Source organism: Carassius gibelio, chromosome A25 (assembly GCF_023724105.1).
Source record: "Carassius gibelio isolate Cgi1373 ecotype wild population from Czech Republic chromosome A25, carGib1.2-hapl.c, whole genome shotgun sequence".
In the NCBI taxonomy this organism is placed as follows: domain Eukaryota; kingdom Metazoa; phylum Chordata; class Actinopteri; order Cypriniformes; family Cyprinidae; genus Carassius; species Carassius gibelio.
The window spans coordinates 6,507,829-6,652,007 of NC_068395.1; the positions used below are offsets into that span (position 1 = coordinate 6,507,829).

A 144,179-nucleotide genomic window follows, 5' to 3' on the forward strand; every position below is an offset into this window, starting at 1 on the left:
TCATTTTAAGTGTATATGAAATGAATCTGCAATTTGAGTGTAATTTGTTTTATTTTGAAAATCCAAACCAGTTGCTCATGTATTTTGCCTTCTGTATAAAATAAGATTATTTTAAGCCAAAATCAAATGGTTAATAAAATTGGAAACTTTTGACATGGACTTTTTTTTAATACTGCAAGACATTTTATATCACTACTTAAAACAGCATCTTGAGACTTGCATAGCACCATACAGTTCTATAGTATAGTATGCAATCAGAATATAAATTCATAGCTCTGACCGGATGAGTTTAAATGCACATCTGATTATTTCGATAAGTTACTTAAGCTACTTACAGAGAGGAGAAAACCAGTTACAAGCTCATGTAAGAAGTTCACAGTCACTGAAACTCTTTGGATAAGCATTGTCTTGGGAAAAAATGTAAACCAGTGATGGCCTAGTTTAGTTCAGTCTTGTAAAGGTTCAGTGACAGAGAAGTTCATTTTAATATCACCAGTATGAGGTTCAAAGGTTAAATTATAGGAAAGATCTTCCCTTCCATCTCCAGAAGTTTCCCTGGCGGATCTGAAGAAAAACACTCCTTGTTTCCGGTGTGGGTTCCATTCACAAGCTCCCTGTGAAATGAGAGAAGCCAATTACAGTGAAGAGGTCAAGAGAGTGATACATTACAATCTTATCTGAATTTCAACTTTTTTTTTGTCTTTTTTTCTTTTTTTTTTTTTTAATAAAGACTGACATTTCAGCCGAATGCAGATATTGTTTGTACAATAAACGATCATTTTTAGCAAATACCTCTTCGCTGACTGGTTTGGTAAGGCCCATGCTTACATCGATGTCCTCAGTCAGCTGATACTCCATCCAGAGAGCGACACCATGACAGTGTCCTCTCCTGAAACATCAAATTAGTTTCACACCACAGAAAAAAATGCTATATATATATATATATATATATATATATATATATATATATATATAAAACATTTATATTGTAATAGTAGTAGTACACAATATTCAGAATATTACTGTTTTTACTATATTTTTGATCAGAAAAATCCAGCTCTGTTGAACCTTAGAGACCTGACCCAAACTTTTGAACATTATTTTAATATAGTTTATATTAATTATTAATTTCTATCTTAGAATTTTAAAATGCATGCTAAATCAGAAATTGAATTTTTATAACTGTTATCAATGAATTCATACATGTTAAAAAATAATAATATCATAATTCTATTATAAATGTCATTATAAATATTTTATAATTTAGTATAATATTGTATTATGTTTAAAGCAATATAATAATTATAATATGTTCATATTACCCAGTGAATGCCACAGTTCCATCACTGTTAACTGGCTGTTCAGGAACGCATTGCGTAAAGTCAAATGTCAGAACTGGACGTGGTTTTGTCAGAGCACGACATGGGTATTCCCACAGTGGATGCGGCTCTGCCTCCAAGGATTCACGGTAATCCAAAGATCGCTGTGGGTGGAGTTCATCACAAAAGCATCTTAATCAACTGCATTTAAATTTCACACAACTTGCTTATTCATAACAGAAGTTCAGACCAAAACCTGTAACCGGCTCTCACCTGAATCATCTCATCCATTGGACTGACATCAAAGCCCTCACAAGTACCGCAAGCAGCTCGGATTCGCCACAGATCCTGATTCAGGATTCACAAATGTATTATACAGAAGTCAGTCAGTCTGGAAATATATATTACAGAATACCGTATATATCCAACAACTATTATCCAAAATAAATCATTTACTTGAAATTCAACAGCGACTATGTAAAGCGTGGCAGCACGGGGCAGGATGGTGGCACTGGGATGGAGCAGCTGCGCCACAGCGGTGCGGCAATACCAGAAAAACAGAGAGTGCCACGGCAGAAGACTGGTGCTAAAGTACGGCTCTGCCATCAATACTGAAATCTGAAGGGTGAAAAATATAAGATCACTAGATATGTACAAGTACACTAGATATACAGAACCGGTTAAAAGTCTCTCATTGATAACATTTCCTATTTTGATCCATGTTGAAAACAGTTGCACTGCTTAATAATTTTGTGTATTAATTAAATAAACTTTTGAATGAGGCTGTATTTAAATTGCTGTTATAGTAATTTCAGATTTTGCAGAGTCTTTGAAACTCTACAAATGCTTGTACAGTACATATATATAGGGCATCTTAGTTCGTACCCGATTTCCTTCTAGATCAGCTAATGAGAGCTGCTCAGGTCGTACTCCCAGCAGCTGGACTCCATGCTTCAGTGAGTTAGTGTGCAGCACCTGTGAGCAGGAGATAAAACTTTTCATTACCAACTAATCCTGTCTGAACTCATGTAGGTAATTCTTTTTTAGATACAAAATCTCACTTGTTCGATCAATTGTTTCGCCATTCCAGAGCTTTCCAAACTGAACACCTGAAAAGATAAAAAGAAAGATTCATATACATTATGTTATGTTCTGTTCCAAAACCTAGTGAGGTGCCTACCTAGACAGTTTTTTACTTAACTGTATTGCCTCCTAGGATACCTAATTTTAGCTACAGCTACAAGGTAACGCAACATTTATCCTTCACTGAAAAAAATTAATCAAAGACGTTATGCATTATAAGGTAAGAATAATGTCAGTTATTCATTCAATACTTAAAAGTATTGATATAAATAGTTCTGTTTAACTCAAAACAGATAATTTACCCGATAATGCAATGCAGTGTAGTGCACAGGCTGCTTATAATTTACTTAAAAATTATGACTTTCTTGCTAAAAATGGTTCATTTTAATTCAAAACCGATTTTTTTAACCAATACTGCATTGTTAGCTTAGCAACAGGCTAACATCAAACTCTACTGAAGTCAACTACAAGTTGTGTGGTGCATAGAGTTGCTTATAATTTACTTAAAATCTCTAATTTACTCCAGAAAAATAGTTGAGTTTAGCTCAAAGCAGATTATTTACCCAATATTGCATTATTAGCTTAGCAGCATGCTAACATCAAACACTACTGAAATCAAGACATCTAATGCATAGAGTTGCTTATAATTTACTTAAAAGTTTCCATGAAGCTTAGGATGCTGCCTTAGAAGGCAGCTGTCTGTGTAGGGAGAAGGGAGCTTGCTAATTTGTGAACCTACTGACTTGAAAAAAAAATGCATTCTCACCTTTTTAGACCCAAGTAGATGAGCAAAAATGGGTAATAGGCTCCCGTCACTGACAGACAAACACACACTGTCTGGTTTCAGAATCTGCAAGCAGACATGACACACACTCAGATTTGAGCCATTGCCAGTCAACAGAAAGCAGCGATTCAAGCTCACATGTAAATCAACAGTTAACTTACACTGCGTAATGCATTCACATAACTCTCAGTCCTCTGTTCGTCATTCAGTTCCCCGAAGCGAGGCCTTGTCCAGACCAGGTGAGCCTGACAGGTGCAACACGGCCGAAACTTTGCCACTTTGACATCATTTTGTTCACTATAATACAGATTGTGAAAAATATCATATTGTCTTCCTCAAAGACTGTTTATGTTCTGTCTTGGTTAAAGTTGAGAATTTGTCAGCATGGCTAAACACTGCTCAAAATCAGATTACCTGTGTGTAAGGCTGTACCAGAGACTGTAGTCATCATGGGAGACGATTAAATTCAGCTCTTCTCCTTCTGACACATTCTCCTCTGCAGACAGGAAGTAGACACTCTGCATCCAGTGATCCCTCCACTGCACAGCACATGATGAAATATAATCAAACATATTATACATCAAGCCAAAGAAAGTTTATTGTCATAAAGGGTTCATATTAGATTAGATTATTCATCTTCCAAAGACATTCAGCCTAAAATTGTTTATTTATTGTTCATTAATACTTACATTTTTTTAATTATTATACTGCATAAAATTAAACCCTTTTTTAGGAACATTTTTTGTTTTGCATTGTGACACTATTAAAATAAATGATGTCAAGAAAGAATATTAATATTCATGAACCCTTTGTATTGCTAAAAATATATATATATTTTTACATAAATATTTTTTGATAAATGTAATAAATTATTTAAATATTATTGAAGAGTATTTAGAAATCTTTACATTATTCTTATTATATATGCCCAATTTTGTGTATTACAGAAATAGATCTCATAAGAATTATTAATGACAATAATGAGAAGTACAAACAATATTCAACACAATTCAAAAACAAAATTAACATTTACAGATTTGGATGGTGTGTTTTCATTTTCATTAAAATAATTTTAATAATGGGACTAAATATAAGCTAACTTTCTTCTTTTTTACTTTGAATTGTTTTTGGGATGATAGATTACTTATTTACTATTATTTACTTATTACGTATTATATTATTTATTACATATTTTTGATATTCCTATGTGAATATTAATGGCGAAGCACCAGTACATACAGGGTAAGTATGAGGATCCGAGTAGTTCCAACTGGGGGCCATAGTGCACACAATGTTGCCATCGGGGTCCATGTCGATGTCCCACCAGGATAAGACCACCTGTGCTCTCCCACTGGTCTGGGCCTTGAACTGTGCCATGTAGGACTGAGCAGCGCTGCTAACCGGTTTGCTGAAATCCACCCTAGAGTGAAAGAGTAGATGAGCTACAAAGAAAAAAATGACCCCGTTTTAATCTAGACAGCTAAATTACATCCAGACTTGTACCTGAACATGGTGCAGATGGGCCCGAGGGGAGTGAAAGACTCTGGTGGCACCTGGCTAAGCTGGATATCACAGACAGAAGGCGCTCCTGCACACTTCACCACAGCAGGAGGGGGCAGCAGTTTGCTCCCATCCACCTCTATGGGTTGGAGCTGTGACCATTTCCACAGCATATCTGACTCCACCAGCTGGGCATAGACTGTGGCACGATGTGGCACAGCTTCACAATCTGCCTGTGCCAGCGAGAGCAACTCCGTTAAACACTTAAACAATACAGCAAAAGTTCAACTGCAATTTACAACTGTGTGTACCTGGACGAGGTGCATGTGTGCATGTTCATAGCTGGGCAAAGCTCCTTCACCGATCAGCTCTGTGTCAAACAGCTCTGTGACAAGGATGTTAGCTCGTTCTTCCATGTCTCCATCTACACATACAAATACATGTATATTTGCAAGAATGCAATACAAGCTGATACAGTTGATGGTTTTCATTAATATATTTACAATATGGCACAAATTCAAGTTGATTTTCTCTATCTATCTATCTATCTATCTATCTATATATATATATATATATATATATATATATATATATATATATATATATATAAAACACACATATATGTATAATAAAATTATTAATATATAAAATATTAAATTAAATAGAATTGTAAAATATTATATATATAATAGACACAGTAGGTAGTTATACAGTATATTATCATATATTTTAATATGGGTCGAAAGCTGTACTGACCAATCAACATTCAGGACTGTAATTATCAGCTGTATAATTATTACTATATTAAAGCACTGCATTGAACCCATCTGATTTACCTGGATAATAATTAATAAGCATATTGGTGGTTGTCTTACCTGGTCCAACGGTAACCTCCGTGGAGTGTTTGTTGATGACCTTGATTTTATCTGAGAAGCCGTTCCTCTCCACGATGCACGTGGCAGCCTGTGCCATGGGTTTAAACACCTGTATGGGATTCATATATTTGTCTTCATTCAAATGTTTTCTTATTACTCAAAATTCCATACATGAGCATTAGTGAGCACCTCTATGGCATAGCAATAATCGGCTCCAGCCGTCACAGCCATCATAGAGAGCAAACCCGTCCCGGTGCCGATGTCCAGGACCACCACCCGTTCACCGCGAGCCTTTACTCTGCTCACCGCTGCTCGAATGCCTTGGTAGTATTTCTCATTCTTAAGTACATAAGGCATAGAGATCAACGATTAGCAACATATTAGCTACTGTGTTTAAAACTGGGTGATTATCAGTCCATATGCTTTGGAAAATATGACAACTAATCTTAAAAGGATAGTTCACCCAAGAATTGAACATTCTATCATCATTTATTCATTTTGATTTTCTTTTTTACATAAAACCTAAATAACTTATTTTGCAAACTGTCCTTCATCATAGGAGATATCGTGTATTAATGTGTCCAACAACAATACTTACTCTGTCTTTATCATGGAGCATATCGGCATAGCAGGACCTGGGAAAGACACAGCAACTATTATCAGGATATTCCCAGATAATTTACCCTCTGTCCCATAGCAGGAGATCACACGACTAGAATTAATTAAATGATTAAATTTTATTGATAATCTAACTTAGCACTTTAAAACAGGTTCCATGTGTAAAGAGTATTTGCAAATACAAGTATTTTCACCGCGTCACTGACTAATTTAAATTTTTGAAAACAATATCATTGATAACTCCTACAAAACCAAGCAAAGATAACTTGTTGAAGGCGCATGGTGATGTGACATGAGATGGTTTACACACCTCGCAATCTCCTGATGGTAATCATACTCCTCGCTTTCCTCAACCCAGTCCAGCGCTCCGGTTGTTGGATTTGCACGACCGCAAAATGTCTTCATTGTCATTTCAGTTATTAGTAAACAAATATACTGATGAATGTATATTGTATTACAATTCCTAGATCGTTCACAAATAGATTAATCCAACATGATCTCACCGGGCGCAGCCATGTTTTTTCCGTAAAGTCACGCCCCTAAGATCACGTGACAACTGAAGGCCGCTTCCCATCAGCCTTTACCAAAATTACTTACAGTTTGTGTGTTATGCGCTCTTTTTCTGTCTATGGTTATGCGTTGTGTTGATAACACATAAACAAGTCGAAGTTAGGATGTTAATTTAAGGTACGTGCTTAACTTGTCCTTGTCTTTGAAATGTTGGGCCACTTTTGAAGGTAGGGGCAATATTTTGTGTTGTTGAACATTATTTAGCTCTCACTTACAGTGTCTGGTTCCTTCCTCGTGGATTTGTGTAAAGATTGTGAAACATATCATAGTTCTTCTATACAAATTGTAAAGCTATTATTTGTATATTCATTTTCATGGTATTTTATAAAAGCCTGAATATTTGACTCTTGGTGTGTAATTTATAATATAAGAATATTGTTGTGTCTATGTACTTGTCGGGAGATGGCGCTGTAGTCAACATGTTGATACCTATAAGAGGTGTGGACTAAGAATGGAAGTCGTTGCAACTGCTGCCCAATCATGTAAATATCTGGCACTGTTGTATTGCTTGTGGGTTTGAATAAACCTTGAAGAAGTGAGAAACTGTCTTGTCTTTATGATTACTTGGACTTGGACTTGGACTTAACAAATATCAATAATTCCTTGATATATAATTTATTTTTTAAATTATTATTATTCGTAACTTTTGTAGCCTGTATTATTTCATGCAGAGATCCATTGTATTTTCATGTATTTACATTGTTGATTGTTAGTGTAAAACCATTGCATTTATTGTTAATATATGAATTGATGAATCAGTATATATATACACACACACACACACACACACAATATAATGGGTAAAGGTGGGTAGTGGTGCCTCCAGAAAATCTAGTACTGACTTCTGCACGTCTTTGGTTACGTCCCCTCTTACATCCAACAGGACAGAGACATGCTCCTCACTGAAAAGACACATCTGTAAGTCTCTTGGCATAGATTAATATCTATATTAGACATGAATTTAGAATATGTAGATATGCTGGGTATGCTTGGTTTGAAATCTCACCTTATATCAGGGTACTTGGTTACGAATTCGAAAATCTCCAGTATTAGCATGTTTGGGTCTTTCAAATTGATTATGTCAGCCAGTGCAAGTATCAAAGCTGTGGGATTCACCTCACCTATGGTCCCATTAATCTCCTTTAAATGTAAAAATGTCATTAAATGAATGAAATACTAAGGCCACAAATGTATACAGACTTGTGTTATTTCTAGAGGTCTGCTACCTGCAAGCCTGATAAGAGCCAATAAATTGCCAGTTTTGTGCAAATTCAGGTCAGTTTCTTCATGAATAGCTTTGCTTTAGTTTTGCAATTAATGAGTAGGTTATTATTCATTTCTGTTTTACTTTGAATTTAACTCATTTTAAGCATTTATGTTTCTGTCCAAGCTGAATCTGTGCATCTGGGTGTACTTGACAGGAGACTCCCCCCAAAAATGTATGTAAATAAGCTTTCACCAAGCCTTGAAGGAGGTACCTCAGCTGCTGAGCATCCTGTGTCATTCGCTGGTTCAATTGGTTTCGTTCATCATTATTTCTGAAGACCACTCTCTTTTGCATCAGTGTTGTATTTCGTTTGGCAATGTCAGCGCGGATCCAGCAGTAAAAGTCTTTTGAATTCATAATTCTTAAGCCATCTATTCAAAGACTATTTAAGTTGGTTTCCCCACGAATTTGCAATGCATTTTCACAGTAATTGCGACCACACGGATCTAAATAATAAATACTTTTTCTCCCACAGATACCTACTTTCTTCATAAAGTGAAAAGGCTGCCTTTATGTTGACATTAAATGTAAATAATTTATTCATGATTGTATTTACATTTTATTTTCTGCGAAAGAAAACAGCATTTGTTGCCCAGTGGGCATGGGTGTGTTCTGTCCCAATGTTGACCTCCGCTTCTCCAGAAACACCTGATCTAGTGCTTCTTCATGCTCCACTATTCATACAGCTTACACAAAAAATGTGGGGCTCTCACAAGCAAGTGTCAAACCACTCCCCACCACTGCCCAGAGGTCCTTGGCAAGGGCATCCATCAAGCGTCCAACACCTGAGAAATAATTCAGCACTAAATCCTCATGCTCAGAGATGAACCCCATCTCTGACGATCCCCGGGGTCCCTGAAGCTGTTGCAATACCTCATGCTGCCAGTGTTCTGGTTCCAATTACCTCCGAGACTCCACTAGTCTCTCTGTCTCTAGCACTATACTCCGCACTGACATGAAAGAGATGACACAGCACATGATAACACAACTGAACATATTTATCTTGCATTACTTTAACAAACCTCAGCACTTAAGTGGGTAATAGACAGGGCCGTCTCTAGTGGGGTGAAAAGTGGTGATGATTATAGGGGCCCTCGGCCGAGGGGGGGCCCCCCAGTGATCTCAACCGACTGACTGATGACAGCCTAAAAGACACTGAGGACAGCAATGCTGAACCGAGCTCTCCTTCGCGTCCTCCTGCACCTGAACGAACAAATACAAATCACAGTTTAAACATGCAAACAGAAAAAGATGTGAAAGAGCCCACTTCAGCACCTGGTGTTCTGGTGTTAAGGGTGCATGCTGAGAGATGCATCTCAAAACGTTTCAACACCGAATTTGCCCTTTTTGCTCTTGTACCGTTATACAAAATTATGTCAAAATACCCGTGTTGGAGAGTGTCCTCGAAAAAACTGTTGGTTATGTTTTAAGTGAAAGTAAACAGTGGAGAAATAAATCGGATGAGTATCATTATAATGGACGCACTGTCACTTAAAGTGACCACCCCTAATTTACTTCCTGTCTGACATTCCTGACCTGGGATGTCTTCCTGCTTCTCCTCAGATCTCCCAGACGTTGATGGACAAATGTACACTTAATGATATTTTTGGGAGTTGAATTAAGTATAAAATGTTATTGTTTGATCGAATCGACGGCAAGTTTCAGAGGTTTTCAGTTGCGTGCATAATAGGAATCTTATTTGTAAATTGTGGCTTAAGTGTATGTGAAAAAATGTCTTTCTTTAAAAAGAACAATTCACAATGTCAAATGCACTTCCGAGTGCCTCAGAGCAAACGCTTCACATTCCAGCATTTTAAAATATGTGCTGTGGCCAGGGTTTGGGTGGTAGCCATGGCTAGGAAACATTAAAACATAGGTAGTGTTTGTTTCCAAATTCTCATTACATTACAAACATATTTCACTTTCAGTTCTTTTATATCTCTAGATTGTCTTAAATGACGTAATAACTTTATTCACTGCTAACTATGTTGGTTCCTATGAACAAACCTCTGCTTTTCACTAAAGCCTGGGCTTTTATTGGCCCATTTAAAGTCGGGGAACACATCTGACTGCCAACAGCAAGCGTTGCCATATTTTAATGTCATTGAAGGGTGTTAGAATGAGCAGATTAGATGGGGGCCCCTAATTATTTTGGCTTTAGTTCTGGATTAACCCTCTGTTCTGTCGACTTCAATTCACACTCACCGTTTGATGAAATGTGAACTGACATAAATTCCGCGGCTCACTTTCAATCCTATTATGCAGTTAAATCACCTCAGTTCGAGCCCAAGCAAGAGACTCTGGCGGGTCCCCCGAAGCCCTGACAGCTCCTCCCCGAAACACAGGGACCCACGCTACCTCCTCACAGACCCACGCTACATTCTTAACCCCACATGAATAGGGCCTATTCAGTGTGGTAACGCTCAAACACAACCTAAATATTGTTTTTATGAGCAGCAAATAGGTGTCACCTCCAAAATAATACTCGTTTCTGGAATTCCCATCGTTCTTGGTCTTTTTGAGGGAGGAATAGCGCATTACAATGACCGGGCTTGTGTTGTTGACCACATTTGGAACAAGAGGAACACAAGAAACCGGCATAAAATTGAAAACGTTTAAATAATGCATAGCGTTAATTCGCCTCAGGTTGCGGAACACAATCAATTTGAAAACGACATGACGTTCAGCTTTTTTCTCAAGTGAAACGCGTTGTTTTGAAAGCGCGCGAGAGAGCATTTTAGCGCCTTCAGCCAATTTAAATCTTAATATTTATTTGGCTAAATGAGAAGTGTTTTAAAATCTCATTTAAAACATATCTGCCAACTTTGTACAGATTTTAGCTTTATATCTATGCTTGTTTTAGTGCCTACTCTCAACAACAAAATATTTCATCATGAATATGAAGAACTTATATCAGGATAACGACATCTAACCTTAACAAAATATTTAGCTTATTTCTTTAAGCTATATCTACCGTTAGCAATTCGTTTTCCATGACGTTTGTTTGTTTATTTATAGCACTTTATTAAACTCTTTGAACTTATCTGAATATTACAAACAATTAAAAATTATGGATATATCACAGAAAGTGTGTTTTTTCTTCTTCTTCCAAAATAAGCCTGGAATTAAATTTAAAACTCCCATCCCCATCAAATCTTAAAAACAATAAACCTTTTGTAGCCTACTTAGTGCTCAAAATTGAAACCCTACGCACGGCACGTTCAGTGTTGTATTTCGTTTGGCCTCCAGCAGAGGGCAGCGCGGATCCAGCAGTGAAAGTCTTTTGAATTCATAATTCTTTGGCCATCTATTCAAAGACTAATTAAGTTGGTTTCCCCATGAATTTGCAATGCATTTTCACAGTAATTACGACCACACGGATCTAAATAATAAATAGTTTTTTTCTCACACAGATAGCTACTTTCTTCATTAAGTGAAAAGGCTGCCTTTATGTTGACATTAAATGTAAATCATTTATTCATTATTTTATTTACATTTTATTTTACAGCTTTTGTTGACTGACTTTTTTAAAGGATACTTTAAATATGGCTAAATGTCCTGTAAATTGTATCAATCAAACATGGGCCACTTGATTTTAACAGTCATAAACTTAATTTACTGTATCTTTATAATAGAATGTTTTCATTCTCTGAAAAAGAGGCTTATTACGGTTTTGTTTTTAGTGTATGGTCTTGTTGTAATACTTTATTTGAAATGTTATTTTTTTGTACAATGCATTTCAATGGCATACAATTAAAATATTCAAGATTGTTTGTACTGTTTAAATAACTTTGGTGAAATTTGATTTCTCATGTATATATATATATATATATATATATATATATATATATATATATATATATATATATATATATATATATATATATATATATATATAATATTCCTTTCACTAAATATTTGTAAATTTGCTTTTAAAATTAAGAGTGTGATTTTAGATACCCTTCAAGAAAGATGTGTCTGATTGGTGAGCTGCTCAGTAATTTGCCTGAACTTTCCAATCAAATGTTGGACTATTTCTTCTGTCAGGTGAAGGAAATTGCAGTACAGTTTCTGCAGTACATGCTGTTTTATTGTTTTAAAGTTGATTGGCTCTCAGGATATTCATGATCCAGACATTTGAGAATTTGACTCTGGATGTGGGATTTAAAAAAAAAAAAAAGAAAGAAAAAAAAAAGTTTAGTTTCCTTTTTTGGTCAGATAGTTCTAGGTAGACTTGTTAAGTTAATATTTTCTCTGCAAACCCAGCTGCCTTTACAATTGCTCATAAAACTGTTGTGAGTTTCACTTTGTTACACATAAAACTTGTGAGTTTCAACATTCCACTTTGAGTAATGTTTTGCTGAATATTACATAATGTTCTTTAGTTGTTCTCTTCATATTTAGGCCTTTTGTCCTTTTTAAGCAAGTCCAGTGATTTTCCCAGGAGTAAGAAAGAGAGCATTGAAATCTCCAAATTGGTATGGACCTCACCAACTCGCCAAAGCCTCTTTGGCAAATCTCTGTTTGATTTGACACTCCTGTTTGCCGTTGCAAAATCTTTCTTTTGTTGCGTCTGGATAAGCTTAATGACTTCTTTAACTCCGAAGTGAGAGAAAGCAGGGCAGTATCTGATGGATACTTTCACAGAGCAACTGTTCTTATCAGTACTGGAGTAGAATCGAGACTTCTTTGCATCTGGATGTGAAAACATGACATCTATGCAATTGAATTTATCTTAGTGAAGGTTTCCAAGTAAGCTGTGTTCAGAGGCGAGAAAAATGGAAAGAAAAGTAGGAAAACAAGTACAGAGTACACAGTGTGGACCCACCACAGCACAATTCAGGGAAGCAAACATAACCACGAATGCCTGTATTAAAGGATCAATCAGGGTCTGAATGGAACGGCATTAACTGGGCTCCTAATTCTGGTTTACTAACACCTGTAATAACTATCAAACAAGTGGTAATCTCATAAGCCCCCACATCATTTACATATTCTTCATTAGCTTGTTCGAACCTGAAGGATGCACTTTCTCTCTGTTGGCGGTCTCAGCTCCTGCAATCTGACTGCTTGGGTGGTTCGGTGGCTAAGTGACCCGTCTGAATGTGATATGTATATCTATGTAAGGGATTATCTGTATTAGCATCACGCATTTACTGACGTAGCCATATTCTTAACATGGCACTGGATAATTGCAATGGGAGGAGAAAACAGCTGATCCATTAGATTATTCTGTTTGCTTAGCACATGGATGGCTCCATTCCTCAGTTTTACCACTAGGGAACATTCTTGTGCAAAGGGTTTGTGTGTGTACGTGTGTGCAAGGACTTTTTAATGCTCAGTAAACCTAAGCAGATTCCGTTACAAAGCAAATGCCTTGAAGTCTTAGCATGGCTCACACATAGTATCGGGAGTTAGACCAAATACTGTGGATTTTTCAAGGGACTCTTGAGAGAATGACCCGATAAGACCACACAATCTGTGCCCTACAAGAGAGAGATCTTTGAAACCTTGAAAAGCCCCATTCTTGCACTGATAATGCTGTGCTTTCGAAGCCCGCCATCAAATGTGCCGAAAACTACTTCAAAGAAAATTGAAATGTAACAAATTCTGTCAGAGTAGAAAAGGATTATTGTAAAGCTCTAAATAGAGTTCGGTTTGCCTGCATTGTGTTTTTTCTTTCTTTCTTTTTTGCCTTGGTTGGTTGGTTTTCTTAAACAGCTGACCGAACATCTACTGGAATTCCGATCGGCACAAACCATATAATATAATAACAATTTAAATGTCTTAATTAGTTTAATTCTATTTCATATAAGGCCAATATATTATATATAATGTTTACTCTAGAAGCAGAGGAATAAGGAACAAAATATGGCAAAATATGGCAAATGTATATTGTTTATAATATGTATTTAAATTGAGTTGTATTTCTTATTATTCAAATATGAATGTACAGAAATAATTTCATATCGATTTTATATTATGTGCAATATACTGAATATTATATAACAATGTAATATTATAACAATCTATTTAAATACAAAATATATAGATATAATATGTTTACATATTAAATATTCTAATGTGGAAACATTTTATATATAAAAACTGCACTAATTAAAAAGAAAGAAAGGTTGTTGGTGCTTACTTCTAAATCGTAGTATTTTCTAAATGTGCTTTTTTAAAAACATTACTCCAAATCATACCAGGTGAAATAGTTCCCAGAAACCAAAGCAGTGATTAACTAGTCTTCCTGACTAGTCGGTGCTGCTCACTTGTGGTTTTTTTGGTCCCAATATCTGCATTGTTTTGATCTCTTCATCTCAAGACCCCTGGATTGTGGCCCACTTTACCCGTCCGGGTCTTTCTCTCGAGTCATAGGGATGGATGACTGGGGCTTCTGGTCCTGACAGGGGGCAGCTCAACCAGTGAAGAATGGTCCAGGCAGCTGGTGTGACTAAGCCATGCCTTGTAAGGATAGGGCGGAGTGGCGTAGACTGTTAAGGCATGGAGGGAGGTGAGGCGGATGGGGAGGGGGATACCATCAGGCTCTCCACAGAAAACAGTGTCTTTACATCGCACCAACTGTTCACATTTTCAACGGCGACCCCCTTTTTTTCTTCTTCCTGCCAGAGCTTTGTTAACACAACAGTTTACTAAGCAATGGTGAGACATGTGGTTAATAACATGCAGAGGGTGCCATCAAAGACCTATGAGGTCCATATGGAGCACACCAAGCATCCGTATTGTCCTCCTGTCATTACGCTACTTAACAGGCCCTAACTGCATTAGATCACTAGAAAATAACAGCACATGCTGAACCTGATGCTTCTGTCACTGAAATGCTAGAATAGCAACCAAATGCTTTTTACTTTGACAAATCGTTGTGTTATTTTTGGACATTGCAAGTGTCTATATTTGCTCATTTGTTTAGCGTCAAAATGGCTAAACATGAGGCTGTGATCTGTTAAATGTATAGTTGGCCTAACAATGAAAACTGTTGGCATCCCTTTAGGCATAACACCCCACAAAAGCCGAAATTGTATTTACTAAGTCGACATCAGACTTCATCTTAGCTAAGATTTGCCCATTTGTTGAATGTCAAAATTGCTGAAAATAATGCCATGATCTCTTAAAGGGATGAAATGGTGAAGATTCTGTCATTATTATTGAACAGTAAAATTCATCCAACATTGGACCCCATGGACTTTTATTGTACAGACAATAAATAAATAAATACAAACAAAAAAGTTTGGTGTTTGATAAACAGGTGTGTTTTAAAAGTATTTTATAAAGTATTCAAATAAAATGTAAAAATGTATTTTATATATATATATATATATATATATATATATATATATATATATATATATATATACATTACTATTTTTTTTTAAATGTAAAATACTTACTGAAAAGAGTCACAGTAAGCACAGTAATATTGTATCAATATTGTAACAACAAGCAAAATGTAAAATATGCTATAAAGTTAACGAATCAAAAACAGGCATTTATCCTTTCGCTTATGATGAAGTATTATCCATTACATAACAGAAAATGAACCATTTGAAACACTATCTGCGCACTCCGTTCGCCAACCAATTATATGACTAGTGACATAATGTGACTTTAACTAGATCATCTTTTCCTTATTCACACAGTAAGAGACCCTAGGGAGCTGACAATAGATCCTTTGAGTGAGGAAAAGAGGTCTGCACTGGCCAAAGGTTAAACAGGGCTTTTAGCTGGTGATAAATCACTATTAAATGAGTCCTGCATTGCCGCACATTGTCGTTACTCACTTTCAAACCCATTACCTTCTGGTTGTAAAGCTGACACAGCTAATGAACTGACTGCTTTGAACTGGGGCCAAAATATTGACTGGTTGCTTGGGGCAGATGTCTCAAGTCAAGCGACTAGTAAATGTACATTTGATTAAGAAAGACTCTTCAGGTTTTTGGGGGTGGAGATATTGTGAGGGGGTGAGGCTGCTTGGATAGAAGGGGGTTAGTCTACACTTAATGAAAACACTTGAGGAAGTTCATATTAAAACAATTGGGCTGACTGAATCGGGCTGATGAAAGAGTGTAAGGCATTACTCCCATCCTCTTAGCTCTTCTGGTGCTGATGCTGGTTTTGACTGACATTTGTGAAAAGTGAAAGAATTTGGGGTTTGAAGATGAGGTCGAAATTTCATTTCAACAGTTATTGACTTTATTTATTAATTCATTTTGCTTAATATTTGCATTGTTAGACAATTCTCTGTGCTTACACAATTTTAACACACATTTTTTTGTGTGTGTTAGATAACAATATGTCAATCAAATTGGGATGGATAAATATTTGTTCCTTTTTTTATATTATTATCATTATTATTTATTTAATCAGTCATACTCTTAACCACCTGGTCTCAAGGTGATATTTTGTTTATGGATGTATGAATCATTTCCTATCAAGTTCACACAGGTGTCAGATCCACAGGTGTACTTTATCACAACTATGGGTGTTTCACTAATATTTGGCAACCATACATGTCCAAATACTTATTATCTTATATTTGGACAGTAAATATATTTTATCATTGAAAAATAGTTTTATATATATATATATATATAAGTCTAATTGCTTAAAATATATGATTTTTGTCTCAAAAATTAATTTAATCCAATGAAAAACCTACATTTATAGGTGTGACTTACATGGACAAATACTTTCAAAGCCAATTTATACTAGATATAATATAAAGTATATTCATATTTTTGCTAATTTGCTATACTCTCAATGAATGTAATTTGACCCCACTATAACAGACTTTAAGTGACAGATAAGCTAATAGTGAGGCTAGTGGGGAGAGAAGTCAGCGGCTCTAAAAGGAACATGACTGACTGTTATCTTGTTCTGCTGGTGAAGGATGGGGAGCTGAAGCAGTGCTGAGATGTGCTGATTAGCATATAATTGGTTCTTTTGTATTAAACACAGGGAATTAGCCTAGTGTTCAGTCTGCTGTTAGTAGCCTAGGTTCCTATTCATGAACACATGGCCTGCTGGGAAAAGCTGGCACCTGACAAAACTTTTACGATCTGTAATAATTATTTTTACTGATGTTTCTTTTATTTTCTTTGCTCAGGAAATGATCTTTAATCTTTTGATGATTCTCTGATCACTAAAGATACACATGTAATCTGGTTTATTCACACTCGTGTTCCACCATTAGTCATCATATTGACCCAGCCATTTTCATGGTGCGCCTGTTGTAAATTTGTTGTTACATGGTGGGTCTGCCACGGTCCCTGCAGCATATTTGTTTGGGTTGTATGTGTGTGTGAGAGTGTGTGCAATGCTTATGCAGGGAAGCGTATGTAAGGCCTGCCAAGCTGCCCCCTTCTCTGATAAATGGACTGTGGTCAGTCTGGGGGTAGCAGGGGGGTCACGAGGCCCCACAGGGCCAACAGTGCTCTCGGATGCAGGGATGAGGTGGACCCACGCCAATTATTGTCTTTTGTTTGGGTTAACTTTGTGATTGACATCGGCTCTACCCTCTCCCCATGGACCCCATTTACACGTACTGGCCAATAACTGACCTGCATAGGGGAGCTGACGCATTTATCAAACTCTAAACTGGCTTTTGCCTTAGGTTGCTTTATGAGTTTTTAAGCAGGTATTAACTTATGACTTCAGGTTGAGAATTTTATTATTGTCTCATAATTACACAGCCGCTTTTTGAGATTAGCAAACTTTGTTAGAAAATGAAACATTTGTGATTTAAGATCGAGTGTGTGTTAGGGTAAAAGTTTCCGTTACTCCAAATGTCTTGAAAACAACTGTGCCAGGCATCCGTTAGAGGCCATTAAGGCATCATTTGTAAATCCCACACATTCCTGCTCATGATGACACAAGCGTTAACAGCGGAATTATCTCATTGTGACTTTCTCTTTAATTTTCAATCAATTTATAAGGGTTTGCCTTTTCCTGCTTCTATCAATGAGCTCTATTTCTCCGTCTTGTATTTTCACCCTAAAGACAGCTGAATGAGCATGCAAGAAGATGTGAGAATAATGACCCTGGCGATGGTGACAAAGCCTAATTGGTCACGGAGGCCAGTGGCTAATGAGCTGAAAAAATGAGCCCATGGGTGTGTAATAACTGTATTTTCCTCCATTTCTTCTCCTTTCGTCACAGTCCTGTGTGGCATTTTTAACCAACTAAAATGGCACCAGATGCAACAGGACTCAGACATTTTGACTTGAATTGGGAAACCATATGTTCAGATAAGTCATGGTTTCCCGTTTCCCACAGGCAGGGGCCAGTGCATCTGTGAGGAGAAGCACTGGTGGCCAGGAAACCCTGCTTTACGACTTTACACAAGAGCTTACGGTCTTGGATGGCATTATTTAGGCATGAGAGGTTTTTTGCCTAAGAAAGGTGAAAGAAAGAGAAATGAGGATGTAATGGAAATTGATTGAGATGGGGTTTTTTTTTTGGGGGGGGGGGGGGGGGTTTGCCAACATTTTCGATAGAGGAATTTTAGCAAAAGGAGAATTGTAGTAGTTTTAAGTATAAAATCAAACAAGTTTACTTATTCTTAAAGGAATTGCTCATTCAAATATGAAAAAGAAATCTTCTTTTGTATTTTTTCTGTGGAGTTCCTTAAAGTAAAACAAAAGCTCTTTTCAGTGCAATAAAAGTGAATGGTGACAAAGGCCATCAAGCAACATTTTTCTTTTAATATGGTAAAATGTGGGTTTATAAAACTTGGAATATAAGTTGTTTGTTGTATGGACTGCTTTTATGGTGATTTTTCAATTTTTTTTAAATGTTTTTTTTTTTTTAAAGGAAAGAAACAAAGGTCAAGTGAAGTTACTACCTCTGTTTTTTTAATATACTGCACTTCTTGCCCTCATGAACCTGTTGAGAGCCTCTGAAAGGGACCTGAGAAGTGCTACTGGTCCCTGAAAATAGTCCCCCGAAAAGGGATGGGGGGAGGAGGGGTGTCTGCTTTTATTCAGTGCCTAAGATAACAGCATACAGAATGATAGACTTCTCTGAATTGTTTGTTCCTCTCGTCCATTGTTCTTCCGCCCATTCAACAAATCTCTTAGCCGCACTTGAGGGGGTCGTCACAGGTAGGAAGGCAACTGAGCTTATTCCCAGCACATGCTTGATTGCCTCCTTATAGACTCTCACTCTCAAGGCTCTGAAAGGCCTCGGCGGCCTGGTGAATAAACTACTGCTCGCTTCCATAAACTTTTTCTCCTCCTGAATTTTCCAAGGATGCGAGCAGAGCCAGGCACGGGGGAAGCGTCTGAAAAGGGAGTCTGTTTGAGAATCAAAGCCCGATGGGTCCACCCTCTCAGCACACACAAAGGACGAGGGTGCATCAGACCCTGCCCACCAAAGAGCAAACTTCTTGTTTGCACCACAGCAGGTACAGCCTGTTAAAGCAACATCGCGAAACTACTTTTTCTTAGACATAATCATATCAACAAATCATAATCAACAGATAGTCTAAACGTGCCTAATATCTTCCAGGAATGCTGCCATTGGTTCTTGCTGACCATTGTGCTTCTGGTGGGACTCTGATAATGAATGAACCTTGAGGGAAGATCGAATTTTATATCCAATTAGCTCAGACTAGACTTATACATATAAGAAGCTGTACAATGAGGGATTGTTGGCCGAAATCAGTCCGTCTTGACCGTCTTGTCTCCTTCCAGTTGATTGTTCTTCTCTTGTTAATGAGGAGAGACTGACTGGAACATGCTGGGCTTTGGTACTAGATCTTTGACTACTTTAAAGACATGTTAACTATTACCTCCAACGTCAAAGGGTTTTAAGCTAACAAGACAATGCGGATGCTGACAAACGTGCTTTAACAGATCGCTTGAAAGGGATTGAGTCACATCAGGCCAAAGAGTTACATCAAATCTTATGCAACAGAACAATACTTGCATAATAGCTGTTTTGGGCCCTAGATTAGTTGATTCGACCATTAGAAACATTTTACATTTTTGAATAAGAACATCGAATGATGTCACTTTGAAATAAGAGAACATTGTTGGTGTTTAGACTAGCCGCTTATCTCTTTCTGGACTTAACTGAGCTTTGCTGGTGGCAACATTCTTTAACATTCTACTCAGTCCCAGAATGAAGTTATGATGATTGAGAGACTAAAATTGGTATTTTATAAAATGACTAATATTCACAGAGGATGTTTCGCTATATGCCACTTCATATTCTCTACCTGTTTAAGAAATGTTGTAAAGATGTCACTAGGTGGGTTTGATTGACTTTGTCTTAAGGAGAGAATAGACTCTGCTTATTAAACATAGTCATTATGCGCTCTGTGTTTAGCCGTTGGACTGTGTCCCCTCCATCTATTCAGGCTAGTCTGGCCATTATTTGGACACTTGCTTCTTTCTCATGCAGGATATTCTCAGGGCCTAAGTTTAACACAAAAGGCCTGATGTTAAATTAAAGCAAATTTGTAAATACATCAACTGCACTGACTTTTCAAAACATACAGGGTATTAATATTACTAGTGGCAGGTATCTAGACATTTATTAAATGAAGAAAAATATTCTTGGTCATTCATCACATTGTCACTTTGAAAAATCACCACTTAACTGTATAAATCTCTATTGTCTTCTGCAACCATTTTTCTACATAATTCTGCTAGTGTCATATCTCTAACAAAACTCACATACATCTCACATACTGTTTTTTCTTCTTGCATAATAATTTCATACTATACTTTAGAAGTTGGCGACCTCTAGCTACTGTTAATGTTTAGTTTCAAGTTATTTTTATTCAAATTAATAAAATAACTAGTCATCACTCACAGCAGTTCTATATTAATGCTAAAGAAATATATTTGCGAAAGACTATATATATATATATATATATAACTTTCAATGAACTAACATTAACAAAAATAAATGAACTGTTCATGCTTCAATCATGTTAGTTAATACATTAACTAACATTAACTAATGTAACATTATTGTAAAGTGTTACCTGTAATATATATATATATATATATATATATATATATATATATATATATATATATATATATACACACACACACACACACACACACACACACACACACACACACACACAATAACACAATAATATTAATAAATGTATATATGGAAGTCCATGTTTGGTTTAAAATAAATTTAAATTAATTCAATATTTAAAATTAGTGGAATTTATCTTTAAAATTGTACAATTGAAATCAATAATAAAGTGTAAATTTTGTTTTTATTTTTTATATTTTATATACTTTATGTACAAATGGCATAAGCAGGAGTGTGTGTGTATATATATATATATATATATATATATATATATATATATATATATATATATATATATATATATATATATATACACACTGTATTTAATGTAATTTTATTTAATAGCCTCAACTTAATGGTCTCAAGGGGTGTTTTGCTTTAATTGAACACATGCACACTCACACCTTAATGAAAACACTCCAACACAGCGTGTAAAATCTGCTTGTGAAAGCACTTCTAACACGGTCCATCACTAAATTACATGGAAACCCAGACAGGGCCACCATGTACTGTGAGTGACATCATGAACCTGGACACCCTAAGCAGTGGCCAAATCCCCTTCAGATCACAGGATCTCTGTGCTTTAAAGCCACTGTTCATAATCTGACTTAATACTGAGTCACTCAGGGTTGATGCAGAAGATTAGAAAAAAATCTCAAAGAAATATGAGAGAGCAGCTTTTCATGGCTTTTGTTGCTGCCCTTGACCCCATGTGTATTCCCAGTCGAGAGAAACTATAAGCTTAGATCAAGGAAAACATTAAAGGGGAGTGAGAGAGAATAAGAAGTAAATGTATTCATAAAATCACTAGGCCTATGGGAATGGGATTTATGGTGTTACCTTTCATACAGGAGCCTGTTTAAGTTGTTTAAGCAAGAGAGACACTCATTAAATTTTGGCACAAATGTTTTTGTGTTGAAGCTGAAAGTAAATGCACACACACAAAAGAAGTTTCTTAAGGAATTATTTTTTTGTTTCATCTAGAGCATCGTTTAATGGATAGCACCCCCCAACGCACCCTCCCAAACACCATCCCATTCAAGTGAAGTTGTCCATTAATTAATCTCTCTGTTTTTCTCTCCAAACACTTCTTCTGTGGTGTCTCTCTCCTTTCATGCTCGTTTTACACACACACTCGTGAGCAGCACTATGGGAAAGAGAGCCCTATAGTCAGGCACAAGTGTCTTAATTAAGGCAGAGAATCGCAAGCAGGCTCAGCTTATTTGGGATTCTTTTCTTGCATGCCGAAAGAAGCCAGAGAGAAGTGTGAAGTTGCACTTTAAGTTCAGCTTGTTTGCCGCTGCCAGTATAAGGTCTTAATAGATACAAAGACTTGGAGAGGTTTTCAAATTAAAACTGGCAAGACCCCTCCACGGCCCATGCCATTCACTCTCATTATTTCCAATATGAGGAGCTGAAAGGGAGAAGAATACAGCATCTTCAAAGTCCCCCTTCAAATAACCCTTGTTGGTAATTAACAGGGTGGATAGATATCGTCTTAGTTTGTCGTGGAGAGCTGATGCTGAAGGTTCTGGGTGTCTGAGTCTCTCAATTCAATTGCTTCAGTTTTGAAGCTTTCCAGCCTTTTTAAAAATGTGACAATTGTTAAGGAATTTAACAAATGAGATTTAAGGTCACCAGTTTTGTTTTTATTTTTAGTATATGTAAGTTAAAATTCATTAGGACTGTCTGAGTTAGACAATTATTATAGATAGCTGGGCTAATTTCAAGGGTTGTTTTCTCGGGAGAAAATCCTGAGAGACCTACACAAACGATTTAATAATTTAATCTAATTTAACTTACTTTTTACTATTTACTTTATTTACTCTTTATTTAATTCCATTATTGTCTCTGAGAAACATTCTGAGATATTAATAATAATGGAGATATTAAAGACGTTTCTTTTTCCCACTTTAAAATGAAACAACAATCTAAAAGCAGTCCAATATTCTTGAAGCCAAGTCTTTGGATGTGGTTTGTTGCCAGGTCTATTAAGAATATGTTTGGTGCCATGTCTATTATGAATACGACGCCTCTAAATTCATCCTCATTTTCATTCATCTTTTCAAACTGCCCCTTTTGTTCAAATCAAGAGACTGGAGAAACCATCGGTATGTAAATTGCATGCTCATGAGACTTGCTCATGTTGCTCTATGTATCAAGCCACCCTTCCCATTCCCAGATTTATCCCTCCCAAAACAGAGAAACAATTATTTGGATGACAAAAGAGTGGGGGGTAATGGGTCGCAATGCACGTAAGAGAAATCACATTTGTGGGGAATTCCAGAATAATTACACATGTGCCCGGATTGCTAGCATTCATGGGCTCTGACAATATTTTCAGGATTAGAGATGTTAGTGACGCGGCGTTCTGCAAGAGAAAGAGCTTGTGGATGCATTCAAATGCAAAAGCATACCGTTAAGAGGAGGCAATGCAGTTAACAAAGAAGTAATTATCTTAAAGCTGATAAAAGTACTGCTTGACTGAAGCTTTCTGAAAACTATAATAAGACAGCATATTTTTTGTCTTGAATGTAATCCAAAATGTTGAATGCATGACATGGAACAGTTTGATTTAGAGTGAGAAAGACATTGATGGACATTGAAAAGATGGCAGGTGTGGCGAGTGGGGCGGGGCCGAGAGGCGTGGGAACGAGGAGTGAGGCCAGGTGTAGTGATTTGAGATGAGCTACACCTGAGCCCCACCGCTAGTATCGAGTCCCACGTAGGAGATGGAAGGATATAAAACTGGAGTGACGACCGTGAAGGACGAGAGAGGACCAGGCCTGGGACATTATTTTATGTTTTGGCTTTTATTTGTGCGCGTCAGTCACCGTGAGGGGCTGACGCGCTATTTTGTGTTTATTTTGAATATTAAAATGAGTTTTGATTGTGCGCCGGTTCCCGCCTCCTTCTTCCCGATGAATATGGAGATTTGCTTATCGTTACAGTGGTGCCGAAGCCCGGGAGAAGGAGGGACGCGCTGCTGAAAATCCCTCGCCGCTGTGGTGAATCCGCGGTGCCCTCGAGCTGGCGAGGTACGTGCCGCCATTGACGCTCGAGGCGGTGGGCTGGAGCGAGTTGCCGGGGACGGACGAGCTCGCTGCCGACCGCCCACGACAAGGAGGGGCGGCTGCCGTCCGTGAGGGAGCGGAGGAGTCGGCGCCGTTCGCCAGGGGGCCGGAGCCTGCCGCCTCCGTGACGGAATCCGGAGGGGCAGGGAACGGGGGACTCCTGCCGCTGCCCAAAATCGGAGGAGCCGTCGCCGTCCACCGGGCGGCGGAGGAGTGTCGTGCCGTCCGCCGAGGGCCGTCCAGTGCCACCGCCGGGCACCGCGGAGGAGATCACCCAGCCGGTGGAGGGCCGAGCAGCAGTGCGTCTGGGAACCGGAATTTTTTTTTTTCTTTTTTTCCTCTCTCCCCTCTCTCGTCCCTGTCGCTCCTCCTTCCATCTCCTTTTCTCTCGCCTCGTCTGTCCTACCCCCAGGTTCCCGCAGGTTCCCGTGAGCGGTCTCCCCCGGAGGGAAGGGGGGGGGGGGGGAGTAGAGCGCAGTCTCGGGAGTACCCCCCGGCCTGCGAGGGGCGATGGGGGTATGTGGCGAGTGGGGCGGGGCCGAGAGGCGTGGGAACGAGGAGTGAGGCCAGGTGTAGTGATTTGAGATGAGCTACACCTGAGCCCCACCGCTAGTATCGAGTCCCACGTAGGAGATGGAAGGATATAAAACTGGAGTGACGACCGTGAAGGACGAGAGAGGACCAGGCCTGGGACATTATTTTATGTTTTGGCTTTTATTTGTGCGCGTCAGTCACCGTGAGGGGCTGACGCGCTATTTTGTGTTTATTTTGAATATTAAAATGAGTTTTGATTGTGCGCCGGTTCCCGCCTCCTTCTTCCCGATGAATATGGAGATTTGCTTATCGTTACAGCAGGTTTTTGCTGATTTCCAACAAAGTAAAGAACAAAAATGTACTCTTTTAGCAGGAATATTCCAAGTTCAGCATGAGTTAAGCTCGACTGACGAAAGGGCCTCAAAATAACCCAGAATTCTTTTTTTAAGAGAACATTTATTATAATCAGTATTATGCCCTAAATGTTTTTTGAGAGAGAATTTGCATTAACGCTGATAATGATCACTCTTTGCATTTAGAAGAATCTTTTTTTTTTATGAAATCTGACTTTACAACGTTTTTAAGCAGTGGTATCTCGTCTGTATGGTCCATGAAATTCCCTCATTGTTAATGTTTAGACATGGAAATGTAAGGCATTCATGGGAACTAAAGCCATGAAAAACGGATGAAATTACAGTCTGTTCATGTGAAAAGGCCAGAGCAGGCGAAGCACAAAAGCAGATATTCTGGTGTTAAAAGTCTGGTGGTGACTCTCTAACAGGTGAAGGCCTCCCGTGTGTGACGATGGCACGTGAATGTGACCAGACAACAGGCGTCCTGCTGGGAGACCACAAAGAGAGAGCAAACACCAGAACCACCAAGACACTGAGCACATCAAGAACCGGCTTTCACTCTTGCCTAACCTTTGGACTTTTTCAAGTGTTACAGATATGGCACATTTTGGCAATGAGAGATGAATGACCGGTGAACGCTTTCATTTGCAGAGACCCCTTTTCAACAGGGGCTAATATGCGGAGAGCGGGCGTTGCTTGGGAATAGCCACAAGTTCCTCTTTGCTTTTTATCTCTCTGTGTGTGGGTGTGTGTGTGACGGCAACCCTTGAGAAATCTGATTTGGGGCCCTGACTGAAAGGAAGGCAGGTTGAGCATGTGTTATAATCTTTGAGAAGGTATGGTCAACATGACACGGCTCTCAAACAGAGAGAAAAATATGCATTTGACAATATGCATTTGAGGACTGTATTTGTTTTGTTTTTCTTATCTGTTGTCTACTTTTGTCTTACTTGGACAGTTATGTATACAGATTAAGCAGACAGGTAAACCATTTTAACTTTACTTTTTTATTTTAGTTTTATATTATTTTATGTATTTTTTTAATGGAGCTTGAATTGAAAACTGTCTCTTACAGGCACTAAAGAACACACAACTGATTATTCTACAGTCACTGCTATAATAATTTGGTTATTGAAATCAGGATAATAACAATAAAGTGAAATGGCTGAACCATTGTCTTATGTTTAATGACTTAACATTTAATACCAAAACAAATGATGACTCTGTTGTCTAAATAACACTTTCTTCTTATTAAAAGCAACAAACCTGATGATATTAGGAATGTAATGACAAACTTTGCTATTTTAAAACTATAACTTGACTATAACGTTTTTGAAGTTACAAAAAAACATATGCTCTGCTTGGCTTGCTAAAGTCTTGAAAAACAAAAAGTCTAACATAGACATGTTTCTTCTGAAGGCTTGCGCTCAGCACCACAGACAGCTGCACAAAAAGTCTCTCCATACTGACTCAAAACAACAGTGGGGAGGGGAAGAGACTTTCTGGCCTCTTAGATACAGCCTCTTGAAGTCAGACCCGCCAGTCAACCCAGGGTGTTGATTAGTAACCCCCTGTCAGAGGACACGCTCGCGTGCCTGCACCATTCGCCACCTCTGGGCAAGGTCTCCAGTATGCCACCCTTTTGAGAACAAGTCAAACGGCGGCCCGAAACACCGCAGAGAATAAAAGTCCCCTGCGCAGTGGACTTGCATTCAAAGTTTCGACCTCCATGGAAACAAAATCTGAAATGAAACTTTCGATCTCCGCATCCCGTTCGACTGCGGGAGAATGGTGGCCTTTCATTTTCACAACTCCCCCCACTGATCCTTTTGTTCTCACTGTGGCCCTAATAGTCTTTAGATTTCTCGTTGACCCACTGAGCGTTATAGACTGCTGAAAGAGTCCCTTTTGTCCCTAGCTTTGAGAATGACAAGAAAAAAGGCATAAAATACCCTGCAATTTTCCAAAATGAAATCCAAACAAGAACTAAATGATATATCCTTTAATATGAAGGCACAACAAGGTGTTTGTGTGATTATAACCTTTTGTTAATGAATATGCATTTCCTAAATTACAAGTGATCTGCTTAATGGCTGTCCTCAGCATATAAAAATATACAGGATCCATGTTTTATTCAAAATCAGATTTATTATCTGGATAAGAAAAGGTCCCATAAAAATGTTAGAATGGTAATTGAGAGCCCCCTGGCCCTTTGTGAGCGGGACCCCTCCTCATCTGAAGAAGGAATGATTTCATGACTGACTGAGAATGAAGAACAGCCTCAGTTCTCAAGTGACTATTTTCCTGACTCTCTCTCTCACTCTCTCTCTAAGCAGTAACACCTACATTGTATGCAGAGAGACAGAAAGCATTGAATGGTCTTAAAAAGAAGCCCCATTCACTTCAAGGCAGCTGGGCAGGCAAAGTGTTCAGCCGGCCTCTTTACTCATGGATGGGTTTTTGTGCGAAGCTCCAGAAGAGGCCTCCAGCACTCCTTCTTTAAGGAAAAGAAAGACAGTTTGTCTTGTGAGCGATACTACTGCACGGTTCGTCCATGTAGCATTACACTGTAGCCAATATACAGTTTTATACTTTTCCTGGATGGTTTATGGGCTTCTGGGTTGATCTGATCTGCATTTTTGGCAATGTGCTGCCAGAGCTTGAATAGGTGCCAGTCTTGAAAGAGGGTCTTTAGAATGTAGATCGGGTCAAAGGTCTCGCACGAATGTATAGATCCTTACAGCCATCAGTCTTGACCATCAGTGGACAGCAGAAAATAAAACTGAGGCTAGAGTAGCTGTTCACTTTATGAAGTCTCCTCAGAAACGAAGAACTGAAGTCCCTCTTTGGCCCTTTTTCCTGTTCTTTTTTTCTCTACCTCCACTTTTAATGCATTGAGCTTCTCTTGGCTTCTGTCTTCCTTCACCTATGGAAACTTGTTTCCTCCTCAGTTACAAAATTGTGTAATTGTGAGATAAAGTTTAAAATAAGAATTAAGGTCACACTGTGAGATATAAAGTCACATTACGATAAATGGCAAGAAATAAAGTAATGCTTAGGAGATTAACAGAAAATCTGCAAATTATTAAAAAAGCAATTATATAGAAATATATGGAAATATAAAGTCACACTTACAAAGATAAATGTATATAATTGTATTTTTATATATTATCAACTCAAATGAGTGCAATCTTACAGTGATTGTTAATAACAAACCGGTTCTCTGAAGTGTCTGTAATATGATTTCCTCTTGTATACCTGCCTGTAAGTGATAGACGTGATTTGAGTCAAGTATGCACCCATTGCTGCGACATTCTCTCTCCATAAGGAATTATTTCTTGTGGAGATTAACATTCGTCTGTTTCTGAAGAAACGGCTTTAACTTTGATGTGCGCCAGAAACACAGCTTTCGGGGTACAGGAACAGCTTGTTAGCATGAGCTTTCTTTGGATCCGAGAGGTGGGAGGCCAATACCCCACACCTCTTGAGGAAGTGTGCACTGAAAGCATAGAGCAGTGGGGATTCCGGCTGGATTCCACAGGCTCCGTTGCTGGCATTATCCTCTCCGGACAGGAGATCCTGGGCCAGAGCACCCCCACTGCTACTTCCATGCCTTTCAACCCCACGGCCTGCAGCAGACCGAGAGGAGATTAGAATTAATCTCAGGTCCGGCATGCTGATAATAACACCACCACTCCCACCCTTCACTCTCTGCCAGAAGAAGCAGTACTGTCACATCTGTTTTTGAAAGTTATGGATGCTGAATACACGCATGTCTAGGACATGTCATAATCCAGCAAATGGAAATATGCTCAAAGGTCTGGCCTTTTCCAGGAATGAGGATGGGGAATCATTCTTACACCAGCCAAAGTGGTGTCTTGCTCACAGTGAAAACTTGGAGTTGGTTTTTAAGGTGCTATGATCCGGTATGAATGTCTTATTCAAGATGTCTTTGTCCAACCTGTTAGTTCTATATATTGATTGTATATGTACAGTAGTGTTATTTGCTTTCAGCAGAAGCAGCTCCAGGTTGTCCATCAAGAAGGATCCAGGTCTCCTTGTTAAAATGCTCAACAGAATGATTACAGGCAGTATTCCAAGTATTACATCCCCGATGAAGTCAACACACAGAATTACATTTTTACTTGTCCCAGAAATGAGATAACATACAGAGAAGAAATTAAGCTTACAAATAAGAAAAACTTTTCTGTATAAAATACATTTCCATTAATACATAAACATCACTAAAAAAAATATTGTTCATATTTCTCTGGTTCACTTCTAAAATTATAAATACATTATTCTCAGTTGGGGAAGAAATTATTTTGCCATCTTTTACATTGAAGGTTATTCTTTTTATAGAATTTAATATAATATATATGTAATAATATACTGAAATATATTTTAATTTTTCTTAATCTCAAAGTTGACAAAAAATAGTTTATTTTGGTTTTATGTGGGAGAGATGCTTTATTCTCCTTGGTCTTAAAACATGCTTCATTTTACTTGAAGATTTTAAACATCTGTTTTTATTTATTAGTCATTGCCAGCCACTGTTTATAAGGTGTCTTTTTCTTTTGTGATAGGTACGACTCACAATAAAGCTTCTTGAATGGTTCTTTGGAGCAACTTATCTGAATTTTTGTTTGTATAGAGTTCTTGAATTGGCTGTATGGTTTGTTGAAATTAGAAGTATAATAATAATGTTACACTATTATACTTTCTAATGATAGATTGTATAAACATAGTGATTTCGAAGTTATTTAAAGGAACTAGTTCTCCTTTGGCAATACACTCCCTTTTGGTCTTAAGTGTAGCCTTTTTTGTTGTTCATGAAAATATTTAAAATGATTATTACTGACTATTTCGTTTTGGAAAGTAAATTTTAATCCAGAAACAGTTCAACAAAAGTGAGATTAAATATCCTGAAATGTAACAAAGTCCACAATGAAGTCCCATTCAAAACTGCCACCGTGTGAGAGTGCATGTCATTTAAGGCGAATTACACCACTGTAGCACTTTTGCTTTGTTATCCGACTTGACATATTGCTCCAGCAGTGGGAAAAAAGCTAAATGTCAGAATCTAGCGTCTTCTCACCCTTACCTCTGTTTGCTTATCCCTGTGAGAAAACCCACTCCTTCATAAGCTACACGTTTATTTCACCCAAGTGCCTACATTTTCCAGCTTTAAGGCCTGGACAGGGAGAAGTGCAGAAATAGGACCAGCACACACACACACAGCTAGGCCTTGAAAAGGCAAAAGATCTTTGCTGTTATGCAAATATAGCAATCTGTAAATGGTCGAGTGAGAGTTATATTTGAATTAAATGAGGCTTTGCCTTTTCATAATGCTGAATTGCAAGCCAAAGTCTCAATACAGAATCCCCACGCCAAGGCCATGCATATTATGCATTTGACGAAATGTGAACTGACACAAATACCGTGGCTCACTTTCAATCCGATTACTCGGCTAAACCACATCAATACCAGCCAGCCAACGGGCGCTGGCGTCCCCCCATTCAAGTGGCCAGTGAACAACCCCAGCTCCTCCTCAGTACACAAGCATCCCAGCTACGTCTGCTTTGCCCCATGTTCAACTTATCAGGCATACTCAATAGGACCCTTTCAACAACGTTCTCTTCCATGCTCTCTGAGATCAGGTTTAAAACAAAGCTAAAGATTGTGCTTATGGGCTCAAGTTATCAACACCACCCTACAGCCCCATACAAGTATTTAACTTTAAAATAAGGAATCCTCCCTCCAAGCAATGAATTATTTTTTTTGTCCCATTTTAAACTCATTAAGTGCTTTTTCCTATTATGAGTATCAGTAAGAAAAATGCCAGGGGTTAGCATGACCAAAGATCATTTTATTTGCAGCTGTAATTGCTTTTTAGCAACAAGCCTTTAATTTAAAGTGATCTTGACAACCAGGAGTATTGTTCCTTTTTTCAGGATGCATAGCAACGCTTGGGCTTCCCCAGAAACACAGTTTAACTAGAGCCATTTACAAGCTTTATTTCAAAACAACCTGACAGGTGCTGAGGACTCTGAAGAGATTTGCCGTAACTGTGAAACTTTATGAGATTAAAATGAGAAAAAAATACATTTGCCACATTGATGTGGCCTGAGCTCCCATGACCAATTTAACTCTAATGAACAGATTCTGTGAGATTTTCTTTCTCTCAAAAGCTTGTTGTTTTCTTTTAAATGCCTATGGTGAATTAGCTATTGATAGATATTGTATTGTAATGTATGTAAATTAAGTATTATCAGAGGATGATGAGAAATATATTAGCCATGGGAAATTGATTTTTCATTTTGTATTGTAACCAACCATCACAAAAACTGAAATACACACAAGCCCATTAACTATTTAAGTATAAGAAAGATTTCAGTTAAATTGTTTTGGATCAAATAAATATGTAATAAAATTATTTATATTAGGTGTAGTAATTTATATTACCGATGTAATACTGGCCTTAAAGTTATAGTACATAAGTTTCAGTTGCTGATCTGTTAGCTAAAGCTGTCTAACCGACAGAACGCAAATCAAAATGCTTTGTTCGGTTTGCTCCCGCGATATTTTTAATGCAGAAATGTTTAAACCCAAACCTTAAGGTGTTAAAACCAGACTAAAATGTAGTGTTAAAATATTTAATTAAATCAGTATTTGCAGGTTATTATTATTTGTAGAAGTAATAGGCTAATAAAAATAATAAAAACAAAGATGTTACCATAAATTATGAAATTAGAATCTGAGGTTGTCGGAAATATATGCAAAAATATTCATAATAATACAGAGACAATACATGTATTGTGAGATTTAGGCTTTATATTTTATATTTTACTGTTGCTAACTGGTCTGCGTCATTTAATTATATCATATATAGATACCAACATATTTAAGATAATATAATCTATATTTATCTCTCCCCATACATTATAAGGAGTAGTTTCTATTAACAAAAACATAATTTCAACATTATAAAAGTACTAAGTTTTACTATTTTTTCGTTTTCTGTTAATATTACTAAGAAATTTTTAAGTGCTTTAAACGGATTGCCATTTCACTTCAGTTGCTTGGAATAGATTTTGCACAATCTGCAAAAGTGCGGGCGTTAATATGTGTCTAGAGGAGGCAAGGAACATTTATGTGGATATAGTAACTTAGAAATGTGTTGAATTCATGAGTTTAATTCAGCGCCCCGACTAGCTCCACTCCCTGTATTTGGTAAAGAGAAAACAATCGTGCCATTGCTTGGAAAGCAAGCAGAAATTAGTCTCGGTCACCGAGGCTAAGCTATATTTACAGCAAACCATCTGCTTTATATGAACAATAGGGTGATTTCAAGTGCAAAAAAAAGAAAGAAAAAAAAAGAATAAAGTGCTTTGAACGTGCAGAAGTCCTCTTGGGTTTTCTGAAGGTGTCTTAATACGACTGCCCCGGGTGGTGCTAAAAACAACTGATGAAAATCTTAAAAGTCGTATTATTGGGTAAAAAATTTTATAATTACGTGATAATCACTGGTCTGTTATGGCATTTGGGTAGATTTTAATACTTGTTTAAGCAGCAGCAAAAGCTGTCGACAAATTACTGCATTTAATGAAGATCACTAATGTGATTTAAGATAGATTGATTATAAAGCTACAACTGCTATTTTAAGTTCTGGTTCTGGTTATATTGGTCTACACACACACACACACACCCATATATATATATATATATATATATATATATATATATATATATATATATATATATATATATATATATATATATATATATATATATATATATATATATATATATATATATATATGTATGTATGTATGTATGTATATCTCAGTCGTAAAAAGCTTGGGATACTGGGCCGTAATAAAGGAATTAAAGCTGTCCCAAAATTACTTGAGAGAAGCCACTCTCACACAGTAATGCCTCTAACAAAGATTTCTCTGCTTTCACTAAGATGGTTGCTAAGACTGACTAAGACGGACTAAGACGGCTGTCGAGCTGATGGCGTTTTAAAAAGTTATTTTATAAAGTGTAAGTATCACAATCCGTTTGTGCGAAAGAGCAACGCCTGGCGCATAATTTCATGGAGATATACTCGACGTGTCATCGCTCAGGGCTCACGTGGAGTATGTCTCCCCCTCGTCTTTTTCCCTGTCCAAATCAAAGCGCACGAGTTGACTTCGCAGAGATAAATGTGAAGGTAGCTGCAAGAAAATGAATGGCTGGTGGGACAAATCCTGACAGAGCAGCGGTCAAACGCCATTAGTCACAGGTCTTAGCCCACAGGCTTTGGGATTCACCTCTTTTGGTGCATCTTACAGAAGAGAGCGTCTGTCCCAATAAAAGCCTCCAAGGATAAATCCTTTTGTTTGGACATTTTCTCGTTTTGTAATATATTTTATCGGTAGGCGTTGGGTATTTTGCCCCTGCGGTTCAGCAGTAAAACTTGAAAGGTTGTGCTTTGCCATCCACGTGTGGCGCAAGCATCTTCTCTGACCCAGCTCCTCACACAATGAATTCCATCTTTTTTTACTCTCTTTAACTTAATGGAAGTAAATGTATGTGACCTATGAAGCCTTATTCAGTTAACCATTAGGGAAAGAAATATTGTCTAGATTTGTTTTCCCGGAAATATCTATCTATCTATTTATCTATCTAGAAAAGAAAGGTTCTAGGTAAAGTATTATAAACATTTTTATTCAGAAATTGCTAGTAAATTTCACGAATAATTACAAAAAATCAGGAAGTAACACAATGGATTAAACTTGAAATTTTGAAAACTGGCGGTATTTTCTTGTATAAAGTAATCCAATAATCTTTGTTTTATTTAGCCCACAGCTCCGATTTTTACAGCGTATCCTGCATTAGCTTATTTATCAAACAAGCAATGGACAATATGCGTATAATACACTAGCCTATAAAATGTCTTCATCTTTAAACTTTTTGTCATTCCTACTCGATTTTATGAGCTTTCACTTCAGATCAATTTTGCAATGATAATTGAAATTAAAGTGGTTGAATAACGTTAGTAAATTTACTATTAATTAGTAATACATTATATAGGTTCTTTTAAGAGCCTGGATTTCCTTTAATTTATTATTTGTTTCATGGCGTAGAATGTCTATAGCCTAATAATATATATAGTAATAGGCCTATTTGTAACGGCATGACTATGACGATGATTATTTATAGTCCCTGTTTTTTTGTTTGTTTGTTTTTTCGTAAAAGGCCGTTATCTACGGTTTGCTTGAGGTGTCTAATCCAATCCGAAATCCTTCTGTCCAATCCGGACGCGCCGCCTCTAGAGTAAACGGAACTCACGCGGAGAATTTTGTTGAACTTCATTGTTGGACCTGTCACTCATAAAAAGGCTTCTCCAGTGGTCCACTATAAAAACCCTGTTAGAGAGAGGGACGGGCAAGAGCTCCACATTCTGCCCTTTTGGACCCTAATCTACGAGACCCTCTGCAGTGAGAGAGTAGCAGCACGTGAATTCCTCGCTGTCATTTTCAACAAAAAGACTATGATGTTGCCAAGTGTTATTGCGCCACCTGCTATGTACCCGAACTTTCTGCGGCCCTCGGCGGCTTTTTCCTTGCCTCCCACTTTACAGTCAGCGTTCAGAACGCACTCGAGTTTCCTGGTGGAGGACCTGTTGAGGATCAGCAAACCCGCCTCCTTCGTGCACAGGAGTATCCCGTCCCAAAGCGCATCTCCTCCGGACACAGCTCTGAACAACTCCTTCGCAGTCCACGTCGCCATGTCTACGACTTTGTCAAAAAGATCAAGCTCTCCACAAACATCAATTTCAAACGATCCAAATTACTTGAAATTCGGAGTGAATGCGATTCTCGCGTCAACAACCCGAAACGGTAAGTTTCTTGTATGATTATACATTATATCTTTAATGCTAATGATAAAAAGTCCAAAAACAGTTTTTCTAAGCAATTTGTCTGTTTTGTTTAAAATGTGCTCATTAAGAACACGGCGACATTGATGTTGTAAACGTATTTTATGTGACATTCAACTTGTAAATTTCATTTAATTAAAATCAAGTTTATTTTGTGTCATAGCTTCACCACCACCTTCAGTGCAAGGGATGAATGCGAAAACATTTCCGTTTCCATGCTTTGACGCCTTATTCCACCCATTCGTCAGAGCATCATATTTCTCAGGTGGGTGCCTAAAAAAATCGATGTGTCATTTCGGTCCAACTGATGGGCCTTCAGAATCTGCTTCCAATGTTGTTATTTGTAGGACATTGTGGAATCAGTCTCGCTAATTTGATGCCCTATTTAGCAAACGCAGTGACTGCTGACATTTTGCACCGCTTCCCCTAATCCACAAATTAGCCGGAATTGTCATGGTCCCAATTTAAGGCGGGTCCGCTCTCACAAGCAAACTGTTGGCATTTCTTCATCGCTGCCTTTTCCCACCGAGCCAGTGTACTTAGTTACTGATTGGCAACAATGCTTTCAGCACCATGACCAATTGGTCAGCTCCCTTTGGGCCGCCACACACAGACCCGTAGTTGACTTAAGCATGCTGCAGATAGGCATTTACCAGTCATGGACTAATTCCCCTATTAGCTTCTATTCAGAGTATCAATATTCTCACAAGACCGCATAGAGTTTGGGGAGTCTTCAAGGGACGTCCAAGCCACAGATTTGGTTTCATGTATCAGCATGAAAATCGCTTTTCTTAATTAGGCTACTGTGTTCACTAGTAGCAATATAAATGGATTATTAACGTTGCTTAAAATATATTCTAAACAATGTAATGATTAAGAAAACTATATTTCTACATTGGTTAAAGCTAAGTATACCTCAAATAAAACCAATAAAAGTGGGTCTATTATGCTTTAAGCTTCATGTCCATCAATCCACTGAATGCAGGCTACAAATAGCCTTGTGGATCGTGCACTCATTCAGACCGGCGATAATAGACTGATTCTTTTCACCGCGGTGTGAATACGTCAACAAAACAACTTGAGCAGTATGAATGGCTTTTCGTGTCCATTTAGTGAAAATATTTGGGGACAAACATAGTCCCCCACCATCAGTATTCTCAAAATGTCCCTGGCATGCCGTTGTGTTTAGTTTTAAAGTGTAAATCTCTTTTGTGGCCATAATATATGGCTTCAGTGGCCTGTCCTAAGCCTTTTTCAGTCAGTTCATTACTACACAATTACCGTCCACGCTTCATTAGCACCTCTATCTTTCACTGGAGCGCTCTGAATGACTGCTCGCCCTTTTTACCATACCAATGCTTTTGGGAACCAAGCAATGTGCTAATAAGCTTCCTCGATTCGTATCACTCAAAGGGACGGATTTAAAAAAAACATTAAAGCCCAACTTTCATTCCATGCCCAATGACTACTTCCTGTTCTTAGAAAACACCCATATTAGCGTATCTTCAGCGAAACGTGAATTTTAAAATAGTTTGTTTGGTTGTTTCTCATAGCATCGTCTTCAGCAGTGCCTATTCCCGGAACTTTCGTATGGCCCCTCACAGCTCGAGGGAAACCGAGGAGAGGAATGCTTCGAAGGGCTGTCTTCTCTGACGTGCAACGAAAAGCGTTGGAAAAGATGTTTCAGAAACAAAAGTACATCAGCAAACCAGATAGAAAGAAACTGGCGACGAAACTTGGCCTTAAAGACTCTCAGGTAAGCTGACGTTGTCCACAAACACATTTTTATACCTTTATGGGCATTTTACCGTACCTTTGTGGGTGTCTGAGGTAAATTGTGAGCTCATGTCTTGCAAATTCTTTTTCGTCAGGTAAAAATTTGGTTCCAAAATCGAAGAATGAAATGGCGCAATTCTAAAGAAAGAGAGCTTCTGTCTTCAGGAGGATGCAGGGAACAAACATTGCCGACGAAAATGAACCCCAATCCTGACCTGACCGACGTTGGAAAAAAGTTTGAAACTGACGATGCGGCCCTGAGAGAAAGCCCGCGCGCGCCCTTCTGTCAGCCGCGCGGAGATCACGAGTTCAACGTAGATTTACGTTTCACTTCGCCTTCCATCTCAAGCAATCACTCAGACTTCTCAGAATCAGAGGACGAGGAAATAACCGTGTCATAATCATCAATCAGATTGTGTAATTTCCAATGAATAATGTTTATGCACAAAACTGGAGAAAAGTGTTGTTGTTTGACACGGTAGCTGTGTGAACTTTAATAGGAAACTTTTCAGTTGAAGAGATAATGTCGCAACGGCTGCGTTTTTGGCAGCTTGTATAGTGTTTTGTATGAATAATTTGTATAGAATTTTTATACCAAGATTATTATAATCTTTCTTAATGATTTGGGATCCTTTGTCTATAATCTTAAATATATAGGCTAGATGGCAAATTTCTAACTTAAAAGTCTTATATTATTTTGTATTCCGATGTTTTTGTAAAAAATGTATATATATGTGAAAAAAAAATATTTTTACAAATTAAAAACCCAAAAGCAAAATACAAAAAAAAAAAAAGTTTTTGTTTGTCTGTCTCGAAAATAACATTTTTATGCTATTTACATGACCCGGCAGTAGCCTATATTTTTGACCAAATGGAAATCACGACATTTCATAACCAATATTTGTATCCAAGACATTTGTATCTCACGGCAATTCGTACATATTTTACGACGCTTTATGAATTTGTACGACCTCATTCGTACAAATTCATACGATTTGTGCTAAATCTCGAGATGGGTCTGGCTGCAAATCTTCGGTATCTTATTATTTTACGTATTACCAGAAAAAAAAAAAAAAAAAAGATAAGCCACAATGTATCACATTTCCTATAGTTAATGGTCCCCAATAATACCTGCCAATAAGGTGAATTAAACAATGGCACTACTTGTTTACTTCTTCCCCAACTTTTGAAAAAAACATAACCCTTGACAGTTTGTCATCGAATAACTGACAGAGAATCATAGATGGGCAGGAAAATGATCACATTTATTCAAAAAATGGTTGTATGCAATCAAGTTGAGACTGAAAAATATAATTAAACATTAACAACAACTTTACATAAAACATTTCCTCTTAAAGACTACACAAATAAAACATGAGGCAAATATTTACAATATAGTACAAATGAAAATATACACAAACTCAATCAAAATTCACTCTAATTTTTTTTAGTTATTATTTTCATATATGCTAATTTTCTTTATTTTCCACACAAATGTTTTCACATGTAGAAGTAAATATCTTGGCAGTACTTGAAGCACAGCAATATATTTGACGGGAGATAAACACAGAAAAGCCAAAATTAAGAAATACTGCATCAGGTCTTCTATTAAAATATATTCTGGAAAATAATTTTAAAATTAACCTTTGAATATAAATTATTTTTCAATTAAACAAAATGCAATCTTTCAAATAAAGCAACCCCCAGTAATCTATTTGGACTTCATACAAATGTTTGCCACATTAGGAAGACACATAACCCCCAATTCAGGCTAAAGCACATCACACAGATCTCCATCATCTTCAGTATGTACAGACCTTAACCATTGACACAATAGTATTTTTTAGATAAACACTCTCACACTGAACAAAGTAGACTCATTTTTACAGTTGTCCTTGTAGAATTATTATAATCTATAAAAGTGTTGTCAGCTTTGATTTGAAGTCTTCCTGATATCTTCAGTATTGCAATGTAACAATGCTACTATATTTTCTGTAATGGTTTTAATCATTGAGATTGTTTGGGAAAACCTTTTCTGTTGTTGACTAAAGTGTTACGAGAGACTGTGTCGCAACAAAGTTAAATATTCTTTGAACGTAACAATATTGCATAGATATTATTTTACTTCACAAAAAGGCACAAACTATGCTCCTGCTACAAAATAATAGAACCTTGATAAGATATTTGATAATGTAGCCTAATCATATATCTTGTTTGCTTTCAATGTTATCAATACTTTTCCAAACATCTCTTTATGTTATGCATGTGTGTTACCAAAACTGTCTTTTGTTGCTAAAAGGCAAACACTATATAGTGCATATTTCCAATATATTTATCTGTAAGGTCCCATGGATAGTGCATCATTTGAAGGCTATAATGTCCTTGTATTATTTGTATTAAGTTACAACTCTTTAAGACATAATCTAGCCTGTCTCAATTTATAGAGTTTTACAGCATTATTATAAAGTTCAGCACCAAAGTTGTTCACTAGAAAATAAAAGTCACCCAACATTAGATACTATTTAAACATAAAGTTTAATTTATGATTGAAAATAAACATGAATTGGCAACAGTTTTGAATTTAAAAGGAGCTGCTACAGCTCAACTAGGTCTGTCTCCTTTTTGAACATAACTATACCGCCATCTAGTGTCCATTTAAAAGAATATATTTTTCTTTTGAGCATGATTTTTTCTTGCATTTCAGGTGATGATTAAGGTGTGGTGTGACTTACTGAGCAATAATGCTTTTTCAGGGTTTCCAGCACCCTGGTCTAAACTTACAAGCACCCTGTAGGTTAATATAAAAGCCACATTTGATATTAAAAGGACTCAGAAGAGTCCAGCATGTCTTCTTGGTGACTGTTGGTGGTGGAATCACTGTCATAGCTCTCTGTCCCTGAGCAGTGAGCGGTCTCCTTCAACCTCATTAACATATTCATCTGTGGTAATAGGAACAGGTTATTACATGGTTAACGGTGTATATATATATACATACACACACACAGAATTTGTGCTCTGCATGTCACAAAAATGTTATGAGCAAATATCAATTAAAACTTACCAGTGGGTCTTCTTCTGATTTTCCCTGAGCAGGTTGCTTGCCTGGACTGCCGTCTGGAGATACACTGTACCCGTTGAACCCTATGTCCTCTGGCCGAAGTCGCAACAGGGAATGCCACTCATGTTGCTGTGGACTTACCACCCAAGGGAAGCTGTCCATCACCCACTTCGCCGGGTCCTCCCATGCTGCCTTACGTCCATACATCTGCAGAACACGTGTACAATTGTTTGTTTATTTGCTTTAGCATTCCAGTATTGTAATGATGGAAGGCACCTCACCTGCAGCCCTTCTCTGACAGCCTCCAGCATGTAGGGGATGATGGAGTAGTTCCACAGATCGGTGAACCACACTCTTGAGCCTTCAACATCCATTGGGCAGGATAGAAAGAGTCGAGGTCCTGTGGTGGACAAAAGATGTTTTACACAAATCAGTATATTAAGACAGTTCAGAAAAGTTTAAGGCCTACAGAAAATTGTGATTTTGTGATCCACACTCACCAATTGTGACATCAGAAGAACTGTGTGTTTCCAGGAAGCGGTTGAGATGATGCCAAACACATGGGATCCACTCAATAATCTTAACTAGCTCGCTGTTCCTCACACGACTGCTGATCTCGGTTTCTAGAAGCTTCCGTCGTAAGTACCGACCCAGAAAGCCTTTCACTGGCTCAGTATGATTGGCACATAAAATCCATCTGAAATAAGAGAGCAGGTACAACACCACATCCACCTTTAGCCATGTTTAACAAGCAAAATAATGCTTGCGTGACCTCTTGTGGAGACTTGGGGTAAAGCATTTTTATGATATAAACTAGAAAATGAATACTTTTTATAAATTGTATATACATATACAGATTTGAGGTCACATGAATAAATTACTTTGTAAAATATAGTTAAACAATATATGTATATATATATATAGAGAGAGAGAGAGAGAGAGAGAGAGAGAGAATGTCAAATTGATTAATCATGATTAATTGCATCCAAAATAAAAGTTTGTGTGTGTAATGTGTATATCTATATGTATATATAATTACACACACATACTTGTATATATTTAAGTACATGTAAATTAATATATATATATAATTATATATAATTACACACACATACTTGTATATATTTAAGTACATGTAAATTAATATATAATATGTAATATGTAAAATATATATAGCAGAAAATGTTATTAAACAGTGTAGATAAAATTCAAAGTTATACCCTAGGTAAACCCCTATATTTTACATATTTTTGGTACATTTACATATATAATTTAGCAAAAATGGTATATTAATATTAATAATTAATATCAAATTGAAATCTGAATGAGATGATACCTAAAATTATGATGAAGCTGTAGATTTGGAGTGGGTGATGGGGTTTGATTCATGGTTCCAATGATGTAAGGACTGTGAGAAAACAATACAATTGAATATACACAAACTCTACATGAATACACATGAATCTTTTTCAAAGACTGTGTGTGCTGCTCACCACTGGTGGTTCTTGCAGTTGAGCAGGCCGTTGAAAATCTCAGCCAGTGAAGTGACGTGGTGAAGGTTATCCAGTACAAGCACCACAGGCACGTCAACAGCATGTACACTGTTTTTACACTGGTCTGCCAGGTTGGACAAGTACTGCTTCAGCTCCTATATAAAACACACTGTGCTTTATCACTGGAAATTTCCAACATGCTGAAAGCAAAACCTTTGATATTTTGTAGCACTTGAATAAATCATAAGCCCACAATTTAACTAAAAATGAAAATGATTAAGTGAATAGGACATAAATCCGTTATTAAGTTCTGTAATATTAATTCAATCAGTTTAACTTACCTTAATAGTTTTGTTATCAATATTGAAAGTGACGATTGCGCGATGTTCCAGCTGTTTTCCTTCTTTTAGGACCATGTACTTGGCCAGTCTGCTGGCTAGAAAGCTCTTCCCTGTGCCAGAAGGCCCTGAAAAGATTATTCTTCTGTACTCCTCAAGCTGAGAGATGTATCTCTGCAGAACCGGCTTCGGAACGAGCGCCTCGAATGCCAAACTGTCTTCACTGTTAACAGACAAGTCTGCAGATGGAGAGAAAAGGTTACTGTAAGAGACCTGTTGTCAATATATGCAGTGGTATGTTGTGTAAAGAGCAATAGTCGTACCTTTCAGCTTGACAGAGATGGTATCGCTTTCTCCTACAAGATAACCGCATGGCAGAAGTTCTGGTGTGTCTGCATCACTGCCGCGATGGATGTCTCCGATGCTGTACTCCATCACACTGTCTGTGTTCAGACCCAGCTGTGTGATAGGATCTATGTAGATGATATATTCCTGTTGGAGTGAAAGGAACATGACATATTGTGTTGTAAAGAAGTTTTTTCATATGATTTAAGCTCAGAGATGTTTAAGTATTTTGTACCTTAAAGAGACGTCTGACAACCCCATCTAGGACATCCCATCTGGTTTTTCCACTGACACCAATGCAGCCCAGCAAGAACTGAGAAGGTCTGCATTCCTGCCAAAAGCAGCACAAAGAAGAGCTTGAAGTGACGCTGATGAGATCATTGAGTTTTCTTTGCTGAAAAGTCTTGAGTTGTACCTCTTTCCACTCTGGATCTTTCTCTAGACTGACCACGACCTTCACATGTTGTCCCTCTTTCCAGGAACTTCCATCTCCACTGTCTTCAAGCAACATATCTATAATCCATCGGAGAATTTCAATTATACTACTTTCAAAAAACACTACAATTCTTGACGTTAGGAAGTCTTTTATACCTAAGCTGGTGGATTCTGTGACGCTCAGTTGAGATGAAATTCCCACAGAAGAAGGGGAGATGGACATCTGAGAAGGAGCTCTGCTACCACTGCCTCGGCTCTCTATCCTTAAGCGGTCATTCTCCACTTTCAGCCTCTCGATCTCAATCTAATTCATTTTAATGACAAGAAAAAAAATTAGCCTCCACATGAAACATATTGAACATATATGGGAGTATAATTATGTGCAAGCACATTAAATATATTGTCCTATTTAAGCAGATGCTCACTTGCATGCGGTTCATGGATTCTCGGAGCTGGTCCAATTGGTGGGCGGAGCTAAGAGCCTCCAATCTGATGTCTGTGAGTTTCATTTCTTTATCGCGCAGTTCACTGCGCAACTGCATGACTGTTTCGGCCTCGCTGTCGGTAAACTCAGGGATCCTGTGACAAACACATGTAATATCAAACAAATAAAGAAAACAAACAAGATTAGTTCAAAACGCATTAACAAAACAAAACAAAACAAAATTAAAACAACATACTAAAACAACAACAACAAAAAATACACACAAAGCAAAACAATTTAAAACACAAATAATAAAATGCCTAACCTAAAAATGATACAAAACATTTTGAAAAATACAAATACAGTTATTAGGGTGTTTTGTTTTTAAGATTAGTTCATTGTTTTGTGATTTGGACAAATCATCAAATATTGATTAGCTGTGAAAGTGAATTTTCCATCAACGAACTGTAAGTAGTGCATTAACCTCGCAACAGAAATAGCAACAATACTAAATTATTTATGAATCAGGGCACACAGTGTTGCAAAAATTGTTAATTGCTCAGACTGACTAATTTATGAGTCATTGGTTGAACATCTGTTCGTGATATATTGTTCAGGGGACTGATCATCTGCGATTGAGAAATTTTGGTATTGTTTGTGCCAATCCCTTTACCGTGCCAGTGAGGCAGACCTCATGGACTTGTTGCCACAGCCCCAGACAGGCCCGTGTGCAGGCAGGGAGGACAGTTGAGGACTATGAACATACACATATATCAACCATGAGAGAATCTCTGAGGGTGCTCCACGTTGCATCATCTATAAAGAGTTATATCCGACAGTGCCATCACATTGAGAGTTACTATGTAGCCACATAAAAGTTGGGTGTTTGTAACTTTTTAGTTTATACGGGTGTTATTTTCCAAAAACACTACCAAGTTCTAGACCAAATCACACTATAAATGGTGTTGTATGTTATAAATCTTTCTTTCATCAAAAATGAAGGTTAAGAAAAATCTAATATTTCAGAAAACTCCTAGTTAGAGGAGTGGTACCTGAACCAAGCCCAGCGAGACCCAGACTATTATTATTACCACGGAAAAATAAGACATAATAATAGAGTGATTCAGAATAATAATAATTAAATATTATTATAACAACTTAACTGAAACAGAAACATTTATAAACAATAAAAAAAAAAACATTTATAATAATACTAATATATAAATAAATAGTAGTTAATTATTATAATTGTTTCATGTAGCTTCTGTACACTCACAGAATTTTGGGTTTAGTCTGGGTTTGCTGTAAAACTATTCTTATTACAGAAATGATAATATAATAATGCATTCAATATTTGATATTAGAATTGTTGTCGTTGCTGATGTGAGGAGCTTACAGGGAGTTGGAGTTGCGTATCATGGGAGACGAGGCTGTCGAGGTGTTAAAGGGGAGTTTGGGTGAAGATGGAAGAGAAGAGTCTGTCATTTCTTCAATGTCCGAGTGAGAGGACGCCGATTTGGGAGACTTCTTCTTCGCGAATGCTTGTTTAAAGGAGCTCTGCAGCTGTGGAAGAAACAAATATGTTACTAAGAAACTTTCAAAACACAGCCATTAGTAATTAGTATCCTTTTTTTACGTTTATCTTTAAGAATTGTCCCTTTTTTTATTATTTCAGGAGTATAAAAATGTATGTGAAGGGGTCATTTATCCCATCGTACCTCATACACTTGTACCATGACATGAAAGCACAGGGAAAATCAGACAAAAACATACTTCAATACAATGTAGCTAAAACAACACTGGCTCTAACAGTTAGCAGAGTTTATAATATTATCATAAAATGTTTGGATCCAGTCTATGACACATTCTGAAGGAGGGGAGATCACCTGCGTGACATAAATCAGATAAATCTAGTGATGAAAAACACTGGTTCTAGCTCTAAAACTGCACAACGTCGGCACTTCGACAACAAGGTTAGCATTGCATACGTAGTTATCAGGTCATTTTCCTCCACCAGACGATTCAGCCTGAATGCAAGAGGACAAGTGATTTTATGATATTGATGACCGATATTTATTCTACATTTTTCAAGAAAAGCTAACACCTAATGCCAAGAAATATCAACCCACAATTCCAAGTAAAATCCAATTAAAGGGTTAACGTTACTCCACCGCAAAATGAAAATTTTGTCATTAATCACTTTATCACTTCATGTCGTTCCAAACCCATAAAAGCTTTATTCATCTTCGGAACACAATTTAAGATATTTTGGAGGGAAACCGGTAGGCTTGTGACTGTCCCATAGACTGCCAAATAAATAACAGTGTCAAGGTCCAGGAAACTATGAAAAGCATCATCATAATAGTCCATCTTCTGAAGTTCTGAAGATGAACGGAGCTTTTACAAGTTTGGAACGACATGGGGGTAAGTGATTAATGACAAATTTTTCATTTTGGGGTTGAGTAACCCTTTAAGTACTAGTAAGACATTTTTTCTTTCATGGTATTCACCTTTCTTCCACCAAATGAAGGCTGATGACATGTAACATCAACAAATAAAAATACATTTAAAAGGTTAAAATAAATGAATAATCCAATCTAGCACTGATCTTACTCTACCTAGTCTTTTTAGTTAAAGAAATGTGAGAGAGAACCATGTTTTTTTTTTTTGTATTGGATGGATGGGTTTGAACATTTACCCAGCTTTTCTTCTTCTTTTTGTTCTTAGCGTCCAGCTCCAGGTTGCTGCCAATGCTGGAGTGGCTGGTGGCGCTGGTCATGCTGGAGACGCTGTCCGATGAGGGCTGTCTGTGGATCCGCAACTCTTGCTGAGACTGAGGCGAGCCGTTGACAGAGTCGAGAGAAACTGAGGAAGCATAGCCAATGAATGAAGCATAGGCAATACATGGGATCCTGTTTATTTTATTGTACTATAGTTATTGAGATCTCACCATTGTTAATGTGGTTTATTAAAGTTGGGTCTGGTGTGTTCATGACTCCACTGATTGTGGCTTGAGTCGCTGAGTTTTGCTTCTGAAGGTGTTCAATGTTCTTCCTCAAGTCATTTAGCTCTGTGTCCTGCAAATAAGTGATATTAAGCAATTTTTATGATATTTAACAGTAATACATTTTAAGAGACCAATTGAGATACCATTTAAGGACTCTTTATGAAGCTTTTTCATTCCAACTTGAGAGTTTTTTTAAGCTATAGTATCTCCATGAGGACTTTCTCATTCTCACAAAAATAATAAAACACTGTGATCTTTCTCACACACACCTTCTGTTCTGCTGTCGTCGTCAGGCTCTGCAGCCGGATGGTCATGTTTCCTAAACTCTGCTCAAAAGCCGCCACAAGGTGAGCCTGAGGACACACACAATTTCATTTACAAAGTAAATCAGTTTTATTTTAATAAGCAAAAATGCCGAAAATTGACAAACTCAAAGGAGTGGTAAAATATGATCACATTTCTAGAAAATTGTGTGTTGCTGCTCGTCAGCAATGGATCCAAATATGTCTTATGAGAGTGAGTTTTTGTGATAAAGACAAGTCGTGGCAAGAACTCGGGTTTTTAAGATTTAGAGGATACAGAAACTGGAACTGGAAACTGAAAAATTCCATTGCATTGTCATCATTTCATGTCAACAAAAACCAAGAACATACTATAGAAACATTAAATATTTTGACATAAACAAAAACAAAATACAAATGAAAAAAATAATAATAAAGTTATAAAATGACAAATAATACTAATACAATTAAAAATTAAAATTAACTATACTCAGTTAACGGTTTTATACATCTACTATTATCCTTTTTTAATAATTCTCTTATAATTAAATACATATATAAAAATCACTAAAATATATTATAGATCTATAAAACAGATTATGTATTTTTTATACATAAAAGTGTATTCATAATATATTTTCACATTAAATAATATTACTTACAACAAAATTGATAATATTAGACAATTAATATTACACACACACACACACACACACTATGCACATATCTAAATAATATAATATTACTTTCAACTGCGAGTTAGAAAGATTGTGATAATATTTCACAACATGCAAAAACACACCCTCAAAACAGATTAAACGCAAGAGTTCAAACCAACAAACAGAATCCTCAAACCAAGCATCAGAACAACCTTCCTCAGGGTAACATCATACTAAACAACTAGCTCTAAAAGTCAAACAGAGCAGTCAGTCCAAGATCTTCAGCCCAGCTCAGAGAGTTCTCGCTTGCTCCATTTACTCTGGCTCTTTGAGCTGCAGCCGTGGCTCTTGCTATTGCTGAGAGGCTTTGGTTTAGTCCTCTCACAGACCCTCCTGAAAGATGGGTAATGATTCTGAGGATGCCCGATAACTCATTTAATAACTGTTCGACTGGGGTTAGCCTTGCCTGTAAACATCTTGAGGTGATGAACTGTGTACGTACTGGGACACCGAGGACGATGTATTGTGTACCTTAGATTTCTGCTCAGTTGTAATTGCCAAAAAATAGCAACCACACTCGTACATAATACGATAACACAACAAGCGTATCATATGCAACATGAGCCGATAATCAAGGGACTGGAGATCTGGATGACTTCAATCGGAGGGAGTCAGAGGTTTGTGTTTGGGCATGTGCTGTTTCAAACATCAGATAACCTTCAATATAACATCCTCAAAGGGTTTGCGTCCAAGCAGAATAGCAGTTGGTGTATTTGTGTGTGTGCAAAATGCTTTAACAAACACCCAGGAGGCCAAAAGCCTCTAGTTTTGTTTGTAAAGCCTGTATGAGAGCTGACAGATGGATAGGGGTTTTAGGATGTGACGATTCATTAGTTTGTGTAGGCCAAATGCAGGCTGTCATATCGGGTGTTATTGAGCAAATGATTCCACTTAAAGGTGCATTTCTCTCTTTTTCTCTCATTCACACAAACACACACGCAAGCAAACACCGTCTTACTCAATATGATGCAGGCAGTTGGAAAGATTTCAAAAGACTAGAACAAAGGCTAAATCACTATTTTACCTGATAAAGATGCACAAAAGTCAAGACTATGGCATGGTACAAATCCAACATGAAGTTGTTCTATAACTGTTAACCACATATTTGATGACCTCACAATTTCCAAAGTCAATAACCTTTTAAAAATTGCCAACTGAACCAATCAGCACTGATGTTAATATATAGGTAATGTGTTTAGCAGATGTTTATGGAATGTTTTTTTTGTTTTGCTAAATAAACAAATAAATGCATAAATAAATAAAGATTATTGTGATTTTAATAAACTGAATTAATAAATAAACAAATTCTAATAAAAAAATCTCTATATATCTCAAAATGTGATGTTTTACCAAATAAAATATATTTTAAATGATGCTTGATGCTCAAAAGCTATGCTATGCAGCTTTTGAATTGAATATGAATGAAAACTAGTAGAAAGAAAGAAGAAATCTAGTATTTATTGAAGGTGTATTGTGGGTACTTGTGCCTAAATGACTGTCCAGTGTACTCACATTGGCACTGAGCTGCGTTGTGAGAGCTGAGACCTTTTCCTGCGACGCATCCAATTCCCTCCTCAGCTTACGGATCTAAACACACATTCCATTCAGTTATTCAAACACAAGATACGTTGCTAACAGCTGATTTCTGATGCTAACATGAGACCAGTTTGTGGTTTCTCTTATAACAATGTGCTAAGCAGAGACTAGCCCTTGATCAGCATGGAAGGGAAACTTTGGTAGGAGACATAAAACACAGAGATTAAAGAGTAGATATCAAGGACAGCTACCATGAAGACCGTCATGACAAACCCAGACATTTTCAAAGGAGAGTTACATCAAAGTGTGTTTAAAATTATAAACCACTGGAGAAAAACAGTGTTTTGGACAGTCTACCGGCTCCCTTGTGCAACACAGTCAATCATTTACATAAGGAGAATGAAGGATGCTGTTCTCACCTCCGTCTGAGCCTTTTCCTCAGGCTAGAGATAGAAAAAGAAGAAAAGACAGAGATTAATGGTTTGGAATAATGCTTTGGAGCATCTACCTAAGAGAAGTCACCATGTAGATTTTTTAACCTTTACCTGATAAACGTACAGTTTAAACAACGGTTAATTTATCTTACCTGTAATGCAATTGCCTATAATTTCTCATTCATGACCGTAAAGCGTACTTGATTTTTAACAGTGAAAACTTGACACACTTCTTTAAGTTTTTACAGCTAACAAAAGTATCACAAGACGGCCCGAACATGTGAAAGAGCCATTGAATTTTAACATTTAGCATCAATTAAATCCTTTGACTCACCGTAGAGTAAGCTGATGATGTGCTCGAGACTAGAGACAAAGATGAGCCATGAACTGTGGAAAGAAGAAAAATACAGTCAAAATAACTTCAATCAACACTGGTTTTTTATTGCAGGAGAACGTGAGCCATTGAAAAACTAGCATGCAAAAAGTAAAATAGCATAAACTGAAACACCATGAAGTGCTTATCACCATAAAATGGGCTATTGTTAAGTTAACAGTACCTTTATGGCCAGCATATTTCTGATGAGTTATATCTGCAAGTATGTTTTTTCTTGATATCTGTTACTGCCAAACCAAACACCCTAGCAAAAACAAAAGGCAACAAAAGTGTGCCAAAATAAACGTACTATGAATCATTTTAGGATTAGAAAGGTCATTAAAATTGCCATTGTGATTCAAGGTTATAAATTCCTTTCATCACTTGCATATTTGAAAATAATTATGAGTGTGTTCCTCTCATTGTATTTTCAAAATGAAAGCTATCTATGTCAAGTGGTGCTTAAACTAAACAGCTTTTGAGGTTGCAAAAAGGGATCGGTCTTTATGACTAATCTCAATGAACAGACGGTTTCTTCACGGTCCAGAGAAATTGCTTAGGGGGGAGTTTTAACCCCACACAAAAAGCCTAGACAAGAATGACTGTTTTTAAATAAAAGCGGTTAAAGATCAATTTTTAGCTCCAATACTCCAGTCTTTAGTGTAACATGATCTTCAGAAAGCTGATTTGGTGCTCAAGAGACATTTCTGATTATTAACATTGTTAAAAATAGTTGTGCTGCTTAATATTTTTGTGGAAACAATGATAATTTTTTAAATAAATAAATAATAAATAAAATATATTAATATCTTATATATTAATAATAAAATAATCATAATAGAAATTTCTCAATTTGAACAGTCTATCATGGTATTTATTCAAATAATACCATGTAAATATCCTGGTACATGAATACAGTAATTATTTAATGCCATGGTATATCAATGTACTATAATACCAACATTGTACAATGGTGCCATCACAGTGCTTTTAAAGGTTTACAGTGCACATTAATTTCAACAAATACAAATTTATTTAGCGGCAATTCTTCTCTGAGTCAACTTTTTCCTTTTTAAGACGATAACAAAAAAAAAGACCTTAAAAAACTTCATAAAATTGAGGACATGCATTATTGCAAACAGCAACTGTCGTTCTTTTTACAAGCCTGAACATCACTGCTTAAGTTCACTGGCACATTGAAATCAACACCATCACTACCTTACAAAGACATGAATCATAAATGCAGAAAGCAAAAGAGCCTTGGGACAAGTGGTGTTGAGCCAATGCAGGCGAGTTAATCATCAAATCAACATTAACTGTGGGGTAAAGGCTGCCAGGCAAACAATGCTGCTCTTTGTTTGCTCATGCTTTGGTGCAAGCAAGGACACAAGTTGCAGCTTGACGTTGTCAAAAGCCCTAAAATTATTGACAACCTATATTTAGTTATTAGCAAACAGAACAATGAAGGTCTATTTACTATTTTCCAAAAACATGATGTTATGGATTAAGCTGTGATAGTAAATTCTGTCAGCAGACAGAAATAACACATTCATATGATACTAGCTCATATTTAGTGTTCTTACGCAAAACGCACAAATACACAATTTTGATCATTTAAAATCATTCTGAAGTATCACCTTCCTCCAGGCATTCACGGAACGATCCGGAGCTACTCATAGTGCGGCTCTTTTCCTCCATGCTCATCGAGCTGTTCTTCAAACGTGGGTCGCTGTAGGGGTCGCACGGGTTGTTGTGATTGCACTGACCATTGGTACCATGCAAAGTTGCTATCTGAGAAGCTGCGGTGGGACTGCCTGGATTGTCAATACAGGGATCAAGGTTAAAAAAGAAAAATATTCAAAGTTCACAATAAGGGAGAGACTAGTAGATATTTTAGCTAAAGCATAAGCAAATGAAAAATTTAAACTTTTAATAAAATTTACAATTCTACCTTTAAACGTAAATTTAACTTAAAATAAAATTTGAACTGCATTAAGTCTGCTGCTAGTATTGGGTAATAATCCAACAGAATTAAATAAGATAATATTTTACATATGATCTAGGGATGAACCATTATTAAAGTTCTGGGTGATACCGATATATCGGTAATCATTTTCATGTTATGGCCAATAACCAATAAATGGCTGATATTTAAATTATTCTGTTTTGTCTGAAAAATAAACAAAAACCTTAAAATCTATTTTTAAAGCATCAAAACATTATAATGCAATGTATGAAAAATGGATATTCATGGATATCGTATTTTCTAGATTACATAGATTTAACATTGTTTAACTAAAATTGTGTTTTTATTTTTTTCCATTTTAACTTTAGGTCATCATAGATGATAGCAAAGGTAATCTTAATGTACAAAAAAGGTAAATGAACAAGTAAAATTCAATATCCAATATCAACCGATAAGTTTACAAATATATATATATTAAATTTATCAGCATTGGTTGAGATACACGTATATACAAATTATAAATATATATAAACACACTCCCCAATATTAATACTGGTCAATAATCATAATCAGTAATGTAGCGATAGATTGTGCATCCTATAAAAGTGTAAACCCTATAGTAACAAAAATAAAACTGTGATTACGCATATTTTCTTGTGTTTACCAAGTGTGCTAAAGTTGAAGCGTGTGCCGGAGGGCGAGCTGAGTGCAGAGGCAGGGGTGTAGTAGGAAGAGCCAATTGAATCTGGAAGCCCAACAGTTGAGAGTGAACATAGCCAATCACGGGCCTCTTCATGACCTTTGACCTGAGGCACATAGCCATACCTGCAGGTTAAAAACAAGTGTATATGAGTCTGTGAAATGCAGTGTTGTTTTTCTCTTTTCCATGAAAATTCTCATGAAAACAGTTCCAAGATAAATGTCACAATGCCAGGGATAAGCACAGCCATCCAATCTAAGGTCGGTAACAGAAAACCCAAGTCCTCAGCTCCAAGCTCTCATGATTATTTACATACGACATTATTTAACCAGGTCAACAGGTATATTTCAAAATAAATACCATATTGTACTAAACAAATCAAAACCTAGTTAACACAAATTGCATTCGCATATTATAAGTATACTGGTATACTATAGACATAATCAGGGCTTTAGACCGAACAAAACATTACTAGGGGGCCACTGGCTCAAACAACAACAACAACAAAAATATTTATTTTAAATTACTTTTAAATTAATTAAAAAAATCACTGTTTTGGCTGAAAAATTAGATTTAGATTTACAGAATCAAAATATGACTTATCATTGCATAAAATCTCTGTTGCAAACACGTATTATTAATTCCAAGTATCTGTTGTCTGTTCATTGTAGACATAAATATAAAATTATTTGTGGTTTAGTGAGGGAGTCACTGTTCACTGACAGAGCAAGTTTGATTAAAAAATGAGTTTGTGGCTGTTTTGTTAATTGTTTTGCCTGAATCGTTAAAAAGAAACACTTCAAAAGAGTCATTTCAAGGAATCAAGGAATCAAGGAAGGTTTACTGTCATTCTAAAAACATTAAGAACATGGAAAGAACAAAACTAAGTACAGAGTTTTCCTATCTAGTTTCCCCGCTTCAAATTACTGGTACAAATATGTATTTTTTGTAGTCACAATCAGGAGCCCTGATCACAAAGCACACAAAACACAAAGCAAAACAGACCATTTTACCACAAAGACCGCTTAACCTGACTTCTTTCCATGTGAGTGTGTTGCGGGTACATTTAAGGCTAGCAGAGGGGGAGGAGTGAGGGCTAGAGAAGGGTATGAGGCAGACAAAACAATAAGAGGCAGATAAAAGTGACAGAAAAAGGAGAGGAGATAAAGAAATGTTTAAAGAGGAGTAGGTGGAAGGAAAGATAGATCATCACAAGAGATATAAACCCAACTTTCAAGTCACAAACAGCTGGAAAAATCATGTGTTGAACAGTCAGTTTCTCACCTGTCTGAGAGGCCAGTTCGGACACTGTTGGTCCGATTAAGACATAAATCTTCCTTTCCCAAGGTAACATCTATATAGTCAGTACTGGTGTGGTTGGAGTCCAATCCATCCCTGCCTCCCCAAGAAGAGAAAGCTGACCCTGGGCTGGAGGTCATAGAGGAAAGGGTCTGCTCTCCATGACACCCAGAATGCACCATCAGATTGTCACCGTAAAATGGGTCGCTGCCTCCACTGGCAACTGATGGCATGGTTAGAGAATAATTCTGCTGGATGGACGTGGCATGAGGATTGGAGATGATGGTGGAGCTCTTCAAGTTCTCCATGGTGGTGACTGGAGCTTGCTTGTTGCAAGATTTGTTACCAAAGAGTCTGAATGCAAAGGAAGAAAGAAATTAAACAAATAGTTTTAATAAAATCAGGGGGAAATTGTTGAAAATGCAACAAAAAGTTAACATTTATGACAATAACAGAAGATCTAGGTTTCATTAGAGTAGACTGCATGCCAGTTTCACACTACTCTTTTACATAACTACATTCTTTTTAACCATTCATTCAGTCAGATAATTTGTTTTTATAGCACAGCCAGCAATTACCAATTTTCCACTATGAACTGGTTCTTTTTAACGAGTCAGTCAAAAAGATTCATGAAACTGTCTCAAACCCGATTGCAAGTTATCAGTTTCTCAAAAAGATTCACAAAGCTGCTTGTAAGTTAGCAGTTTGATAGCTATTACTAAGATCACAATTATTGCCCTCACTGAATCATGAGTCAGTCCATTTCAAAATGAACCCGGAATTATTAATCTAATGTCTGTTTTTGGTTTGTAAAACATAAGTCTATTTATAGACTGATTGTTCATATAAAAATGTAATTAATGATACACTGTTACATTACTGAAACAGTGAAGTATTGATATGCTACTGATTAGCAAAGTAAGTAAACCGAACTGACAGGAATCATTTTTGTTGTTCTTTTGTTGATCATTGACGGCTAAATGCAAATCAACAATTTCATTCTTTTCATCGGGGGTGTCGAAACTATTTTAGCTCCAGTCCTAATTAAACAACCCTGAACCATCCTTCAGGTCTCTGGGCTCACTATAAACTTCCAAGCAAGGGTGTTGAGGCAGGTTGAAGCTAAACTCTGCAGGCCACTGGCCATCCAGGATGGACACCCCAGTTCTTCACAAAGAAAAATATGAGATAAGGAAACTCTGGCAGCTCAGATTTTCTCCTTAATTCATGGACTGCCTGGTCAGATAACATCAGTCGATCTGTAGTCTGGTTCTACTAACTAGGAGAGCAATCAGTCAGAGCTAATCAGCTAGAACAAACACTAGCCTCATCGTCTGTTCCATGTCTTAGAGAAACATCAAGAAGCTCAAGGAAAATGCATTTGTGGTGGCCAGAAGACGCCTTTCAAGCCTCAGAATCTCAACCAACATCAAATCGCTCAGATAAACAGTAAGTCCTATGAACGTCGTCCAGCACCCAAGGAGGGGAATTTTCTGAAACTCACACAACCCAGCTGAGAACTGCTGTGTAAATATTTGAGGGACCTAAAATGGTGTTTCCATCCACATCAAGTAGAAATCAGGCCTTGGCAGATACATTTTCAATCAACAGTCTTTCAAGTCTACATAAGCGCTATACTTTGCGAATGTCGCGAACTTACCTACGAAAGGTTGGCGAGGACATTTCTGAATACTTTCCTCCTGCTTGTCGTTCAGCTTGGCACTGAGTTGGCATCCCCATCCTGGCAGTTGCGCTAGTCTTAAGTACCTGGCTCTCCACATCGGAAAAGATACCCTTCTCTCGGTCTGTTTGGTTTGTAGTTCCCATTGGCGACTTGACTAAGTTGCGACTCTTGGGATTGGGAAGTGTGGCAGTACCTTTATTGCAAAAACTAGCATCAAGGCTCGAGTTGTTGGAGCGGTTGGAACAGCGAGTGGCGCCAGTACGACTAGGCCTTGGTAAGCTGCGGTACTGAAAAGTCATCCGAGCACTTGAAGGAAGGTATCCATCATCAACCGTCGCTTGCCGACCCACCATTCGACTCCCAGAAAACCCAACCGATTTAGGTATCCTGCCCACTGTAGCAGAGCCACTAGTTATAACAGCTCCACTGGCAGTTATTATCGTTCCCGGAGCCTTCTTGAAGCCAAAAGTGCTGGTTGGGGTGCGTGAGGCCAAACTGAGGGGAGGTTTCTTGGAGTCATCAGCATTTTTGGAGTGGGTGCCGTTGGAACGTCCTTTCTCCGACACTTTGGCATCATCGGTCTTACCTGTGGGATTATCAACGACATGGACTGTCAAGCGCAAAATGAAATCATGTTTTTGAACAGTTTTGAATATAGTAGCATGGTCCATGTCGGGACTCGTCTGAACATAAGTCCCAGCAAAGGCACGCAGCACACCGCATATAAGATAATGTAGGTGTTATAGTGTAATGTGATGAGATCTGTGATCAGATAATGCATCTCTGTGGCTGTCATGCCTCAGGAAACCACATGAAAACAGACTCAGTGTTGTTACGCTTAACTAAAACTATTTCAAATGATTTTTGTTAACTAAATTAAAGTTGAAATACAATAAAATAACATGAACGTCTAAACCATTACCATGTGTCTTGAGTGAGCTGCAGTTCGTAGGTGTTGTAGCCTTCATCCGTGGGGAGGTGACGCCCACCTGGGCGGTCATTCCTCGCCTCCAGGAGCCCGTCTGTGAGATGGTAGGTGTCTTGCGACCCATCAAGCTTCGTTCTGATTCATCTGAGAAATCTGAGGACCTGTTGTTCCATTTAGTTGTGGTCTCCATTTTTTTGGCACAGTCAGAGCCACCTTCTGAATGTTTAGGCTCGCTGTTGGACCAGTTGGGGTTGTGTTTTACTGCAGAGTGCTTCTCTGCATCCGTCTGGAGCTGCAAGAGAGAAAACAAAATCATTAACTGCAAAGAAATGTTTCAGTCTTTGAACCTCAGAGAATATTAAACTGCTTTCTATGTTCTCTGCTAATCTGTACTAAATCTGGGGGTTTCCCAGGGGGCCACCATGGGTTACTTTGATTTTTTTAGGGCTGTCAAAGTCCATTTGTACTTGACATAGTGATTTTTGGAATAATATTACACAATATTAAATAAAATTGATATTTAACAAGGGGGTCTCAGAAGGTTTGTAAATTGTTTTTTTTTAGAGCAGACAATATTAATGTGTACTTAAGATATTAATGTAATATTAACTTGAAATTGTATATTGATTTTATTTCCGTGCTATAGTACAATATCAACATAAAAGCCAATTTCATTTTTAGAAACATAAAATTTCATGAATTACAAATGATGATATTTTGCCGTACATATTATAAATTATTGTTTTATAAATAAAATAAAAAAATTATATATATATATATATATATATATATATATATATATATATATATATATACACACACACACACACACATCTTTGCATGAAAAAAGTAAATAGCTCTGGACTGATATACACAAATATATTATATAATGCCTGTAATGACAGATACAATATCATCACCGACAGCTAATTTGCATCTTATTTATTAAGAAACACCATCAACAGGCATCATAAAATTTGATTATGTGACAAAACTTATCCATTACATGACCTTCCACCAATGTATCCAGGATGAAATCATCCCTTTTTAGAAAGTCCGTTGTTCAGCTGCTACTGAAAATCCTCATAAAAATTATTGCCAGGGAAAGAATGTTAATAGCCTCCAGTTGTTATCAGGCCAATTCCAAAACACTGTTATCTCAACGCTGATACAATAAATCCTTCCTCCACTCCAGCCCCAAGACTGAGGGGAGACTATATAGGGAAAAAGTACAAGGGTGTGGAAGTGAAAGGTGGCAGATAATTGGCTTCAGCTCAGATGCAATTTTAGGTCAAGCCTCTAAACTCTCAGAATTTTGAAATCATGTATACGGCAGGTTTATTACAGTTAACTAAAACTAGAACCATTGAAAAACATCTTGCTAGAAATAAAATAAATGTATTTTATTCAATTATAATTAATTGTATCTCAGTGATACTAAAATAACACAGCACACTCGAAACCACATCTGGGACTTTTTGCAATGTCAAGATCAAAAACAAATGAAGAAAAAATACGTTTTGTCATCAGCGGAGATAAATATGGAAGACGAGATAAATAAGGTCATGGATTTTACTTTTAAAAACCAACACCAATGCACAAACCGCAGGAAACTATTCGGAACCAACCCAGTGTGCCACATCTGGATTTAAAGCGTTCATCTCGTTAAAGCAGGCGAGACAGATGACATATCTTTGCTTCACTGTACTGTTCCATTTGCTCAGCATATGTTAACCTGCGTTGAGCTTGTAAAGATGATCAATCACCAGGGCAGAGTTGAGTCAGTCTGCTGACTCACACTCACAAAGACTGCACACAGCGGGCACAGGCCAGTTCTGATAAGGGCCCACTAATATTTCATTGAATTAAAAGGGACAATGAAGCAACAGAACCGCTCCCCGTAAACCATAAATGTGGAGGTCTGTTTTTGACTCCATATAATGATCATGGTGTGCACAAACACATATACATATCTCACTTAATGAATAAATACAGATTTCAACATTTTATTTGATTTAAGTGTCATATTCAAATGTAACTATGTTAAAATAGTTTTTTTTTTTTTCTCATGTGAATTTCTGCAAATGTTTCTGATTCTGTAGACCTTGAGGCTCTGGTATCAGTGACTGACCTGTTCATCTACGTCTCTGTGTGGGACAGATGGGGTGTTGACGTAGCAGCTAATGGACGACCTGGTGTCGAGGTCATCTGTGACCAAGGTGTCACTGATCCCGCTGCTGACTGAGCTGCTGTCGTCCCAACTGAGAACAAAGAGAAAACACAGAGGAAAAGTCATTTCTCTACATTTCTGAGGGACATGATATCAATATAGTGCAAGGAGTAGTGTAAGAAATCAAACCGAATTCATGGATGCAGAATGTTCAGCGTAATACGGAAAAGAGCAGATTTAAAGAGTAGCAATGGAAAGAAAGGTAAGCAAAAAAACTGCATCTGTGGAGAGTCATGAAGTCTGCACTGGGACAGTCTGAGCATAAAAACCTGCATTCCCATCATGCTTGAAACATTAGGCAAAGCTCTCTGCTCCTCAAAACTTGTTTTAATTAGCTCTGTGCCCCAAATTCTCAATGTGCTCTGCTTTGCTTTCCCCCATTTCCCACAGTGTTACTGACTGAAGAAGTACATTAGGATGCTTAGCAGGGCTCAACCAAAATCATACGGGCCAAGGACACTAGTGGTAAAAAAATCTGTTATGACCATATATATATATATATGTGTGTGTGTGTGTGTTTGTTTATTTGCTTAATTATTTGCTTTTGTTCAAATCAGCCAAAAACTGTTTTTATTTTAATTGATATATTTTTTATTTTTTTATTATTACCTTAAATCACAATACACACACAAATGCTTTTCAACAGATTCAATAGTTAGCGCAAGGCTAGAAACATTTATTATTATTTATATTAATAAGTTATTATTCATTATTATTTATCTTTTCCAAACAATAATACGGTCACACATTTAGCTAAAGTTAGCCTACAATTATTTTATTTACTTTATTTGACAATATCAATAATTGTACTTCAGCTGAAATGAGGCTAAAAATATATTTTTTTTTATCCAGCTTTGTAAACTCAAACTATCAAAGGCCTTAAAAAGATCTGAAAGATGGAGAAAAGGACATTTGCTGATGTGAATGTAATGTGGGTGTGTAAACAGGAAGTTCCTCCGTGCTAGCGCCTAAATCCAAACACAGACTGACCGAACTCCCACAAGCCACCAGTTTAGGCCACTCCAGACTCGAAGCCAAGCTAACAGAACTAGCTTAAGCAATGTGTGGCAACAAAACGTCTTATCAACACCTAAGATAGCACCTAATCCTCCTCATTTCTCAGGATCATTCAGGCAAACAAACCAGCCCATGAGCTCATTCACAGGCAGTCATCGTGAATCAAGAGAGGAGTGTTCAAACGTACACCACAGTCCTGATGTCCTTCGACACAGCTGAACAGATACTTGTTTTGATATGAACAAAGTCCCCATAGCTCACGTCTGTCATAACTGACTCGACATAACTGGCGTGGAAGAACGTCTGTGGTTGCTGTTTTAATGAGCTATGAGAAAGTTGGTCCCATTGGGGCTATTTGTCACTGTGCTAATGCGTTTGTCTGCAGGCACGTCTCTGCTTAAATAATCTGCTTCATTCATCATTTGCCATATGCAAACACCAAAAAGACCCCCAAAAATGAAATGGCAGGAAAACTGACACAGATGAGTCACTTTATCCTTTTTAAAGACACCACGAAATCCATTTAAATGCATTTAGTCTATCTGAAGTTACCAACATAATAGTGTGCTGCTAAAAGTTGACAAAAAATAATTCTGTCATCTAAGGAAATGCAACAAAAATAATATATATATATACACATACACACACAAATGTGTGCTTGTATGTATGCTTTATGTTAAGGTGTCCTTGTTACAGTGTAATTATACATTTAAGTACTGAGTAATATTAATTAACTACATGTACTTACTATATGGTTAGGGTAAGGATTAGGGTTACTTGCATGGTAATTATGTTTCATGCATAATTGAATTAAAGTTCATGTAATGTGACAATATTACAATTCATGTAACAATTTTTTAAGCTGCACAACAGACCAGTTAAACATATTGTTTTCTTGTTGACCAGCAAGTCAACCTCTCTGATCTTCATAACAACAATACAAAGTTCTGAACAGTCACACAATACTTCAGACATGAAAGAGAGAGAAGGGGAGGGTAGAGGTGGGTCAGAAAATGGTACTTTTATACACATTCAAAGAATTCATCCCTCTGTTCCTTTCTTTCCAATATAATCCAAAGACATTCCTCTTGGTTTCCCCAAGTGCAAACCAGTCAAAAATAGAAAGGGAGTGTGGAATACATTGCTTCTGGACTCTTTAGAAAGAGTCATGGAATATAAACAAAGGAATGGTTTAAAGAAAATAAACATTTTGGATTAATTAAAAGCACAGTTTAATAATTATTTTGAAAAGAGTTGAAGAATTATTTTGAAGAGTGACTCCAACCACCCAAAGGAAAACTTTATGGCTCATCATTCATTTCTTATGAGTTCTCTCTTAAAATGAAACAACTGCTGACATACAATAAGAGAACAGAGACATTACATCAGTGTGAATAACATCGGATAAACTTGGTTTTTGGAGGAATTTAAAGAACATTTTTGGGTTTTTGGAGTTTTGATTCCAGAATTTGCTAAAGCTGCAAATCTGAGTTGTGACATCACTATATCGAGCACAAAAAAGAAAGACAGAAAGAGAATGTTAAATCTTGCAAAAAGTTCGTTTAGCAGGCCTTCTGGAGCCAATGCACAAACCATTCTGAATGATTCGTTCACAGCTGATTCAGTTCTTGAGTTCAAATGGCAGACTCAGCGACACATGCATGTTTTTGTAGGCATGTTCGAGAGAGTGGTGTTTCACCGGATGATGTAGGACATTCCATGAAATCTGGTAAGAAATATGCTAGTTTTATTAACAGCAAAGGAAAACCAGTCTCCTCGAATTCGTGACCAGTGTTTTGATTTGCTCTCTCCTCTGAGCTTCAGCGTTTGTCACTTCTCACAGGAAATACATCCAACATCATCCACTGGAACGCCACTCACTCGTGAACGTGCGTATGAAAGCTAGCAGAAGCTAGAGATTTAGTTTAGAAAGTTGTAATTATGGATTTCTTTCTTACAAAAATGCATTGCTACACTTTATTAACCCGCTGGAGCCATTTGGAGTACTTTTTATGATGGATGGATGCACTCTATTTTATGAAAAATATCAACGCACATTCACTGCCATTATAAATCTTGGAAGAGCCAATACATTTTTTAATATAACTCCAATTGTATTGATCTGAAAGAAAAAAGTCATATACACCTAGGATGGCTTAAGGGTGTGTAAATCAAGGTCTAATTTTCATTTTTGGGTGAACTGTCCCTTTAAATGTTGGGTCTATCGATTCAAACAAAACTCTTCAGTTGTGAAGATTCCCATTGCAGTCTAGGTGAAACAATTAAATAGGCAAATCATACGGCCATATAAACAGAAACCCGTCTGGGATGCTTTGAATAAATACGTCAGGAACGCTCTCTGTCTCACCTGCTTCCTTCTCTCATCACCAACATTGACGACATTCACAAATACTTTTAAGCTAATATTATGAATCAGCAAATGTAATTCATTATCAGTGACTGAAGACACAGGTGTGACAAGACCAAACACAAACAGTCCCGAAACAACCTGTCATCTACCCCGCCATAGTCAAACAAGTGCATGCAGAAACAGTGGCCCCGACCCCCAACTCCTCTCCTGTCTGGGACATTAGATTTGTGTCAAGCCCCAAAGAAGTTAAAGCATAGTGAGTTGATCCAAAGGGCAGGAATTATTATTTTTTTTTTTTTGCTAAAGACCTGTTATTAGAAGAGCAGCACGGAGTTGTGAGCTACAGATCGATTGCACACACTAGCCTGTCCTGTTTGCTTTGGGTGGCCTATTAATTAGTTCTGCAAGGAGGCATTGTGGGAGAACAGGAAAGATACTTTAACCAGGAACAGCAAGGGAAAAAGGGCACAGGTCATTGACAAGCTTGTTGCTTTGAGAAAAACGTCTGTGTTGTGGTGGTGGCGACTATGGCTTTAAAAGTTCAAAAGTTTGGGGTTGGTAGGATTTCTAATATTTCTAAGAAGTATCTTATGCTCACAAAGGCTTCATTTATGTAATTAAAAATACAGTAAATATGTAAAATATTATTACAATTTAAAATAGCCGTTTTTATTTGAATATATTTAAAAATGTAATTTATTCCTTTAATGGAACAGCTGAATTACTCCGCAGCTATATTACTCCAGTCTTCAGCATCACATGATCCTTCAGAAATCAGACTAATATACTGAGTTGCTCAAGATACATTTCTTATGATTATCAATGTTGGAAACAGTTGTGCTGCTTAATATTTTTGTGCAAAACAAGAGTATTATTTGAAACAGAAATGTTTGGCAACATTATAAATGTCTTTATTGTCAATTTAATGCATGCTTGCTGAATAAAATGCTGAATTTCTTTAAAAAAATATCTCAATGGCATTAAACTTTTGAACGGTAGTGTATTCAAATAAAGTAATACAGACAGTGTGCTAAATTTTGAGCTTGTCAGTAGCAAAAAGCAAGGTTTCTTGACACACATGTACCAAAACTGAGAGAAATCACAGTCCTCATAGACTGTTATAAAGTGCACAAATTAAATCCTAAAATATGGAGCAAATGGTCAAAGGTGTCATTTTTGAATATACTGTATAAATTTAGACAATATGACAATCATTATCTTATAGATTTGTTACAAAAATCCAATCCTTAATCACTGCATCCTTTGTCCCCCCCCCCAAAACATAAATGTACATCAGAAACAAAACAGCTGCAAGATATTAACACTATTAAATTTCACTTTTAATCATTATATACATTTGATTTGTATTTCCTAACCACAACTGTTAGCATTCATTTTAAATAATATTTTCTATATAATAAAAATGAATTGAACATTTATTTTTAATTCTAATACTTTTAAAAATCAATTTAAGATCAGTAAAGTGGGGTCACCACACACCTTTTTCTTTCACACTCCGGCACACACACAAAAACAGTCCCACGTGGCAAAGCAACTTTCCACCTCATAAATCCTCAAACAAAGAAAATTCCTCCTCTCTACCTCAGAGTGTTGGAGCCGGGCTGCAGAATTCCCTGGCGAAAGCCTGATCCCGGGACAGCCAGCGAGAGGCCGCTAAAGTTTGGCTGAGTGGCAGGCAGCTTCATGAGTAAAGCTCCACTGCACTCCTTCCCTCGCTCTACCTTTCACTAATCTGAGAGAGAGACCAATTCTCCCCAAACACACACACACACATGCATGCACACAAACCCAGCAGCCAACCACAAGCTGAGGGGAGTGGCTTCACCAACTGAGCGTATGGTAATCTGATCACAAAGGAGTCTTTAAGCCCGGCAGGACTTCAAAAGGAGATGGGTGTTGACTCTATAAACTGGTCTCAGAACAGAGCTGGATCAGAAAGAATGTCAAGATGTTAATTAAGTTGAATTATTCATGTGTAATGAGCTAAAGCTTAAAAACAAATCGGCTTTTCAAGTGGTCGGAAAACCTCCTAATATTAAGTGGTTATAGTTCACAGATCAAGAACATCTGACCACTTTGAGTCAGAAGTTTCTCCTTAACAGTAAAATAAACAAAAATAAAACTGATCAATAAAGTTAATGTGAATAGAAGTGTTCAGCTAAAGTATTTTAATGGCCAGTGCTAATAGAAATATATCTAAGGACCATATAAAACTGTATATGTGAAAATATGGAACCAAAAAATAATGGTATTGAATAAAAATTTTAACCATTTTTTTGGACCCCGTCGACTTACAATGTAAAAAAAATATATCATTTTCTATCTCCACATAGGAATGAAAATTATACAGGTTATACAGAATATGATGATGGAATTTTCATTTTGGGGTGAGCTATGCCTTCAAAAAACACAACTGTAAGGAAGCCAGTTTATTTTAATATTGTTTATATACTATTATAGTTCTGATATTTTGAATGAGCTTTTATTTTTTTATCGTTTCAATTTTCTTTTTAATTTTTGAGTTTTATTAACTTTGCTATGTGCATTTGTCATCAATTTGTTTTTCAAATATGTATTTCTATACAGCTTTCATTTATTTTCAGATTTCAGTTTTAGTCATTTTCACCCTTAAACTTATTTCAGTTAGTTGAAAAAGCAACATTTTAATTCTCATTTAAGTTTTTTAAAGTTTGCCCAATTACATATGTTTCTATTTTATTTATTTCAATGACAGAAGATGATGTTTTACAGTTTTAGCTAGCGATAAACAAAATGAACAACACGTTGAAGAAAGAAGTAAACATGTTTTCGAGAGTTTGTCTATCCTCTCATCAGTACAGGTTTGACAGTCAGCATCTTCACATGAGTTATATCTGGACATCTGCGTTGCGTCGTAAATGCCAGGTCACCTTTCAGGTTTAAGGGAAGGCAAGTTCCTACATGAAACGTGTTTGTACGTAATAAGTGTGTTGCGCACGTGTGTGTAGGTGTGTGAAGGAATGACTTCTGTGATAAGTTACGGCTTAAGTGTGTTTTTACAGCTTGGAAGCACAGTCCACCGTGATACGAGTGTGGGAATCCATTTTCGCTTTACCGTTCTGTCTGTTTGAGTTTAGCTTGTGGCTAAAGTTACGTAAAGTCAATAAGTGACTAACCAACAGACTTCACCAAACCTGGCCAATTAATTCACTCCACTATGTTTCACGCTCTCATGCCCGGTTGTTCAGCAAAGTATTTTAAGGGTCACATCCAATAGTTAAAGATCAAGCTGCCTTAATCCTTAGTAGACGATCCGCTAACTGACAAAAGATGACATTTTGTTATGTTTACCAAAACAGCAAACAGTGTTTTTGACCCTTTTGAAACTTTATGGGCAAACAAGGCCTTATATATGTATTATCTGAGATGTTTTTGAATATGCAATAAATAAAAAAACAGATGTAGCCGTTAGTCTTGTTAGTGTTAAAACCTTTAAAAGTGCAAATAGATGTCTAAAAATCTTCGGGAATGTGTATATACAGCGTGACCAGAGGTTTCTGTCTTCATAGAGCAGTTTTGAGTGTGTGACTTTGTAAAATAACACAGTGGAAGACAGAAAGAGAAAGAGAGAGAGAGATTCCAGCCCTCGTGCCCAAGCCTTTGCCGGCAGACGTTTGTAATGACAGAGCTGCTAGTGAGCGTGAGGAATTCAGAGTAGTTCTCTCGCATTCTCTCTCTCCTTCATCTTCTTCAGCATGATTTAAACAAACAAATATCACAAAGACGAAAACGTTTCAGGTCTCACACATCGGTTGCTGTGTTAGTGTTGGTTTTCCAGAGAACCGCAGAGCATGATTTGCATTGTTTTGAATGAGGGAGAACTGGCACATTCCACAACACACTAGACTTGCATTTCCTACAGAAAGGAATTTTCTGTATATATATATATAATTTACATAAGATAAAGTTAAATATACACAGAGGAGAGCTTCATTGTATCTAAAATGGGTCTGTTGGAGCCACCAGGACACTGAAAGCACATGACTATATCTGTATTGTTGTTCTCTTTCCATCCTGTGTTTCCATCCCTCTATTTTCGCTTCAGTGAGTTCTTTTGTTGCAATACACATGCCACATTGAAACAACACAAACACTCTATTTTTTTTTCTGTCTCTGACTTCCACTCACACAGAAGACACACAGCGTCAGCGGATGCTGGTAGACAGAAGCTGTACATTTTACACCGAATAATAAAATCTCAAATGAAAGATCGTAATTTCTGAAGATATTTTATATGAGATTGCATTATTCGGTACAAAATGTAAAGCCTTTGTAAACAAGATCATCACAACATAGACTGTCCATAGACAGATAGATAGATATCTGGGTGACAAAAAAGTATGTTAAAAAAATGATATATATACAACTCTGCCACTGTCCTGCTACTGAAAATGTAGTTAAATGAGTATCATTATACTTTTAGTCAGTTACTCCCCACCACAGCATACAGAATCCATTTATTTGACTACATCTCCCTCTCTCTCTCCCTCTCTCTCTCGCTCACACACACAGTTGTATGGGGGATGGGGATCCTGTGTGCTGATAGATATCCTCCTCCCTCTGTCTTTCAGTCTGTTTCTCTGTTTCTTTTCTTTTCTCTGTCCCTCCATCTCTTACTTCTTGTCCTGTGAACACATTTGCATGTGAATAAATCACTGTGCCGAGTGATTAAGATCATTGTCTCAAACACCCAATTACAACTGCTAAAGGTGCGATTCCTCCCCACAAAAACAATCACATTGTCCAAGTGAACGCTCTCAGAATCTACTAAACCTAGCCAAGACTTATGTACCCAATTTAAAGAAAAATCACAAATGGTATCTTTTAATATCTCACTTGATTTTCTAAGACAGACTTAAGATGAGTTTGCGATGTTTTTCTGGAAGAAAGATCTCACATGTCTCCTCTAGAGTTAAGAGAAATCTCAACATCACAAAATAATTCTAGGAAGGAAGATGTTTCTCAGAGTTCTCAGTTAAAGGGGGGGTGAAATGCTATTTCATGCATGCTGAGTTTTTTACACTGTTAAAGAGTTGGATTCCCATGCTAAGCATGGACAAAGTTTCAAAAATTAAGTTGCACGTTTGAAGGAGTATTTCTGTTCCAAAAATACTACTTCCGGTTTGTCACAAGTTTCGGAAAGTTTTTTTCAAGTATGGGTCTGTGTGACGTTAGATGGAGCGGAATTTCCTTATATGGGTCCTGAGGGCACTTCTGCCGGAAGAGTGCGCGCTCCCGTAGAGTAGAGCAATGAGAGCACAACAGACGTTCACTGATCAGAGAGAGAGCGTCGCGAAATGTCACAAAAGGGGTGTGTTTTTAGTTGCCAGGGCAAGACAACCCTGCACAGATTACCAAAAGAGAAACAGCATTAAGGGACCAGTGGATGGAGTTTATTTTTACAGAGCATCAACGGAGTTGTGCAAGTGTTTTTGTTTGTTCCCTTCATTTCGAAGATGCTTGTTTTACAAACAAGGCCCAGTTTGACGCCGGATTTGCACATCGTTTATTTCTTAAGGATAATGCAGTCCCAACGAAAAAGTGTCACGATCATGTGTTGGAACCGCAGGCGGTGAGTAAGGGGCCGTTCACATATCGTGTCTTTTGCACGCGCAAGTTCGTTATTTCCAATGTAGGCGCGCGGCATGCGCGCTCATAATGGAAGCGACGCGGTCGCGACGCGCACGCGGTGCGATGCGCCCGTTTTTTCCAGGCCCGTCCGCACCGCATCGAGTTAAAAACATCTCAACTTTTCAGAATGCCGCAAGCGCACCGCAGGTCATGTGACAAGAACTAACCAATCAGATTCAACCTTTTCCGTAACAACGTTGAAAACTCAGCCAAGATGAAGGAACAGCTGTTCATAGCTGTATATGGATTGCCATTTTGAAATAAATTTAGTAGCAGAGCTACTGCAAGCGATTTTTATTGCTGCAAATCCATTTATCCTTTGCTGAAATTTCTGCATCTTCATGGAGAGAGCACGTCATGGTTGCTTAGCAAAGGCAGGCGCCTCAGGAGCGCTTCTGCCCGAGAGCTTTGGTAAAAAGGAAAAAGTGGCGCGCCTAGCGTTTTCCACGCGTTTTTAGGCGCGATATGTGAATGGCCTCTAAAACTGCTTTCCTCATGGTAAAGTCACAGCTTCCAAACGCTCTCAACACAAAAGCCTACTGGCGCTCGTGATTCTTTAGCTCCGCCCACACGTCACGCCTCCAGGCGATCGTGTTTTTCCAGGGGAAAATCGGTACAGACTATCTTTCTCTTATGAATATAATAAAACTAAAGACTTTTTGGATTTATGAAGGATGCAGTACTACTCTATATGTACTCAAGATTAACAGGATATTGAGTGAAAACGAGCATTTCACCCCCCCTTTAAAGGAATAGCTAATATTTTAAATATTTACTCACCATTAGGCCACCAGTCCAAGATGTAGTTTAGTTTGTTTCTTTATTGTAGCAGATTTGGAGATATTTAGCATTATATTAGTTGCTCACCAATGGATGTTCTGCAGTGAATGGGTGCAGTCAGAATGAGGGTTTAAACAGCTGATAAAAACATCACAATAATCACAAGTAAGTGTAAGTGAAAAGCTGCATGTTTGTAAGAAATAACTCCATGAGTAAGATGGTTTAACTTCAAACTAGTGTTTCTGGCTAATATAGATAGAGGCCTCTATCCAAAATGTTACTTTCTCCAATAAAAAAAAAGTTGTCCTGTCTGAATCAGGAGAAAAATATGCATAGATCCAAACTAGCTTTTTTTTTCTTTTTTCTTTTTTTTACTGGAGAAAGCATAATTTTTTTTATAAGCTGTTTGGACTTTCATTCTGATGGCACCCATTGGTGAGCAAGTGATGTAATGCTTAATTTCTCCAGATGAAGAAACAAACTTGGGTAGCCTGTGAGTTTTGAGCAAATTTTTATTTTTGGGGTAAACTATTCCTTTAAGAACCACCAACATTTACTTAATTTCTTAATGTACCATCCAGAAACTTGCATCTCCACTGGATGAAAAACCACTGAGCATTGGTTGCCAGTCATGTATTGTATGTATAGTCTGCGCTAAAGGAAGTAGCTGTTTCCTCAGATGTCAGATAAGAGCTCTCTCTTTTTCATGTCCCAGTCATTTAATTATTTGGAGAGTGGTTCGCTCTGCTGTGATTACAAAGCCCCCCTCGGAGCACATGTTCACCCGTCCTAAACCACAGAGGAAACAGTTCTCTCTTCATATCGCTTTCTCCATCAATACCAGACGTGTCAAGGACAAATGGATGGATGTTCTTTTGCATCCTTTATTCACACTGAAACAACAAATGAACCCAAAAGATTATGTTTCCAAATGTCTTGCCTCAACATGAGAATAAAATAATAATTGCACGGGTGACAGCTTAAGCAGCTTAAAAACAAAGAAAGCTTTACATGCTGTCATTGAGTCTGTCCTGAGGGCTCAAGGTTAAAGAACCAGACTTGCACTCATTGCAGTTTTGGCAATGGATGGGGTTAATGACTTAAGCGTAACAAATAACAATAGACTGAGGCTGCTTCTCCCTTTGTGCTGAAATTGTGCTGGCAGACTTAAATGACTGTCTGGGTTTCATTCACTCATGTTACAAACTTACCAATTATAGAACAGCGAGTTTCAATGGCTATTTGCAAATGTAAAATATGACAAATTTAGGCCTGCGATAAATAATGTGTTAAAATAAGTGTGTTAATACATGCAATACATGTGTTAATACATGCAATGACTTGATGTTGCTATAACACTAACCCGGTTTATAAAAAAAATATATATATATATATATATATATATACATGTGTGTGTGTTACTCAGAATGTACTTCACAATATGGAAGATGATATCTGTTATTACTTCTGCTTTATTGCAACATTTAGATGTTTATTATTATTTTGATTGCACCCAAAGTAAAAAATAAATAAATAAACAATAAAAATACAATAAAAATGTAAACTTTAAATTAATATTATAAAACAAAATGAAAAATACTAAATAAAAATAATAAATGAGACAAGTAAAACAACAAAGAATAAACCAAACAAAACAAAAAGCCATAACAAAAACAAAACTCTGAAAAACAAAAAAACTAAAACTCACAACAAAACAAAAATTCAAATTCGTATTTGATATAACAATCAGCCATTTCCATTAATAAAAGCAAATGTAAAGAGTTCACACTTGATCAGAAGAAGTGTTTGAGACCAGATTTGTGCAAATTGCAGATATAGCAAATACAAAAACACTTCAGCTGTCATCCTCAATAGCTTGCTAACTTTACTGCCTCGTACGAGCCTTAGATCAGTCTGTCATGTCCAAAGTGTAATCAGTCTCGGTCTCTCGTCATCCATTTCAATTTGACACTGTACAGTTACAGCTGATCACAGGGACACATATCAGATCCCTGTGAACCAGACACATTGGCACTATCAAATATCCTATTCAGTCTCAGCCATAACACTATTGCCACTGTGCTCTTACTGCAGAGTGTGGTGCATGTGTGGTGAGGGGCTTGGGCTGCAAGAGAAGCGTGAAAGTACGGTACCGTACTTAATGACTGTACCTACTGGGCTATCATGAATAATAATGCTTGTTGGCAAGAAGGCAAGTTGCCAGCTCATCTCTCTTTTTCTGTCTTTCTCCTGTTGGATAGCACACTTGTTGCCCCACAGACTTCCAGTCAAATCCTTTACGGGTAGAAATATTAATTTATCAACAGCCCAATTACACTGGCAGACACTGACACAACACAAAACTGCTTTCTAAAGAAATCAGCATAAGACTGAATTATTTTGACACCTACAAACAATAAGGGGAAAAGAAAAGTAGCACATTTAATTTCATGTAAAACGCCTTTGGAAAAATATTCTAAGGTTGCAATGCAAGTCATTAATCAAATCTTGCTTAAAGGGGATATATCATTTTTCTTGCTCTTATGTAAGACATACTCACACGCAAAGCTTCCTTCTCAGTACATCTTAGCTACAAAAATCTCTTTCCGAAATCATAATGGTATTGTCTAGGGTTTTCCCTAAATATATTTTTGATGATTTTAATGTGTAATATACTGGATAGGCATAATGCATTCCAAATGATTTAGTTCTGCAAGTAGCAAGATTAATTTCTGTGAATCAGTTCAAACTGCTTTTGTCATCTCTCCAAAATGTTTCTGTGTGCCATTTTCCATACATTAAACTGCTGTTTATTATAGTTTTTTATTTTTCTCTGCATTGCATTGAATATAAATATTTAGGTGAAATGCCTAAATGCAAGATAACATTTTTCTCCCTTTCCTTTCTTTCCAAGAATTTCTTTTTTTTTTTTTTTTTTGCTATTGTTTGGTACGTGTTGTTATGCTCTATTGTTTGACTATGTGAAAATGCATGTTGAAACCCACCGAAACAGAATTTCCCCAAGGGGATAATAAAAGGTACTACTACTACTTAAATATTAAAATATTAAATATTTTAGCTTGACATCACAACCACGACAATTAACAAATAATTTACAAATGAACACATATTTAGTATTCGGCAACTTAAAGTGTAAAGTACGCCGGAAGACAGAGGTTAGACAATCATAACACACAGGTTATTTACATACAGAAGTCCTCGAGGTTATGTAAACTTATCTGACTAAATGCCTCACACCAAAGGCATTCATGCATTGAATAGAAGTATAGAAACCAACTGACCCACAGATGTGAGAGTGCAATATGGCACATGTCCTCTGTGTGTGGGTGTGGATTTGGCCAGGTCTCTGTTTTCAGTCCAGACTTGGTCCCTAAGCCCCTTTTTTAAGGGCGAGACGCCCCGATCACATTTCATAGCCGTGTTTGAACTACCTTGGCCAAATTACACAGTCAAACACAATGTAGCAATCATCACGGATCTGAAAAACGGACATCAGTCCACTGGCGGGAAAATACACGGGATTCAGACACCACATGCTTGAGATGATTGTCATATCCAAAAGTATATTAAAAGGAGGAAGTCCTATTTCCTTAACAGCAAAAAAAAATAAAAATAAAAATAAAAATGTTTGACATATATTTAATATGCAAACATATCAAAAGACCTCAAATGCCACCAGTTTTTTAATTTTGAAAGTGAATTTAGTCATATTAAAAGTACATTTTATAATGTACGTTATAAAAATTAACATTAATTTTGAGATTACTTTTAACAGTAACATTAAATGTCTGGAGTTATTTATTATTAATTTTAAGTGAGCTTTTGATGATGGCTACTGTAATCTAAATGTAAAAAATTATGATAAAAATCTAATCTTGACCAATACATTAAATTACTTTGAAAAATTATTGAAAAACAAGGAAAAATTATTGTAAATAAACATGCTAAATAAATTTAATAGTAAATGTATTAAAAAGGAATAAAATTAATTAATACAAATAATTAATAGTTATAAAACAAAAAACTAATATTGGCCCGTAACCAATATGGAACCGATGTAAAATGTATCCCTAGTTAAACTACTCATTTAAAAAAATATTTGAAATTTCATTTATTATCTGCAAGACAAATCAAGTCAAAGCAAAACAAGATAAACCCTGATGGTTCGTCTGAAACATCAGCTGAAATGGATCATCAGACCATTAAAGCGAGAGCTTGGCTTGTGATCTGATCACAGCAGTCTTGACCCAATTTACAGTACAGTGCAAATAAATCAAAATAATCTTGTACGGCATCCACACCATCCAAATCCAAAAGCAACAGAAGCTTCCTTCTCAATGGAATTTAAGTGGCTCTCAGAAGGATGCATCACTAAAGTTCACACCACCCCATCTTTCTTCACCGACCCGGACTTTGTTTTGGCAGATGTGATGACAAAGCAAGTCAAAATAACTTGAGTTAAAACACCTAACTCTTTTTTTTTTTTTTTTTGCACCAGCTGCTGTTGGAGAAAGAATACAATAAATGATACATGCCATCAAGCATTTCCTGTAAGAAAGAATACAGAAAAGGAATTCCCATTGGATTCTCGCCATTCCTGTCCCCCAGCCACATTTCATAAGGTCTTAGATCATGCCTCCCTTACCTGTGTCAATCTAGGCACTAAAATGATATTTTGACAGGTACTGGGCAAAAAATCCAGCAAAAACACCTGGCTGGGCTCAAGAAAATGACCTTATTTGGAGAACAGTTGATCTTACGAACCTTGTCTGCAGGTCATCTGTCTGACTTTCCTTATTTTCTGCCAACATTTTGATCGACTGCCATTTTGTCTGTGAGATTTCTACACTGACTTGATCAAGGATAGGGCAAGTTCAGTCTTCAAGAGTCAGAGTTTTAATTATAGACTAAGTCTGGTCCACTTTGCAGGATGGGACTCACCCAAAAATGTCCTCATGTTGTTCCAAACCACTTTTTATGCCACCTTGGTTTCAGAAGTATGTTTCCCATTCAAGTCTTGGTCTTGGAAGACTTGGAAAGTTGAAAGCCATTAACCAAAGCAACCAGCTATGAGGTGAACCACAACATTAAAAAACTTTGATTTGAATCAAAATGAAATGTAGTTTTATTTAAAAAAATAAGTTGAAATGATTTGTGCTGATGGCTTCAACAAAACCATATACCACTGACAAACAACCTTGTAGCTCACAGTTGGTCTGTTTTTAATGATTTATAAATTATCTTAAAATATATATTCCCCTATGAAAAATAAGTGGGATTTTTAATCCAGAACCCAGCAACAAAAGACTCCATTGACTTTCATTGTATGGACATTTTTCTAAATATTTTCCTTCACGTTCTACAGAATGAAGAAAGTTATATTTATGCCAAGAGATTGCTTCTGAACTTGAGTTGATAAATTATTATAATAATTATGACACTGTCTACTTTATGACCTTTATATAATATGTTTAAGACTGTTGTAAGAATGCATTTTTTTATCTCTTAGCTGAAGGATCAGCCCGCAATAGTATAGAAATGTCAAAATAAGAGTCCAGGTGCATTTCATGCTTTTTTTTATTTTGTATTAAATTTCATTCATTTTTTTATTTTTTTTAATTTTGGCCATTATTGGCATTTTGGATATAAAATAAAATGTTTTTTTTTTTTCTATTTAATTTAAAGTAAACTATTGTTTATTCAAAGAGGTGTCATAAAATATAATTTAACATATTATTCAATCTATACAGTAGATTTTTCTAGTATTAGAAAAATCAGTGTCCCATTCACTGAGTGAGACACTATATGACATAGCGAGGAGAACTCTACCATTTAAATGCTGTAATTGTGCATAATTTACAAGGCATAATTCTGCATACTATTCGCATGTAATTAAATGTAACAGTATCCCATGTAATTAAAATGAATAAAAACATTGTTAGAAATCACAAATTATTTGTTATTTGTTACATCTAGTAGACAATTTTCGGGTTACACTTTATTTTAAGGTCTCCTTGTGACAGTGTAATTATACATTTAAGTATTGTGTGTTATTAATTAACTACATATACTTACTATATGGTTAGGATTTGGCTTAGGGTTACTTCCATGCAATTATGCATAATGAATTGTTATTATAATAGTAAGTACATGTAACATGTAACAAGGACACCTTCAAATAAAGTGTTGCCACATTTTTAATAATGTGGTAATAGGAGGATTTTCCACCTCTACCGCCGCACATAAAATTCAAGCTGTGGGAAGCACTGCACTGCCGTATCACTTTCATTTCTAAGCTCATTTCTTCCAAATCCTCTATAATGTATTCGTTTTCTACCATTACATTTTTCATTTACTGGACCTTTCAGACATCTTTCTATTCTTATCCAATGAGTCAAAGCTCACGAGACGCTTTTAACAATAAACATGCTGACTGCTGTCATTCAGAGTGTGTTTTGTAAAAACACAGACAGATTTACATGTTCACACAGATCGTTGTTGCGTTTGCGAAGACAAAGCGCAAATGGCGAGGGATGTGGGACGTTAAAACAGCCGCAGGGCCTGCGGGACGGCACAAAGGCACCCCGCACGTGACAACACACGCATAAAGAAGTGGATATATGTCTAAACTGATCCATTAGCAGTTGCCTTTGGCACTGATGAAGACAATGACAACTCTCTTCCTTTGTGAGGAAGCAAAAGAAGCCCATCTGAAATGCTCCGGTTTACATCCGAACAGTCTGTGAGGGCTACTGATCTTCATAAATAAAAAAAACATTACAAATAAGAGTTACAGGGTGAGTTAGTGCAGGTAACGCACAGGTGGAAGGTTAAGTCCTACCTATCAGTGTCCTCTTGACTCTTGGGATTAAAGTGGTGAAGGGTCCCTCTCACACTGTTCATTCCATCTGAGACTCGGTTAACCCTCCTGGGGTACAGGTTGAGACCTCCGTCCGTCATATATCTGCAGACACACGCACACACACCGATGCTAGTTCAGCATTCAAGATACAAACTTGAAGCAACTGTCTAAAGTGGTGTTGTTTCTGTAAATGGAGCGTAAACAGGCTGTCTTGTGAAACGCTACAGTTAAATACATAGCGAGACGCATTAACAAAAGAAAATATTTCACATGACGGTGCCGCCGTTTGATGATCTATGATCTATAAATGTCCGGCTCCTTTGTCTGCACGTTCGCATTCAGAACAAACGAATTCAGTTATGTCTACAAACAGAGTGAAGACAAATGTTTGTAAACGTCTCAAGAAATCAGCCCACAGGAAAAACCTGTTTCTCTACCTAAGCAGAGAAGTGAGATAATTTTAGAACATCATGCCGTGGATTGCACAGAAAATACTTTTTATTTGATGCGTTTATCACACACACACGCACACACACACACGCGCGCGCACACACACACACACACACATATATTGTAAATGTATCTAAAAATTTTAAGGTTTACTTGGGTGAAAAAAATAAATATCCAAAATTTACATTTTAACAAATAAACAGTCTATGTCACAAATAAATATACGAATATATGAAGAAAAAAATAAATAAATATATACACACACACACACACACACACAACACACACAAAAAAATGAATTAATTAAATAAATAAATAAAACAAAAATGATGCCCAAACGATTATGTTTGATAGGAGTTCCAAATGAAACCTGCATAGAATAACTTGAACAATTTGCAAACTACAAGCTAGTTTAAATTATCCTCAATACAAAAAACGTTACATTTTAAGCCAAAGCAGCTATAAAATATAAGTGCCTCTTTATATTTAACACCAATAATACCTTAACCAGCAAAGTCCAAATATTCCCTCACCTCACCAAATGTCACAAGCCAGGACTGTGACTATTAAGAAAGTCTGTCTGGTTCCACATGACTGTGTCTGTTGACTGTTAAGGTGTGTTTATGTATTTGTGATCTTACTGTAAGTACCTATCCATGTTCTTATTATCCCTAAGGACACATTGTATTGAGAAGTGAGGAGAGAGAGAAAATAAGAGCGATTATGGGTTGGACTGCAGGCAGAAGTGGACAGGTGAGCTGGTGAGACAGTGTCTTAACCTGAGGCGTAGGTTGATGGGTGTTTACTCTGTTGAGCCGTTTAAGCGGATGTTCTAAACAGGTTCTCAAGGACAGACATTTGCCCTTTGGCAACAAGCAATATGAACCAAACACTTAAAACTAGAGCAGGGGGAGAGCAGTGCTTATAACAGGCTGATCATATTCCAGACGAGCATGATGTTTCGGGTTAACATGATTTTTACCATATAACAGAGACATGTCTTGCACAACAGAACTACAAAGCAATAATACTTAATAACTATTTTTTGCAATGTTATAATAATAATAAGTAATAATAAGTAATAATAATAATAATAATAATAATAATATTTACATAAAATAAAAACAATAAAACAATGTTTAATTGAAAGTAAATCAAATGTCCTCGTAAAAATAATATAGATTTTGACCATACATTTTAAGGTAGTCTCTAAACTATTTCAATATTTATTATTAGATTTAACAGCAAAATTACAGGTTTTGTCCTGTTAAACTAAATGTTTATATGAGTAAAATAAGAATAGAAATCTAAGTTAGCAACCTATTGCATATACTAGCATATATATACATATTACTAGCATTTTGGCTGTTTATTAGTACTTAAAAAGCACATATGTATGTCCTTTTCTGCATAACCATATTACCTAACCTTAACAACTACCTTACTAACTTTTAATATTCAGGAAATTAAGAGTTTTCAGAAAAAAACGACATAATTCATTGTTAGTTAATAGTGAAAATTGGTCCCCAAACTAACCATATAAACATTACTTAAGTACTGAAACAATACTGAAGCATATTGGACCATTGACACAGTTGTTCTGTGACACACACACACACACACACACACACACACACACACACACACACACACACACACACACACACACACACACACACACATATATATACTTTTTTAAACAGAAATTGTTTTTCATCCTGTTTAATCTAATATAATCTAATAAATGTTTACATACAGTACTTTTACACTTTTTTTTAATATAACATCCCTAATGATTTTCCCAGTATCAGCTTTGTTGGTAATAATGGGAGTGGGTTTGATTTGGCTATTAAGTTTGCAGATGGTCATGACACAGATATTCTGAAGGCCTCTTATCAGACGCGCATCCTTTAGCTTTATCTCTCATTTTCTGCTGTGAAGCAATCAGGTGACAGCGTTTCATCATCTGGGCGGCTGACTAACCTGCTGGGCAGGTGGGAAATTTCCAAACAGCATATGCTACACTAATGATTGAAGTAACTGAGTTCAGGTAATTAAACAGTACATCAATCATCAGGTGTGATTCAGAGCAGAAACATCAGTAGTAAATATGAATTTCACAATTCTGTGGTTGCTTAATCATAATTTGCAAAACTTCTTTCAAAATTTTAGCAACTTGTAGAGCAACAATTGATCTATTTTGTTTATTGTAAATCTGTAATAAAACTGTAAATGTGTTCAGTAGATTTATGTGACCATTTAACATTTATTAAATTTAAGCATATGTCCTCTGTAACCTTTGGCAACTGTCTTGCCTTGGTACATGAATTTGGTAAATAAATGATCCAGTGGTATGCATTAAAGCACCACCATCTGATAGCATCACTCAACTATAGTACCAGCATTGTACTTTTTGTAGAGGTTATCTATGATTTTGAATTGTGTCTGCATTTTAATGTTATGACTGGACAGTATTTCCTATTCTTTAGTTCCCTGACAGATGGGTTACTAGGAACAACGAGTTTTGTTTAACATTGGTTACTAAGCAACAAACCTCGTTAAGATTAGTTCAACCAGTTAAACACTCGGACCCAAGGAGGTTATTCGTTTGCCCTGACCTGGTCATTCAACATCTTGTTGAAGAAATCACTCCAGTTTTAAAGAACAAAAATAGTTGTTTTTATAATTTTTCATCAAAATGTATCTATATTTCTATACTCTCTGTTAACATTACCAAGGGTAAATAGGCAAGGAAAAAATAAAATAAAATAAAATAAATGGTTCTTGTCCTACATGTGTTTTTAAAATAGTTTTAAATTGTTTTTAAATATAAAAAAATAAAAAGATTTTTATTAAGAAATAACACATACATTTCAATCAAATATCATTAGAAATTGTTTCTGATCCCATACGTTTTCGTACAAATTAAGGTAAAAGTTTTTACATAAAATAAAATAAAATAAAAATATAATATAATATAAACAGTTTATATTTACTCAGTTAAAAGTCATTAAAAACAATTCAAATAAAATAAACACACTTTAATCAAATCTCACTGGATAAAATAAGTATCTGTCCTACATATTTTCTCACAAAATATCCTGTATCATTCAGTTAAATGGGAACAAAGTATTACAAAATCTGATAAAATAAAATAAAAAGACAAAACAAAACCGATACCCGATGGACTAAAACAATACCTACTTAATCTCCACCAAAACATTGTTAAATGTTTTTCCTGTTGTCTTTATCCGATTAATCTAACACGTAACTAAGATGGCACTAAGATAAGCTGGTAAAAAGACACTAATCCAAACCAAGGCATCGGGTTTTAGAAACAGAATTCGCTGTAGTACTCAAGTACCCAATGTTGACTGCGTTTCAAAATCCATCCATATATGGTCTCAGCAATTGGGCTTAAAAGCTTTCCAACTATGATCAAATGTCTCTCTAAGATTTTCTTGTGGTGACAGAATCACTCTGCTGGAATTCAGCAGTGAGCAGAAGGAATATGAGAATCCAATAAAAGGTGTCTGTCTGATTCCTGTTTGAACAGGACTAGGGAAAGATCCTGCACGAGCCTGTGTGTTCATTGCTACATGTGCTGTGTTTGTGAATTTAGTCGCATTTCCAAATTTGGATGTGACCTCATATCTCTTCCACAGGGTCAAAAGGTCGCAGATTTTTTCCATGAAAGTGAGCTAAATGCGTGTCTGTGAGGTAAATTCAAGTACTCTCTCTCTCTCTTCGTGCCACAAATATTCATATATTCGCCCCATCTCAGGATTCAACCATTTGAATCCTGAATATTTCCCATGACCTTTGACTCCTGTCTTCTTACCACGGGCTACATGTTGTGTTTCCATGTCCTGCTGACAGACAGCGAAAAGAAAAGCTGATAACAGACATATGAACAAAATAACTGCTAACTTGAAAAAGTATTATTGTACAGTAGTGAGTCCCTACACATTTTAGCTCCTTAAAGCTGCATATAGAAGCAGAGGAACTTGAGTTTTGGACATTACATGATTACATGCTAAAAAGCTGTGGCTAGCAGCTCATGGGAGCCGTACTGTGCTACACATACACTAACTTTGCATCTTCTGATAAATAGTGCTAAATGGACATTATAAATTGTTACACACCTAAGTTACACATCTTACACAACTACCATCAACAGTTGGCTCCATTAAAAAAGCTTAAAATATATTAGTAAAAAGGACTAGCAAAAGAGCGCCATCCAGAGGCAGACACAGAGATGCATTCTTAACTGCAAACTTATATACAGTAAATACACACACACACATACATTCTCTCTCTCTCTCTCTCTCTCTCTCTCTCTCTCTCTCTCTCTCTCTCTCTCTCTCTGTCTCTCTATTTTTCGCTATGTATATATGATTTTTTTGCCATATGTTATTCTCTTATTCAGTGGTTAACTACAACTTAAACTATTACAAAATAGTTTTTGTTAACTGAAATGAAGCTTAAAATAAAACGTAAAGACTGTATGAAAAACTTAAACGAAATTTAGAAGTGCTGCCTTGTCAACAAACTACAATGCAATAATAAGTACTGGAAAAGTACTAAAAGAAAAATAATACTGAATATAAAAAAAATATTTAAAATATATCTAAAAAAAAACTGAATTTAAATGTCAAAAGCACATAACAAAATTATTAAAACGTAAACTAAATGTAAAATAAGACTGGAAAATAAAAATATGAAAATATTAACAAATACTTTGTAAAAGGTGGCATAAAAAAGGGGTCATATGATGCATTTTCATGTTTTAATTTTTCTTCAGTGTTTTATGTAGCTGTTGGTGCATGTATAGTCTCCCACAAATTGATTTTTTCTATCTAAAAGAGAAGGGTGACCAAAACCTGCCGAAAGCACCCTGATCTAATTCTCCCTCACATATCTACATCCCTATGTGGAAATATTTGTATAATGCTGTTCAAATGTATGTGCAGAGAAAGAAGACGTGGCTTCTGATATCACAGTAGTGTCATTGCCACTATGTTGTGAAGACACTGTATCTTTGTGAAAGCAAAAGCACTTTCTTTGGCCTCCCGAATGTAGACGCAATTAGAAATATGTGTTAGAGTTTGTGCAGCACATTTTACAGAGGACAGTTTGCTGTGCACAAACTCTTTTTTAAAAAAATGGCTCAATTTTAACTTTTTAACTTTAACTTTGGAAGGCTCTATTCTCCGTCTACGCCTCCTTCTTCCTGTGACTACGAACTGTGTTACATCGTCATATGTAGAATTTTAAACCTAAAGGTTATTTTATGATAGCAGATAACAGTAATGGGGTAATCAAACTATAATGCAATCAATCTGTGCTCTTGTGTTTATTTACTTACCCATTGGTGACCGTATCCATCTTCATGCTCTTGCCCAGGACGTCTCCATCACTCATGTACCCCGCTCTTTCCACGGCGACCTCCTCCAGCTCCTCCACCTTCTCAGAGAGTTCAAGGTCGCAGAGGACACCACTGTGCGTGCAGGTCTGATCCCTGTGTGTGTGCTGCCCACAGCCACTGCCATGCTGTGAAACTGTGTTTCCTGAAGAGGGGGCATCACCAGCTTGTAGGCGAGGACTGGATGAGCCCAGCCGCCATGGTAATGCAGAGGCAGGGCGGGAAGTGAGGGCAAGCAAAGCCCTCCTATTGATTTCAGTAGTTACAGTGCTGTCAAAGGTCGTCTCGAGGGTGCTGGCAAACGAGAGTCAGACAGAAAAGACATGAGAATGTAATGCATAAAAGTAAACTGTTTGTTGTATATCAAATAGTTCTATGGACCATTTTTAGAGTTAATCCCTATTCTCTTTCATTCAATGGAAATTAATTTTCAGATACACAAAGCTTTGAAACACATTTCCTCTTATAAAAGTTGGCCCTGAATGAAGAAAGGATTGTAACAAAACTGAAAACCACCAAGTTACAAATACATTTTTGATGGTATCAAAACCCACAACATTGATCAGACCAAAAACAATAAATGATAGAACAAATATTAAATATATGTTATTTATTGCTTTAGTTTGCATTTTGAACACTTGTTAGAGCCAGTATTTATTGCTTAGCCACTATGCTTAAATTAATTAACAAAACAATATATAGTTGCACGTCATATGAGAGGTTTACGAGATGAAACAGACTGTTACAGAAAGTCTTTTATATGCAGTTGGCTTTTTGAAATCTTTTCTATAGTTTCAGTTTTCATTTTAATTTCAGTCATTTTGTCATTTTTTTTCTCCTAATGCTTTGATGTACTTTATATTTCAGTTTTAGCAATGTAAAGCAAGCAAAAAGTAAAAGCATCACTGAGGTTCTGTCAAAATTCTGCATCCTGTCAGGACAGGGTTTCATTGGAATATTAAAGCAAGCTTTTTATCCAGTATTAGTGGGCAGTAGGAGGCCCCCAGCCGATTTCACGGCCAGCTTTTGTACCTCGGAAGGCCGAGACACGCATCAAACTGATCACACCAAACACAAAAACCCGGCACACCCCAAATCAGTTCCTAATGCCAATCAAACGGTATTCCTCAAAGCCATTTAGAGTTTTACAGTTCGCAAACTCCCAGAGATAAAAGAGTTCACACACCCGGAAACAATGGGGTGCTTTCTGAACTGTGCTGTGATCTCTGTGCCCAGTCATAATTAATGTCATGCTGTACTTCAACCCTACTGAACTGAGTCTGATCATGAAGTAGAAAAAGTGCAGTAAGAAGCAGCTACCACTAGTGGGACTCCTTTGGGTTGATTATGCGCGGCAACCTCCCGCTAACTCTAGGAATTGATAAAAAATGCAATTAATCGATTGGCCGCTTGAGGCTGGTTGCAAAAAGGAGTCACTCCCATAGACTGCCCATGTTAAAAATGCCCAACATACAACAGGAAAAAACATGTTTATAACCTGGTGCAAAAAAAGATTTTTTGACCTTCATGACAACTGTGAGGTGGGTGATTTTTTTTTTACATAACTCATACGTTTAAATTATATTAAGATTTAAATTCTGTATAATTAAGGGCGTGGCCACTTGAGTGAAGGGTGGATTGCTGCTGCTGACATTGCCGTTGCGCTAGATGGGTGTGGCTTCAGCAACTAGCTCCCGCCTTTTTGCCCATTTTCGATTGTCCGGGAGAGTCGCGTTTTTTGCATTTTCGGGCTTATTTAAATTAAATAAAAATTAAATAAAAATATGGTTGCTTATTAGGTAAACCTTTTTTCTTTACATTATGGTCGTTGTTTTTTCCAGTATATTGTTGACACAGTCTGCTCGCAGCTAATAGCCAATCAGTGCGATAGTAAAAGTGCTGTACCGTAATTCATCATCGCACCTCCTCCTCCCTCTCAATGAAGTAAAATTGCATTTAACATGCACACAATGTGAGATTGTAATCCAAGCAATGATGGTTAATAGATGTAAATAGACAAACAAGCCACCAACAGAGATGTAGATAGACAGCAAACATGGGAGAAGGTGAATGGTGCAGGGGAAGATAAGGGACCTAATTCAATTTGTCAAATATTTTTATAATGCATTAATCATTAAATCAATAAATAAACAGTAGTAATTCTAATAGTAGATACATATGGTTTGAGTTTATTTTATTACAAATAAGTGGCTATATTAAAGTGCCCCCCTTAGTGCCCTTGTCTTATTCTCCTTTTTCACATGCTCCCACATGCTTTGTTTGATGATTTTTGTAATATAACTTCTGTTTGAGTGGTTTCAGTTTACTATGTCGCAGGCTTATTAATTGATAATATTGATGATAATAAATAATATAAAAATACTGGGCTTGTTTTAGAAGTTGAGAGTGAGAGATGGCAATACTGAACCCAGGTTTCCATTAAAAAAGCAAAAAATGTAAGTTGCAAGTATGGCAAATTTCTGAGTGATTTAAAAGCAGAAATATGAAGCTTGTAATTTCATAAAAACACTTCTGTTAAAACATTTATAGTCTCCTTTCATTTCCACTGTAGCTGCTTCACTGAAAACCTTTTTTTATTTTTTAGGAAGGGACAAATGTATTATTTATTTATTTATTTGGAAATCAATACTTGTACTAAAACCAGAATATTCCATTAAGATATGTTTGAGCACTTTGACCACTTCCGAACACACAAATAACCAAAAATAAAATCATCACGCGGTTCTTACCTGTGACTGAAATACGTCATCCCCCGCAGACTGGACATGGTTTCTTCCAGGTTTTGCCTCAGATCAGCAATGTTTTTCACAGTACATAACCTCTTGGTTTCTGAGACCCCACCTGAGGAAACCAGACATCACCATCACCAAAGTCTGCAAACAGCTGCTACCGTAACTCTAAGGCATGTCCGAACACACATACTCACACACCTAAAATGCTTCGAAAACGCAGCCAAAACCCTGAGAATCCTGGGATGATGTAAATGAAGCAATTCCAAACTCTGTATTAGCATCACAGCTCTAACTCTGCCCCTTTTGCTCTGAAGTTAAATCTCCTAGCTTTCCGTGAAAGAGCTTTTTGTTTTCTTGCGCCAATGTTAACGTACGAAACGTTAGCCAACGGCTGCTTGAAAATAAACACAGTGTATGCCATAGGTGAGCGGGGATTTGGCCACTCGGATTAACGGCTGTTTACTGATCATGAGGGGTCCACAAGGGGCTCAGGAGGTACAGAGGAGACTCACACACACACTTACACATGATGCAAAATGTGTAAAAGAACGAGTGCCATGTATAAAGTACATTCCTGTAAGCTGTAAAAACCACAAACAACCTCTTTCAGAACTGCTTACTGAGGTCAGTGCTAAATCTCGGGATCACTAGGTGCTACTTGAGTAAAAACAGGTTTGTTTCCTAACTCTTTAAAACAGATAGAGTCGTCCAACCCACACACATCTACTTACTTTCATGCTTCTCAAACATATCCAACATGGTTTGAAGGATCTCCTCATTAACACAAGCAATTCCATCCCACACACAAGATCGTTGACTCAGATGTAGCTGATATATCCAGCTAAATGTGTTAACCTCCCCTTCATTCAGACCCCTTGTTTGAGTGTGTTCAGGAGGTCCTCCAGATCTGTCTAAACCCCAGAAGCCGTCCTTTCTCTTGAAACTGGAGCAGTTGTCTGAGGTATCTTCATGAGAACCATCTCTTGTTTCTCCTGTTCTGGGAGGAGATGCCAACTGACAATGACTTCCTGTTCGGTCCATTGAGAAGACTGTTTCCAGTGGTGCAGATCTTTGTCTTGTTTGCAGACAGCGAGTTCACAGAGCTACTAAAGTCCTGAGGTTTTGTTTTTTTTATGGTGGCAACGTGTCCCTGACTCTCCTACGCTCCTATTAAGATGGATAAATGGCTTGTCTGACACATTTGGAGTCGTTTTCCCAGAGAATGTGCCGACTGATTTGTGGAAGAAGCTCTTGTGACTTCAGTCCTGCCTTTTCCTTTCCTCCATGGACAAGAGAGGGGAAATTAGAATACCGCTCTGATGTCTACACCAGCCCAGAGAACTTCCCCTGTAGAGAAGAGTTTTTCTCTCTACACACAGTTCTGACAGACTGAGAAAGGACACACACACACACACAAACATAGGTGCGCTAGTGGGCCTCCTTGACATCCATAGCCTTTTACATCCAGATGAGTGCTGTTTTGTTTTCTTGTTCAGCCTCAGACTGGCCTGACATTGGCCTCAGAGTGTTCACTTATTCATAAATAATCAGTGTTGTTTTATACAAAAAGTCACAGTAAATGACCTTGTCCAAACTGGGCATTAGAGTTAGAGAGTAACAACCTAAAAGTAGCAACACTTGCCCAGTAGAAAATGTTTAGTACAATAAGATTAAGACTGTTTTGACAAGCAATATTTCCAACATATAGCATTGTAACATGGTAAAACATCACTATTTTTACCTCACATGGTTTCCCGACTGTCCCGAGTCTTTCAGATTTATTTTAGTGAACTGTTAAATAATTCGCTACAAATTTCTAGATTTATTCATTATGAATCACTGAACAGATTTGCTATAAATGACCCATTATGAAGCACTGAAATGATATATATATATATATATATATATATATATATATATATATATATATATATATATATATATATATAGTAATGTTGTCCATGGGTATGCTCATGTTTACCTGTCAGGTCCTCCAGAGAAGTATGGATGGATTTGCTGCACAGGCCTGTTCGTTCTCTTCTTTCCTCCAATCTTGCCAAAAGCCCAGTCTTGTCAATTTCTGTTTGAGACCTACTTTACAGAGAGAGGCAGGACAACCTGCTAGTTCAGCGCCAAATATAATCTGATGGAGTATCTAGGATAATGCATTCAAGTTATCATAAATCTGTCACCTGTACATGAATGGAGCGACAGTAGCCGTGTTGGGATGGTGGTATTGTTGTTGGAGCTGTGGAAGTTGGACACTGACTGTATTACTGACAGTTGAGTGGGTCTGAGCACCAAGAGTTAGATCTTGGCAACTTTTCCCTTCTGAAAATGCGAAGCTAGATGTAGAGCTGTAATTTCTGCTGTCTTTCTGCCCTTTATGCACAGACAGCCCTCCCATCTTTCCATTCCAAAGCCGTTCTCTTTCCGGACCACAAGGGGGTGATGCTACAATCTTATTTACAGTTGAACACTTTCCTCCCTGGCTTGGTTTAGGAATCCCACTCATGGCTGATTTGGCACTGTCTTTCTTGGCTTTGTTTCCTTTAGGAACACACTTCTTAGTGTTGGGTGCAGCATGTCCATCAGTTTTGGTATCTCCTTTATGATGTTCAGGTCCTGTAACAGGAAGATTTTTGAGCTTCTCTTTCTCTTTAGGCTTTGATTTAGATATTTTGGGTGCCAAAGCCCTTCCAAGCGTCGAATGTGCAATGCCCTGAAGCGCTAACTTGGGACTTGAGCCACCAGAACTGCTGGGAGTGACAGGCCTTTGGTTTCCCGGGAGGGCTTCAGGGTGTATGGGGCAAATCTGGCCTTCTCCTGGTTCAACAACATCGAGATCTTCCGTACTGACATGTTTGGAAGTTCTGGAACCCGTTTTGCTGTTGAATAGCTTGAGCTTTTCCAGCATGGACTTCTGGGCGATCACCTTAGGAGGAACCTCAAGAGAATCCGGGGGTGGTTGTTTAACTGTGACCATGGAGGATGTAGCAGTGTGTTTAGCGCTAAGCGACTTGCTTCTCCAGGGTTTAGAGGGGGTAGCGGTGGAGCTGGTGCAGCTGGCTGGAGGAATGGACGAGCTGATTGGTCCATGATCAAACATTATGGATGATGGTGTGTTTTTCTCTGTAAATTCAAAATGATATATAGCATTTTAGAAGGTCATCAAACACTCCCGTGCTTGTGCAAAAGAGACAAAAAAAAAATCCTAATTTTCAAATCCTTATTGTCAATTACCAAAGGATCTCTAATCTCCATTTCTTTCACTCTCTGAGGCTTCTGAAAGTGTAGTTAATCTAAATAAATAGTATTTTTATTTAATGACAGAATTGTTACAACAATATTTTAAAGTTTTGGAAAAATATTTATAATATTATATAAATATAATATAATTTAAAATTAATTGGTAAACTGTATATTAAAAAGATATATAAATGTAAATGTGTATATATATATATATATATATATATATATATATATACACACACACACACACACACACACACACACACACACACACATTATACATATGCATATTTTGTTTAGTTTGTAAAAAATAATTAAAATGTTTTTTTAATTGCTTTGGGTCACTTTTTGGACATCTAACGGTAACAGGCAACTGGGTACTGGGAACTGGCTAAGTATAGAGGTCAAACTCTGGCACTGAGAAAGTGGGTCAAATCTTTCAAACACTAGCAAGTGAGGTCAAGCTGTTGCACATCAACTTTAGCTAGTGTGATGCCTGTGGGAGTTTGAAAATATGAGAGCATATACAGGACGAAGTGCTAAAAAAAGTATGTATGAACTATGAACAGGAATATTTAAAGTATGTGATGAGATGTATTCATATTTATTTTCTAGATAAAACCCTGCCGTTTAAAAAAGGAGACTGACTGTGAAGCATTTTTTTTATCTTCATCATCATCCATCATCATCATCATCATCATACCAGCTGAGAGTCCATAGAAACCACACACAGACATGTACATCATGCATGTGCAAACAGGAAAAAAGTACTTTCTATGGTTTTATGAATATGGTTTGAATACAAAAATCCCCATATTCTGGGTCACTCAACTGTGTGACATGTTAGAAGGGTAACCACCCTAAATAACGCAATGCTGAAGTGAACCCAGCCTGCCATAATGAAACAACAGTGGGCCAAAAATGTGTCAGCAACACAGCATGCAATCACAGAATCATAAAACTGTGAACGTTATGAGCAGTTACCCAACTCAGAGACTGAACAGATCGAGGGGGTGGATGGTTTAGATCACTCATTCTGAGCAAGAAAAATGTTCAAATGAAAATGCTGAAAAATATGGGTCAAAATCTTGTTGAAACGTGTCCAATAACAGTTTAAAAATTTGTATTTGTATGGTTTTTCTAAGCATTTACATATTTAAAAACACCAGTTTTATTTTCTAAAAAATTTAACATAGTTTTTAAGTAATATATTTACATAAAAAAATACCAGTTTTATTTTCTGAAATAAATAGTAATAATACAAAAATAATTTACTTAATTATAAATATAAATGGTATTTTCTGATATGTGTGTGTGTGTGTGTGTGTGTGTAAGCCTTCGATTTCCATGGGTGTTGTGTGTAGTGGTTAAAAATCTGGGTGTAAGGTTACAGGTTTAAATCCCTCAAAGAGCAAGAGCTATTAAGCAAGGTGATTTTTCTTGTAATAAATATACACACTTAATAACAGTTTTTGCCAAACAACTGCTCACATGCTCTTACATAAACCACATGGATCATTTCAGACTGTGTAAAGGAACGTGATTAACTCACCTCTTTCATGAGCGCAGGCAGCGATAGATGGCTTTAATCGGTCACATTGGTCGAAGCTTTGGCTGCGTCTGTTGGTGTTTGAGGTTCGAGCTTTACTCTCTCCACCCGCCCTCACAGAGGGACTCAGAAGCCTGACAAAGAGCTTACTTAGAATAAACTCATCCTTTTTCTTTAAACAACAACTATATATGATGCAAAAACACAAGACTGGAAAGACATTTATATAAATAACCCTCATTTAACTTTTTTGTGAAGTCCACATCCGATCAGATGAAAGAGAACAAAATGACTATTGAAGGGATTCACATGCTTTTTAGGACCTGGTGACACACGATTGGATTGTGTGGAATCACAAGATCACCAGTAGATGGTGCTGTTGTGTAATAATATACTGGGAGGACAAGAAGAGGTTAATAAGATGTGGTGTGATCCAGAAACATGGAAAGCTGACCTAAAGTTCCTTTTTCTGAGCTACTGAGAGTCTGACCGCTTTTTTCTGGTTGGAGCCTTTCGATGGATGACTTCAAGATCAAGACAAAACAAAAGAGAAAGAAAAAGGGATGGACAGAAAAGAAGTGTTAATTGTAAAGAAGAAATAGCCAGTGTTGTCACAGTGTAGTTAACTAAAACTAAAACTATTTAAAAAATAATAATAATAATAATAAAGATGATAAATTATCAAATTAAAATAAAAACTGTTGCCCTGGCAATCAACTGAAGTAAAAAATGTTAAAATGTAAATATTAAAATGATTTAAACTGAATCTGAAAAATAAAATATTAATAAATATTGAAAAAAAAAATCTAAATATGAATAAATATTGTAATAGCTTATACAAAAGAATACTAAAATAACACTGTAAATAACATAACTGGTAAGTTAGAAATGGAAATGAAATGTTACATAGAAATGTTGAAAATGTAAAAATAAAATACAAAAAATAGTTTAAGGGAATCTGACAGTATAACAAATTGAATGCAATATTTAAACAATTTCCCAATAAAAAAAGTCTTAAAGTCAGAATTGTAATGATTACAAAATGTAACATGTTGGCCTCTTTAAGTAATATTTAAGTCTAATGCAACAAGAAGAGCATTTTCTAATGGCATTGCATTCTTTCTTAAAATAAAATAAAATACATTTTTCTCCATCAAAATAATTTTAAGTTTAAAAGTGAATTATAGAGCTGCTATGGAGTCTATGTCTGAGAATAAGCTATCCAGTATATGAGCTGGAGAATAATACCTGGACTGCAGGTCTGTCTGTGGTTTCCGTGCACATGTGGAGGAGGTGTAGTGTTGGTGGATGGGAGAAGGACAGGAAGAGCTACGGGGAGGAGTGTGAGGAGGCAGCGCAGGACTGGTGCATCGCTTGGGCTGCTTGTTCTGGAGCAACTGAACATTGCTGGAGGCCTGTTTCAAAGTCTGCTGCTGCTTCTGTCGGAAGCGTGACAGAGTGAAGAACAAGCCTAAAATAGCCTTTAGATTGCCATTACGGATCTCTGTGGTTTGGAAGAAAAATAATCTTGCTGTCATCTTGTTTCAAATGTTAATGGGCACTGGTTTAGTTCAGAGTCCACTGACCTTCGGCACAAAGTCCCTTTATGTTCACCCCTTTAGCAGCCAGGAAGCCCAGACAGGCATCAATGTTCTCAATCTGTTTAATAGAAAAACACTGACATACATAAAGAGCTTTTGCTGTCTGAAATCAAGCCTAATAACCTGTTTTGAAATTGCTCCTTGGAAAATGTGACCCCAACCACGGCTGGTTTGCACACTACACTCAGGTGTCCAGAGAATATAACCCAACAGATGGTGCTCAAAAGGGTAGATTTGTGGTTTACGACCCTGTTGGTCCGTCCTGCAGTGCTCCTGTGACATAACATTGTATATCCTGAGCACTGGTGAGATGACAGACTATAGCACGCTGGTTAACACCAGGGTTTTAAGGTCAACAAGACCTGCCATTGTCCTCACTGAGGTAGTTTCTTAAAGGGACAGTTCACTCAGAAAATGAAAACACTGTCATCATTTGCAAACCCTCATTTTAAGTCAAGTATATATTTGATATAAATTTAAGATTTTCAGCAAACAGGAACTTAACCCTGTAAAGCCTGTTTTTTGTTGAGTATCATACTTGATATAAGCTTTTATTACTCATAAGTATGATGTAGGACAATATACAGAGCTCATAGAATGAGAAAAAACACCTACAATTTATTCAGAAGCTCAAACTGAGCAAAAATATGCAAATTGGTGCAGATGTTGTTATTTAAATGGCCAAATGTAATAAGAAACTGTTTAGTTCTTGCATAAAGTGCACATAAATATCAATTGTCACTCTATATCTCTCAGTAATGCCTTAATAGATGATTTTTAAATGCTTAATTTTCTGCATTGATTAATGAAGATCTCACACCATAAAGCAACCTGAAGGGTGACAGTATTGGAATTATACTAAAAGGCCTTTTACTTGCTAAAAAATACAAACTGTCAATAAGATGACAGAAAGAATTAATGTAGTAGCTTTTCAGTAAATTTTTGGTGTTTGACAGTCTGGGGTTTGTTTCTTTTCCCAACAGACATTGCAATAAATCAATTTTGAGTCTTACCATTTGAGCATGACTCTCTGGGAATCTGTTGATATTGGCAATCTTCTCATTTGCTGAATGGAAAGACATATATAAAAAAAGAATGGCATTGAATTAAAGTAACACCATTTTATTACTGTTTTTCAGTTTTATGAAAACATCATCGGCTGGCTTTTGTAAGTACAACAGAAATCCTCCTCTGGAAAAAAGTTTATTTTATTTGGGCTTAATAAAATGTTCACAGCTCAGTTTGTAGCCTCATAAACCATCGACAAATCGCCCCTTTTCAGAAACAGATCTTATAAATCAGCTTCAAAACACATTCAAAATAATAAAGGTGGGGAGTTTTCTTGATATTTATGTGTGTCCATTTATTTCCCAGTCCTCCTTCTCATTATGGTTAGAATTACCGGTGTGGTGAGGCAAAATTGTAGGTTTGATGTATTAATTTTTTTTTTTTTCGTAAGGAAGAAGGGGGATTTGTTGAATTATGGAAAATCATTTTTGATATCTTTAATCTTACCTACAACTTGAATGATTTCTGCCAGCAGAACGCCGTCTGCAACATCCCGTTGGAGGTCTTTAATCAGGCGCTTGTGTCCGGACTTGGCTAGGTAGTGGTTGGCCCAATCTGTATAAATCTATTCATTCAAAGAAAAACAGAAAGAGACCAGCACTTAACATCTAACTCTGGGTTCAGATTTTACATGGATGAAAGACAGATGCCACACTGTGGTCCATAAGCTACCGTTTAAATATTAGAGGTAGTCAAAAAGGCTGTGTTAGGCTGCATGTGGGAATAATAATCTGGAATAATAAAAACATAGGGGAAGAGCTATGCATAACCAGGTTCAATGCTAACATGAACAAGCATTACGTGGTTAAAGTAACAACATTAATACAAACATAGCATGTTTAACACACCTGACCACATTAGTGTTTATATCCATCATATTCTGTTTGGGTTCTCAAAGACCCCACAGTCATTTTTATAACTTGAAAAGCATCCTGATCAAGTATCATGTTGATCATTTATATCTTAATACTACAGTATCAGGATAATACTCGTTCTTCATCTGTTCTTATAAGAACTGTTCAGAAACTAACAAACAAATCATAGCAAACAAATAAACACATAAATAAATAACCACCTGGTAGTGTTTTGTGTCAATAGACTAAAAAAGTTACATATTTTAGTAGCATTTATAAACTATTATAGTATTTATTTATATTTGTAGTAACTAATTAGTTTTAATATATTTGTTTGTAATTTTTTATGTGCTTTTGTAAAATTATTTTAGATAACTTTATTTGTATTTTAACTCACTTATTTTTTTATTACATTTACAATTTTTTAAAAAAGGTTTTCAACTAATATTTACATTTTTTTTAGCTTTATTTCAAGTACTGAAACCAGTTCTTAATAGTTTTAGTTAAAAGTAACAGTACTTCAAAAAAAAGTACCATGGTATTACCATGGTTTTGTTACACATTTACCATGTTAATGGCAGTTGAAGTATCACAGACTTGGAGTTCCATGTAAATACTAAATTACAGTATGATTACAGTAATTAGTACTCAATCAAAGTACTATGGTAAACTCACACCAAATCACTAAACCAAACTATAATACTACCAACGCACTTTATGTAAAACAGAGCAAACCTGCCACACTGCATTTCTCAAGTTCTCTTTAAATATCAAGATCAGTTCAATAAAAACAGGCAAATAAATTGGTACAGGACAATTTAGAGAGCAAAACTGGTGCAATAGACTTTCCATTACTCGCTTCTTTGGTCATTTCCATCGTTTCCAAACACAAAAAGCAGATATTTAACAAACTAGTAACTGCAACTGTCACAATGTTTTACAAAACAGTCAACCGTGTCTGAAACGGCAACCTAATCCTTACACCAGCACTGTCCCAAAACACATTCAATGCCATTTTCTTTAAAGTGAAGCATTTTCCAGCTTCCTGGTCAGAGCAAAGAGAGACAGAGGTGCAGTGTAAGGGCATAGGAGTATATTAGTAGCGGTGTTTGCTGAAGGGTGCCCACTCTTGGCCTCTGGGATTGGTGTGTGTGGTGTCCATATGGCCATATGCCCACCTGCAGCGCAGCTCACCGCTGCTAATGGAGCACTGTAGTAAAACCTCCATGACCATGTCTATGTGTGCGTGTGCGCTGTAATTACAGGCCAACCGGCTGAGCTTTTCATTCTACCCTGCCACATGAAGAACTTGGCTCTTCGCTTCCTTCAAGGCTCTACTGAACGTATGAAGCTGTATAAACACGTGTACAAACATACACACACACACACACACACACACACACAGGCATGAGCTTATACACCGCTGCCGCGGACCAAAGGAAGAACATTGCATTTTTACTGAAGATTTGCTCTGACCAGGTCAGCAGGATCTATTCTTATAAAGCATGATATTTTGAACATGTAAATATATAAACTTTTAGCTGGGAGCTCTACAAACAGTAGACACAATAGTGTGTAATGTGGCCAAAGAGAAATAGTTTCTAAAACATGAATACAACTGACACGCATATTGTGCAGATCAAGTCACGGTGGAATATGGGCACAATGCATAAACAAGCTTTAGACGGCAAAGTTTACTAAGAGAATTAAGTCAGATTGTGACCTTTATCGGTGCAGTTGTGAGATATAAAGTTGCAATTATGAGAAAAAAGCCATTGTTTAGAGATACAGTCAATTGTGAGAAACAAAGTCAAAATTGTGAAATATAAAGTCGCAAGTATGAGAAACAAGATCACAAGATTTTAATTAAGCAAGATGTCAAAAGTATCAGAAACAGAGTCGCAATTGCAGGATATAGTCACATTGCAATATATAAAGTTGCAGTTACGAGAAACAAAGTCACATGGCAAGCCACAAAGTTGCAAGTAGAAGAAAAAGTTGCAATTGCAACATGAACTGGGTTAATTTATGAGATTTAGTTACTCATACTAGGTACGTTTCAGAGACATGAAGTAACAATTACAAATAATAAAGTCATGTTGCAAGATATAGTCCAGGATTCAAAGACAGGGCTTAAACTAAAACAGGATTAGTCTTAAAAAAAAACCTTACTGGTAAGCAAATTATGACAAAACAAGGGCACTCACATATCTTAAGAACAATCAGTTCATGGTTTTTCAGATGAAACAACTCAGACTTACATTTTAGTCTGGGACTAAGTTTAAGCAATATCTGTGGAACCGGGATATAAAGTTGCAAGTACAAGAAAAAGTCGCAATTGTGAGATATAAAGTCGCAGTTATGAGAAACAAAGTCGTAATTGGGAGATATAGTCACATTGCAAGATATAAAGCTGCAATTATGAGAAACAAGGTTGTAATTCTGAGATGTAAAGCCATTCTGATATATATAAAAAATGTAATTATGAGGAAAAAAAAACTGTAGTGTAGACTCCAGTAGATTTTATTTTTAAAGTGGTCAATCTATGGTACAGTGAAGATAAAAATGAGCAATCTCAATTAATTACTTTTTTATTATTATATTTATTACACTTAGTATAAACGAAGTATTCCACTGTTTGTGTGCAATTAAACTATCAAAGGAAGATCATCTAACAGAACAAGAATCAGTACAACCACAAAGCCACATACACATTAAACATCAGCGTTCCAACCTGAGGGTCTTGAGATGTTTCTTTGGTGGTCTGGTACTTTTTCTGTAAAGTCGCACTGCCTTGACTCTGCTGCCTGTAGATGGGAGACTTCAGTGGCATGAGGCTGGGCTGCACTGGCTTCAGAAATACATTCTGGTGGGTCGCAAGACTTGCAACCCTGGCTGGGATGGGTAGAGCAGTGCCATGCACAGGTTTGGGCAATCCCGGCTTCATCTGGGAGGCAACTAGAATAGCAGGCATCTTCTTATCCTTTTACATCCAACCACGCAGATGCTGGCACCAAGTCGTCTGGTTTCAACCAAAGGTTTGGAGCAACCGCACACTCTGACTTAACAGCTGGAGCAATGCGATGGGAAGTGTGTCCACAAACTCAAATTCATACAGCACTGGGAAGCTTGACGGCACACAGAGGTCTTTCTAAACCTTCTAATAATATGATTTTCCCATGACAATTGGCCAAATCCTTCCCCGTCATCAACATCTACTGTGTTTTTCAGCTATTACTCCATGTACGGCTTGAGATCTGGACTCCGCCCTCCACCTGCTCCTAGTTCCACAGCAGCGAACAGTCTCCCAATATAGTCCAGCACAGCCGCTGCTGAGAAGCCAACACACTGTGGCAGGCAGAAATCACAGATAAGTGGAAAGGCAGGATGCAATTGGTTGTCAGAGCAAAGAGCACCTACAGTTTGTACATGGAAGTGTAACCAGCCTCCAGATGCAGTGGCAGCAAGGCATGACGCTCAAGCTTGAGAAGGATTAACAAGCCATTAGCAAGACAGCAGATGTGTCTTATGGGAAAATTCTACGTTAATATCCCTGGGTGACAGCCTAATCAGACATAATATCACCCTTCATGCCAATGCACTAGAGTAATTGACATTTATCAAGCAAAGAAGAAAACTCTTGCATTAGTTCACAGGTAAAACTTTTTTATGTCACAGACCACAAAATTTGGTGATTAAAAATGGAATGGCAGCTCTGTATTTTAATAAAAAAATAAAATAATTGTGATTACTGTCTTAATTTCCAAAGCAGAATATAATTGAATTGTATGAAGAGAAAGAAAAATAATTATATATATGTAGAAAGTTATATTTTATAATTATATTTGATAAGTTATTTCTAATTCTTAAATAAAAATATAAAAAGTTTACAAATATAAATAACTACAATAACTAATCACAAAATACACAAACACACAACAAATAAAAATTATATATAATTTTTTAATAATAATTAGAAGTATTTGAAGATATTACAATGTACGTTTTATGATAAATCACAAATATATAATTAAAATATGTTATTGCATATTAACATAAGAAGTAAAAATTTATAAAATAATTATTCCAATAATAACAAGAATTATTTGGGTTTATATACTGCATTTAATTTTATTCTGAACATTTTGTGATGCCAGTTTTAAAATCCCCTCTCATTCTAATTTTGTTCTAAGTAAAGCCAAAATGTTGCTATTTAATAATCTGGCTGTACAATCATCACTAACTTCAAATGGAATTAATTGAAGCAAAATGCTAATGATTGTTTGGTCTTGTTGTCATCTCAACAAAGCAATTCATCCACTGCCAAAAACATCTATTAAGCATTATTAAAATCAGTAAAAGAACAAAACTTCCCCAAACTCTAAGTATTTTACTTGCTGTTCAACTGATGTATGCGGTTCTACCATTATTGAAATGTTAAATCTCACTCGACCCTGTTTTTCGGAAGTCGCTGAATTCCAATGGCTGGCCGCGTTTCTATCAGCATGCTGAGAGAGGGAGTGTTTGGTTATTCACACAGCCCGAGCCGAGGCTTTGGGAGGATGAAATTCTGTTGGAGCAGCAGTTTTGAGTATCTGTGACTGAACCCAATAATCCCAGTGTGGATGAGGGAAACTCTGAAGCCTGGCACTGATGCACTTTCCTCTGAGAACCAATCCACTGACTCCAAAACTATGTTGAATGTGCAAAAATGGAGATGATGCCAGTCCATGTTAACTACTACCAATCAGATACCTCTTACTAATTTTTTTCTTATAAACAGAGGAACAAAAAACGATATCTCAAGTCCACCTCAACAGGTGATTTCTGCGCCACTAATGTCACCAGACACTGCACTTGTCTTCAGTTGGTTGAACAGATATTGTTGGCGTCTTGGACTATTTTAGGTCAATAAAAACAGTACTGAGAATAAAGTAGAGGACATTGTAATAAACCTACCGCAGGAATGGTGGGTGCTAGGTGCAGGTTGCTAGGTTGAGGCTTCAGTAAACACACATGTGCAACCACAACACACAGCATGGGATCAATTTTACCGGCCCATGTTGTTTAACTGGATTCAATCATTGAAACCACAAGAATACTCCTTGAAGGCATACTGCTTTTGGACGCCAACATCCATAGCAGAAGATGTCCAAAAGTACATGCCCAGTCTATTTCACTATACATTTCACTTTTAAAGATGGCCTTAAAGCTCTTTAGACATGGAAAATGACCACTTTTCCCATTTATATAATAATTATAGATCTGGGGCTGAAAGGTTGCGAGTTCAAATCCCCTTTTTAATCTTTACTTGTAAAATGAATGGAAGAATGAATGAGAATGTAAATCGGATTGACCGAACAAATGAAATTAAAATACATTTCCATTCCTTTAAAAGCTACAAACTGAAAGAAAAATAGAAATCAAGGAGAAATTGAGTCGTTTCCATAAGTATCTGCACAATCAGGACTTTTACACGAGGGAAATCTGCTTTATTTATCACTCCACTATTGACAATATAAGATGGAACCTTTACTGTCCAGAAACTTTTGCTGAAATTTTACTAATTTGACTGCATCTTTAGAAAAAAAATTCAAAATGAAGTATCATAATCAAAAGCTTCTGGACAGCTAAGATGCACCATGCCATGTGTGCAGGATGTGAAACAGACACTCAACTTCAGCAAAGCTCTGCAGTCACAGGAGATCAACATCTCGGACCATCAGCTGACCGAAACATAATAACGTTCAAATCTAAAACCAGGTACTTTGAGGTGCATGTTCATGCACACACTCTGGTTCCCATTCCTGATAGCTGTACAGATAAAAAATATGAATCCTGCATATGGACAGTGGCAAGCTTCTGCTAAACAGGATGCAGACCCACAGATAGCAATTCACTATCAGCACAACGCCTCATTGATGCCAAAAGAAAAGCTCTGTACTACTTTTTTAAACCAACTAAGTGACGTGAGATCTGGAAAAATTCAACAACACTGTAATTAAAATTGCCAGGTTTATATATATTTATATATACATTTTGCCATGGTTGCCAATTTGTAGGGGAAATAAGAGTAATAATAATTTAGCAAGGCATACAATTGTTATGAACTCACATGACAATTATGCACCATAATAATATGTTATTTAAGAAATTCATAAAATTAACATACAATACCATTCAAAAGATTTTTTTATTATTATTATTAATACTGTACCTTTATTCAGCAAGGACACATTAAATTTATCAAAAGTGTCAGTTTACATTGTTATATTTCAGATAAACACTGTTCTTTTGAATTTTCTATTCATAAGAGTATTTGCCGGAAAAAGTATCACAGTTTCCATAAAAATATTAAGCATCACAATTGTTTTCAACACTGGTAATAGTAAAAAGTGTTATGCAGCCATGACAGGAGCAAATTACATTTCAAATATATTAAAACAGAAAAGAGCTATTTTAAATTGTAATATCTTATAATATTCCTGTTTTACTGGATTTTGAGGAAATGTAGCCTTGGTGAGCACAAGATAATAGACTTCTTTCAAAAACTTTTTAACAGTAATGTATCTGAAAGTGTTCTTTAGATCTTATTCCTTGGAAAAAAATGTATTCTTTGGGAAGAAAAAAATGATAATTTAATTAAATAATAAATAATGAATAAAGATTAGATATTTTAAAGATAGCTGGTAAGATAGTAAGGATCAAAAGCTATCACACCTTTCCCATCCATAAACTAAGTAAATAAAAACAAGATGAACTTTAAAGACCTGCCCAATATACAGTAGTGATCACCAACAAAATAGGATTTTATAAAGTGTGACCTAGTAAACTCAGGGTCATGAGTTTTTTAAGCAATACATTCCCTTTAAAGATCTATTTCAAATGACAAAATGATGGTGAGAATAAAAGATCACTTTTACTTTGGGCTCTCAGCAAGAGCCTCATTTTGTAACACACATTTCATCAAAACAGTTTGAATGGAGACTGTAAAAGAGAACAGAGTCTCAGCTGTAACAAGGTGTTTCTACACATTCTGAATGGCCTTCTTTTCTAGGCTAGGAGGTCAAAGGCGTAGTACAGAGAGAACTGAGAGAGGAGGTATAAATAGAAAGAGATAGAGAAGAGAATCACAGTGGTGTGTGAGACACAGTTGGCCTGGAGGAAGGAAACGTGTGAAACGGGAACCCACACGGAACAATGCTGCCACCAAAGAGATAAGACAAGAGGCCTGTGAAGGACCAGAGATTGTGAGAACTGCAATGCAGCTATAGACCTGCAACAATGCTGAAAGCTTAAAGCTTCTTGGAAACTTCTAGAAATTAATATGCCTCTTAAAACCTCTCCAAATTGTCTCAGTTTGGGGGTTTGAATAGGTTTGAATTAGAGGAAAGGAAGAACACATGTTAAATCAATTGGCGACAGTGCCAGATAGAAATAAAAACAAACCATCCGAATAATGTCACTTTTTGGGGCTGTTCAATTGCAGACTCCTTCGCTGCCAAATCCTCATGGCTTTGATATTTTGTTAAACACGCACCCGCTTGTAGACTCCGCAGACCAACTTAATGCTAATTACAGGAAACACACAAAAACCCCAAAACACATCAACCTATGTGTGATGTCACTCATGCCTGAAACTTCTTAGCTCATGGCAAAATAAACCAGAATATAGTAGCCTACATGTAACCACTGGGACAAATGAAGTCAGGAACTACATTAGAAAGTACATTTACAACCTTTTTGTGAAGCAGTGGTGAGATTAGTGCATAATTGTGGCAATGATTCCAGAATATTCAGCAAGAGTATTTCTTTTTTAAATCACAAACTATCTATAATGCCAGAGCATTGCCATACCCATGTGGTTAAGGGGGTTGTTTGCACACTGCAAGGGTGTTCGGTGTATGTATGTGTATGTAGAGTATGTATGAATGTATGTATACATTTTATATTTCCACACTTCAAAATATTTCAGTTTAAATTTCAAGTAAGTCATATATATTTGATAGATAGATAGACAGATAGATAGATAGATAGATAGATAGATAGATAGATAGATAGATAGATAGATAGATAGATAGCATCAGTTCTGCCACCTACTGTTAGATTGACGCCATTACAGCATAGTAAAGTAACATGCACAGTGTGCTAATTGATTGAAAAAGTGTTCAGATACGATATGAAACCACACTCAGTATATCACTTTTTCAAGGTTTAGATATGGACTGCAAACACTTTGCTTCACAGGAAATCCAAGGGTGTATATATAAAATTCTGAATGAAAACAGGTAACTAACTATTTCAAATCGTATGCAGTATGCAGTGAACAGGCTCAAATTAAAGACACTTATGTAAGTGGAAAATTTACTCAGTGTGAAATTATTCAAATTAATTCTATCTGGGGGTCTTTGAGAAATTGGTTCAGCAGCCCCTTGCTCGGATTGTTAGGAATTTCTGAGACTTCATCTATTATTTAGAGAAGCAAAGCCATGTACAGGGGGTGGTTTGCCCTTTGAAAACGTACCACTGCGGTGCGGTGGTCTTCACCCCCAGTCCCAGCCACTTATTTATTCAAAAGACACATTCTCGTTTTTTCCACAAGGAAAAATGGAGGACGAATGGATGAAAGGTGGTTAAAATTGGTAAAAAATTGGATGGTTAAAAACGCGCTGCAAATCTTCACAACACATGCATATAACGAAACGCAAATCATCACAATACATGCATATTGTGAGATTTTGCAGCGCGTTTCGCTATATGCATGTGTTGTGATGATTTGCAGCGTGTTACGTTATATGCATGTGTTGTGATGATTTGCAGCGCGTTACGTTATATGCATTTGTGATGATTTGCAGCGCGTTACGTTATATGCATGTGTTGTGATGATTTGCAGCGCGTTACGTTATATGCATGTGTTGTGATGATTTGCAGCGCGTTACGTTATATGCATGTGTTGTGATGATTTGCAGCGCGTTACGTTATATGCATGTGTTGTGATGATTTGCAGCACGTTTCGTTATATGCATGTGTTGTGATGATTTGCAGCGCGTTACGTTATATGCATTTGTGATGATTTGCAGCGCGTTACGTTATATGAATGTGTTGTGATGATTTGCAGAGCGTTTCGTTATATGCATGTATTGTGATGATTTGCAGCGCGTTTCGTTATATGCATGTGTTGTGATGATTTGCAGCGCATTACGTTATATGCATGTATTGTGATGATTTGCAGCACGTTTCGTTATATGCATGTGTTGTGATGATTTGCAGCACGTTTCGTTATATGCATGTGTTGTGATGATTTGCAGTGCGTTTCGCTATATACATGTGTTGTGATGATTTGCAGCGCGGTTCGTTATATGCATATGTTGTGAGGATTTGCAGCACTTGTGTTGTCAAACTGAAGATGTGTTTTTTCAATTTGCATGTGTTTTCTTAAATTGCAGCGCGTTGAGCTATCTCGGCCACCGGGAGTCTATGAGTCATCTCCCATCACATCACTGGGTCCATTTACTCTGCACGGTGCCGCTGAGCTTCCAGCTGAAAGGAAGGAAAAAAAGAAAGAACGGGGAAAAAATACAGGGGAACGGTATCTGCTAAGAAAGACTTGGAATTTCCTTATCATAAAATGTTTACGACTCTTAAATTCCAATGGATTCCACACAGACATAACATGTCTCTCATAAAAATGATAATGGAAAAAAAATGTTTTATGTGAAGGTGCAATGATGCACTGATATGTAAAGCATAGTATGTATCTAATTCAGCTCTTTTAAAATTCCAGTGAATTTGTATGTATCAACTGACTCTTTTTGCTAGTTCATGGTACATTCAAGTTCACCCAAAAATAAAATGTCATTCAAATTTACTCACCAATTTACAACACAATAATATTGCATTCTCCACTGATAATTTTATCTTGTCTGAATCAGGATTTGAAATATGCACAGATCAAGCAGATTACAGGCAGAAACAGTTCAAAACAGCTCTAAACAAATATGGATTTTGATGTGGGAGGACTCAGGGAATTGACTTTTCACTGGAGGAAGTGTTATCATGGATTACAGACTGATAGACTCATATTACTGAACATGTTTTGGCCAGAAGTGATGATTTGAATTTAAAACACCTTAATGGCTCACTCCCTAATGAATCACTTCACAAAACATTAATTGATGGACTGAAGTCATTGTGGACGTTTTTTCCAGCTGTTCGGACTCTCATTCTGATGGCACCCATTCACTGTAGATGGTGAGCAAATGATGTAATGCTAAATTTCTCCAAATCTGTTCAGATTCATCAGACTCATATACATCTACATCAGACATTGCTGAGACGAAAGAAGTTTGTCTAGTCACTCACCTAATTTAATCCAAAGCACAGCTGATTATAGAAGATTACAATTTTGACAATTGTTGTAGCATTACAAGAGGTAAATAGAGAGGTCACAAAACTGTCCAACAGAGAGTGTTATCCAATGGCACAGCAAGAGAGAGCGATATTCAACCATTCAAATATTTAAAGAAACAGTTCAGGCAAAAATTAAAATGGCCACTTTTATGGTGTTTCTGCATCGTTTAAGCATGTAAAGCACTACTACAAGGCACCTACTTTGTTTTTGTTTAGTTTTTTTGTTTCCACAGAACAAATAAAGTCATACAGTTCTGAAACATGATGACTGTCACGATCATTAGATGGAGTGCCCATGAACTTCAGTAGAGGGCACTCCAATCAGGACAATTCCACATTAACCACCAGATGTCACTCGGACTCTAGAACCTCTAATCTGTTGCATCACACCCAAACTACATTCCCCATGAATCACTGCATCACAATCACCCTGCCACACCTGCACATCATTCCTCAGCCAATTTCCTTGTCACACCTGCACCTCATTTACAACCAAATAAAAGCAGCACACTCACTCCCACTCTCTGCGAAGTCTTGTTTAGACAGTCTGACATTTCCGAGTGGTTTCCTTGTGTTTGTGCCCTCTGTATCTTACTTTTTTGGATTGTTTATACCGACTCTGATTCTCTGCTGCCTGCCCCTGACATCTGCTTGTTTCCGTTATCGATTCTGGTTATCCCTACATACCTGACGCTGTTACTGATCATTGCCTGTCTGACCATTCTCATCATTAAAGTTCTGCACATGGATGCGAACGTCTCTGTCTCATCATTACAATGACAGGATTTTTATTTTGGTGGGAATTGTCCAATTAATTTAACCAACTTAAAACACCATCTTATGGTGGCCAAAACTGTTTACCGACCTTCTATTGTGCTAAAGATCAGTGATTAATCTATTATCGTATAATGAATTGCAGCACAATGACCCTGCATGGAGACCAAGCGCCTGCTTTTAGCAAACACCAGTGCACCTCAAGTCTTGACAGTGGGACAATACTAGGAGCTCCTTTTGAATAAAGAATGTGAAAAAAGCAAAAAGAACACACACCCTCAGCCTTTCCGTGCCATCCATATTTAAATTGAAAAAGCAAAGGATGCCCATCTCTTTGATTTATGGAAATGTGGTGTGACACATGATGAGTTGGGACTTCACCATTAAATGGTGCCACAAAGCAAAATACACTTATATTCAAGAGACCTTTTCTGAAAATAAGACTTTTTGACTTATCAGGTGAATTTTAAGAATTATGTATGTTTCATATTTTCACTGAAAAACATAAAAGAATGTATGTACATACCACATCGTTTTGTTCTACCCCATGAGACCATGGGAACAGAAGAGTTGTCAGATTCGCCTGCAGATACCAAGAAAGTCATTAAAATGTGCATAGAGGTTCTTCAAGCAGTCTTTCACACAAAAAACAGAACCATAAACCTTGACAAACGAACCCTCTCAACATCTAAGAACTGAACGGTAAATTCATCTTTGCATTCTAATGCTATTATTTATGCAAGTCAATTTAACCCAAAACATATCACTTAATTGGCAAGTTGATAATTTTATCTATAATGACAACAACAGCGTTGGTAAAAACACTTGAATGATTCTTTCCTGAATGAAGGCTCATTGCATCTATTGGTTTAACAAGGCCATTTGGAAACTATTCAACTTTCTGTTAGCTACACTGCTTTGTTTTTGCCCATGATTAATAGTGAAAATGTGTCAGAAATGAATACGAACATGTTTACTGGACCATGCTCACTGTTTCTAAACACAGGTGAACCAACAACTGAAAAACTGTGCACTGAAAAACTCAAAAGACTTGAAAGCAAACCACAAAATTCAAAACACTGATCTTCAGCCCAGTGGAACCTGGTTGGGCAAGTGCCTGGAATACAAAGCTAAATCAGAACAGCTCACATGCAAAGCTCACAATGTAGCTTTGCTAGTCAGTCAGGCCAATCTAAAGTCTACTGGCAAGCTCGTCTTTATTGTGAAGAAGGACTCTGGACAATTCCCCATTCCTCACAGGCCCATTCCATGTCAGTGGAACCAGTTAATGGCAATGACAGGGTTAACAGTGAATTAACACAGAAGTCAAGAGGCTGAGCTCAACTCATCGTGAAAAAAAAAAAACATTCAGAGGGGGGTGATCGAGAGGGCTTCAACATTTTAATCTGGATTTATTTTGCAGACCTCAGTGGAAATTTTTCTGGTAAACCACATATGCACATAGACAAACGGTTGTTGGAGGAGTCCTGCATAAATAAAATCAACAGATCGTCTTAATTCAGAGAAATGGGGTATGCTAAGGGCTGGTGAGAACAACCTGCTCTTTGTTGAGCTGTCAAGCTGTGACACCCTTATAATCATAATGAATGTGAACTGAGCAAACACTCGTTCATTGCTGGCTACAAAAGGAGGAAAAAAACTGAGTTTGGATGTTCATAGAAATGTTTTACAAGAAAGGCCAGGCTTAATAACATTAGCATTTAATTAGATATAAAAATATTTATTAGAAATAAAAATATAATTTTTGATCCATTTTTCATGACCTTTAAAGAAATGGTCTTTTTTAAATCAATCATCAATGATGTGATGTTTACCTATTCATTTATTCAGAAATACATACAAAAATTTTAGATATTTTTCATTTGAATTTATAAGAAAATATATTTTGAAAAAAATATATATATATATTTACCCTTTTTTAGGGAAAACAAAAACTATCATCATGATTTAGCCAATCATAAGCCTACCATTAGCCTACCATACAACAAGAGGGATTTGAGGCTGATTCTTTATGATCTTTAAGTTCCTAAAAGGGAGTCTAGGTCTGTCTAACACTCAGCAAATCATTAGACATAATCACCCTCACTTATCAGGGCAAATTAATTAATGGATTTGAAAGTTAACATGGAATGAGGCTTCTTCAAAGCACTAGCATGGATGGCGCCCCAGCTGTTCAAATACAGGCATCTGGGCTACCAGCATCAATAGAAACACTCCAAGATTTTAAGATAAAGACCATATGGATGGCGTTAATTTATTCTAAGCACAAGCATCTTGGACTATTAAATTGATGAATGCTCGGAAATTGCCATTCATGTGCAAAACCTGAATTTTAGTATTGTATGTCTTAAATGGGAAGTTCAACCAAAAATGACTATTCTGTCATCATTTACTAACCCTCACATCATCCCAAACAAGTATTACTTGTTTTCTTATGGAAAACAAACGAAGATGTTTTGAATGTATTTTGGAACCCATTTAAATTCACTGTATGGGCTGAGAAAAACAAGACAAAAGTGGTTTTAAAAGAAATAACCTTGATCTTTTCCGAACTTTCACCTTAAATATTTCACATAAAATAGCTATGAATTTTGTCCATAAAGTGAAATAAATATGCCAAACGTACCGTTTTCTGGTCTTTGAGAGCGTGGTTGACAGTCTTCCTCTTCTGTTGAAGCTGCTGTTGCTGATGAAGCTGTTGATGAGGACAGAGGTGCTGGCATGTCTCTGAACCTTCCTCCATTATATTGGAAACTCCAGTGCTCCCAACCAAATCTACACTTCGAAACATGCTGTGTATATCAAAATTTTTCTTCGGTCAAGATGTTCCATGATCCTCCAGATTAGACATTACATTTTGCATTGAAAACTACAATCAAACGATTGCTAACCTACAGTACATTTGGCTTCTCGGCGGCTCAATGGATCAGTCCAGCACAACCGTAGCTGGAGGATCAGCAGACACAGATCTTTGGTTCATGATCCCAAGTGAAGAAAGGAATGTTACTTTCTGAGGGTGGCTCAATCCTAGAACGTCCATTTTTTCCCAGTGATACACAAGTGTCATGTTTTATATCAGCCATAGAGCTGTCATGATGGAGATCCTCTGCCACCTAGAGTCATGCATGGATTGAGAAATGTGTGTGTGTGTGTGTGTGTGTGTTGGTAAGAGGAAAAGAGAGAAAAGTAAAGGTACAAGCATCAGAAATGTGTTCACTGTCTGTACATATTAATCTCTAAGAACATATTAGAACATATTAATCTCTTTTGAACCCTTTTTAACATTTGGGTTCAAGTTTTGAATTTATACATTTTCAGTTTCACTCATATGAATTTGTAATTGAGTAATGCCAATGCACTAAATACTGTTCATTTACATTAAATTCACGAATTGCACTAATTCAATAGCACTAAATGACTTGACTTGAGTCGTTTGCACTCTCTAAGTCGTTTGCACTCTGTCTAGACAGTTTTCGATTTTGTATTCCCTTTTAATATCGTAACTCAGCAGACAGAGAATAATGTTTTACAACAGAAAACTAATAGAAGGAGAAAATAAACTACCTTAGTATCTTATATGCCTCTTCCATTTGTTTTCCAATCCAACTCTTCTTTGGGGTAGCGGTGTTGTTTATGACGTCATGAGCTGACCGACAGAACACCCCGAAGGATCAGCAGCGTTTATCGTTACTATGGGAACTTTGATTATGCAGAATTTGTACGCCATCTAGAGGAGCCAATCCAGATCGACCCGCACACATCAGAGAGAAGTGTGTAACTGTAAGGTAGGCTTTGTATTGACTACAAAATTGGCCGAGCTTTTACAAAAGATATAGTTAAGTAAACACACTTTTTTTTAACCCTATGTGACAACATGCCCCAAAAGTGTAACACTATATGTCACAATGGAACAACATTTCATTAAACAGCCTATGATTGGTTGTTCAGTAAAATGTTAACGTTAGAACAATTGTGAAAAGCAAGAAAATTCTGCCAAAAATAAATAAAAATTAAACCCTAATATAGCCTACATAAACATTACATATAAAAATATAAAACCACTATATATATATATATATATATATATATATATATATATATATATATATATATATATATATATATATATACTGACAAACATTTATTTATTTATTTATTTATTTGTGTTGTCTTCATGATATAACAGCAAGTGGCGCCAGAGAGGTATATAACAGACATCATTTAATAGCGTGGAATTCGTCCGAGAAAACACACACACACACACAAAGCAGTTGACCCGAGTCTTTACATTTTATGGAACAAAACAATAACATACATTTATTTTTTTAAATCCTATTGAATAAATATCCTTTAATATCACTTACAGTTATGTCATTCAAAGTTCATTACTTAGAGGGCTGAGTGAGATCAGTGAGATCGGAGTAAACTTTATTTTTAATTAAGCTCAGCAACAGCCGCTTTCAGGGCTGTTAAAGGGATTTGGGTCATCATCACTCTGATTAAGGGTTTAATTTGTGGATTACAGCAAGAAGACAGAGAAGAGGTGTCATGTTTACTTGTGGCTTTCTGAAGATCCATCATCTGGGATCTTGAACATGACTCCTCTATTCAAATTTGCCGGAATTCTACAGATTTAGTCTGACTGTGTGATCAGATGGCCTGAAATCCCACATAATAAATATTCACATCTTTGTCCTTGCTTTTAGGCCTACAGGATTTTATGATTAATTGGGTTATGAATTTTGAAACCTTAAAGGCATAGATCAGCCAATAATGAAAGTTCTGACAGCAGTTACTCATCATCATGTCATTCCAAACCTGTATTATTATTATTTTTTTCTTCTGTAGAAAAAAAAAATTTAGACAAAGATAGTCTAGTTTTTTTTTTTTTTTCCATAGAACTACTCACTTTCATCATCATCATCCTTATATATAATTATAACAAACACTATTAATAATGATAATATGACAAAAAAAAAAATTTGAGGGTAATTATTTAAGTGAATTTATTTATAACGACCCAAATGAATCAGTGTTTCGAAAAACGATTGATTCAATGACTCATGAATCATTGAATTAATCATTGCTTCACTGTAAATTGTAATAGCTTTCCTGACTCACATATACTTAGTTAACTTTACTCAGTAATATAAAATACATACTTCTTACTAGGTTTTGTTGAGTTACAGTCAATTGCAGGTTGAAAATAACAATTTACTTAATTGTTTGAGTGACGCTTACTTGAAACAAGCAAGTAGCAACAAAGGATGCTATGACGTTATTACACCAGTGAGAGGCAGCAGTGCAATAAAGCGTGCCTAAGGTGCAGAAAAAAAAATACGAAGAAAAAGAAGCGGCACTGCAAGAGCATGCGTAATTTGTAGGTCTCGGAGTCGGCGCCAATTCTCCAGATGTGGAAAGACGTTGACAGGCCACCTACGTTTTTATCCGGAGCTTCGTTACTTTTTTTGAAAGAAAAATAATAATAATAAGGTAAGTAATCAAGCATGCAACATTTGAGTGACTGTTTTTTTACTGTCTGTTGCTAATTGTGGCCGAGCTTCTTAATGTGTAACAGTTACCAAATAATTTTGATTTTATTCAGATCTTGAAGATGGTTTGGCCTGTTTTTTTTTTTTTTTTTTTTTTTTTTTTTACATATAAAACTATCAGGTACCACAACGGTTCCTGGATTGACTAAAAATTAGTTTTAATTGTTCCAAATACAATTATGGTTTTCTATTTTACCATTTTCCCTGATGCATTCCCATCTGTTGGCTTTGGTTTATAAATGATTAACGTTACAAAGCTGTTGAAATGGCGACATTTACTGTTATATTTAACAGTTCATGCAGAGATGACGTTTGTGATTATTTTTTATATGTTTTGTGATTTCACATTAACATTATACTATTATTTTTAAATTCAGTAAATTAAGAATATAATACAAGCACTGTAAAATGTTTCTTTACTCAAACTCAACTGTTTTATATCACTGCTGATATAATGAGCCGTCTTCTAACATAAGAAACATAGTAATGTTAAAAGTGATGTTAAACTAAGAAATCTTAATATCACATGAAAGTGTTTATTTTTTTTTTTTTTTTTTTTTTTGTACTGGCACAACATTACTGAAAGTTATCAGAGGAAACACTGTTTTAAAATGGTCTGTACTGACGTCACACATGCATATTTATAGAACTGCGTATTTAAAGGTATATTTTCTGTAATGCTTGTAGAACATGCACATATCAAGGAATGTGTCTTTAACTTTGCAAAGCAGAACCTGTTAAATAAATTTTGTTCTTTTTTTAGAAGAAGTCCTTCTGGCAGCTGCCTCCTGATTGGTCTTCAACACACAGGTCTTGATACACTGGTGAGGACGTTATATTTTGTTAATATTTTGTTGACTAAACCAACTTAAAATATATGTCCACTTCAAATAATCTCTTGCAGATGCAGTGGAACTGTAAGCACTGTATTTTTTCTGCAAACAAAAGAGGACTTTTGTTAAAACATTATCGTCTAAAACATGGAGGCTTGGTCTATGGTGTCAAAGCATTTACAAATTGACAAACCTCCAGCAATTAGTTTAAAGACTGTTAAATAGAAGGACAAAATAGCATTCATATGCAGCATTACATCACAAATGATCAAATAAAATGATGACAAAAGGACAAATTATAGGAAAGTGCAAGGTAATTATTATCAACTTTATAATAAACTTAAATAAATAACAATATAGACAGCGATAGATAGATAGATAGATAGATAGATAGATAGATAGATAGATAGATAGATAGATAGATAGATAGATGAAATGTTCATGTTCTAATTTGTTACACTGTTAATTTATGTTATAACATTTGATAGTGTTTAATATTTGATAATTTTTTCTTCTATTATACAGATGTTTTTTATTATTGTCTTATGTATATATGCTTTGCCAATATTGTATTATTTACAGTCATGCCAATAAAGCAAATTTGAATTTGATAGATAGATAGATATATTGATAGATAGAGACAGATAGATTGATAGAGATAGACAGATAGTTAGAGACATACAGATAGACAGATAAATAGATAGATAGATAGAGACAGACAGATAGATTGATAGAGACAGACAGATAGATGGATAGATTGATAGAGACAGACAGACAGATGGATAGAGACAGACAGATAGATAGAGACAGACAGATAGATAGAGACAGACAGATAGATAGAGACAGATAGATTGATAGAGACAGACAGATAGATGGATAGATTGATAGAGACAGACAGACAGATGGATAGAGACAGACAGATGGATAGAGACAGACAGATAGATAGAGACAGACAGATAGATAGAGACAGATAGATTGATAGAGACAGACAGATAGATAGAGACAGACAGATAGAGACAGACAGATAGAGACAGACAGACAGACAGACAGACAGACAGACAGACAGACAGATAGATAGATAGATAGATAGATAGATAGATAGATAGAGACAGACAGATAGATAGAGACAGACAGATAGATAGAGACAGACAGATAGATAGATTGATAGAGACAGACAGATAGATGGATAGATAGAGACAGACAGATAGATGGATAGATAGAGACAGACAGATAGATGGATAGAGACAGACAGATAGATGGATAGAGACAGACAGATAGATGGATAGAGACAGACAGACAGATGGATAGAGACAGACAGATAGATGGATAGAGACAGACAGATAGATGGATAGAGACAGACAGATAGATGGATAGAGACAGACAGACAGATGGATAGAGACAGACAGACAGATGGATAGAGACAGACAGACAGATGGATAGAGACAGACAGACAGACGGATGGATAGAGACAGACAGACAGATGGATAGAGACAGACAGACAGATGGATAGAGACAGACAGACAGACGGATGGATAGAGACAGACAGACAGATGGATAGAGACAGACAGACAGATGGATAGAGACAGACAGACAGATGGATAGAGACAGACAGACAGATGGATAGAGACAGACAGATGGATAGAGACAGACAGACAGATGGATAGAGACAGACAGACAGGTGGATAGAGACAGATAGATTGATAGATAGATAGATAGATTGATAGATAGATAGATAGATAGATAGAGACAGACAGACAGATAGATTGATAGAGACAGACAGATAGATGGATAGATAGATGGATAGATGGATAGATGGATAGATGGATAGATAGATAGATAGATAGATAGATAGATAGATAGATAGATAGATAGATAGATAGATAGATAGATAGATAGATGGATAGAGACAGACAGATAGATGGAAAGAGACAGACAGACAGATGGATAGAGACAGACAGACAGATAGATAGACAGATAGATAGAGACAGATAGATTGATAGAGATAGACAGATAGATAGGTAGATAGAGACAGACAGATAGATAGATAGAGACAGACAGATAGATTGAGATAGATATAGATAGATAGATAGATATGATGTAAAACTGTGGATTTTCACGTTTCCCTGTTGTAATATTTTTATTGTTTGGTTTTATTCAGGCATGTGATGTTGATGGCTGGCCACAAGTGTCCGTTGGGGTGCTGACTGTTATTGATGAAGAAGAACCTCTCATTCCAAATAAACTGTACCTTGACCCAGTGTCTACTGCAGTCATTGTGGAGGGAGGTATAGTACTGGATAATCAGCAGAATCTGCCTCAGGCAATTTGCATCTTGTTTGGTCTGTCTTATGCTTTAAATTTGAAGTACCCAAAAGGCATTATCAACAATTTCAACTTCATTCAGAAAGTGATGCTTGGTTTGGGACAGAACAAACTGCCACCAAAACTACAATCTCTGAAAAATCTCCTGTTGAGCTGAGATGTAATCAAATGTGCAAGAGTGATGATATTTGACATTTGATAAAAAAATAAAAAATAAGAAGAGTAGTTGATAGAAAAAAAAGGAAAACTAAGGCACTTGTTTAAACTTGAGCAAGTTAAGAGGCTGCCAGTGTAATCGACGTGTGTCAGAGACATTGCTTTTGGCCTCGTCAACTTGTTGGTTCTAACAAATTTGGTCTCTGAAATGTTGTTGATTTAAAGTTGTTATGATTCAAGGTATGGCCCATTTACTTATATAGATTTTATATACATGTATTTAGATTTTTGTATTGTAAAATATTTTTGTTTTAAACATTTAAAAAACCTGACTATTTGCATTTTCTTTTTACCCCAGTGCAAACTTGTGTGTACCATCCTTGTGTCAGTTGTTAAGAAAAATAAATATATTTACCTTTGAATTGTATCATTGCCTTTAATTTGTTTGTCCAGTTGCAAAATTTATCTTTGAAAAATTGTGAACCTATTCTCTGTGATTTATAATAGATGATTGTTGGCACTTAAGTTATTTGAGTAACGCTTGCTTGGTTTTTTTAAGGCAATCGGTTTGCATGGTTTTAACAAGTAAACTGGATTGCCTTTGAAGTAAAGTAAACTCGGTAATTCCAAGTTGTATGCAGAAAACATCACCTTAGCACAACTTGCATAAATAAGTTAGGAATACTCACAAAGTGAATTTTACTTGAAATTATTTAGTTGTTTAAAATAGTAATTCTGAGTAGTCTATACTAAGACAAGTACATCTAAAGTAAATGATTAAGTATACTATACAAATTTGTTTTAAGTTACTGGAACTCTCTTGTAAGTGTACAATACTAGACAGGCACTTGTTAATTCTACATACTATTCCTATTTCAACTTACTTGGTTTTTTCAAGGCAATCGGTTTGCATGCTTTTTTTAAGTAAGGTTTACTTATTGGATTTTACAGTGTTGAATGAATTTGTGAAATTAATAAATTGATAAAGACAGTCACTCATCAACACCTTTTGGTGTAACAATGTAACCTGCAGAAAGCTCATGCTAGTCTTGAAACATGCAAACACAGTGATGTTGGAATATCTATCTATCTATCTATCTATCTATCTATCTATCTATCTATCTATCTATCTATCTATCTATCTATCTATCTATCTATCTATATAAGCTATTCTCTTAGTATACCAGTCAGATTGAAGAACCAGAATTGTTGTATAATAAAGAACAGAGGCTATAGATGATTTGTTATAACTTGAGCCATGTCTCCGTTTGACCACAACCAAACTGTATTCTTATTTCACAGGCGGAACACAAAGCATCCTTTGCTTTGTCTCATTCTATCCAAATTCATGAGGCCATCTGAACGACGGCCACGGAGGGGTATAGCCATTAAATCTGTCCCGTTATCACTGTTTTTATGACACAGACAGAGAGTTTGTTACTGCTGTGAAACTGAATACAATAATTCCTCAAACAAAGCTCCTGTCTGAGCTGTCAGCGAGTCTCGACAAGGCAGTTCATTCGCGGCTTCGCCAGTGGGAGCACATAATAACCCGACATTTGTCAACAGCACCCGGAAATTGATGACACAAAGAGATGCATATCATTGCAGTAATCTCTACTGCTTCACAAGCTCCCCTACTTGAAACACATATTAGAAGTGAGGCATTAAAATTCATGAATGTTTTAGGTGGTCCTAAACGCATGCTGTCCGGAGATATTTACATGTGTGACAAGTCATGGAAAGGACTGATAGTGTTTAATAAATTTCAATTCTTTAATTTGAGCAAATATTAAGTATGTCCATCCTTCGTGGAAGACAGCAAGAACTATAACCTTTGATAAACCTGCTCTGGCAACATCTGTGACTGATGACAGAAGAATTAATTGAATTGGAGATTGAGAGAGACAGAGGTCCTGAGAAAGGGTGGAAACAAGGTTGAGGTCTAAATAAGCTTTTTACCGAGACACTGTCGCTCTCTCCCTGCTCCCAAGCCTACAGAAACAAGTCAGTGTATCTCAGGGTTGAGGACAAGGTGATAGCAAGGCCAAAGGGACACAAATCAATACTTCATTTGCTGGACAAGATTTACTTTCTGTTGCCATATCAAAACCATCAGATGTTGTGGAAAAAAGGGTGAAAATTTGGAATTGGTTGAACACTTCTTTTAAGACCTTTAAATTTCCAAAGATGTGATAAATGTCAGAGAGAGCGCAGCCCTATTATAAGTCAAGACACATTTGTAAGGTCAGGCCCTGTATATATTTAAACTCTGTTTTTACATCTCAGCGAACAAAATCTCTTTGGGGAAGAACATTTACTGCAATTCTCATTAAAGTTGTTTTGCTAATTGCTTGATTTAACGGAGGAAGGGAAAGGATTGTCCTACTTAATGTATCCCATTAGTCTTATGTAGTGATTTCCTGTACAGAATCGGTCACCACAATGCAAGAATCTTGTAGCTTGTTGCCTGTGCATTGCTATGCAGTTGCCATGGTGTTCTATATGGTTGCTAGGGCAGTGTTTCACAGTTGCTAGGGTCTTCTTTGAGGTTGCTTTACGCTTTCTGAAGAAATTGTAAAATTGTAAGTGGTGCTTGTCAGTGCCAAAGCTGGCGCTATGCTAGGGTGTTGTGAGTGGTTTCTAGGGTGTTGCTATGCAGCTGCTGTGGTGTTCTGGGCAGTTGCTAGGCATTTTTAGATGGTTGCTTTGGTGTTTTAGTTTGGTGCTAGGCTGTAACTATGTTGTTGCTTTACACTTTCTGAAAAAATTGTGAGGTGGGCTTGTCTGTGAAAAGCCAGTACTATGCTAGGGTCTTGTAAGTTGGTGTTAGGGTTTTGCTAGGCAGTTGCTAGGGTGTTTGCTAGGTGGTTTATTTACACTTTCTGAATAAACTGTGAGGGGTGCTTGGCTGTGCAAAGCTAGGGTGGCCATATGAGCCATTTTCCCAGGACGCGTCCGTGCCAGGATTTTTATATTGCCTAAAATATCCAGGTTTGTGCTGTGCAGATCGATCATTGTATCACATTCATAAGAGCTATAGAGAGCAGAGCAGATGGCTCCTTATGCATTCAAATCACTCTCTTGGTACTTTGGTGTCATACAATGATCGGTGCACAGCGACGCTTCAAGTTGAATGAACAAACAAACACCTAACATGTATGTGTAGTTGCATTGCTTTGATCGTTCTCTGTAGATCCGACCTCCTCACATGATATGATTGGTTGATTGTGTAACATACCTGCATGTTATTGGTCAAACTACTTTGGATGTTTTATGCAAATTATATGGAAATCCTGGCAATGACGCGTCCTGGGAAAATGGCTCATATGGTCACCCTATGCAAAGCTGGCACTATGCTAGCGTATTGCTATACAGTTGTTAAAATGTTCTTGGTGGTGACTAGGGTATCACTAGATGGTTGTTAAGGTTTAAGGGTTAATAGTGTTCCTGTAGCTCAGTTGGTAGAGCATTGCGCTATCAAGCGCATGGTTGGGGGTTCGATTCCCGGTAACACTAGATAGATTAAAAATGATATCCTGAATGCACTGTAAGTCACTTTGGATAGAACGTCTGCTAAATGCATAATTTTAATTTAATTTAATGGTATTCACATTCAGTAGTACAACTTGGGACTTCTTATCATTAGGTATGAGCATGATAATCTTTGAAATAGTTATTATGTTGCAAACCAAGTGACACAATGGATTTGTTTGGTTTGGAAAGCAGCATCAATAATGTGAGAAAAGCTTGAGGGAATCTCTTCTAATGATTAGCTAACTTCAAAACCAATTTGCAGTACAGACAGCCAAGTAAACAGCGCCTACTGTACATTATCAGTGATGGGTGTATGTTCTGTACATATTCGTTTTGTAAGTAGTTCTTATAACCCTCATTTATCCGGTACTGTCCCCTTGATAATACAGTACACTTCCTTTTGTTTTGATTTATATGCTGAAAATGCACATGTACTATTGACTATATGTCGTTTGCAATGACTGACAGATGTGCTGGAGAAAAGCCCCCACTGTCCTTATTCTTTGGTGTAGTCGAGTGCCCCATTATTATGCTCCTCAGACCTCAAGTAATTATTAAAAAGGTCAAAGGGCACTATGTTTTCCTCCTCCAGTGGGGTTAAACTGTGTACCAGAGTTCCAAAGGCCCAGGAAGTGACAGCGTCATGTCACCTTTGACATATTGACAAATATTCATGTTTATGAAAGACGAATGAACTGGGTTAGCTGGGTTGCACAATCAATATCAAACTCTATACCAGTCAATGACAGACATGCATTTTCATTTCATATTCAGCATTATTTCACGTGGTATAAAGTAAAATAAAACCAGATGTCTTTCAGTGTGATTTATACTTGTATAACTAATACAAAATCGGTTGTAGCCTTTTTTATTTTAATCCCTCAAATGTCAAATACTAGCAATTCGTAGCATAAAGAATGATCTGGTTTCAATCAGCAGCAGTCGTAGAGTGAAATGAATGTGTCACTGTCAGAAAAAAGGGTTCAAGGAAGTCTGGACCTGTGCTGCCCTTTTTTTTTTAATTACCCCAGCTTCAAGAGTCAATTCATTTCATAAGGGGGAACTCATGGCAAGCTGCTCCAGTTTGAGGACTCTGCTGGGGACAGCAAATGCCTGGTGACTACTGCTGAGGACCCAAAGCCCTCTGCATTATGTGAAATTAGTGTGTATTGATTCATCCTTTCTAGATTATGGATTTGTTCCCTTATTCATTACTTTGGAGGTCAGACAGAGGTCATGTTTTAAAAAGAGTTTGGTTTTACTGTACTGTATTTTGAGTGTCCTTCTTACTGATATAAATGTAGTGCTCTATGAATGTTGACCTAATACTTCAAGTCACTATACAGCTTATTTAACATCCATAAAGTGACATAAAGTGTTTTTTTTATATCAATCAGGGATTAAATTACTAAAATTATAAATGTAAAAATTTATTAAAAATACGTTTTACATTCACAGAATATTATTTCCTTATACATTATTTATATATAATTTTTTGCATACATTTTTAAAGCTCTTTTGAACAGAATCCAAACAGCACAACATCAAAAATGCTGTATGCTGAATATGGTAAATCTCCTGAGGGAGAATCCTCCTAACATGAGAGGATTTGATCTCAGTCCATTCTTTGAGAACATTCATCACATATTTTATCCTCTAAAAAAGGCTCAGGGATGAATATGCACAACAAAGGCACCTAATATTGCTATAGAACCAACCAAAGCACCCACCCACCAGCACATGCACAATCCCACATACACCAATACAACTGGGCTCCGGATGGAAAACAGCAGTAATGATCTGATGCTCGCTCTCCTGTGCAGAACAGACAAGAGAGCAGTGCTGGTGATGCCAGGCTCTGTCAGTTTAGAGCTGGATGACAGAAGGCACGGAAGCCTGAACAGCCTGGTTGCCATGGAAGTGAAATTCTTGTTTAGCTTGCTTTCCCTGCCTCCCTTACCCTCTGTTCTTCAAAGAATGCCTCTTCTCTTTCTATTTCTCTCTCTCTGTCTCTCTCTTTCTTCCTCACACACACACACACACACACACACACACAACCTCAGTCTGAAATAACAATGTGCCCATGCAAGAACAAAATCAAGGGTTCAGTGTGCACGTGGAAATGTGAAGGTTTGGTCGCTAAGTGTGGTCACTCAGTGGTGTAACTGCGTTAATTAAATAATTAAATAATAATAGTTTTTCATACACAATGGTATTTCAAAGTGCATTTGCGTCATAAAGAAAATAAGAAATAAAATTCAAGTATAAACATTTGAGAACATAAATGTGAACAGCAAAAAAAAAAATGTTAAAAAGATAATTTAAAATATTACAAATAAAATAAAAAGAGAAAAAAAGGTTGTAAATAAATGGACATAAATTGAAAAAAATAATAGAGTGCAATAAGCAATATTAAACTGGTTCCAGCTGAAGATGTGTTATTTCATATTTCATAAGCATAAGCACAATGAAGAAGTCAGTTACAGTAGTCCATCTTGCTGCTGAAGAAAAATTAGTTGAATCCTTTGTAATGTTGACACAGCCGCTGACGCTGATGTCCTTATCAGCCAGATGCCTTGCCTGCTTTTATGAACTCCGTTAAACTGATGAAGATTTTGTAGTATTAACATGTTTCAAGCAAGTTGCCCAGCAAGTTGGAAAAGTAAAAGGAAAAAAAAATTATAAAATAGGCTGTTATAGTTGATGTGCTAGATACAAAAATACAAAAGCCAATTATTAAATTTTGGGAAAAACAAGTAGTTAAATCATTGTCATACGGGTATATTTATTACATTGTAGAAATGGGTATGTATATATATATATATAGATATATATATATATATATATATATATATATATATATATATATATATATATAGCTACCCATATAGTGAACTGAGACACTTTTTTTCATTGATATAATAGGGAAAATGCCCAATTATATATATATTCTCATACATGCATTAATGGAGGTTAGGGGGGAGTTTAATCGTATTTGGGTGTAATTTGAAATTTTGAAAACCCCTGGTCTAGGCCATAAAGACAAACTAACATAGGGACCAGCTGTTGCTTATAAAAATAGACCATATACAATCCAAATACAAACTTATCTGAATGACAGTCAATTTGCATTATAAAATGTATGCAAAAAAAGCTGTCAATATCATTGGCTGTCTGACCGATCGCGTACGTTTCCGGTTAAAGGTGCCACCCAATGGCCGTTCGTCTTTTTACCCCTCGACTCGACTGCTGTGCTCTCTGACCCCAGTGGCAGCGAGCGCTCATTGCACTCGTCTCGTTTCTCTCGGGCTCCCCCTCTTCCCACATCGAGGCTGTTCTCTCTCTCTCCTGACTCCCTCGTCTGTCGCATTTCAGTGAGTGTGCTGGAGAGAGACCCCGGGGGTCGAAGGTTCTGCCCTGCCTGCTGCGACCTCAACCCCTCACGGCTTCCGAGATATCCGATGACCGTCGTGTCTGACACATCAGCGGACAACCCCCGAGCGGTTTTGGGCCAAAAGAGAAGGTACACTCAAGTCGCTTTTGAAGAGGATCGCTGGGGGGGGAAATAGCGAGGCACAAAGCCGTAATGGGTTAGAGGTGGCTGGTTGTCATGTTCGAGGGAAACCGTTTAGAACGTTGCCTCGGATACAATGGAACATTTTTTTACATAAGAACAGTGGATAGATTTTTACATTTTTGCAACCATACGTTGTAACATTTTCGCGCAGTCAAGTTTCTTTCACGTTTACAGCTCGGTGTCTGAATAAAGGAATTATGTGGAAACTGGCTATATTTATCGGATTTTACGTGCTCCTGTCTTGCTTTGCGCACAGATTATGCGTTATGAAAGGGTTCTTTATGCTTTTTGACAACGTTTTTGATTTAGCTGCCTCATTGTAAGCAGAACACATTTCGCATTACCCGTACAATTCAATACAGACTTACCCCGTGCAGTCGGACGCCAGTTTCAGATAATTATATGGAGTCAGAGGCTGCCAGCTGTTGGTCATAAGTGTTATTAATGTGGCCGGTTTGAAGTCGTCCAGGGAGGGTGCGAAAAGTTCAAGTTTATGGCAAAAGGTTAGCCCGCCAGAGACGGTGTGAGGCGGTGCAGCTGAACAAAATAAATGACTGCAGGTAACAATGAGGGAGATATGATTTTTAAACAATCTTGAGTATGTGTTTAATTACCTATAGAACGTATTAACGCGACCAAAGATCGATAAATAAACATTATTTTTATGTATACATATTTAAAAAAAAAAAATGAATGGAGCTTTTCTCTTTGTTATAGGCAGACGTCTGTAAAGCATTGTGGGAAAGGTGCATTTGACAGTTGGAAATCCATTTTGCGAGAACAGGAAGCAGAGTATAGATTTTCGGCCTCAGAAAACATTTTTTAAGAATGTTATGTATGGGATGATGTATAATTAGATTGTCATTATCGCAAAATATACTCTTGATAGGGTGGTAAGGACCCCAACGCGAAGCACAATTCAGATTAATATAAAATATCAGTAAATCTGTGTTACTACTTCTGTGGACTAGTTAGCCATTATATTTAGCTACAGTGTAATATATAATGCTGTATTTTTAGTTGACTGCTATTCAGCTCTTTTGTTCTTTCAGATTCTATGTTCTTCAGAGCCTTTTCTTGGTAACTCCTAAACTTCTAGATATCTATGAAAGGGTTTATGCTCATAAAATTAATACTGGAGTAGAAATCTTGCTTGAATTGGTATGAAAATAACTTGACATGATGATGGTCGGAAAAAAAAAACTGATATGCAAAAGGTGGCTTACAAAAACTTTTTTTCTCACAAAAGTATTGCATTCCCTGAGAAATGTTACACTGTTGAAAAAGAAATTCAATATATTTTCCTCCCAGCTCATTTATTTCAATCACCAACATTTCTCAAGGCAAGGCAAAATTGTGCAAAATAATCCTAAAATGTGTGAACAGATGCTGGTTTTTGGCAGAGGATTCAAACATTTTGTGAGTGAACACAAAATCATTGAAATAGAAATTTGAAATACTCCGTACCATCTCGTTTAACTGTATTTGGATTAGCATCATTAACGTTTTGCATCTTGGTGTCTCTGTATTTGGTGACTCAGATCCAAGCCTTGGGACTAAAGGATGCTTGTTCCCCGGATCTGCACTGCACCGCTGTGACCTGCTCATGTCCCATCCGGAGGTGCCATGGCTCGCAAAATATCCTCCCAGGGGAAAGTCACCATCTCCGTGGATGAGTACAGCTCCAACCCAACCCAGGCCTTCACCCACTACAACATTAACCAGAGCCGCTTCCAGCCCCCTCACGTCCACATGTGAGTGTCTGTGTACAGTGTTCCTGTAATTGAAACATTGATTTAATTGATTGATTGAGGACAGAACAGAATGCTGACAGAGAGGGCATCTGCCTTCTTTTGTCTCATCTCGCCCCGACAGGTGATCCAGAGGCTCCTGCGGCTTTACTTCTGTTGTAATGAATTATATTGACCTTTTTAACTTGATATTGTTGCAATGTTTCCATATTAAGCATTTTAATGAGATTGTTTTGATTGCATAACAGAGTTTAATAATGCTCGCACATCTGAGATAATGACACTGTGAAGATCTAGTCCAGTTTCGAAATGGCTATTTATTATTTCTTTGTTCTTTTTTATTTTCAGACTGAATGCAAAACCATTTTAGCTCACGTACACTTCTGATCAATAGTTTGGAATAATTCAGATTTGAAAACAGTGTAAGACATGCCTCATGTTCTTGTACTTATTAACCAGAGGGAGGTCAAAGGTTAGTTGAGTTGATTAGCTCTTTAACAATAGCTCTTTGATCCCAGGGTCAGAGCTCACCCCTAAAGAAACCTGACTATTGACTGATGCTGATGATGGCATAATGAGGCCCGCTGCAGATAATAAAGAATGGACCAACCTGATTAGCTGAGCCTTTGCTGCTTTAATGGTACCATGCAATTAAGGTACATCAGCACGAGCAAAGGGGATCGACCAGGATGCATGTGCCATTGAACTGCTTTTATCTTAAGTGTGGAATAAACAGCTATTTGGCATTAAACTGTGTTATGTAACCCAATGCAAGTGCAGAGCAATTCATCAGATTTATCGGCGCAATAAATGGCAACAATGCTGCAAAAAGGAAGCTCAATTCATGCAAATTTTCTTGTAAACCGTATGAATTTCTTTTGCAGAACACAAAATATATTTTTTATGTCAATGGAGTGCAAAGTTGTTTTGTGACCCATTGACTTTCATTGTATAGACAAAAAGAGTTCTTCAAAATATCTTTTTTTGTAAAGGATGTAGAATTGTCCTGGGTATCTATACAGGAATAGTTTACCCAAAAATGAAAACTAGGTGAAAATGTACCCTCAAGCCATCCAAGATTAGAACAGATTTGGAGGAATTTAGCATTACATCGTTTACTCACCAATGGATCCTCTGCAGTGAATGGGTGCCGTCAGAATAAAGGTCCAAACAGCTGATAAAAACATCACAATAATCCACAAGTAATCCACATGACTCCAGTCTATCAAATAAGTCTTCTATCTATAATTTGGTTTCTCTGGTGAACTAGTCATGTGACCTGAATCAGGAAAGAAATCTGCACAGATTAAGCACCGATCAAGCAAAAACAGTCCCAAACAGTTCTATACAAATATGACGGTGGTCATACTGTATTTGGAAAAGTGATATTATGGATTTTGGACAGAAGTAATGGTTTTGTATCCTACAAAACAGCAGATTTTCGTGTTGTGGATTATTTTGATGTTTTTATCAGCTGTTTGGACTCTTTTTCTGATTGCACCCATTCACTGCAGAGGACCTGTTGGTGAGCATGTGATATAATGCTTTTTTTTCCTGTTCTGTTCTGAAAGAACAAACTCATCTACATCCTGAACAGCTTGAAGATAAGACTATTTTCAGCATTTTTAGCTTTTTCAGCCTTTTGAAGGGGAGGGGGGATAAACTATTCCTTTTAGCCTTTTAATAATCTTTACATATAAAAAATAAATATGCCCTCAGAAACAAGCCCACTCTTCATTTCCACAGGGTAGAGCCACTTCCCTACGATGCACCGAAACCTGTGGGTCATACACGTTTTGTCTGCGTCTCAGACACACACTCGAGGACAGATGGAATCCAGATGCCTTTTGGCGATGTCTTGCTTCACACAGGTGACTTCACAGAGCTCGGTCTACCATCTGAAGTGAAGAAGTTTAATGACTGGTTAGGTAAGTGTGCAAAACCAGTCCTGTTACCTTTGCTGACAAGCACTTCCCCTGGGGTCACAACACGAACTCCCAAAAAAAAGTCACTTTTTTTTTTGTTTAAATGCATTTGTGCTCTTTAAGGTTTTGCGTCAAGTGCAACAATGTTTTCCAGTTCCAAATCTGACCTATTTTAAGACTGATGAATTTCAATAGCATCAGTTTCTACATTGAAATTACAAAATATTCAACATTGTAGCATAATTTTTCCTGAAGCTGCAATGCGCACAGCATTTCGAGCAAGTAGGAAGGTTTTTGTTATGGCTGGGGGTGAAGGAGGTCAAATTGAAAATTGAAAAATGTCCAGCCGTTGGCTTTTTAATAGGTGCCTTTCGGTCTGGTCTCATTGGCCTCTGCAGTGATTCACTTTGATGAAATCAAGGTTCTTTAGGTTTACAGGTCAAATAGATTGTTTAAATCAAAGGCATGTTTCTGTCTACGATTGGCAGCCACAGTGAACTGATTATTCTCTGTGGCCCGTCGAAGCCATCAGAAATGTTATTTATTTCAGATACCAAGAATGTTTCCTAAAATGTCTCTTCTTAACATCTGATTAGTCATATGGCTGTAGAATATGATACTGTGATACTTGCTTCCAAGATCTGTCATCCTCATCTTCTGTCTCCTCTTACAGGCAGTCTTCCCTATGAGTTCAAAGTTGTTATCGCTGGAAATCACGAACTTACCTTCGATAAAAACTTTATGGCGGAACTCATGAAGCAGGATTACTACCGTTTCCCCTCTGTGTCCAAACTGAAGACTGAGGACTTTGACGATGTTCAGTCCCTCCTTACAAACTGTGTGTACTTACAGGACTCTGAGGTCACCATTAAAGGATTCAGGATATATGGGACTCCGTGGTAAGCATTTCTAAATCATTGCTGTCATCACATTGTTTTTTTTACTTCTTGCTTGCTACATCTGTCATGAAGAATATTAAATGGGTTAACAATGATTTTAATCAGATATCCTCAGCAAAAGCAGCTTAGTTTATGTAAAGTGAATTATGAAAAGCATGCTCTGGATTACGCACTTTTCACATTTTGAATCTTGTCCTACACGTTTTTTCTCGTTGAATATTCTGTTTCACTTTGTTTGGTGGTGTTTTCATATTTGCATTCATTTTTTTAGGTTAATATGGAATCAGTAGCTGCAGTACGTTTTGATAAAGCGCCATAAATCACAATCAGTGCTTTGTATATACAAACCATATGCAACATATGTCTGGTTTGTTAGTTAAGAAACAGATGGGCAGTTGACATACAGTACATTAAGTTTGTGTTTGATTTATTGAAACTGAAAAGGTTTACATCTCTTGTATGATTTCTCATGACTGTCTTATACCTTGAGTTAAACTGATTATCTTCAGCTATGGACAGAAAGACCTTTGTAGACCTGGGTTATGTTAGACGCTGTTGTACTCTCTGCTCCGCAGGACACGAGATGTGTTCTCACTCGCTACAGATAGTGTTACATACACTTCATTCCTTCATTCCATCTCTTTCACTGTTACTCTTTATACACACACACACACACACAACCAGCATCACACATTGGCATCTCTCATGCGAAGACCTCATTGTCTGATAAGCAGACCATTATCTCAGTTGACCCCTCACCCACTGGGCTGCCCCACACTAGCGTGGGACGCCAGCAGAGCTGTGTTAGATTTCAGGTGTGAATAGATGCCTAGCAGTGTTTGGCACTAAGAGCATTGTGGCAGTGTGACACGATGGTCGACAGCTACTAGAAGCAGTTAATCACCAGGAGACGACACTGAAGACTCCGTTGAAAGTTGATGAGAGTTGCTTTAAGTGCTTAATTTTACAGATCATCTTTAGCCCTCTTTTTTTAGTTAAAATATGTGTATAAATTAGAGGATTTTGTCATCTAGGTACATTTCATATATGATTCACATATGCACATATTTTTTTCCTACTCTTATTCTAATAAGAGGCCTAAATTTTCTTTTATTATTATTATTATTATTATTAATAATAGTAGTAGTAGTAGTAGTCATTTTTAGTATTTCATTATATAAAATTAAGCTAGTACTCTTTTATTAATTATATTGTTTCTAATTCTGTTTCTAGTACTACTATTAGTGATAATACATTTGTTGTTAAGATTAATTGGTAATGGTAATAAATAAAACTAATTTGTAAATCTCAAATGTCAAACAGCCTGCTTTTTTCTAATTTTCTTTATTGGATTTTATTATATATATATATATATATATATATATATATATATATATATATATATATATATATATATATATATAATGTGTGTATGTATATATATATATATATATATATATATATATATATATATATATATAATGTATATATATATAATGTATATATGTATGTTTTGTTATATACAATATAGTTAAAGACTTGTAGTAAGAGACTTGTAGATTAATTTAGTTATAAATAACAATAAATAATAAAGAATAATAAATTATTTTAATTTAAATGTATGTATATTGCTTTTTTGTTGTTGTTAAATTACTTGTTTCTAAAACCACTTTTGTGTTTTGATTGTCATAAATTTTAGTGGAAATTTGGGATAATTTTTTGTGCTAACTTACTGATCATTTTGATTTCTGTGTGACAAACGTTACACAAAAACACTCACTATTTGAAGCACCACATTGTGAATTATTTAGCTTGTAGAGGATAAATACTATATATAAATACTATACTATCTAGTCTGTCTAAAATATCTTAAGGTCTTCAAGCTGGCCAGAATTAGAATGCTAATTTTGGTAAGAAGTGGGAAAACCAGACATCTGCGATGGGTGGCCTTGGTGGGGGTGCTCCTTGGTCCGTTCTCCCAGGCTCTCCTGCAGGAAGTGCTTTTTGTTCCAACACATCCTGGTGCTTTGTTGAGAGCCAGGATCAAAACGTGAGGCCGACCCCAATGTGCCCCTCCAAGTGCATGCTCGCACTGGGCCTCTCCTGACCTTCCTGACCCTAGGCCTCAGCTATCAACGAGGTCATTTACACGGCTTCATTCTTCTTCCCTACAAAGTGCTCGGTCAGGCTTGACTCCCGTATGGCCCAAGGTAGAAGACGAGCCTGTTTTATGTCTGTTTATTTATCCGTATTCCCTTTCATGGCGGCAGTCACATCAGGACATTGACCTTGACTTGATTACTCTTTACAAATATCCCATATACCTTTGTATGCTTAACCAGAAGATCTAATAGAAGCGAGGCTATCTTGCATAGCTTGGCAACCACTATCCTGATTATGCCGCGTTTGGTAATCCTGCTTAAGATACACCAGATATCCACTCCGATTTGTGTCTTGTGTGTATTTGTGTATATATATATATATATATATATATATATATATATATATATATATATATATATATATATATATATATATATATATATATATTCCAGCTTGCAGCTGTGATTGGTTTGATTAACGTCTAAGTTCGGCTTTTGAAAATCAAAGACTCTTTAATCCTCTTAGGAAAGGCAGATAAGTCATGTGACCCCAGTTCCTCTTGGGAGAGTGTTTGCAAGGCCAGGCTTTAATAGATAGTGGGGGTGTGTCTCTGTTGCTGCCATAGAAACTGTATCACTGCTACATTATTATTATATTATGCTTGATATCGTGAATGAATGATCAGGGATGATATAAAGGTCGTTTGTTTTTCAGGACAGTCAACAAAGCTGTTTATCAGCATTAGGACGGATAATAGATAGGAAGTGTAAGGCTTTCTCCTTGTGTGCGGACAGATCAGCGTGAAGCTGATAGCACTAATTACTTGATGATAGTATTGGTAACATGTCTCCACCACTTTATGCTTATTCTGATTGCGCCCACCAGTTTAGGAAATGGCTCAACTGGTTTAAAGTGTGAGGTCAGTATAGGATTTAATACTTATTCAGCAAACATGCATTGATCAAAAGTGACAGCAAAAGACAACACAAAAGATCTCTATTCTATTTCTTTCCATTCATCAAAGAAAAAATTTTTCAGTACTGACGATAATAAGAAACATTTCAATGCAGCATATTTCGGTTTTCACTTCTAGAGGATTTCATTCTCACTGGCAAGGATGAGAGAAATCTAAACATTTTGAGAAGCACTGATTTTAGTGCACCCATGAGATCTGACAGGCTTGTTATAACATCTTGACAGCATAATGTGCTTTTAGGGGCCGTTTCTCAGTAGTGTTGATTCTTGAAGACCTGCTAATGAATATTAATTGACTCATTTGAATTGCCTGAATTAAGGTGCTGACAAGTATCTACAACAGTCTGATGCTTCTCATGATTTCACCTTCATCTATCCACAGTGCGATGGCTTTCACATGTTCCCCAGGCATGGCCTTGTTGTTGATGGCATCACACTCTTCCAGTTGAGACATATGCTTGTTGTTCCTTAGCTTGCCTATGTTTTCATTTTTTTTTTCATTCATCGCTGACCTTCATGGAAGAAACGTAGAACTAACATACTGTGCGTAAATGAAATTACCCCATCTATCCTCTCAGCTATCAACAGAAGCCTTCGTAGAAGCAGCTATTTTCTCTGGCTCCTGCCGACAAGCTACCTGCTCACGTCACTGATTGTAAGCTGACCCCTGGCTTGAAGGTGGCATCATTTGTCAGTGGTAATTAAAAGCTGACATCTCCTCCGCTGGGCCTGATGATGGCTGGCGGCGGTTGCGGTACCAGGCAGGGAGGATTGAGAAATCGAGGGGGGATGGAGGGAATAGTGAGGGCACGGTGAAAGAGAGAGAGCGATGGACCGACTAGAAAAGAGGTCAGATGTTATTAGTAAGCAGGCTGTACAGAAATATGTCCACCATGTAGAAGTTTCTCTCAAAAATAGATCTATTCACAAGCTTTAATAGTCGAGTGGGCCTTGTTTCTTTTATTTCAATCTCCCATTGGAATAAATTACATTTTAATATATTAGGATATAAAATAGTTATTTTAAATTGTAATATATTTTTTATATTGCTGTTTATACTTTATTCTTGATTTAATAGACGCAGTCATGATGAGAATAAAATACTTATTTAAAAAGCCGAAACCTTTGAATAGCAGACGTAATGTATATTCTGACCAAGCTTTACCAAAATTGTGGCAGAAAAAAAAAAAAAGGTTGTTTTGGATTCATGAATATTGAAAAACGTTTGACATTTGGAACATATTAGAAGGAATATTTAATAGATTTGTTTTCAAACTTGCTCTGGGTTGTGTGCTGCGTGGTACCTTCACAAAATCACACTAGACAGGATATCCCAGCAATATCTCATTTCCTCTCTACTCTCATTTCTCTTCTTGTGCCACGTCCATCTTGGCTTTCTCTCTCCTGGCCGTTGATGACCTTCTCCAACATCACTTTCGCAATCACACATCTTTCTCTGATCCCCCTCTCTTTCGCCGTCCTGCTGTCAGGGGCAGATAAATAGTTCAGTAATACTTTTTGCATGTGAGGTGTTTGAAGGACTGGGAGGCCTATGCATTAGAGTGGCACACTGATTCCAAAGTAAGCACCAGGTGTTGTGTCTGGCTCTTAACTGAAGCTCAGACTGCTTCTGTGTACCACTGTGTCCAGGTCACTGAGAGTTGTGCTGACGCAGCCAAAACAAACACACGTGCAGACACAAATATATACTATCTCTGTACTGTGCTGTTTCTGACAGTAGGCCCCAATTTGAAATTGCGAATTGAAAATATGCCTAATGGAAATGCGTCAACTTTACGAAACGCCTATATATCGCGAACATTTTTTTTATGCTCGCATAAGGTTGTTTTTTTAGCAATGCAAAAAAGGAATAACTTGCAATGGAAACGTTTTTTTTCTGCATTAACAGGTCACATGGCATACGTTAAAAGTCATATGATCATTCCTCAATGTACTAACCTCCAAGAAACACTTCATGTGTGACTACCGTTAATGCTTAGACTATTTTACACTGCAGCGCGTTACAGCTCTGAAACAGCTATGGGAGCTGATCGCCGGTACTCTAGTAAATGTTTTTTGTTACCAGTTGCTCAATGGGGCACTGCTTCTGCCAAGATACACGCATACCATAAATATTATGGCAAGTGTAGCCAAAATCTGTTAAAATCCCATCCAAAATCTGTTCCCATGACTTATCGCGAGAGGGGAAAACACTGTCATTTCGCAATACTTTTTTATAGACATTTATAAAATATCGCCAAAGTTTTGCGCAAATCTGTTATGGAAACGTGCCTACAGAAAGCTTTCTTTTTCTCTTTCTCACTGCTTTTTTTTTAAGATTTTCCCCCTATTATTATTATTATTATTATTATTATTATTATATACGTTTTTATAATGTATTAATGATATTAATTCACCAAAAAGGTTTTGGGTTCATTTTTTTTCCCTTAAAATTTTTTTTTAAGAAAATAATACAATTATATTAATTGTAATTATTTGTAATAATATTTAATGATATTAATTATATTGAAAATTCATCCAAAGGGTTGTAAGTTAATTTTACATGAAAAATGTGCTAAAATTATTTATTTCAATATTTTTGCAATACTTAAATTTATCATAATAATTAAAACCTGAAGTAGGTTATTTTGCAATAATTACCATCTATGCATTCTCTCTTATAACTCAGCTGTTTACCAAATAAAAAGGGACAATTAATATTGATGTTGAGATATTTATGTTGAGATCTATGAGAGGCATGAAACTAGCACAGTGTTTGAAATCAGTCATTAGGGACAAATGTATAAAGGTTGAAATTTGGATTGACCAAAATCTAGTATTCCAGTATAAATTTCCTTTATTTGTTCTCTGTCTGTGATCGTAGTTTTTATTTGTTTGTCAGGAAGCAATCATATCTCATTGTCGACTAGCTTGATGTATGGATGAAAGCCTGACTCGGGCACTGACATTTATGTTGTGAGTTAAAGCAGACGGGTCTGAGTATGTTTGCAGGAAAGCCAAAAGGGTTTGAGAGATTGTACCCAAGAGTATCAGCCTGGTGCACAGTCTTCAAAAGCGACCACTCGCATTTATTTGCCTTCCCATCATTCATCCACGGACAAGCCCAGCTACCCAAAGTACACACACTTACACCGAGACCTCAGCAGCCATTTCCTGTGTTCAGGCTTTATTTCAACCACTATCAACTCCATTCAACTCAAATCTATGAAGAAGCGCTAATGGATAGACAAACAGTGGATAATGCTGAGTCTATGAGAGCAGTCTGTGATGATGGATGTTCAGTGTCAAATCCATAAACGACTGTGCTCTTTAGGTTGAGTTAATGATGGAGGGTGACAGTAAAGTGACAGCTTGTATTTGAATGTTTGCTTGCATATTTGTCTTAAACACAAAATAATTATTATTTGGTAATAATCAGTGCAAATCCAGGATAAGTCCTAGACCATGTTCTAACCAGGAAATGTTGTTTTTGCTAGTAATTTTTAAATAATTAAAATAAAGCTAAAATAAAATATGAAGATAAAGAGAAATTAGCTTAAAATGTGGCTTTGGAAAATAAGTGAACTGAAATAAGTTGAACTGAAAAAAAAAAAACTATAAAAAATATTATAGAAAAACGAAACGATATAGAAATATTAATAAAACAAAAAACTGCACAAAAAATAACTTGTACTAAACTGAAAATATTTAATCTATTAAAAGTAATACTAAAATAACACTGGATGCAATAAAATGATAAACAAATGCTGTATTTTCCATATAGCCTACAGTTTTTTTTTTATTAACCAACAGCAATGATTGACAATGCTTGGTTCCTATTTCTATAGCATCGCTGCGTGTAACCCCGCCCACAGTGAATCTCATTAGACCATATTGGTCTGCTCTACATAATTTTATATTAAACATTTACAAAGTTGGTTAATTGGCAGTTGTTTTGTGCAGCTTCTTGTAGCATTTTTGCCATCAAAATGGGCACATTGGATTGGTTACTGATTTATTTATTTAAGTTTTGAGTGCATTTTAAATAATTTTGTAACAATTCAGCAATTCTGTCTTTCATTTTTTTTTTTTTTTTTTTTTTTTTGCGAACCTTATGTCACATCTGATTAGGAAATGTATTTGGAGAACAACTTTTTTATTTGACAGACCTTTGTTTTTTCAAGGTTTAACTGGGTCTCTAAGTTTATTTGGCAGATACTGTATTTTAAAGCAACAGCCATGCTTTTCCATTTCCCCCTCTAAATCCATTTTCATTCTCTCTGTAATGGGTTTTCAATTCTCGGCACCAGGGTTTTTATTGTTATTCTAAGGTGGTACAAGTGCCTGCGCCCTAGTCCCTCGTCTATTTCAACATAATTCAGTGACTGAAAAAGAAGATCCAGGCCTCAGGTCTCGAGAGAACATGTTATGAAAACCCTTTCCCCCTCTAGTCTTAACCTTCTGCTTCTCAGAGGCTCTGACTTTGTCAAGTGCTCCTTGTAAAATGACCTCTGGACAGCTGGGCATTTGAGTTCATACATATATGTATGCCTGTGAGTATGGGTAGAATCAAGCTCTTTTAAGATTCATTAATGGGAATAGCTGCTACAACAAATCTCTTTAGTATTAGTAATCGCATCCTTTCTAATGCTTCTTTCATTCCATATAGTCCTATGTAAGAATCCTCTCATAATATGTGCTGAATGCTGCTGCAGACGTTGCTCTCCGAAGCGCTTCCAACTCTCATTTGTCTGCACTGTCTCCATCCATCACCCAGCTCTGCTTATCAGCATGAGGTCACTTCCTGCCCTCTCTACCAAAGGCCTACATTTAGCCCTGGCCCTGCGCAGGCTTGAATAGCTGGGCAAGATACTTGGCCCTTATCAGACGGGGTCTGAGAGTGGTAAATAAAGGTCTGGCCCGGGTTACCGCAGGCTGTCAGCAGGCCCATCCCAGAGGGGAAATAAAACTCTTATTAACATGCTTCTGCTCATTGGTGCTGACAGCTTGAACAATCTGCCTCCTCTGCAGATGACCTCTGCGATCCGCCGGATGCCCTGATGGAGGCTGAAATGAATAGCTTGAGTTGTGCCATGGCCTCAAATCTGATACTGCAATACTCCGAGGCGTTTTTGTACTTTAAAAAAAAATGTATGCAGCTTACCAAGTGGTCTACTTTGAAAATTCTCTTTGATAATACGGTCACGTTCTGCACATGTGTGTGTGAACAGCATGCAGGCATGTTTATGATGAATTCGACATTTATGAAGTGTATGAAATGCGAATGTCTGCTCCCACAGGACCCCGTGGTTTAATGGATGGGGCTTTAACTTACCTCGCGGCCAGTCTCTCCTCGATAAGTGGAACCAGATCCCTGAAGATGTGGATGTTCTTATGACACACGGGCCTCCTCTGGGTAAGCATTGAAATGTGAATGTAAATGTAGATGTTGAGCATGTATACATCAGTTTGTGTCTGCGGATGGACTGTTGTTTTTTTTAAAGTCATCATAAATGTGATGATACACCACTAAGGATGTGATTCTGGACTTTTTCCAGGGTTCAGAGATTGGGTTCCCAAAGAACTTCAGAGAGTTGGCTGTGTGGAACTACTCAACACCGTACAAAAGAGGGTCCGACCCAAACTCCACGCATATGGGGGAATCCATGAAGGTATATATAAAGTGTGTGTGTCTATATATATATATATATATATATATATATATATATATATATATATATATATATATATATATATATATATATATATATATATATACTGTGTATGTGTATATATATATATATATATATATATATATATATATATATATATATATATATATATATATATATATATATATATATATATATATATACTGTATATAGACACACACACACACTTAGAAATCTTATTTAAATATTTGTTTAATCAAATTCAAGAAATTCATTATGTAATATTAAAAAAAATAATATAAATTGTAATACGTTTAAAATAATATTTAAATGGATGAATCAAGTATTTAAGCATTTTATTGTATAAAAATGTTTTCTTTCTCATTCTCAGGTTACGGCATAATGACAGATGGCTATACAACATTTATCAACTCCTCCACATGTACAGTCAGCTTCCAGCCTACCAATCCTCCAATCATATTTGATCTCCCCAACCCAGGAAACTCCTGAGACTCATTGGAGCCCCGCCCGCTTTTTTCTACATAACTCTTCTCTACTTAAAAGTACTAGTCTTTTTGTACTGCTTGTATTTAAAAATGCATGGAAATGAAATATTTTTTAAAGTCGGATTGAAGCCGACACCGTTTGAATGAATATTGTAGGTGAATTCATATTTGTAACTTGTTTGCATCAGTTGCCTTTTGATTTTCCTTTTTTATTGGTCAGGATCTTAAAAAGTGCATTATAAAGGTACTCCTAAAAGCATCAGCAATACTTGATCATGTCTGATTTAATATTAATTGTGCTTTGTAAATTTAATATAACTTTATTTAATGTCATGAACTCCTTGTGTGGTGTATTGTTGAAGGGTCCAGTGAGTCTGATATTTATTGCTCCAATCAGACTTTGCACTTTTCTAATCAAGAAGACACATCTTTATCTACCAGGCCATTAAACACCATAAGACACATTTTTCCTCTCAACATAAAAAACGGTGGCACAGTTTGTCAAAAGATGGAAGTGATTTTGTGTTGTGAATTGAATTTTGCATTATCGCTGTGCTGCTTTTGTCCTTTACGTAGTTTAGAAGAGGCTGAATGTGCAAATTCTCCAGATCATAAAGAAACCTGGTCTGGCTTTGCATTTAGCACATATTAAAAGTGGACGAGATCTTTCAATATGACTATAGAAATATTACAATCTGCGTCGGAGATAAATTTGATACCTCCCTGAAAAGTTTCAAACCCAATTGTTTATCCTAGATTTGAAATGCCTTCACATTCCACTGGTTTCAAAACTGGAAAAAAACATTACACTAACCCCTTTCATTTCTCATTGTTGTAATGATGTGTATTGTATATTTCACAGTGGATCTGCAATCGTTTGAGCACATTTTTAAAAAAATTTAATTTCTGCTATTGTAAATGCTTTCTTTATATGTTTTGTGACCCTTTTTTTATCCATTGTGACATTTAGCCAAGTTTATATGCAAATAAAACGGCAAGATTTGTATCTGATGTCATTAATCTATGTCTTTCAAATCGGTCAAAAGAAATATCAACATTTACACACCCCCATGTCATTCCAAGCCTGACTTAGTTTTCTGTGGAATATAAAAGAAGTTTAGAAGAACGTATTGAGCGGGGGTTTTTTTTTCTCACACCAAGTGAATGATGACCAAAGCCTGTCAAATACCAAAAAAGGTATAACAAATAGGCCTACAAGTCTTGAAAACTAATGCTAGCTGTGGTGACGAAATGAAATAAAAGTTATTCATTGAAATATTGCTTTTGTTGTAACCATTAACTTTGTATAGAAAAGAAAAGTTTGTACAAGAAATCATAAGATATAGGCGAGGGTGAGTTTTTTTCATTTTTGGATGAAAGATCCCTTTAAAAGCTTTATTTCTTTTCCACGCCGTTAATAACTATGTATGTGATCTGTAGTTTAGAAACAGCTTTGATTGATTGATGATTGATTAATTACCCCACATCTGTCAGACTTGAAAAATACTAGATCGTGTTGACGGGGATGCCCATAACCTCCTGTTGTCTGTCAGATGCTATTGATTGTGGAAATTTGTCCATGCTCGTCTGATGGATGTCACAGGCTGAGGCTAACTCTGACCCCGTGTGCTCCCGCCTGATGGCAGCTGAAAAGATGTTCAATCAGCCGACGCTTCACAGTAGTGTCAACCGACACTAAACGCTAAAAAGAACGCTTTTTCAACATTGTAACAGCAGACCCACAATGTCCAGCTCTGTAGGCTACATGAGATCTCACACACCCTTCCCCCAAGCAAAAATAATTATATCTTGAAAGTGTCCTGGAATTTTGGAAGAGCTCAGTTTCCTGTTCCTTCTGTTATACACTCATAACCTGCTCCCTCTTGTGGCACTGATACAGTAATATTATACAATTTTCATTTATTATACAGCTCTCTGAAATACTCCAATCTGGGGTGCGTTTCCCAAAAGCATAGTTGCTAGTTGGTTGGCAATGGGAAATTGTATTGCAACCAACAAAGTTGCTAACTTAGCAACTATGGTTTTGGGAAACGCCGTACCCTCGCTGATTCAATTCTGTACAGTATATCATCTACTTATCAGGTCCTTACATCAAGAACGATAACTAAATAACTAGATATAACTAGATAACTACAGGTCCTTCTCAAAAAATTAGCAAATTGTGATAAAAGTTAATTATTTTCCATAATGTAATGATACAAATTAAACTTTCATATAAGATTTAGATTCATTGCACACCAACTGAAATATTTCAGGTCTTTTATTGTTTTAATACTGATGATTTTGGCATACAGCTCATGAAAACCCAAAATTCCTATCTCAAAAAATTAGCATATCATGAAAAGGTTCTCCAAACGAGCTATTAACCTAATCATCTGAATCAACTAATTAACTCTAAACACCTGCAAAAGATTCCTGAGGCTTTTAAAAACTCCCAGCCTGGTTCATTACTCAAAACCGCAATCATGGGTAAGACTGCCGACCTGACTGCTGTCTAGAAGGCCATCATTGACACCCCTCAAGCGAGAGGGTAAGACACAGAAAGAAATTTCTGAATGAATAGGCTGTTCCCAGAGTGCTGTATCAAGGCACCTCAGTGGGAAGTCTGTGGGAAGGAAAAAGTGTGGCAAAAAACGCTGCACGAGAAGAGGTGACCGGACCCTGAGGAAGATTGTGGAGAAGGACCGATTCCAGACCTTGGGGGACCTGCGGAAGCAGTGGACTGAGTCTGGAGTAGAAACATCCAGAGCCACCGTGCACAGGCGTGTGCAGGAAATGGGCTACAGAGAAGCAGCACTGGACTGTTGCTCAGTGGTCCAAAGTACTTTTTCGGATGAAAGCAAATTTTCGGAAATCCAGGTGCCGGAGTCTGGAGGAAGACTGGAGAGAAGGAAATGCCAAAATGCCTGAAGTCCAGTGTCAAGTACCCACAGTCAGTGATGGTCTGGGGTGCCATGTCAGCTGCTGGTGTTGGTCCACTGTGTTTTATTAAGGGCAGGGTCAATGCACCTAGTTATAAGGAGATTTTGGAGCACTTCATGCTTCCATCTGCTGAAAAGCTTTATGGAGATGAAGATTTTGTTTTTCAGCACGACCTGGCACCTGCTCACAGTGCCAAAACCACTGGTAAATGGTTTACTGACCATGGTATTACTGTGCTCAATTGGCCTGCCAACTCTCCTGACCTGAACCCCATAGAGAATCTGTGGGATATTGTGAAGAGAAAGTTGAGAGACGCAAGACCCAACACTCTGGATGAGCTTAAGGCCGCTATCGAAGCATCCTGGGCCTCCATAACACCTCAGCAGTGCCACAGGCTGATTGCCTCCATGCCACGCCGCATTGAAGCAGTCATTTCTGCAAAAGGATTCCCGACCCGAGTATTGTGCATAACTGAACATAATTATTTGAAGGTTGACTTTTTTGTATTAAAAACACTTTTATTTTATAGGTCGGATGAAATATGCTAATTTTTTGAGATAGGAATTTGGGGTTTTCAAGAGCTGTATGCCAAAATCATCAGTATTAAAACAATAAAAGACCTGAAATATTTCAGTTGGTGTGCAATTAATCTAAAATATATGAAAGTAAAATTTTGATCATTACATTATGGAAAATAATGAACTTTTATCACAATATGCTAATTACTTTAGATGGACCTGTACATTTGCGTTCACATCAACGGGACGATAACGTTCTGTTTATTATAAGGGCATGCTCCAGTTTTGTCGTCTGCTCGAGCTCTTTAAAGTCTAGTGGATTCTGATTGGCTGTAAAGTGTAAATGTTCTTCATGTTCATCAGCTGGAAAAAAATATTCCAATTTCCAAAGATAGCCTACCGTTCCTTTGTGTCCTTATCGTTAAGACCTGTTAAGCCCAGGACAATAATCGAATCTAATCTAAACTTATATATATATATATATATATATATATATATATATATATATATATTATTATTATTATTATTTTTATTATTATTATTATTATTATTATTATTATCTTTTTTTTTAAAGCATAAAAAGTTCTAAAAGAATAATGGAATCCACACGATAACTACAATGATAATGACACGGAGGAATTGCTGGAAACATTTTCAAAACAATATTTTGCAGTTGATGAACGACGAAACTCAAGCTTTCCATATTCTTAAAGAACTAGAATGATAAAAACACACACACACACACACACACACACACAAATTAACTATTAAACTATGGTCCTCTCGTATCACCTAACTGGCGCCATCTCGTGTCTCATTTTAGCGATTGTAGTAAAAATCCTCTTAAAAAACTGATGAGTCTTCTTGCTGCTACAGTAGGTCTATTTTTGTACTTTACAATAGACTATTGTGGTCTAAGTGGAAGCTTTAAAACTATAAAAAGGTGAGATTATGAAATAATTTTAACTAAAATGAACATTTCTTTTCCATGTGTTTCTTAATTTTGTGAGTAAACAGGATATGCCTCATTTATAAACAATATTAGGATGATATGTTATCCCCTAACATCATGAGCATTTCACTTGCATGTTTAGCAGCAGTCAGTCATGTCACCTTGTGTTACAGGATGTCACCCATTCTTTCTAGTCCTTGCTTAATCCTAATAACAATCGTAATCCTACACTTGACCTAATCTTGATCCTGAAACAAATCCCAATCCTATCTATCCCTAATCTGAGAAGACAATTATTGCTACTCAAATCATTATAATATGCTTCATGGATGTATATACCTTCATTAAGTAAAGATAGAGAACAACCTTTGCATGGTATATAAAGATATATCTTTGATATGTCTAAATTACTCCAACCTTTGAGTAGAGAATCTGATCTCATGCCATTATTCTACTCTGCGATGATTAAACATAATCACCAAGTCATTTTATCAAACCTATGCACAAAACAACTCACAACATGGACTATGATTTTGCTCAGTTAATAAAAAATTATTAATATCTTAAATTCTATTGATAACATACAGCCTTATCCATATCCTAAAAAATATTGCTGCTAAATTACTAATTATGCTGCACATAATGCATATATATATATATATATATATATATATATATATATATATATATATATATATATATATATATATATATATATATATATATATATATATATATATATATAATAGACCAACCTCAGTCCTGAGAGTTTTGGTTCCATCTTGTGGCCAAAGAAAACTTGTTAGAAAGGGACTCCTCCAATTTAATCTTAAACTGTTTATCATTTAATGTATTTTTCATTTTTTGTAGTTTTGGGTCATAGTTGCTTGATTGCATTTTTAATTTTAAACATATATATATATATATATATATATATATATATATATGACATATATATAACATATACAAATGTAAAGCCTTTAAAATATTTTTTTTTAGAACGCACACGCACACACAGAATTTCTGTAACAACAACAATAACAAATAGGAAAGCCATTTTTATCAAATAACCACATTTTTCTTTAATATTATAACATAGGACATTTACCTAATGGTTTTCCGCGGTCTACTGTAAAAAGCATGTGATAGAAAGTACAGAAACCTGATTTAAAATGAAGTTGAATTTATTCTGACCACTAGGGGGAAACAGAGCTCCATGATCTACAGAAGATGACATTAATTTGAGGCCATCAAATTCCTTTTTTCTTTTTCTTCCATTTATTCTGTCCATACATGGATATATTTAAAATGTTTATATTTTTACTTTATTGTTATATTTACAGCCACAATAATTACAGAATATATATGTATACATTATATATACATATACAGTATATATACATTCTAGAGCCATCTCACACACATAAAATCATGGTCTGTTGCATGTTCTATTGATCGGTAATAATAATAATAATAATAATAAAAAAATAATAATAAAATGCACACACTAGAGGGGTAGATCTCAATAAGGCAGACACAGATGGGGTATGGTAATATTTAATTCAAAAGAGAATCAATAATTCAGAGAGCTAAAGGTAAAGTGGACACTCAAAAAAGCCAAGATCACAGGACAAGCATAGCTGAGGTCAAAGGTCCCTGTCATAGAAACTAGCCTGCAATCAAACTCACTATTCAAAAAAAGTTTGATTCAAACTAGTAACCAGTCTTGGGCACCAACATGTAGTTAAAAACATACAGTAAACAATGAGTGTTCAAACACTGAATCGTCGCTATAATTTTCATCCCTCCTTTCAGTATCTCTCAAACTCTCTCTCATGCTGCCTGAGCTTTCATCCTGAAAATAGCTTTCAAAATTACAGGCCTCACATTTGTTGTAAGACCAAAACAATTATGAAAGTCTAAAGAATCGACTAATTAAAAAGTAATTTCGTCTCATCAGATCACAACCGCACCCCCTTTCCCAAACATCCCGTCTCCCACCCCTCCCCTGTGTGCAGTTGGGGTGGCCCATCAAGGCCTGACATTTAAATGGACCGATGTTGAACACATGTGGAATGATGGGACTCAATCAGATGGAGCTCCCCGCTGTGATGATTAGTGTGTGGCTACTCATCCACATTGCTTTCTCTCAATCAGAGCGAAGCGTCTTCATTTACATGTGCTGACTGCTGTCATTAGTGCTTATGCAAAGGAGGCGACTGATTCTGAGGCCGGCTCACCTGCAGCATCAAAGATCTGAACACACATACACATACACAAGTATATACACCCTTCGTAAATGCATTTTTAATAATAAAACAACTTTATTATCTTAAGCATTTTTATATTATTATAAACATTTATCAAAATTTTTTTTTAAATTAAATTCAATTAATTAAATACTTAATAAAACATTTAATAATAAAACACTTAATCAAATATTAAGTTTACTTAAATTTTTACTTAATTTAATTTTTACTTAACATGATTTTTAACAATTAAAAAAAATAAGATATGATCTTTAAAAAACAAAGTCATAAAAAGAACCAAAGATGCACCACAGATATTTACATAATAGCAACTTAACAATGTTTTTATAAACATTTTATATGAAATATTTGATAAAACATTTAGTTTTACACTTTATTGAATTATTTAAAATCTTTTATTATTGTTTTTATAAAATTATATATTTTAAATATATAACAAGTTTTTTTTTAATATTTTTCAAAAATAAGAGAGCAAATCTTAGAAAATAACGTCATGTAAAGCACTGAAATTGCACAGACATTTGCTTAATGACAAAATAGGACACAAATAGGACACTGAAACATTTAAGAACGTTTTCAAAATATACAAATTTAATTAATTTAGTTAGTAAAGGTTTAAGATAAAGGTCTTTTTAAGATAATCAAACATATAAAAATGGCCCTAAAGAAGATGCATAACATACATTTGCATAATACCAACAAAAAAATGACAAAATAATATTTTAATCAAATTATCCAGTCCTTAACTTTACACACAGCTGGCCTCATCAGAAATTTCAGATATCAGCAATATCTCAAACTGTTCTCAAATATTTTAAATAAATTTAACAAACATTTCTTATAAAATTTTACCAAAAGGTCTATATATCATTTAACTATTGAAGTAGAAGATAATGCAACTGTCATGTGGTGTTTGGTGCTAATGCCCAGTATGGTGTCTCGGTTTGACTCTTCAAATGTCGCATGCATGTGTGTTTTTGGAAGTGTGTGTGTCCTCTTCTGTTCCCCCAGGGGTCCTGGTCACCTCCTCAGCAAACAGACGACTTTGCCACGCTGTGGCTAAACCACCCTCACTGGCCATCACACCCCGGGACACACACCCCTGAGTGGACAGCTGCAGCTGCTTTCGATGCCCCACAGTGACCACTTCACACAAAACCTCACGTCTACACACACACACACACGCAGAAACCCAAGGTCGTGTCACCGCGGGCTCGCCTGCATTTCCGTTGGGATATGGTGACGTCTCCTACGATGCTTTGTGATAGACTGAGGAGATCCATCTCATATCTGTGTTCAAGGTGCTGTAAGGAACTTTTGTAAAAAAAAATATATTTTTTTTACATATTTATTAAACCTGTCATTATGTCCTGACAGTAGAATATGAAACCGATAATCTGTGAAAAAAGCAAGCTCCTCTGGCTCCTCCCAGTGGTCCTATTGCCATTTGCAGAAACTCCATCACTCCCGGTAAAAAATAACCAATCAGAGCTGTGGTCCGTAACTTTGTTTGTGTTCAAAATGTAGAAAAATGTATATAATAAGCGAGTACACCATGAATCCATTTTCCAAACCGTGTTTTTGGCTTGTCCTGAATCACTAGGGTACACCTATAATAAGTGTTTATATTCGGACTATTTTAGATTGCTTCGGTACCGCGGCGGAGTAACCCAGTACCTTTGTGATTCTTCATAGACATAAACAGAGAGAAGTAGTTCCGGCTACGATGTTCTTCCGCAAGACGCAAGCAGTTCTGTTTATTAACCGCTCCAAGATTGTGGGTCTGACCCCCAGAGAGCCTTGTAAAGTATATATGTTCACTCTCAGAGAAAAAAGGTACAAAAGCTGTCACTGGTCACTTTTAGATACTAACATGTACACCTTAGGTACCAATGTGGACTGTTTAGGTACAAAGGTGTGCCTTTTGTAAAGGTACCACCCCAGTGACAACTTTGAACCTTTATTTATTTATTTATTATTATTTATTTTTTTTAGAGAGAGTGTTGAATACACTTAAAAGCACATAAACAGCAAGTTTACACCATGCTTTTGCTTCTGAGTGTCTTTCCAGAGGGAATTCTGGGAGATTTGCACATTGTATCATGGATTTTATTTCTATCCATATTTGATGTTGCAACATGAAGTCATTCTGAACAGAGATTTACAAATATGGAATAACATGGAATCCACGTCACTAAACGTTTACAGGCTATACTGCATATTGTGGACGTGACCAAACTGAAATTTCGATACTAAAATTGCATTACCTTCAAAAATACATTTCTTCAAGGTATCAAGTTTCTCGGTCTCTCCCATATACAAAGACTTCGAGTGTATGTGTGATCTCTCTTTCAAGTGTAAAAAATCTTGTCTGTTCGAATTACTCTTGCCACCTCCTCCCTACTGTAGCTAATTACTGTACAAACAGCCTACAGCGTGCACACACACACACAAACACACTCTTTCGCAAACACAAACACGGTGTGCAGGTCTTTCCACAAATATCATGTGACAAGGCAGTTGGTCCCATCACCTGAGGTCAGAGAGGCTGCAGACCTGCCGCTTGGCTGGACACCACCAGAGACGGACAAATCGGCAACAGATTGTTCCTGACACAATTTATACGGCAACCTGACAGGACACACAGAGCCGGTGCTGCTGGGTGCCGTTACCACTGCGCATCAGGGGTGACAGGTCTGCTGCGAACGAGAGGTTCACTAAAGGAGCGACCGCACGCTGGAGGAAGAGTAATGGACAGGAACAATGGACGGATGAGTGCATATTGAGAGGAAAGGATGAATGCAAGGTGTCCAAATGCTTCAAGGTTACTTTCAGAGGTTTGAAAAGTCACAGCTGCTGAAATGTTCACTAAGCCACGCTAATGTTGTAGCAGATTGTCTTAGAATTTGTAGTTTTTAATGTTTTCCTAAAAAATTACATGGGGCAAGTTGTCACTATGGAACCTGTCGTTATTAATAGTCTATTACAGACTTTTCAACATAATTTAATCAGTAAAACAATATGGAAATACAAAACTAGCAAAAATGGAACGTTGTTTTGGCTAATAGAAAATTTTGATAAAATCACAAAGGACAAGTTCAAATGTTTCCTTATGTATGTATATGTATATGTATATGTATATCATTTTCTACAGGAAAAAAGCTGTAAAACAATTATGAAACACAAAATTATTTGTGAACTAGCTAAAATGTTGAACCTAAAATAATAATAAAAAAGCTAACATAATTCTTTTTTGAAATTGGTAAAAAAAAACAAAATGTGTGACAACATGCCCCAGTAAAAATGCACATGTTTGAAAACAACATACAAATGCCATGAAAACAAATTAAGACATAAAAAATTACCAAACACAAAATAATTCATGAACTAGTTAAACTGAACTATATATATATATATATATATATATATATATATATATATATATATATATATATATATATATATATATATATATATATATATATATTAAACTGTTGAAAAGTTTTTGAAACAAACTTTATTACAAAAAAAAAATAAAAATATAAAAATACAATGCTAGAAAAAGTTAGCTTGGATTTCCATACAATGCATTGAAACAACATCTAGTCCTTATGGACCAGACATCAACATAAAACCTAATTGATCATAAATCATTAGCAAATATCATATAAAGTCTTAAAAGTAAATATTTCAACACATTTAACTTTGGCTTAATTCTTATCAAAGTATTATATGTTACAGAGAGTTCTGCCTGCTCAAAACTTCAATATAATGAACCACATTTGTAAGAAATCTCATCATAGATGAGTAATAATTAACCAAGCTGGAATGGTAGGCATTACCACTGGTGCCAGGGTGACAGTTAAAGCCCTGCATGCTTTTGTGGGCACCAGGAAGAGGGCACCACTCTAATGAGGGTCACCGAGTCTCCAAAGCAATACGTAAGTCACAGTCGACACAAGCTCCTGTTGTTTACCTAGCGCCTGAGCTCTTCTCTTGAGAGCTTAATGCAACGCTAATGTGCTACTGCTGGCAAGTTAATTACAGTGCACACAAAACAAAATGGCACTAGAATTTTTTTTAGTTGCTTGCTCTCTCTTTCCCTACTTGGATCTGACATGGTCAACATAACACCCACCAGTGCGCAGGATCTGTGTTAATGAAAAACACATTAGAGCAGGATAATTCAAACACACAGAGACAATGCAGTGCATGAGGAGAATTACTAAAAGTGCTTTATTGAGTTTAAGCAAAATGCAGAATGCATGTTTATAACATTTTCTTTTCTACTGCTGGTTCAACATTGGATTCAAAACAAATTGAATGTTTTGAGTCGACCGTAAAAGGAGTACTGTAATTTCCTGTCAATTTACGGGATTCCGTTTGCAGTTCCATTGTTTGAAGGAGAACAATGAATGATTAAAGTAGATGACAAAACATAATTTCACAGTTTAAATAACAAAGCCTGTTTCATAAAGGTTTTTGTGTGTAGCTGGGGTAAAAACACCTTGTATCTTTAAGTATTTACACAGAATAATTAAACTGCAAGCCGTTATTCTTTGAGCTGTGATTATGCCTTCAGGAATGAAATGAATATGAGCTGAGAACAGACCTTTGAGGGACAGTTTAATGACGACTAATAATTAACTAGACAGCTCTATTATATCCAATAGCATATATGAATATTATGCAGAAATGAGGCAGTGTTGCTGTTGCTATTAACGCTCGAATAAGCAAATCACTTGGAAAAGTCATAAGAACCACTATTTGAGGTCATA

At 36.6% G+C, this 144,179-nt stretch overlaps 5 protein-coding genes and 1 long non-coding RNA gene across 12 annotated transcripts in view; 3 read left to right on the forward strand and 3 right to left on the reverse strand.

Annotated features, from left to right (window-relative positions):
• Nucleotides 1-156, forward strand: part of LOC127947237 (anamorsin-like) — a 3,172-nt gene extending 3,016 nt beyond the window's left edge. For both annotated transcript variants that reach the window (XM_052544221.1, XM_052544223.1), the window contains one exon: nucleotides 1-156. This exon is cut by the window's left edge and continues 376 nt beyond it. The gene's annotated coding sequence lies outside the window, so the exon portion shown is untranslated.
• LOC127947235 (protein arginine N-methyltransferase 7) lies at nucleotides 148-6,729 on the reverse strand. Its single transcript, XM_052544219.1, has 17 exons — nucleotides 6,490-6,729; nucleotides 6,160-6,196; nucleotides 5,751-5,900; nucleotides 5,562-5,670; nucleotides 4,998-5,110; nucleotides 4,690-4,919; nucleotides 4,426-4,606; nucleotides 3,601-3,725; nucleotides 3,348-3,483; nucleotides 3,169-3,252; nucleotides 2,381-2,428; nucleotides 2,205-2,294; nucleotides 1,776-1,937; nucleotides 1,593-1,667; nucleotides 1,323-1,483; nucleotides 793-889; nucleotides 148-614 (listed from the first exon to the last, which is right to left on the reverse strand). Exons 1-17 carry the CDS (start codon nucleotides 6,588-6,590, stop codon nucleotides 447-449), a joined length of 2,067 nt encoding a protein of 688 aa, XP_052400179.1. The 5' UTR covers nucleotides 6,591-6,729; the 3' UTR covers nucleotides 148-446.
• Nucleotides 6,730-34,481: 27,752 nt separating this feature from the next.
• LOC127947424 (homeobox protein DBX1-B-like) lies at nucleotides 34,482-37,527 on the forward strand. Its single transcript, XM_052544532.1, has 4 exons — nucleotides 34,482-34,947; nucleotides 35,149-35,250; nucleotides 36,539-36,741; nucleotides 36,857-37,527. The coding sequence occupies exons 1-4, from the start codon at nucleotides 34,599-34,601 to the stop codon at nucleotides 37,160-37,162; spliced, it is 960 nt and encodes a 319-aa protein (XP_052400492.1). The 5' UTR covers nucleotides 34,482-34,598; the 3' UTR covers nucleotides 37,163-37,527.
• A 476-nt stretch (nucleotides 37,528-38,003) lies between these two features.
• LOC127947375 (neuron navigator 2) lies at nucleotides 38,004-86,580 on the reverse strand. Of its 4 annotated transcripts, XM_052544462.1 has the most exons (31): nucleotides 85,574-86,580; nucleotides 85,363-85,472; nucleotides 83,379-83,490; nucleotides 80,572-80,922; nucleotides 74,733-74,855; nucleotides 57,913-58,042; nucleotides 55,776-56,073; nucleotides 54,830-55,439; nucleotides 53,155-53,523; nucleotides 51,835-51,995; nucleotides 50,842-51,018; nucleotides 49,166-49,218; nucleotides 48,817-48,840; nucleotides 48,374-48,448; nucleotides 46,131-46,214; nucleotides 45,805-45,931; nucleotides 45,553-45,719; nucleotides 44,251-44,417; nucleotides 43,528-43,608; nucleotides 42,856-43,009; nucleotides 42,587-42,734; nucleotides 42,411-42,508; nucleotides 42,231-42,326; nucleotides 41,974-42,142; nucleotides 41,654-41,889; nucleotides 41,313-41,467; nucleotides 41,156-41,227; nucleotides 40,320-40,516; nucleotides 40,101-40,219; nucleotides 39,823-40,026; nucleotides 38,004-39,700 (listed from the first exon to the last, which is right to left on the reverse strand). In XM_052544462.1, exons 1-31 carry the CDS (start codon nucleotides 86,488-86,490, stop codon nucleotides 39,581-39,583), a joined length of 5,904 nt encoding a protein of 1,967 aa, XP_052400422.1. In that variant the 5' UTR covers nucleotides 86,491-86,580; the 3' UTR covers nucleotides 38,004-39,580. The 4 variants fall into 4 exon arrangements, with proteins under 4 accessions (XP_052400422.1, XP_052400423.1, XP_052400424.1 ...); XM_052544463.1 differs by lacking the exons at nucleotides 74,733-74,855; nucleotides 80,572-80,922; nucleotides 83,379-83,490; nucleotides 85,363-85,472; nucleotides 85,574-86,580 and adding an exon at nucleotides 63,002-63,164; XM_052544464.1 differs by lacking the exons at nucleotides 74,733-74,855; nucleotides 80,572-80,922; nucleotides 83,379-83,490; nucleotides 85,363-85,472; nucleotides 85,574-86,580 and adding an exon at nucleotides 62,900-63,043.
• A 31,142-nt stretch (nucleotides 86,581-117,722) lies between these two features.
• Nucleotides 117,723-119,395, reverse strand: LOC127947499 (uncharacterized). Its single transcript, XR_008151300.1, has 2 exons — nucleotides 119,256-119,395; nucleotides 117,723-117,913 (listed from the first exon to the last, which is right to left on the reverse strand). It is a non-coding gene; the product is annotated as an uncharacterized LOC127947499 (long non-coding RNA).
• Nucleotides 118,548-133,729, forward strand: LOC127947498 (metallophosphoesterase MPPED2). 3 transcript variants are annotated; one of them, XM_052544661.1, is made up of 7 exons: nucleotides 118,548-118,833; nucleotides 120,429-120,641; nucleotides 122,385-122,566; nucleotides 123,237-123,462; nucleotides 131,841-131,956; nucleotides 132,099-132,212; nucleotides 132,604-133,729. In XM_052544661.1, exons 2-7 carry the CDS (start codon nucleotides 120,514-120,516, stop codon nucleotides 132,720-132,722), a joined length of 885 nt encoding a protein of 294 aa, XP_052400621.1. In that variant the 5' UTR covers nucleotides 118,548-118,833; nucleotides 120,429-120,513; the 3' UTR covers nucleotides 132,723-133,729. The 3 variants fall into 3 exon arrangements, with proteins under 3 accessions (XP_052400621.1, XP_052400622.1, XP_052400623.1); XM_052544662.1 differs by lacking the exon at nucleotides 118,548-118,833 and adding an exon at nucleotides 119,305-119,447; XM_052544663.1 differs by lacking the exon at nucleotides 118,548-118,833 and adding an exon at nucleotides 121,157-121,294 and having other exon boundaries at nucleotides 120,514-120,641.
• Nucleotides 133,730-144,179: the final 10,450 nt, after the last annotated feature.

What these genes read in the sequence shown, in the direction of transcription:
- LOC127947424 (XM_052544532.1), top strand. Translation starts at nt 34,599, where the DNA reads ATGATGTTGCCAAGTGTTATTGCGCCACCTGCTATGTACCCGAACTTT. An exon ending in CGCGTCAACAACCCGAAACG is followed by an intron (nt 34,948 to 35,148) that starts GTAAGTTTCTTG and finishes TTTGTGTCATAG; the next exon opens with CTTCACCACCACCTTCAGTG. An exon ending in TTGGCCTTAAAGACTCTCAG is followed by an intron (nt 36,742 to 36,856) that starts GTAAGCTGACGT and finishes CTTTTTCGTCAG; the next exon opens with GTAAAAATTTGGTTCCAAAA.
- LOC127947498 (XM_052544661.1), top strand. Translation starts at nt 120,514, where the DNA reads ATGGCTCGCAAAATATCCTCCCAGGGGAAAGTCACCATCTCCGTGGAT. An exon ending in GACACACGGGCCTCCTCTGG is followed by an intron (nt 131,957 to 132,098) that starts GTAAGCATTGAA and finishes GACTTTTTCCAG; the next exon opens with GGTTCAGAGATTGGGTTCCC. An exon ending in ATATGGGGGAATCCATGAAG is followed by an intron (nt 132,213 to 132,603) that starts GTATATATAAAG and finishes TCTCATTCTCAG; the next exon opens with GTTACGGCATAATGACAGAT.
- LOC127947375 (XM_052544462.1), bottom strand. Translation starts at nt 86,490, where the DNA reads ATGTTTGATCATGGACCAATCAGCTCGTCCATTCCTCCAGCCAGCTGC. An exon ending in TTGTCAGACGTCTCTTTAAG is followed by an intron (nt 42,143 to 42,230) that starts GTACAAAATACT and finishes TCACTCCAACAG; the next exon opens with GAATATATCATCTACATAGA. An exon ending in CATCTCTGTCAAGCTGAAAG is followed by an intron (nt 41,890 to 41,973) that starts GTACGACTATTG and finishes CTCCATCTGCAG; the next exon opens with ACTTGTCTGTTAACAGTGAA.
- LOC127947235 (XM_052544219.1), bottom strand. Translation starts at nt 6,590, where the DNA reads ATGACAATGAAGACATTTTGCGGTCGTGCAAATCCAACAACCGGAGCG. An exon ending in TGCTCCATGATAAAGACAGA is followed by an intron (nt 5,901 to 6,159) that starts GTAAGTATTGTT and finishes TATGTACTTAAG; the next exon opens with AATGAGAAATACTACCAAGG. An exon ending in CCAAACCAGTCAGCGAAGAG is followed by an intron (nt 615 to 792) that starts GTATTTGCTAAA and finishes CTCATTTCACAG; the next exon opens with GGAGCTTGTGAATGGAACCC.